This window comes from Prionailurus viverrinus, chromosome D1, assembly GCF_022837055.1.
Source record: "Prionailurus viverrinus isolate Anna chromosome D1, UM_Priviv_1.0, whole genome shotgun sequence".
NCBI classification, from domain to species: domain Eukaryota; kingdom Metazoa; phylum Chordata; class Mammalia; order Carnivora; family Felidae; genus Prionailurus; species Prionailurus viverrinus.
In genome coordinates, this window is record NC_062570.1 from 70,142,817 (window position 1) to 70,286,995 (window position 144,179).

General features: G+C 40.2%; 1 protein-coding gene across 3 annotated transcripts; it reads left to right on the top strand.

The window, feature by feature from the left end:
- The first annotated feature begins 9,679 nt into the window (after nt 1-9,679).
- FAR1 (fatty acyl-CoA reductase 1) lies at nt 9,680-88,408 on the top strand. Of its 3 annotated transcripts, XM_047876924.1 has the most exons (13): nt 9,680-9,943; nt 11,734-11,831; nt 50,691-50,886; nt 54,731-54,906; nt 62,123-62,302; nt 64,535-64,712; nt 65,745-65,789; nt 65,903-66,021; nt 66,896-66,963; nt 68,934-69,105; nt 76,142-76,271; nt 82,364-82,491; nt 85,234-88,408. In XM_047876924.1, the coding sequence occupies exons 3-13, from the start codon at nt 50,698-50,700 to the stop codon at nt 85,394-85,396; spliced, it is 1,548 nt and encodes a 515-aa protein (XP_047732880.1). In that variant the 5' UTR covers nt 9,680-9,943; nt 11,734-11,831; nt 50,691-50,697; the 3' UTR covers nt 85,397-88,408. The 3 variants fall into 3 exon arrangements, with proteins under 3 accessions (XP_047732880.1, XP_047732879.1, XP_047732878.1); XM_047876923.1 differs by lacking the exons at nt 11,734-11,831; nt 68,934-69,105 and adding an exon at nt 68,453-68,624; XM_047876922.1 differs by lacking the exon at nt 11,734-11,831 and having other exon boundaries at nt 9,681-9,943.
- Nucleotides 88,409-144,179: the final 55,771 nt, after the last annotated feature.

Consider the following 144,179-nt stretch of genomic DNA (forward strand, 5'->3'; position numbering starts at 1 on the left):
GTCTAAGTATACAGGATTCTCTTGGCTTTGATTCCCCCCATTGAAGAATGTTCCTTTTTTCCTGGTATAGGGAGCACACTTTCACACAGGAGTGTTTATCTCCCGCTTTCAGGAAGAACAGGGGAGATTAGACTACCCTTCTTTGCATCTGCTGTTTTTTAAGTGCCTTCAGTTCAAAATAGTCCTTATGCCAAAGTGGCATATTCTGCCTTCTTTCCTTCTCCCCCTTTGACAATTCCCCCAAAAGATTCATGGCCCAGAATCTGAGTTTCTATTCTATTTCTCAGTGATTTAGTCTCTTAGTCTGGAGGATAGGTCCGTTCATTTAAAGAGCTGTATCCTAGTTCAGGACGCAATGGTGCAGATGAGGGTAGCTGTTCATCTAAGTTAAATCTCCATACGATATGAGCAATCAGGCATTTACTGAGGGGTATTTTTCACAGAAACTCAAGAAAAACAAATATTAATGGTTAAAAACTTAGTTTCTGAGTCCAGAGGACAGCCAGTTGAGAAGATTTATAGATTTAAGCAAGAAGTTTCTTTATATGGTAGAATGAAGATGTCAGTTGTAATCTGACAAATTTCCTGGTTTGTAGTTTGAATGTCCATTGTTACATTTACTGGGTGTTCCAGTGAATTTTCTGAGTGGCCCACATGAGTAGACATGAAGGTTGTTTATCTGTGATCTGTTGTGGTGATTTTCTGAAGTTTATATCAGGTCATCCGGCTTTAGCTTGTAGGACTAAGGGAAAAGGGAAAATCATTCTTTGTGATTTCAAGTCAGAAGGGTGGGAAAAATGGTAAATGTTAGTTTGCAGAGTTGTGGCCACATACTGGAGGAAAACTAGAATTTCAGGATCCAGACCAATTTGTAGTCAGATAACTAAACCTCGAAGACAATAAACAGGGCTAGAGTCTTTTTATTTATTTATTTTTTTGAGAGAGAGAGGGAATGAATGAATGAGGGGGAGAGAGAGAAAGACTCCCAAGAGGGGCAGAGAGAGAGAGAGGGAGAGACAGAAGCAGTGCTCACCCGAAGCACAGCATGAGCTCACTTGATGCAGGGCTCAAACTCACCAACCGTGAGGTCGTGATGGCCTGAGCCGAAGTCAGATGCCTAACGACTGAGATACCCAGGCACTCAGGGCTAGAATCTTCATTGTAAGAGTGGATAGCTTTTCACGGAAATGTAGTTTTCTCTCTAGAGTCAATCCCATTTTTATTAAATATAATTACAGTGAAACTATTTTGTTTGTAAAATAAGTTTAGTCTCATTAAACTTGGCCTGATTATTTACATAAGTGTGGCAAGAATAGTGATTTATCACATAGGTTCTTTTCAAGTCTGTTCTGTTGGAACTTTTAATAAGGAATCTTAGATTGAGCCTTTAAAAGCCATTTAAGGCTAAGATATGAAGCCAAGAATTTGCTACCACACTTTGCCTATAGCATACATAGATTTGGGTGAATTCCTCTCTTCTCAAGTACCCAATACATGTTAAGGTTTTTGGGCCTGCCAAGAAGTAACCTTCCTTATTCACCTGTAGGGCTGGGAATCCTGTAAACAAGGTATGGGGCTGGTATTTAAAGAGGCTTTATAAGCATTAGCTCCCTAAAGTCAACCTTAGTTCCTTAAATCCATCTGGTCACATTTGAGTCTATGTACATCATTGTCAAATATGACATTACGGTCCAAGCCTTGATAGTGTCATCAATGCTTCCAATCATGTTCTATTATAAAGAGAACAGATTCTCATTGAACCTATGAAAACAACTATATCATCATGAATAAGAATATTTATGAAAAGCCTCTAAATTTTGGAGGGATCAGAGAGAAAAAGATAAATATTTTAAGTTTTGTTCACAAAGGCATAGACTATCAAATTGAGATAAGTTACAGATAGCTTCAGAAAAAGAGAGAAAAAGGTTTTATTAAATCTGGAAGACAAAATATTAAAGGTCCAACAATGCTTTAAATAAGAAGTCATAAAACTGTAATCATCATCATCAGTTCATTCATGTACTTTCTTTTTTTTTTTTTCAAATAAGCTCTATGCCCAAAGTGGGGCTTGAACTCCTCTCCCTGAGATCAAGACCTGCATGGTTTACCAACTGAGCCTGCCAGGAGCCCCCATCTATTTACTTTCTGTTTGCTTGATCTTGGGTTAGCAGCTTTATGAACCAATCAGTTTCTCCATTAGAATTCTAGAAATTCTGGAGCCCAGATGGCTCATTGGTTTAAGTGTCTGTCTCCTGATTTCAGCTCAGGTCATGATCCCAGGGCTGTGGGATCAAGCCCTGCATTAGGCTCTGTGCCAAACATTGAGCCTGCTGAAGATTCTCCCTTTCTCTCTTCCTCTCTCCCCTTCTCTGCCCCTCTCACTTGCCCTCTCTCTCTCTCTCTCTAAAATAAAAAAAAAATTTAAAAAATTTTTAAAAAGAATTCTAGAAATTCATATCCCCTTTAGTGATGTAATCTTAGAGTTATCAGAAACCAGTATTTTAGAGTACTTGTCAGCGTCCTTTCCATGATCTCTTTAGAGATGAAGCAGTTTTGCTTGTAGTTGACTATAAGTGTTCTCAGAGAACAATCAAGAGTAAAGCAATAATGATTTATGAATGACAAAAGACTTAAAAATAGCCATGGTTAAAGATCTGCTGAGAGTTCACTATTAAAAAATGATACAATTAACAAAGAACATCTGGTTATTTCTGTGACATGCAATGTTTTCAAGTAATAATTAGAATTATGACTGATTATACAGACAGTAAGGACACTCACAGATTCCTAGGAATTTTGTACAATTTTTGAAATATTGGTAACATACACAAATAAGATCTAAAGAAAGTTAATTATCACTTGTATTAGACAATGTTTCTCATACAATTAACATCTCAAAAAAGCTGATTAGTTTAATCTCATTTCGTAAGGGTAGACAACAAATCTTTGAGATCACCTAGGGACCCTTATAGAAATTCCAAAGTTGGTTCCAGGTCAAAAGACTTCATTTTGAATTTGATTTGGGGAAATTTGTCAAAAACACTTAAACGTTTAAAATACTCCATTAAGGGGGCACTTAGGTGGCTCGGTCGGTTAAGCATTGGACTTCAGCTCAGGTCATGATCTCACGGTCCGTGAGTTCGAGCCCCGCGTCAGGCTCTGTGCTGACAGCTCAGAGCCTGGATCCTGTTTCAGATTCTGTGTCTCCCTCTCTCTCTGCCCCTCCCCTGTTCATGCTCTGTCTCTCTCTGTTTCAAAAATACATAAACGTTAAAAAAAAGTAGTTTAAAAAAAATACTCCATTAAGTAGTATCCCAGGGACAAAATGCTTAGCTATTGATCTAATTAAAGTGGTAATTAAAAGATTTTAAAGGTAAATATAGAAAGTCATATAATTGTTAAAAAAACAAACAAACCCTCAGCTCCTTTCGTATCGTATCGAAGACTCAGTTTTCCTAAGTAATCAGATCTGACAAAGACAACGTGAAGTACAGGAAATTATTCTGATAAGTCATAAAATCTTTATTTCCTTGGCAGATAACACAAAAGAAAAACCTTTTATAATCTCTTATTAAAAGCAGACCAATAATCTAAGAAACTGTCATTTTAATGGGGAGAAAATTAAATTCATTTTCTATATTATTGAGGTCATTTTACAAAACTCTTATATTTGATCCATTTAATTTTGGCTAGCTTTGACCTTGTAACATAAAATTTGTTTTCCACAAAACTGCAATTTTCTACATCCATTTAGATTTTGTCTTATTCCTTTTCTCTTTCTTATTCTGGAACACTTAGTCATTTTACTTTAGACAAACTACTCCTTTTTTTTCCCAAAAACACATCCTACATTCATCATACACTCTTTATTTAAAAACACATCCCATTCTCCTCCTATACTTTATACACACAAAGGTTTTTTCCCCTTTGTTATTATTTTTAGTAGTTTTATTTTCATATATAGATTATACATTTTAACCATTAGTAACCTTTATTTTCCAGCGAAAATCAGGAAGCAAGTAATTGTGAACTATTATATACTAACATCCTGCAATAGGTTAGTAAACTTGTGACTACATAATTATAATTTTAAATTATAATTATAAAAATTTATAATTTTTAGAGACATGCTTTTTCATAGTACAATTTTTTAAGGTGGTAAAAGATATGTTTACTATCTTAAGTATCTTTTTTCTCTCTATAAAAATTAAGAAGCCAAAAGTATAAAAACTTTTGTTCAGCAATTAATGTTTTAATATATTTCCTTATTTGAAAATGATCTAGATATTCAATGAATATCCACAATTTAACTTAATATAACTTCAAGGTTTCAAGTTTCCAAAAAGATTTTGGAAACTACTTTTAAGTAGACACAATACTTTGCTTACTGAAACAAAGGTAGCATAATCTTAAGTTATTCTTCTGTAGATAAATCAGCCAAATAAAAAAAAAAATCACAGAAGAACTTAAAAGTGAAAACATATGGCTTTCTCCAAGTTTTATTTTGTACTGCTGTGTTTGACATACATAAAGAATTTATTTTTATTGTACATCTTATTTTTAAACTGAATTTATAATTTTACAATCTTAAACATCTAGTAGAGATAAACTCATTGGATTAGTAAACCCAAGTAGAAAAAGTTGTATGTCTTCATTATGTTTAATGTTTACAACTCTGAAGACATGATTGTTTTTATTAAACCAACTAGCTTTTATTTACCAAAAATTGTCCTAGATCTTGTGAACTTGAAAAACACTTGGGTTAGTTTCTGTATTTCTGAGTTTTGGGTATACTTAATTTATACAAGTGCTTATTTTTTTTTTACCTGACTAAATATAGCTCTTTTACAAAGTAATTTTGGCAGTATCATATGAAGGTAGAAAAATATCATATTACATAACATATACACCTAGACACAGACATACAAAAAGAGATCTTAGAGTTTTCATTTTATTTTATTTTATTTTATTTAAAAAAAAATTTTTTTTTTCAACGTTTATTTATTTTTGGGACAGAGAGAGACAGAGCATGAACGGGGGTGGGGCAGAGAGAGAGGGAGACACAGAATCGGAAACAGTCTCCAGGCTCTGAGCCATCAGCCCAGAGCCTGACGCGGGGCTCGAACGCGGGGCTCGAACGCGGGGCTCGAACGCGGGGCTCGAACTCCCAGACCGCGAGATCGTGACCTGGCTGAAGTCGGACGCTTAACTGACTGCGCCACCCAGGCGCCCCTAGAGTTTTCATTTTAAATCTCAGCCATAAGTTAGGTATAAACTCAGAAACATAAAACTTACTAACTTATATGAGAGTTAACTTTGCCTTGTTAATTTTTTAATTTGCTCTTCCTATCAGTATCAAGAGGGCATTTGTTTAGGGATGAGAGCTCTGTGAAAAATCTTTTTAAAAAAGATAAAAGTCTAAATATTCAAGAGTATACTTTTTATTTAAAAAAATTTTTTTAACGTTTTATTTATTTTTGAGACAGGGAGAGACAGAGCGTTAACAGGGGAGGGTCAGAGAGAGGGAGACACAGAATCTGAAACAGGCTCCAGGCTCTGAGCTGTCAGCACAGAGCCGGACGCGGGGCTCAAACTCACAGATCCAGAGATCATGACCTGAGCCGAAGTCGGCCGCTCAACCGACTGAGCCACCCAGGCGCCCCTATACTGTCTTTTTAAAATGAAGTATAATTGACATACAATGTTGTGTTATATTAGTTTCAGAGGTATTTTGATTTAACAATTCTATACATTACTCAGTGCTCACCATCAGTGTAGATACCATCTATCACTATACACTATTACAATATTCCCTATGCTGTATTTTTCATCTCCATGCCTTATTATATAACTGGAGGTTTCTACCTCTTAATCCCTTTTGCCACTCCTACCCCTATCTCCCCTCTGGTAACCACCAGTTTGTTCTCTTCATTGAAGGGTCTGTTCATTTGTTTTGTTTTCTAGATTCCACATATAAGTGAAATCACATGGTACTGTCTTTCTCTGTTTGACTTAAGTCAGAAAATATACCTATTTGAATCAAAAAACAGTATTCCTCTTTATGGTTTAAAATCAGTAAGCCTGGGGTGCCTGAGTGGCTCAATAGCTTAAGCATCTGACTTCAGCTCAGGTCATGATCTCATGGTGCAGAGTTCAGGCCCAGTATCAGGCTCTGTGCTGACAGCTCAGAGCCTGGAGCCTGCTTTGGATTCTACGTCGCCCTCTCTCTCTGCCCCTCCCCCACTTGCGCTATGTCTCTCTCAAAAATAAACATTAGAAAAAATTTTTTTAAATCAATAAGCCTTTTATCCCTTAACCATAGACATAAGAGGAGTCCCCAAAGAGTGCAAAAGATGCAGCCCTCCCCAAATCCAGTAAGTTCATTCCCAGAGTCAGCTTAAGAACGCAGACTTTCATTGTCACAGGCTTAAGGTAAGAACAGTGTTTATGAAACTGGTGTCTCTTGTTATCTGTGGGAAGATGAGATGCTTCCAACTATAGACCAGCTAATTTGTGTATTGGGTGGTTGACATTAGGATGAGAGTTTCCTAACTAACACTAACGAAGGTGAAGCAACAAGCCCCCTCATGGACAGGGACCTCTTATTAAGACAACCTTCCTTAGGAGCTGGTAATGTTGGACAAAGAGAATGCTGCTTGTCATTTTGCGTCTTGGGTTGCCAGCCTGTTTGTCTGGTTACCTGACTCAAGCCAACACTTGTACCTTCCAGCTGGTGGAGAACTAAAGCCAAGCTCTGAAGACAGAACAAGATGAAAGGAATATCCCATCTTACGATTTTTCCCCCTTATGATAAACACCCCAAAAGACAGACAAGGAAAACAAAGACTAGCAACCTATGGATAATATCAATGGGTAACCAGGACCAAACTTACAAGAGTCACAATTCAAAGAACTAATTTTTATAAATGTTTTTATCCTGTCAATCTTTCTTCCTTTCTTTTTCTTTCTTTCTTTCTTTCTTTCTTTCTTTCTTTCTTTCTTTCTTTCTTTTCTTTCTTTCTTTCTTTCTTTCTTTCTTTTTAAGTAATCTCTATATCCAACATGGGGCTTGAACTCACAACCCCGGGATTAAGAGTTGCATGTGCTACTGACTGAGCCAGCCAGGCACCCCTGCCAATCTATATTTAGAAAGAAAAAAAGATGCTTTTATTATTCTTGTTTTGGCTGGGCCTATAGGCAGAGATCTGAGATACTGGTATGTGTAGCATATGTGTTTCTGGGTTTATTCCTACATGTTTTCTCAGTAATACATGGTATTTCTCTTTAGGTATTTCTCTTTTTTAATAGGTTTAAATTATTTTTGTTTGGTGTAATTTACCTTTGTTTACAGAACGGTGTTTCTATAGCAAGGATCAAAAGCACATACAGGTATTTTATATTTGAATAAAATTACAAGGCAGTTGATTGCAATATATATGGCAGCCCAATTCTCAGGGCTCTTGCTGAAAGATGGGGAAAGCATTTGAATGATTGATTACTTTCTTTGGTATTACTACATTTTATAGGTTAGACTCTGGGCAAAATCCTTCATCACCTTTTGTGGAGACTATTACTCACTCTTTGTAGATATATGAATTCTTTGGATCCATTTAACAATGATGGTGCACTGAGGGACACTGGCCAATCCAACAACATGCCCTCCCCGTGAGTTTGTACCATGTTGGAGAGTGAGCCATTGTTTTAATTTTAAGTCCTCCTTCAGAAAGCCCATCTCGGGGGGCCTGTGGTGGGGAGTGTCTCTGCTGGAGGTGCATGTTACATACACAATGACTTTAATCAAATGAGATGCCTTTATGCTCTCAAACCTAAAGTTATTTTTGAATTTCATAATGTACTCATTCAGCAATTAATTTCTTCACGTGTTTTCCTCAGAACTAAGTAATAGTTTGTATCTATCTATCTATCGAAAAAAATCAAGATGTTTGCACAGAAACTAAAAATTCTGCAATGAAAGTATTCTCCAGAAATAGTGTCTGAATTGCACATGCCGATAAATCTCAGCAGTGGTGAACTTAGTTCTTCTTCTGAGAATATGCCCCTCAATTCCCTAGGCGGGGCTCGATCCTCTTTATATATATTCCCTCACCCTGAATTATATAGGAATGATCCATTTGAGGTCTTCCTCTTATACCCTATGCTCTATGGAAAAATACTGTCTTACCTGACTTTACACGCCTAGTTCGGGGACAAGTACTTTAAACCAAGGCATTTATCTGAATTGAACCGCTTAATGACTCAAGTAGTAAATATGAATCATGTAATCTGTTTTGCTGCCGGTGCGTGCTCTTTCACAAGCTAGAATTTGGCCCACAGGTCTTATGTTTGTTCTGGAAAGGTGGTTATTGACCCATTTGTAACAAGTGTTTCACGTTGGCCCGGCGATTTCACAATTCTGCTTCTGGACTGGGTTCTAGGCACACACCATCTGGCGTCACCTATGGGAATGCTTCATCCCTGAGGGCAAGCGGCTTTGTTGGCTTTGTGGTCCTGGGCCCTCCTGCAGGAATGACTGTACCTGGCGCGCTGGGCTGGTCGGTGAGTTCCTCCAGGGCAGAAGCCATGGTATTTCAATGAAAATTTCCTGGGTTCGGAGCTCTGGTCGGCCACAAAGTAGGCAGCTCGGTAAATTATTGCAGTTTCCAACTAGGTGAGGCAGAATGGGTGCTTTGGGGCCACTAACGGGGCCAGGCACTGAAATAAGCCCTACACCCTCAAAGAAAAATCACTCGGAACCATCTTCGCGCATCCTGAAGTATCAACCCGTGCGCGCTAAGTCTCTGTGCCCAGAGCTTTCACTCATTTAAAATTCTCAACAATCCTTTTCTTTTTCCTCCTCTGATTTGCAGTTTTTGAACGATGGCTGGCTAAATCCTAGTGAGACTGTTGATACCGCGGGATCTCACCGTCTTGGGAATGTTATTACAGTTATTCTCACAATCCTTTTATTTTATTTTTTTTTTTTTATAAAAGAGGGATTATACAATATTCTATATTAAAGTGTCGTGAGTGCACTAACCTGAACTGTACGGCTGGGTACATTTTTACATACGGATACCACCCAGATCGAGAGACAGAACGTCTCCAGCTCCCCGTAGGTTCCCTTGTGCCCCCTCCCACCCCCCTGAGGTAACCGTTACTCAACTTCTCTCACCAGCGGGAAGTTTTGCACTGCGGCCTGATTTGGTCCACGGGGCTGGACGAGGCGCACGCTCTGCTCGCTCCCTACAAAGCATCGCGCCGAGGTTCCGGGAGTCCACCACCGAGCGACAGCTCCCAGCTCACAGACCCCGCGTAGGCGGTGCGGGAGCACGCCACAATGGCCGCCCGCGCTCCCCGCACGGGCCTCGCCGCACTCTCCCATCCTTCCAGCGGGTACCTCTCCCGCGCCACCGCCAGCCGGGTGTGGCCCTGGGCGCGACCCGACGGAACGCTAGCGGCCAGAGAGGCGCTCCTGAGCCCGGGATGTGGGGCGCGCGCCCATTGGCTGAACTTTCCTGCGTGGGCCGGCCGGCCGCAGAGCCCGCCTCCCGGCCCTCTTTCGGCGCTCCCATTGGCCGTTCGCGTCCCACCCGCGCCCGCTCCCGCCCCCAGCCCGCCCAGATGGAAACGGGGTTGAGGGGGTGGGAGGCCGAGGCGGGGAGGGGGGGATCGAGGTATCCTCCCGGTAAGGGGGCGCGAGAGACAAGACAGGCCAATCCGGACAAGACGTGGAAAAGAGGCTCCGCGCCAGCCAGTCACATCGCGAGGTCCGGGTCGGGGAGGCTGACGCGAGTGCTGGCCGCAGCCAATGGGCGTGCCACTACCCGTCCGCTCTTCAGCAGCCGGTCGGGGGTGGTGGAGGAGCGAGTGAGGAGAGCGCGACGGCGGCGGAGACATCGCTGGACGGCCAGGGGGAAAGCGAGGCCCGAGCCTCTGAGTCTAGGTGAGAGGCAGCGACGCCGGGCGGGAGAGGCGAGCTGCGGGCCCCTCCTCGCCTGGCCCGGGCCGCGGCTGCGGGAGCCGGGGCGGCAGGCCGCCGGAGGCGACACCCGCCGCCCCGCCCCGCCCCCGCCCCCACCCTGGGCCGTCCGCAGCCGGGGGCGCCCGCCTGTCTCTGCCCGGATGGTCTGAGCGCGGCTGGGACGGGGCCGCCGCCTTCCAGACTGCCGGGCTGGCGAGCGGGGACGCAGGGAGGGGCCTGGTTTGCAGCCGCCGAGCCTTGGGGGCTCAGTCTGGTGTGGGGAGGCCGCATAGAAGTGGCGAAGGTGGGGGGGCGGGTAGTTAACGGAGGAGCGGGCTCTTGTGCTCCAGGGGGGCAAAAGAGGCCTGTGATTGAAGGATTTTCTGGTCCGACGAGGAAGAAAGTGATGGGGAAAGGGTGATGCTCAGAAAAGGGTGCCCGGGGAGAAGGTGCGGAACCGGGGAAAGTGACTGGCCTTTTGGAAGTAGGCATTGATAGAGGATGGGGGGAAATCAGCTGGGAGTGAAGGGAGGTAGGGTTTGTTTGTTTCTGTTTTTGCTTTTTGGAAGGTTAAGATCTCTGGACAGACCGGGACACGTGGGTTTGGAGTAAGAGGCACCTACTCCAACCGGAAGGTCCCTGAGAAAAAGGCTTTAGGTGAGGTGTGGATGGAGGCTGTTTGACTAGAAGGCGTTAGGTGGCCAGTTAGGAGAAAGTATACAAGGAGCAGATGAGGTAGGCTTATGTATGATAGCTAAAAGGTGTGGATCTTTTATGACTAAGTGAGCAAGAATAACTGCTTTTTTGGAGAGACTGGAGAGTGTCTCAGGTAGGAGTTAGTCAAGCCAGGTTTATAGGTTCATTCACTACTCATCGTGGACCAAGCACTCAGACTTAACTCTCACTACTGACGCTGATTGTGCCCCCCACCCCCACCCGCCCCCACCATCCCGGGACAGTTCATCTGATTGTTTTGCCACAGCAGCACACAAACTCACCCTCTCAAAAGTAAAGGCACAAATATTGTTTGCTTTCGATTGGATGGCAGTGCGGAATCGTTTAATTTCATCTTTAAAATAATTAGACCATGTTGGGTAAAGCATGAAGATACTTTCAGAAAATCTGCCCTGTAGGGGAATTTAACTATCTTGTTGGGCGCATGTAATACAGCATAAAAATGATGCAAGATCTCTTACAGTAACACAGTGACAATTAACACATAAGTACAATTCTGTTACTGTAGGATCAACCAGTTCCACGCAGTAGAATTTGATTAGGTATCATGCTTATTGGGGAGGTTTTTAGCCTTGGGAAGAGTTTTGTACCTAAGTAGGTTCAACGTTTTTTTTCACTTAGAGGAGAGAAACACATGGTATGTGTGTGTCACTACTGCTGCCTTTCTGTTTGATGCCTTTGGGAATTTTTATTTGTGGGATGTGGGCAGAGGTTGGGGGCAGAGAAGAGGTAGAAGAAAAGAAAGCGGCCCACTGCTACATGTCCAGAAAATTTAAACGGCCTCGAGGAGGTGATAAGCACCGAGATGTAGTTTCTGCTTGAGGATAGGGCAGAGGTTTGTGAACAGTTTAGCACTTCTTGACACACAAGAAGTCCCGAGGACAGAAACCAAAGAGGGCATATGTTGTATACGATAGTTCCTTCTTAGCCAGCTCAACAAAGCATCATAGCTAATGGACCGTTCTTTAGGAAGTAGAAATAATTTTGTGGAAGAAATTTCTTGGTATTGCTACTCACTGATCACATTTTACCCTTAGGATGACAGAATACCTAAGTGCTGAGGTGCCGAGGTGACTCGGGGCAAAGAAGTAATCTGAGTGGTATGGAGTTAATCAGGGAAGGTTTCCAGGAAGGGGTGAGTTTTGAGACACCTTTTGAAGAGTTTGGATATGGGTTATTGGAAGACTTGAGGATGACACTCAAGAAGTTTGGACAAGCTGTAAGCAACTGTGGATGAGAATGACACATAAAAAATGGATTTTAAGGAGGATGGAACATTTGAATGAAGATTTAAGTGTGGAGATCAGTTAAGTCTGTGGTTGTAGCTTAGTTTTATAAGTAATGGTTCTGTATGGTGGTTAGGAGAGAAGAATTAGAATAGTTGACGATAGGGGTGCCTGGGTGGCTGAGTCCGTTAAGCTCCTGACTCTCGATTTCGGCTCAGGTCATGATCCCAGGGCAGTGGGATCTAGCCCCGCATGAGGCTCCATGCTGAGTGTGGAGCCTGCTTGGGAGAGAGTCTCTTGCTCTCTCTCTCTCACTCACTCCTTCCCTCCCCCACTCCCTCCCTCTGTCCCCCTCCCCTGCTCGCTCACTCTCTCCAAAAAAACTAAAAAAAAAAAAAAAAAAAAAGAAAGAAAAAAGAAAAAAGAAAACCAATAGTTGATGATGGATTGGAGACGGGTTAGGGAAAGAGCATGAAAATATTTTTTGATTTTTGTGGTAAGAGAATATGTTGAAAATAAGTTGGGTTATTGAGAGGTAGATTTGGTGTTCAACCAAAAAATAATCAGGAACATTTTTGAGTCCTATACTAGATTATGTTGATAATAATAGCAAAATTTAGTGGGTGCTACTTTGTGCCAGACGCTGTTTTGAGCTTTCCGAGTATCATCTTCCTTTGATTATCCCTGTTTTTTAGAGGAGGGAACTGAGATTCAGAGAGATTTAATTTGCCTGATGCCACACAGCTAATAAGTGGCAGGTCAGTATTGACAAAGTCAGTCAGTACATTTTAACTGAGCATATGTTTCATGCCAGGCACTGTGGTAACTGTTGGAGGTTCACAGTTGACAAGCAAATCTAAAGGTCAGGCCTGGGCCATTTTATTTTATTAAAAACAATTTTTTTTTTTTTTAACATTTATTCAGTTTTGAAAGACAGAGAGACAGAGTGTGAATGGGGAAGGGGCAGAGAGAGGGAGACACAGAATTTGAAGCAGGCTCTAGGCTCCAAGCTGTCAGCACAGAGCCTGATGTGGGGCTCGAACTCACTGACGGCAAGATCATGACCTGTGCTGAAGTCAGCTGCTTAACCGACTGAGCCACCCAGGCACCCCTGGCCTGAGCCATTTTAAAATAAATTGTCAGGAATTAATAGAAGAGAGACAGTGAAGGGAGAGAAGAAGAGGAGTTGGAGAGACTTTTGTAGATATTGAAGAATATACTGTTTTGGAAAACTTAGGATAGAAATAGAGAAAGTAGTCAACAACATGTGTAGCTGAGAGACTCTGACGAACCATTGAGTTAAGTCAGGAAAAAAGTTATGTGAATTTAGTCTCAAAAACCAGAATGAAGATACTAAGGTATAAGCTGGTAGTTACTCATATTTAGTGGCAGGTTACTCATATTTAGTGACTCTATACAAACCTAAAATATGGTGTACAGACTCATAGGAAAGATGTTGGTATGTTCCTTTCTAATATTTTAATCTTTGGCTGGTAAGATCATGGGTGGCTTAAAAATGCTCATATTCTTTGTATTTTCCCAGTTTAAGGAAATGGGCATTACTTAATATATGGGGGGAAAAGTCATTCTACTGAAATGAGCTAATAGAAAATATGTGGGTGAGCTAGTCTGAACTATGTTTCGGATAGAGGAAAAGATGGCCTTATTTCAGTGTATACTGCTGCATGTGAGATACTTTGGTAGATACTTTCCTGTCTTGGAAGTGACTAGACACATCCTGAAACTGTACGAACTGAAAGATGGCATTTGTTTAATCTGAGGGATCAGGTTACTAAAAAATCACCTTGAGGCTTGGAGATACGGTCTTGGCTCTTCTGAACTCTGAATGTTGTTCTTTTAGGGTTTAATACATGAATTTAAGGTTAAACAAAGCAAACCACTCACTTGAGTGAATCATTTCAACTGTGTCTTTTGGACTTTACACCCTTTCCTCTTCGCACACATTGGTTCTGTAGTTCCTCTCTTCTAGTGGGGTTGTTAATGGGCTTAGAGTTTCAGTTCAGTAAGACAATATGAAAGTGCTGAATTTACATGTAACCAATTTAACTTAAAATTTGTCATTGTTTTCTGTTCCCAATTTAAAGAAGAAAAGAGATGAATTTCAAGACAGTAAAATAAGCTTTTCTTACCAAATAATTATTCAAGAGCAAACTAGTAGGATTTGCCCCAGGATTACTACAGGTTTATTCTGATCTCTGCAGTGGAGATGGAAGAATCTTATAAGTCAAGAAGAACAGGGTCTAGTTTTTAGTTTAATTTGGCCCATAGGGATCATGGGAGGAAATATAATATTTCATCTGGGTATTGTACTGTTCCTTTACATAAATTATTACCTTTAGCTCTCATACAGTTCTCCAAAGTGGATAGCCTATTACAGATGAGAGAATGAGGCTCAGAGAAGTTAGTAAGTAACTTTCCAAAGGTTGGAGAGCTAGGAGGAGAGCTGAGATTCAAACCTTGCTTTGTGAAACTCCAAATCTCATGCATGTAAGATCAAGGGCAAGAAATACTTATTTATATTAATAACTACAATTGAAAAAAATGCCACATAGCCTTAGGTCTTCAGTAACTGTTACGTTAGAAGATGGGACTGTTGCTCTGTGTGTTTGTCCTGTGACACTGGCTCTTAAATGATGGTGATTATTGTGTGTCTTTTAAGGGTGCATTATATTACCTTTAGAGGTGTATGTTTTCATATTTTAGTAGTTTTTTGAAATGAAGGTGTAATTTACAGAGTTTATTTTAAAATGTTTATATGGGGCGCCTGGGTGGCTCAGTCGGTTCAGTGTCCAACTTTGGCTCAGGTCATGATCTCAACAGTTTGTGAGTTTGATATTTTTGATATCCATTGCAGGCTGTGTGCTCAGAGCCTGGATCCTGCTCCGGATTCTGTGGCTCCCTCTCTGCCTCTCTGCCACTTGTGCTCTGTCTCTGTCTCAAAAACAAATAAACGTTAAAAAAATTAAAATGTTTATGCAATGGATACTATCTTTTTTTTTTTTTTTTAATTTGACGATCTAATTGTCTCTGTTAAATGGCTCATGGGACGCCTGGGTGGCTCAGTTGGTTAAGCATCTGACACTTGATTTTGGCTCAGGTCATGATCTCATGGTTTGTTAGTTTGAGCCCCACATAGGGCTCTGCACTGACAGCATGGAGCCTGTTTGGGATTCTCTGTCTTCTCTCTCTGCCCCTCCTTCTCTCTCTCTCTCTCTCTCTCTCAAAGATTAATAAGCATTTAAAAACAAAACAAACCAAAAAAACAGAAAAATGATTCGTGAATTGGACAGCACTCCATCTAATAAGTAGAGAGGGACTCCCAATGGCTACTGTGTCTTAAAGTCAAATGCGTGTCTCAGAATTAAGGAAGAGTGGTATATGCATGTAGTCTGCATGTACATTGCCTTAGTTTGCTGTGTGCATTTTCTTCTCATTTCCTTCCTCTACTTAGCTTATAGCCTTTTTTCTTTTTAGTATGATATAATATATAGAACTGAAGTATATATTAATAATAAAATAGTCATTCTTTTTAGCTAATGAATATTATAGAAGAAAGTTCTTTGATGTGGAAAATTCAAATTGTACTATGAATCAGCAGATCTGAGTTTTAATTTTGGTTTTGCTAGCAACTTGATGTGTAATTTGAGACAAGTCATTTCCCCTCTCTGAGCTTTAGTTTCCTCATCTGTAAAATGGAGTGGGGAAGGGAACCTTTAGACTTGTCCAGCCTGAACAAACTGTATGCCCTCTGTTTAATTAAAAATGTGGGTGCCTTAGATCTCTTTTTAAAAACTATAGTAGCTTTTCACTATTTTTTCTTTCACTTCATCCCTTTGCATTCTCTCCTTGCCCTTTTTTCCCATCGATCCTTGAGAGTACTATTAGCTTCTCAATGTATTAGAGAGGATGTGTTATTTTTGATATCCTACATTTACTAAGACAGGATATTTGAGAAAGTAGTAGGTACTTAGTAAATAGTTAAAAGTGAATATATGTTTTGTCTGAGTTTAATCAAAGAATTATTTATTTATTTATTTATTTAAAAAAAATTTTTTTTTTTTAACGTTTATTTATTTTTGAGACAGAGAGAGACAGAGCATGAACAGGGGAGGGTCAGAGAGAGAGGGAGACACAGAATCCGAAACACGCTCCAGGCTCTGAGCTGTCAGCACAGAGCCCGACGTGGGGCTCGAACTCACGGACCCGTGAGATCGTGACCTGAGCTGAAGTCGGACACTTAACCGACTGAGCCACCCAGGCGCCCCTAAAATTTTTTTTTTTAATGTTTATTTATTTTTGAGACAGAGAGAGACAGAGCATGAATGGGGGAGGGGCAGAGAGAGAGGGAGACACAGAATCGGAAGCAGGCTCCAGGCTCTGAGCCATCAGCCCAGAGCCTGACGCGGGGCTCGAACTCATGAACCGTGAGATCGTTACCTGAGCTGAAGTCGGACGCTTAACCGACTGAGCCACCCAGGCGCCCCATTCAAAGAATTATTTAAATGAAGTATCGCACAAAAGCTGTTAAAGTTTCATTGAAACTTCTGTGTAAATAATGAAATGTGTTTTGAAGTAAATTTATCTACTCTCCACTGGGCAGATGTACAAAGACGAAAACTATTGGACCTGTCTTTGACAAGTGCTGTGTTCTAGTAGAAGAAGGAATCTCCTTTAACGTTTATTTATTTTTTGGGACAGAGAGAGACAGAGCATGAATGGGGGAGGGGCAGAGAGAGAGAGGGAGACACAGAATCGGAAACAGGCTCCAGCCTCTGAGCCATCAGCCCAGAGCCTGACGCAGGGCTCGAACTCACGGACCGCGAGATCGTGACCTGGCTGAAGTCGGACGCTTAACCAACTGCGCCACCCAGGCGCCCCAGGAATCTCCTTTAAACTTTGTATTACGGAAAGTTGCCAACATAAAATGCACATCACCAATTTTAAAAATTATAAACCGATTTTTATTTTGAAGCAAATCCCTACACATTTTTACCAGTTATTACTAAACAGCATGGTGAGTGTAAAAATAGACATGCTAATCTAAGTGAAGTGGAAATTGTTCGTATAAATTGTTCATATTTTGAGACTTGTATATTATACTGTGCTAAGCAGGGGAAATTATATAAAATAATCTGTAATTCAGGAGTAATGACTGAGTATATGTATATAAAACAGAATGTGGCAACATGATATCATATACCAAAATTGGTGATAGAGATTCTAAATGAGAGATGACATTATTTCTGAATGAAAGTAGGATTTAGATAAGGAGAAAGGATGTTAGGGGGTGAGATGAGGGTGATCACCTGGAGGAGAAAGCATGTAGTTAGAAAAATCTAACTTTAACTTCATAGAAAAAGTCCCATCTTTAAAAAAAATGTTTATTTATTTTGAGAGAGAACGAGAGTGCACACGTGTGCACGTGTGAGGGGGAGGGGCAGAGAGAGGGAGAGAGAGAGAATCCCAAGCAGGCCCTTCACTCTCAGTGCAGAGCCCAATGTGGGGCTCGATCTCACGACTGAGATCATGACCTAAGCTGAAACCAAGAGCTGTTTGCTTAATTGACTGAACCACCCAGGCGCCCCTAAATCTGTATCTCTTTATATCTTTTAGAACCCTACGGCATGTTATTGACATACTTAGATCTTAAATCAATATTTGAAAAAAGCCAATTTCTGTATTACAAACATGGACACACTTCTTTATGACTGTATCACTGTCTGTCTGGTGAATTATTTGACATGTTCCATTAAAAAGCCTTCTGAGTATCTTAGTACCGCAGGTGTTAATGGATCCATTTTATCTAGAATGTTTGTGTGTGTGTGGCATCAGCTTTCAAATATAAATCACTTTGAGATTGTAAATGGTGGCTTGTATGTGTGTGTTTAAATGTTAATCGTTTGACAGTTTTTAGATTACTTTGAAATATCTAGTTTATATCATTCTTGTCTTTTATGGAGTTTTTGCCAGAAATGTTGGCATGACAGTCATATGAGAAATCCTTGCATTTAAGGAATTTTTACCATTATATGTTATTATTTTGGAGTATTGACTTAAATACTTTGAAGTATTAACTGAGAATAAAATCTTAAAATATGTTCCATAATGCAGAGATTTTTAGCCAAAGGTCATGAACCTCTTTGAGCATCTCCTCAATCTTTGTGCTTTAGCCTCAGAAAAATAAACAGTAATCCCCCCTTGTCCATAGTTTCGCTTTACATGGTTTCAGTTACCCATGGCCAACCTCGGTCTGGAAGCAGATGATCCTCCTTCTGACATATCAGAAAGTCAGTAGCAGCCTAATACTAAGTCACGGTGCCTACACCATTTACCTCACTGCATCTCATCATGTAGGCATTTTATCATCTCACATCATTAGAAGTATGATAAAATATTTTGAGAGAGACCACGTTCACATAACTTTTGTTACAGTATATTGTTATAATCGTTCTATTTTATCATTATTGTCAGTCTCTTATGTGTCAAATTTATTAATGAAATTTATCATAGGAATATATGTATATATAGGAAAAAACAGTATGTGGAAGGTTTGGTGCCATCTGTAGTTTCAGGCATCCACTGGGGGTCTTGGATGTATCCCCTGCAGGTAAGGGGGGATTACTATACTATACATGCATACTTAGTTTTTCATATAATTCTAATAAGACTCTCAGAACTTATTCAAATACCCTTACAGGTTTATGGATTCAGTTTAATAAACCATTCTATAATGTATAGGCAAAAGCATACTGCTAAAATTCAACTCAAATTTGTTTCTGTGTGTACTGCTCACCTTTTACAAGCAAATATTTTTCAGATTTGAGTGATAAAAATTGTGAAACTCATTATACATATGCCTAATTAAAAAAAAAAAATAGACCAGTCCCTTTTTTTTTTTAAGATTTTATTTATTTATTTATTTATTTTTTCAACGTTTATTTATTTTTTGGGACAGAGAGAGACAGAGCATGAATGGGGGAGGGGCAGAGAGAGAGGGAGACACAGAATCGGAAAGAGGCTCCAGGCTCTGAGCCATCAGCCCAGAGCCCGACGCGGGGCTCGAACTCACGGACCGCGAGATCGTGACCTGGCTGAAGTCGGACGCTTAACCGACTGTGCCACCCAGGCGCCCCAAGATTTTATTTTTAAGTAATCTCTTCACGCAATGTGGGGCTCAAACTCACAGCTTCGAGATCAAGGGTTGGATGGTCTACCAACTGAGCCAGCCAGGTACCCCCAAAATATACCAATTCTTAGCTGGATTCTTGGGGAAAAATAAACTATCGCCAGCATAATACATATGTTGAATGATTTTACCAAAGATTTTGGAATACGTGTTTGGTACTTCCTATAATAGCTCCTGATGAGGGAAACAAAGGCAGAGAAATGTGGCTTAAATTAAATCCCCTTGCAGCTTGCAGTCCACTGATAAACACCTGAAACATGCGGAGCATGATCTTCCTCAAACAACTTATGGCTGCCTTACTTCCTTTATGTTTTTCTTTTATTAAACACTAAAAGTAACCTTGTCTTAATAGTAATTAGCCTCTCAAGATCCTGAAAGCCTTGCTTTCAAATTCCTTAGAGACTTATGCTATCCCTAAACCCCACTAACTTAAAAGTATATAATCAGTTACTCCTCACAACCCCAGTGCATATATTTCTGCCCACGGGTGCTGTCCCTGTGCTTTCATAAAATCACCTTTTTACACCAAACACATCTCAAGAATTCTTTCTTAGCCATTTGCTTGTGAACTTCAAATTTCATCATCCAGCGCCCAGGGTGGGGCATTGAGTCTTCCCTTCTGGACTCTGAGCCTTGTTGCAAAGTTGGTGAATACTTTCTCTTTTCTTCCTTTACTCCTATTTCAGGGGCTTTTCAAGGAGTATGGTCTTATTGGAACACTTTCATGTCGATTGCTCAGGCTGTAATCCTCTAGCCTGTGGAGGAGAAATTCTGCCTTTTGGCTGGAAGTTGGTACTCTGGCCGGGATGGTAATAAGACCCAGATACTTGATGCCCTCTCTTTATTTCTGTCCTTACAAAGTTATCTGTGCTGGGCACGAGACAGCCACCTAAGTGACTAGCACGACTGCTGATCTTAAAGACTCCTGTGTGAGGTTTCCTCCTTATTGGTCTAATGTGATCCCCTCCACATCCCTGGTCTAGCTGCTTCTGGCTGAGAAACTTCTACTGGGAGCCAGCTGAAACCCAACCGGGAACTGTTTCCTAGGGAAGTTGTCTGTAAAGACTATATGTGTTGGAATGTCACTTACATCATGATGGATTTCTGTCTTTACTATTTTCTGTCAATGTCCTCTACTAACTACCGAATGGTGAAACTTTTCTAGTGTTTTCCGTTGGTTAAAAATGGCACAGCCTTCAAGGAAACTAAGGCATGACCTTCATGGCATGCTCCTCAAGACAAGGTAAACTAAGGCACAGCCTTTTACAGCACGGCTTTCAAGGCATGGCATGGGCACAGTATTTTGGTCCATACACCAGGCACCCATTTGTAGTATAGGATGCAATGGGGAAGCTAAGGGACGCTAGCATCCCTTTCCTAGGGCCCCTTAGTGGCTGGTTGGTGATCATAACAGTTTTGTTTGAGGGACACCTCTGGTCGCTTTGAAGCCAAGAACCTCTGATGTATCCTTCGTGGTATACCCCCTGGAAGTTGAGGGCGGGGATTTTTGGTAATGGACCCTCTCTACTTTTCTAGAAACATGGGATCTTCAGTCCCCAGGGACTGTCCTTTGGGATGCCTTTTAACCCACTAGAGTCAATTCAAATTGGAAAATTTAGGAAAGGACTGATTTTCTGTAACACTGACTAGCCTTAATGCAATCTATTGGTTAGATCTCTTCTGCAAGAAACAGGGCAAAATGGACTGAGGTATCCTATGTCCAGACTTTCATGGCCCTAAATCAGGATCCGGACCTGAGGGCCACTTGCAGAATGTGTTTGCCCAAATGTGTTTGGCCACTAACCAGGCCGATAAACTTCCTCCTGATAATTCGATGATTGTCTAAACAGGTCTCCTCTGAATGAACCCAGGTTGCTGGAGGAAACACAGGCCATCCCTAATGAAGGGGACACTGAGACTCTCTCTTTCACTGTTCCTCCTTCGTCATAGACTCAGGTTACTCTAGCTGTATGTGGGGGCTTTTACTATTCATTTCTTGAGTTAATGACTGTGATAATTGGAACCAATTGTCTCTTGTTAGTCTACCTCAGGAAGGAGACTTTTAAGGTATATTCCCAAGCAGCTGCCGTTGTTTTGGGGAAGTTCCCTGTCTCTGGCCTGACATGGACTGCCCATTTCCACTTGTTGGTGGGGGGGAAAAAAAAATCTGCATATGCTCATTTGTCCAAGCTGATGGCTTTAGGATTGGGAGACCTCTTTCTCTCTCCACTGGCTTTTATCCACCTCCAGCATTCCTGGAGGCATCTCACCTCTTCTGCATTTCACTCCCCCTTTTCCTGTTTCTGCACAACTTTGGGTACAACCTGCATCTTCCATGCTTCTGGCAGCATTAACCCTTCCTCCTTTCCTCGCTATCAAGGAGTGAAGAGCACTCCCTTGGACTTAACACTGCCCACTTCAGATTTCTTCACTGGGACCCCAGGTAAAAATTGACAATGGTGAACAAAGTGATGGACTTCATGAGGGGACCCAAGTGGAACATATTTGGTATTTGAACTAATTTAAGCTTGTTGGTTTAATTAAGATGCACATGTCTTTAGAATTATCAGCACTAAATACAAGACTTTTTCTACCTAGGTTTACTGAAGGTCAGATAAGCTCTTGAATATCTCTGTTGCAATTTGTCAGCAAAAAGATGGCTAAAAATGATGGTTAATTTTATCTGTCTCAGGGTTTTCATGGAAAATTGTTAAGTTAGCTTTCAAGGTCTTTGGTAACCCGAAACTTTTGTTTGGATGATAAACTGGATTGAATTCATTGAACATCCAGGTCTTTAACAAATATGATAAAATGCTTAAGCATTATTAAACATAGGTTTATGTTTTTGACTTATTGCAGAGAAACTAAGGATATTTGGGTCTGTTGGAAAAGCTGCTTTGTGCTTAGTAGATTCATAAATTTGCCATCTAAAAAATTCTGGTGTCACAGTTCCCAATTAGTTACCACTTAGTTTTCACTGGAGACTAAAGTTTCTAAGACTTAAAATTCTGCTAGATGTAACTAAGACTGATGGAAACAGGAAAAGGCAACTCTGTATGTAGAAAAGTAGGAGATATGTAAGAAAAATATAAGGAATGAAAATACATTTTTGTTGAAGGTAAAATAAAGTAATTTTGTCCTAAATGAGACTGGTTGTTTGCAGAGAAAGGGCTTGGGACAAAATCTGAATGCAAAGGAAAGTTGTAGAAGGTTCGTGAAGGGAAATCTTTGGAAAGGAATTTTATGTGTTGTTAGGACAGACTAAGGTTGAAATGAATGGATTTTAAAAATACACTGGTATAAGATTAAAATTCTGCTTTTCTCTCTGTTTAAAAGACAAAGTTTTCTTGGATTGTTGATCTGCTCTTGATAAAAATAAATTTGTAAACAAAGGTCTTTTCTCTTTTGTCTGCTGGGAGAACCAAAGCTTCTGTTTTGTCTTTATCAGGTCTTTGATTACTTAAAACTTCAGTGTTAAAGGAGCTAGGTTTTGCTAACAACTGTATAACCCTACGTATTTGCCTTTAGAATCTCTTATTGCCACCGTGGTTAAATAAATAAGATTTGTGATGATCTGTAATCCTATTTAGGATGTGCTTTATAACCTTCTAAGGTTTTAACAAACTTTCCAGGATTTTAAATTGTAAATGAAATCTTTTTGACCAATCGGATGCTTTTATTTGGTACGTTACTTGGAAAGCCCTGTCAAACATGATGGTAAGCCTTTGGTTGTATTGCTTGGTAAATGCTATAACTGCTCAAATATATCCATAAAATTCCCAAAGTTTTAATATGTTTTGGCATAGGGTCATCACTTGATATTCCATTTGTGGAAGTGTTATGTGTCACAGAAATAACGGAGTTTCCTTGTCAGTTGCATCATACTGAACTCTCCTATCAGATTGTTAACCATGTCCATTTTTGAGTCTTTTGTCATTTATAGTTATTGTTCTGATGGTCTTACAAAACGTGTTTCATCTTCAAGGATGTTTATAAAAAGGAATTTTAGGACAAATACATGTGTTTGACATCTTTAAGATCATAAAACAAGTGGGTAAAAATTTACAGAACTAAAAAGTTGCATTCAAATTGAGCAATAATTGGTAACATGGGACTAAATAAACGGAGGGAGATTATAGTTTTGTGACTCTTGTTGGAAATATTGTTGGTTCTCTAATGTTTGGCCTTCCAGATTAAGTAAACTTTCTCTTAAGATATCTATGACACACAGAAAACTGATAAAGTATTCAGTTGTAAACAAACTAAAGCATTTAAGTTTTCTCCCTACCTCAACCCTCTGAAATTCAAAAACTCTCAGTAAGTATTCTTTCTTTCATGGCAGTTACAGTTGTTTGCATAAGTTCAATAAGAATCTGTTCTCCTTGTAACAGGTCACCATTGGAAATACTGGTTATTTTACCAAGTCTTTGACTGGAATGTCATATTTGAGAGCAACATACATACACTCAGATATGACCAAACAGTTTTAAGGAACTAAGGTTGACTTTATGAAGCACGAAGCCAGTAAAGCCCCTTGGAAATGTTGGCCTGATACCTTGTTACAGAGTTCCCAGCAGCCTTGTTAGGTGAGTAAAGATGTCACTTCCTGGCAGGTGCAGCCACCTCAGGATACTTTGGGACCTCTTAGAAGGAATTTGCCCAAATGCAGGCATGTCTGATGGCAAGTACTTGGCATGGCTTCTGGCCTAGAGAGGCTACTGAAAGTTCAATCTAGAGAGAGATTCCTTATAAAAAGTTCCAGCAAAGCAAAATTTGAAAGATCTATATGACCAATCTCTGTTCTTGCTGAGCTTATGTAAATAATTAGGCCTAGTTTGTTAAAACTGGACTTGTTCTACAAATGAATTAGTCATGATTTGGCTATCACTAGGAATGAAGGTTGTTAGAAAAAATTATGTTTCATGGCAATGCTCCTTAAGACAAGGTAAACTTTATGGATGTTAAATTCGAGTTCTGATTGTCTTTAAATGTTTGTTGTTTTCCTGGACTAGACAACTTGAGGTAAACTTCAAAGGAATTGTCACAAAACTCAAGTATAGACAATCTTTTTGCCTGTTGCTCTCTGGGCCATTCAGAGGGATCACCACAAACATTTGAGTTACAAACCAGCAAAACCCATCTGATTCCCACCGCCTTGTCTCACTCCATCTGAGGATGCTTCAGGCCTGACATCTAAGAATTTTTTCCCTGGCAGTCCTCGAGACTCAGACACTCGGTTTTGTAATTTTGCTCTAACCATTAACCTGTATTTTTTTTCTTGTTTCTCTTAGAGTGCCTCCAATTGTTTACTAAACAAAACAGAGTTTGTATGTTGGTTCATACCACCTATTACACAATCAAAGCCTTAAATGGCTCAAAATAACATTATTAAACACTAAAATAACTCAAATGCATTAAACAGTTCTACAAAATAAAAAATGGCATTAGCTGTTTTAACTGCTGCACAAAGTGGAACTTGCACTCTCATAAAAACAGAATGCTGTGTATGCTTTCCAGATACCACAAAAATATTTCTGAATATCCAACTGACAGATACTCAAATTGGCGCTTTAAATGATCCCTCTCTTTCCTTTAATAATTGTTTAAACTCCTGGGCTGAAGAAAGATTTTTGTCAACTATCAAAGGACTCTTATTTGGGCCTCTTTTCCTTCTTGTTATTTTAATCATGTTTTGTTGTTTTCTCCCATGTCTCTCCACCTGGTGCCAAGACGCCTTCACTGCCACAACTTCAAGCCAGCAGATGATCCTTTCTGTTCAAGGACACTCCCATATGTTATCAACTCTAGATATAGCCACCTTAGCCTTTCCTAACTCGTATTAAATTTTCAACTGACCAACCTTGACCCATAGATAGGTACATCTCTACGCCTCTATTCAGCAGGAAGAAGCTATGGAAGATGAGACCTTCTACCTTCAGCAACCTTAAAGATCTAAAAGGGTCACAGTTGTTCAGGGAGGAAAATGATGAGGGAAACAAAGGCAAGAGAAACGTAGCTTAAATTAAATCTCCTTACAGCTTGCAGCCCACTGATACACCCCCGAAAACATGCAGAGAGTGACCTTCCTCAAGCAACTCATGGCTGCCTTACTTCCTTAATGTTTCTCTTTTATTAAACACTAAAAGTAACCTTATCTTATAGCCCCTCGAGGTCCTGAAAGCCTTGCTTTCCAATTCCTTAGAGACTTATGCTATTCCTAACCCCCACTAACTTAAAAGTATATAATCAGGGGTGCCTGGCTGGCTCAGTTGGTTAAGTGTCTGACTTCAGTTCAGGTCGTGATCTCACGGTTTGTGAGTTCGAACCCTGCATCTGGCTCTGTGCTGACAGCTTAGAGCCTGGAGCCTGCTTCGGATTCTGTGTCTCCTTCTCTCTCTGCCCCCTCCCCCACTTGTGCTGCCTCTCTTGGTCTTTCAAAAATAAATGTGTAAAAAAAAAAAAAAAAAAAAAAAAGGTATATAATCAGTCGCTCCTCACAATCCCAGTGCAGCTTTTTCTGCCCACGGGTCCTATCCCCGTGCTTTAATAAAATCACCTTTTGCACCAAAGACGTCTCAAGAATTCTTTCTTAACTGTTTGCTCAAGAACTCCACCAAGTACTGTCCATCCTGAATTAATAGGAGGTAGAATATATGACCTTTAAGTCATATATTAAGTCATATTTATTTAGAAATATATAAATACCATTTTTTCAAAGGTAAAAAGAGAAACGACTTTGGCCTAACTTGCCCTTATATAGTTGAGATCTGTGGAGGAAAGGGTTTGTTAAAGTATTTTGAGTTGTACATTTTTTAAAAAGTTTATATATTTTTGAGAGAGGGGGAGAGAATCCCAAGCAGGCTCCGTGCTGTCAGCGTGCATCCATCATGGGGTTTGATCCCATGAATTGTGAGATCATGACCTGAGCCAAAATCAAGAGTTGGACAGTTAATCACCTGAGCCATCCAGGTGCCCCTTTATATATATGTTTGTGTTAAAATTACTCCTACATGTGATAATGGGGTTTAGGTCTGAAGGGATAATGGTGTTTTGGTCTGAAGGGATTGATTCTCTATTAAGTCCTGAGATTGTGTTTATCATCCATCTAGTTTGAATGATGATCCTAAATAAAGTTCTTAGAAATACATGGTTTTAAAAACTTGTAGGTTGCACCTAAAATAAAATCGTAATCATGGTTTTTACATTAGGCAGAAGCCTCAGGAGATAGGAACAGTTGAATTAGCCGCTAATGAGACACTGGACTGTTTGAGGATCTAGTGAATTTTAGGCGTATTGCTTTAAAGTGATAACCTTTGTGACCTGTTAGAGTTAATAATTCTCTGAGGATCTAATGTACTACTGGGAAACAAGTTAACTCTAATACATAGACTTTGAGAGCTAGAAGAGGAAGCATTTAACCATTAGTGATTTGGCCTCCTTTTCAATGAATTTTATGAAGGATGAAAGCAGTTAATTGACTGGCACAAGGTCAGGTGGTTAGTGGCATTCCCAACAGTGTAGTTACTCATTACTGAGTTTTGGTAGGTCTGTTGTGCTTATTTATTTTGGCTGTTTTCATTCTGGATCTCAGTTTCTAGAAAAGAAAGTATCTTTACAGTAGGGTTTTTAGCATTGTGGCTTTAAGTCTCAGTTGATAAATTGACTAAGAATTACCTCAATTTTTATACTCTTGGTGTTTTTACTTTGCTGTACGTGTTCTCACCCCATCTTTAGCACAATAACCCACAGTTGTTACAGGCTTATTGGGTAGGGTTTTTAGGAGCTTAAATCAGTTTCACAGCTGGGAACAGATACTAAGAATCTACAAAGTCATCAAACACTTCCCTCATGTTTTCTTTTTTCTTTTTCTTTTTTTCATTTGAGAGAGAGTGTGCACATGGGCGAAGAGACAGAGAGAAAGAATCTTAAGCAATCTCCACATTCAGCACAGAGCTGACGTGGGGCTTGATTCTACAGCCCTGGGATCATGACCTGAGCCGAAATGGTCAGACACTCAACCAACTGAGTCACCCAGGCACCCCTCTCTCATATTTTCTGTACCTTTCTGGGCTGATTCCTGCCTGACATTTAGTGGCAAGCTATATCTATGAACCTGGCAACATTTTAAAGGTAAACCAGGAAGGGATTTTTGAGAAGAGGGTTTGTTATGGGATTTAGTCCTTTTGAAGATATTTTTTGATGATTCCCAGAACTAGAGACTGGAGGGATCACTCACATCCAAGTTCAGAGAAGTTATTCCGTAAAGGGCCTGATTCCAAGTCCTTATATTACATTTGGTTGGTGTAGATTTGATAGGCAGGGAGAACACCTGCCCCTACATTAGTGGCCCTGTAGTCAGGGTAGGACCCTTAAAACAGTGCTTCTCAAGTTGTTTTAATCCCAGCCATTTAGCTGGGTCATTTTTTAGCTCAATAATTCCCACTTTTGGTGGAAAAAAAAAATAATTGTCAATGTCCAGGCATTTTGGAGGGAGAGAGGTTTTCTTCAGCATTTAGGGATGTGGACAGTTCCTAGTTGAATTATGAAAAATATATTTGTCTTAAAGTCTAGACTAGTTAGAACACTGTAGGTCTCAAATCCTCATGATGCAATTGTTTAATACATTCTGCAGGTATAATAAAACAAATAAAATGTATGAAGCTTAACTAATGCAAATTTTTAATTAAAAAGTAAAAATAATAACTCAGACAATACAACTTCACCAACAGTGAGTGCCTCTCTTGAAATTACAGAATTTCACCTTTTGAGTGTGCGTATGTGGTAGGAGCTTTGTAGCATTGGGAGTTGCACCAGCCACAGTTATTAACTGTATACAGATTGAAGTCTTTGGTACTTTTGAACAACCTGGTCATCTTTGCACCTCTCAATAACTGACTTGATAGTTTATTCATAAGTAGTCTTTTAAAAAACATTAAAAAAAATTTTTTTTTAATGTTTATTTATTTTTGAGACAGAGAGAGACAGAGCATGAACGGGGGAGGGCCAGAGAGAGAGGGAGACACAGAATCGGAAGCAGGCTCCAGGCTCTGAGCTGTCAGCACAGAGCCCGACGCGGGGCTCAAACTCACGGACCGTGAGATCATGACCTGAGCCAGAGTCGGACACTTAACCGACTGAGCCACCCAGTCGCCCCTTAAAAAACTTTTTAAGTTTATTTATTTTGGGGGGGGGTTGGGGTAGACAGAGAGGGAGAGAGAATTCCAAGCAGGCTCTTTGCTGATGTCCGCACAGAGCCTGACATGGAGCTCAGTGTCACGAAGTGCTTGACCTGAGCCTAATCAAGAGTCAATGCTTAACGGACCGATCGTTAACTGACTGAGCCACCCAGCCACCCCAATTCATAAATAATCTTATGCATCAAAGGAATATCATGCTAAAAATTTTTTTTTTTTCATGTTTATTTATGAGAGAGTGAGAGAACTTGTGGGGAAAGGGCAGGGGAGGGAGACACAGAATCCGAAACAGCCCCAGGCTCTGAGCTGTCAGCACAAAGCCCAAAAACTGAGATCAAGACCTGAGCTGAAGGGATGCTCAACTGACTGAGCCACTCAGGCGCCCTAGAAGATCATGCTTTTTAAATCATTGGGATTTAAATCCATGGGAGATTTGGCCTATTTTTGGATAATCATTACCTTAGAAGGTAATTTGTGAGCTTTTCAGGAGCGTTGTTTCCCTAGCTGTATTGGGAAATTTATGAAGGCTTAGGGGTCTGTGGCCTGCTTTACTTGGGGACATTTGGTAGTCTTCGATATGCTAATACACTTTATTGATTTCTAGTTGGGATAAAGTATAGTTTCCCAGCCCCATTTACCATGGTTTGGAAAATGCCTTGGAGGATGTATGTACCTGTTTTAGGTTCAGCCTTGAGAACAGATTCAAAAGGTGCATAAGAAGGTGACACAAGAGAAACAGGAAATACAGCATACAGCATAAAGCAGAAGTTTCAAAGCACTTTTCTGCTGTTCAGGGTTGCAAGGCGTTTGCTGTAATAATCAGACGGAGTCTGAACTGCTTCTAAACTGAATCTAAACTACTTTTATAACCAGTGAAATACCTGATTCTGCCAGCTTGTTCTCAAAGATCTTAATCTTCATGAACAGATTTTGGTAGTTTTAAATTACACCACACAAGATCTGCCTGAGTCCATTTTTGGGAAAATCTATAGGTGGTCAAATGTAATGTTTGTGGTAAATATGATATATTTTCCTCTTAACATTAGGAATTTGAAATATTTTTGTGTTAGTCTTTCGATATATTATGGAGTCAAATGCACAACTTCCATGAATTGCTAAGCACAATTTTAGTTGTGTTGGAAAAGTTCAAGAAGCCTGGTGTTTGGTGGTACACTTAAAGTATTAGTACGGCTATGTATATTTGAATCCTATATTTTCACTTTTCTTTTTTAAAAAAATTTTAGTATTTATTAATTTTGAGAGGGAGAGAGAGCACGTGCAAGTCGGGTAGGAACAGAGAGAAGGAGAGAGAGAGAATCCCAAGCAGGCTCTGTGCAGTCAGTACAGAGCCTGATGCAGGGCTTGAACTCAGGAACCGTGAGTTCATGACCTGAGCCAGAATCAAGAGTCAGACACTTAACCATCTGACCCACTTAGGTGCCCCTGTATTTCACTTTTCTGAGTAAGTATCAGGATAAAAATTTCATGTCTTTAAATGAAAACATTTTCATTAAGGTAAGGAGAAAGCATTGCACAATAGTTTAAGAAAGAATCACGTGGCTTGTGACAACTACTTTGTAAAAATTATTGTCTCCCAGAATAGAATTGAAGATAAGGATTTACTACAAGCAATTACCAAACTGTTAATCGGAGCTCAACCCTTCTTCGTGGGCTTTACCGTAGAGAAGTTACCCCACTGGTACAGGCCTTGAGGACAGAAACAGAAACAAAGGGAAATGGATATTGCTGAAAACTTTAAATTTTCTTGTCAGCAGATAATCTTCATTCTGTAGAATTGACATTTACTTTCTAACGGAGGAGAACTTGACTTTTTAAGATGTCTTTTGTTTTTTTACATCACTCCAAGGAATTTGGAGTCTGAATTTTGTTAATGGCTAAGACTTTCCAGGATAATGAAGCCTTAGAGTGCATGCTTAGTGGAGTATGTGTACAAAATAGTTATGTAGTGCCCCTAAAAGAACTAATGAACCTATTGAGATTCCTTACCACCAAGAAGTATCTCAGACACTGAGGAAGATAGGATTCAGAGAGTTAAGTATTCGTATGCCAATGTCTGTGTAGGCAAACAGAGTGCCCATTATATCTCCTTCAATGGGTGCTCACAACAGGGTTGGACACTAGCATCTTTTATTGAAAAAAGAAATGTTAACCAAGATGCTACAGCCATTCTTTTGTTTGTGGAAAAATGCCTCATAAGCCTTAATTTTTGAAAAAGGAGAAAGGAACCCACTATTCTTACCAGCTTGAGTACAGTAAATAGTGTACATTTTGAGTTTGCATTTTGGCCCCTTGTTTGTTGCTTACAGCTTACTTGCAGAGGCAGTTTGTTTTTTTTTTTATGTTGAGTTTTGAAACAGCAAATAATGATTACAGAGTTATTAAAATATAGCAGGAAGACACAAGACCAGTGGTTCCCAGTATGCCTCCAGATGGAAGACAATCAGAAATCTTAAAGTATATATACTCTTCATAGTCAAACTGAAATGAGTTGGCTTGCTTTTGGCCAGAAGTGTGTCAACTCCCAAGTGGTAACTTACTGATTAGAAGTTGACAAGTAAACAAGCAAAAATGAAATTTTTATTCAGTAAATGAGGTTGTTTGGTAAAAGGCAAAATATTTCAAAGTATGAGGCCCATGCAGCCATTTTTTTTTAGTTTTGGGTGGCTGAAAATATGTAATAAGAAACAACTCTTTGTTGTTCCCTAGGGCCATGAAATAGGTCCAACATGGATTAAATAGTTGGCAGTCTCAAAAGTAATAAATTTGTCATTATTTCACCATGTTCTTCGTGGCAGGTGGTGTTGTCTGAAGATAGTCTTAACAGTATCTCCCATGGCACATGCTCTTTCATTGTGACCTTGACTCTTCTCTCATCCTGAGGTGGGGTTTATGGCCCCTCCCCTTGAATTTGAGTGGTCTTGTGACTCACTTGTAACCAGTAGAATGCAGGAGTAGTTATACTTGTGTGACTTTCAAGGCAAAGTCAGAAGAGGTTAGAGAGCTTCTGGCCTAGCTCACCAGAATACTGGTTGTGAAGCCTGTAGCAGCTTTGTAAGCAAGCTAGCCTGAGACTGCCATGCTGCAAAGAAGCCCAAACTACTTCATGTGGAGAGATGCAGAGGATCTAAGATCCTGAGCTAGAACTTTTCAGCTGGAACTGTTTAGTTGAATCCTTCCCAAATTCTTAACTCAAAAATATCGTGAGAGAGATTAAAATGGTTATTGTTGTTTTAAGGTACTGAGTTTTTTAGTGATTTTGTTACATAGCAGTAGATAATCAGAGTCCTGCTTTTCCTGAATCTGCTACTATATCTTGAGATTTGACAATGTGCCAATGCACAGTAAGGAATACACCCCAATGATTGGTTCTGGGATCTCAACATTAACCTTATTTTGATCTTTCACTTTTGGAATATAAAGCTTTTTTTTTTTTTTTTTTTTTTTCCTGTTTTATCCTGCACCCATTTGGAAAAGCCATTCCATTTTTAAGTATTTAGTAGAGTGTATTTTGGTAACTGAAGCTGTATCATGTGTGTTGGAAAGTGTCCATGATATTGTGGCATGAGAGCACATGCATCATCTTTAGAAGGTCTTTCCACTGTACCTAATTTTAGTTGCTATGGTATTTGGCTTTCTATTAGTTTCCTAGGGCTGCTGTAACAAAGTACCACAAACTGGGTGGCTTTAACCAACAGAAATTTATTGTTTCATAGTTCTGGAGGCTAGAAGTCTGAAATCCATGCTCCCTCTGAAACCTGCAAAGGAATCCTTCCTTTCCTCTTCCTAGGTTTTTGGTAGCAATTTTGATGTTCTCTGGCTTGTAGCTGTATAACTTTAATCTCTAGTTTTGTTGTCACATGGAGTTCTCTGGAGTTCTCCCTCTGTATCTCTGTGTCTTCACATGGCCCTCTTCTTATAAGAACACCGGTGATAATTGGATTAGTGACCCACTCTGCTTTAGTGTGACATCATTTACCTTAACAAAATTACATCTTCAAAGATCCTATTTCCAAATAAGGTCACATGCTGAGGTACTGGGAGTTAGGAATTCAAAAGATCTCTTTTGGGGGAACACAGCTCAATCCATAACAGGCCTCAAGGGAGATTGGTGTAATTCTGTTTTAACCATTTACGCATTTTTACTCAAGATTAGATGTGAAGGGGGTTTTTCACCAGTACCTATGAAGTCTGTTCTCTGCGCATTAAGTCCATCTTTTCGGCATGCACACATAATACACATAAAATTTGATTGTAGTTTTTAATGGTTTAGGCTCATTGACCCTTTGAGAATCTGATAAAAGCACTGGATTCTTTCCCTAGAAAGATGTATTAGATGTATGCTTGGGAGTGCGTACTTGTGCACATACACAACAACATTTTGTTTTAACGTGTTCTTGGACCTCTACCCCTATCCCTGCTCCCCAAAGCCTGTTCATGAACTTCTGGATTAGAGAGTTAACTAATTTAGGTTACTTAGAGATACCTAATCCCCATCTCTTTTAGTGGAAAAACAAAAGGAAAAACAAGAAGCTGAGGTGATCCCTCATGGTTATTGTAGCTACACGCAGTGTTCTGGAGGATTTTCATTTTTGTGTGATATTTATCATGTGCTTAGTCTCTTTTCCTTCTCTTCCTGCTCCCCACTCCCATATAAAATGTTTAGCTAAGGAAAATTGTAAATAATGTTATACTTTTCTGTAGAGAAGAATAGTCTAGGTTCTTTTAGATGTGGATCAATATATAAACAGACTTTTATATCTTGCTACAGTGTTGGCTTAGCTCATGACCTCTTTAAATTCTGTTATTTTTTGATTATTACATGAAAATTAGTTTATAAAGGATAGTAATCTAGGGTTTCTGAGTCTGCAACAAGAGTGTATCCTGTGCTCTTCTTCACTTGTAGCCTTTTCTCCAACATAATATTGCCCAAACCTCAGCCCTGAACATTTTAATAGGCTTTCCTTTGAAAAGTAACAGATTTTTTTACACACTTTGAAACAGACTATAGGTTATGTCTTCATTTTGCATTTAGCCTCTGGCGTATTTCTGTTTCTGAAGCCTGGCATTCATGTATTGGCTTGTTTTTGATGATATTACGTCAAACAAATATTTACTGTCTGTTTTACATGATACATATGGTAAGTATAGTAGTTGTGGAATCACAGGAGATGGATTTTCAGACCATACTGGTTTCCCTTTGTTGCCTTTCTCCTTTGTATTCATTTTTCTGAATATGAAATATTGGAAATCATTGTTTAGAATAGGGGTTGGCAAACTGACTTTCACACTACCTTCCTCTTTGTGAATGAAGTTTTACTGGAACATGTCCATACTCATTCATTTACTTAATTATTCATGGTTGATTTTGTGCCCCAAATGGCAGAATTGAGTAGTTGATATTAAGATTGTATGAATGGCCCACAGAATTGAAAATATTTATTATCTAACCCTTTACAGAAATCTTTGCTAACGGTTTGTTTAGAATATTTTGTAATTCTACCTTCTAAGGACACTTAAAAAATTTTTTTTCCCTACTTTTTAGTTATGGAATCTAAAGGATATTAAAAGACCATTTAGCTCAACTTTTTATCTAGTGTTTGAATTTCCTTTGGTGTTGCTACCACGTTGTCGTCCAGATTAAAGGTCTAGGACAGTGAGACAAAACGGGATTGGATGTGCTATGTTAAACACAGAATAATAACCCCTGGTTGGAAGTCAGTGACTCCCATTGAAAAGATAAATGGACTATCTTATTCTTTGTCCGTTGGGTCTCCCTGCTGTCTCCGTTGGTAGGTTTTTACTTTGGGTTTGTTTATGTGGTGAAGGCACAGAGGAGCCAGATTTTAATAGGAGGACCGCTAAATGGACCCTTATTTCAAGATAATAGCTATTAAGTGGTAGAAATTTATAGGAAGATTGATTGAATGGTGAGACATTAACTTGAGACTTTCATATTCAGTGCTTAGTTTTCCTAAATAAATTGATAACTGCTAAAACATAGAACTAAGTCCTTACAAATATACTTTGTCAGATTTTACTGTTTGTGTTAAAAAATGCTGGTGCAGAAAGAAACATATACAGGTAGAACAAGTCCAGACTTCACTGCAGAACTGTATTTGGTAGTTCTGTGTACTTGACAACTTAGTGAACATGGTGAACATAGATGAGCTCTCGGGAGATGGAAGAGAGGTGCATCTGATCCCAAGGTCAGGATTATCCTAAAGAGGAATGAATTTCTCACATTGCATTCAGGAAATCCAGTCTGTTAGAGTCTAGTTCTTCAACAGTTTCTTAGTTAACATCTGGTTTTTAATCTAATCTAATAATTTTCCATCTAATAAAGAGAAGGAATGAAAATGTAAGTTATAAAGATTAGCAGAAGATAATATCCCCCCCCGCCTTTTTTTTTTTTTTTTAACACTACCCTTTTTACTTTTACGACTTGTCAAGTGCAGCTCAGTCCTTCTGTCTCTGTCCCTGTTTCTTGGTCTGTCTCTCTCTTGCCCACTGTCATATCTCGAGAGTGTTCTTTTTGCTGTAATAAACTTTCCTGCTTTTGTCGCACAAGAAAAAAAGATTTGTCAAACTTTTTTCCTAACAGTGAAAATGAGTTTGTAAATAGAAGACAGAATATAGTGGAGACTGGCTAACTGAGAAGAAAATTTGTGCTTTCATCTATTTTTTGGTACCCTCTGATTTTTCTATTTTATAAAAAGTGCTTTTAAAAATATATAACACAATGCACCTAGTACATAATTTAACAATGTACAAAAGGATATGTAGTGCAAAGTAAATGCTTTTCATCTCTGTTCCCCACTTACCAAGTTATCCCTCCCAGAGATAACCATCACTACCAATTTTTTGGCTTTTTTTTTTTTTTTGCCAGAAATAATCTATGTATTTATAAGCATGTGCATACTTTTTTTCATTCCTTTTCTGTGTCATAAAGGGTGGTGTATCATATAGGATATTACTTCTTGGCTTTTAAAATTTATCTTGAGTGCTATTTCTTTTTTTTTTTTTAATTTTTTTTAACATTTATTTTTATTTTTGAGACAGAGAGAGACAGAGAATGAACGGGGGAGGGCCAGAGAGAGAGGGAGACACAGAATCGGAAGCAGGCTCCAGGCTCTGAGCTGTCAGCACAGAGCCCGACGCGGGGCTCGAACTCACGGACCGTGAGATCATGACCTGAGCTGAAGTCGGACGCTTAACCAACCAAGCCACCCAGGCGCCCCTGGAGTGCTATTTCTTATCAGTATACATATGTTGAACCGCCTCATTACTTTTTGAGATGCAGAATATGCCATTATAGGGATATGCCACTTTGCTCATTCACCTGTTGGTGGACATTTAGGTTTTCAGTCTTTTGCCATCTGTGTTGCATTAAATACATCATTGCACACACTTGTAAGAATAGCTGCAGGATGAACTTTTAGAAATAGAACTGCAAAGGTAATGAACATGTAAAATTTGATAGATATTGTCAGATTCCCTCCCATGGTTTGCACTAGTTTATATTCCTACCAGCACATAAGAGAGGCTGTTCCTTGTGGGGGCACCTGGCTGGCTCAGTCGGTAGAGCACGTGACTCTTGATCCTGGGGTCATGAGTTCAAGCCCCACGTTGGACGTGGAGCATACTTAAAAAAAAAAAAGAAGAAAAGAGTGTTTCACTTGTGTAAAAACTCTATCAATTTTTTGGTCTTTGTGAGTCTCATAAGTGAAAAAATAAATCTTGTAGTATTCATTTGCATTTTTCAGAATGAGTAAGATTGAGCATTGGTTATAGATGGAACGTCACATTTTATGTTAAAGACCATGGATATGTAATGTAAAGGTGTGTGTGCATGTGAAAGTGGGGAAATAGTCTTGATATTTTCTTTGTTCCTTTTTGTCTTGTTAAGTAAAACAGATTATTACAGATTGTTAAATAGTCTTGGCACTCAGGATCACTGGGTCTAGTACAGTCTTATCACTCAGTGTGGTTCCTGGCATCACTTAGGAACTATTAGCAATGAGGAATCTCCGGCTCATCCTAGACCCGTTGAATCAGAATCTGTGTGTTAACAAGGTCTCCAGGTCATTTGTGTGCCCATTAAAGTTAGGGAAGCACTAATAGAGAGATTCACCTGGCCTAAAAATAAGGCTGTAGCCTCCCAAAGAGGGTATACAAATTAACCTTTTGGCTGGGCAGGGGGTGGTGGGGGGCGGGGGGGGTGCCTGTGGCTCATGAACTTGGTTCTAAATTGGACTGGTAAAAATATTTAAGGTGTGAAATTTTGTGCCTTGAGAAACGGGAGCAGGGGTCTTTGGATACAACTTTGTCACTAGAATGTTTCATTTCCACAGGGTCCAGAGGGTCCAGAATTTATTAGGATTGAAATAAAATTTTGAAATAGGGGATCTAGGTTTAGGGCCAGGTTCTGGGGAGAGGTAACCGATAAGAAAGAGCTAGGTCGGCTAAGGAGTTCTAAGCGTCTGACTAGATTTCAGCTCCGGTCGTGTTCTTATTTATGGTTTGTGAGTTCGAGCCCCAGGTCGGGCTTTGTACTGATGGTGTGGAGAGCCTGCTTGGATTCTCTCTCTCTCTGCCCCTTCCCCATTTGCACTCTTTCCCTCTCTCAAAAATAAATAAACTTAAAAAACAACAACAACAACAACTGGGAATCGGGGAGATTTGGCCTGGGGCAGAAGTTGCCACCCTCTGGTCTAGACTCATTCTATGAGTACAGGGAATTAACTACAGCTTTTTGAGCAGGTGGATGTGTCGTCTCAGAGGCTCTTGTGGAATTATTTAAACTGATAGTGAGATCTGGGAAAAAGGCATGAAAAGACAAAGCACCTTTTAACGATGTAGGAAAAAAGCATCTGGAAAATAAACTTTTTTTGAAGTCTAATACAGAGAAATTCACAAGTACAGTTTAATCAGTGGCTAATCATAAAATGAATTCACTTATGTAATCATACTCAAGGCAAGAAATAGAATATTAGAGCCCCAGAAGACCACTGTACCTCCTCCCTTCTCCCTAGCAGTGACCACAATAGCTTGACTTCTGACCCCTATATTAATTTGCTTTTATTTGAATTTTTGTATGAACGGAATCACACTAGCTGTATTATTTTGGCATCTGGGTTCTTTGACTAGTATTGAGAACTCTTTCGGTTTCATTGCTATATAGAATTTTTCTGTTAGAGTATGCCAGTATTTATCTATTTTGTTAATGAGTATTTGAGTTTTTCCCACTTTTAGGATGTTTCAAGTAATACTTCTTTAATCTTCTTGTTCTTCACATCTTTTGGTGTTCGTTAGTAAATGTCACCAGTTTTCCAAAGTAATTGTATCCAGTCTTGCTGTACTACTAGTGTTGGGAGTGCTCTAGTTGTTCTGTACCACCGTCTGCAAGTTTGAGACCCTCCAAGGTAGAGGGATTACCTGGGTTGCTCCTTATAAAGCTGCCTTGGGACTATAGCCTGATTTCCTACCTTAGGAAGCATTTGATGGCTTGCTAACCCTGTTAGCCAGTAAGTAGGCAGGTCTTGTCAGTTGTTGTCAGGCCCTCAGAGGTTTGGTTTAAGCCTGCTTCTGCTAAAATCATTCATTTCCTTCCCCAATTAAAAAAAAAAAAAATGGGTATATGTGCATGTGAATATACCAGTGTCCTGTCCAGAGATAAAATAGCTGTTAGTCTTACTCTGGTAATAAAATTTTTTTCTACTCTAAAAATTAAACTCATAATTAAGTGATTTTTTTTTTTTTTCCGGAAAAGACCTCTAACACATTTCTAGACTAAAATATTGTAGTTTGGACTGACTGCCAAGGGATCATACTGAGAATCACTGCCAAAGAATATGGGGAAGATGAATAAGAAAATGTAATTACGTTTCTCATCATTTGTGTATTACATTTAATCCTTACACAGATTCTGTGAAGTAAAGGGAGGGTTGGGTATGCTATCTGTATCTTAGAAATGAGAAAACCAAAGAACCAAATAGGTTAAGTAAGTTCACCCCCAAGATAAATGGGTGAAACTGGATTCCAACCCAGCTCTGTTAGACTCAAAGCCCAGGGGTTCCCACCATATCAGGGTCATCTGAAAGGCGTTTCCACAAAGGGCCTACATTATTTAGCAGGAAGCAGTTTATAGCAGAGCCTGATTTCATACAGTACTGAAAATGGGTTCACTAGAGATTAGTTTCCTACTCATTGTAGGGGAGGAAAAACTTTCCTTCTCCCCTCTTGAGTTCTATGGCTGGTGCCTGTTAATTAAACTGACAAGAGCCAGATTAACAGGAGGAGAGGGGTGTGTGTGTGTGTGTGTGTGTGTGTGTGTGTGTGTGTGTATTTATATATTATATAAATAAACACTTTTTTTTTTATGTGGGCTAGGGCTTCGCAGAAAAGATACGAAAAACCAAAAAGAGGTGGTTAGACTTGAGAGCTTATATACCATATTAACAAAGGGTGATAAATTATGAAGTGATGGGTGGGAGAATGGGTGAAATAGGTAATGGGAATTAAAGAGTACACTTACTGTGATGAGCACTGAGCAATGTATATAATTGTTGAATCACTGTGTTGTACACTTGAAACTAATATGACACTGTATGTTAACTGCGCTGGAATTAAAATAAAAAAGCAAATGAAGTTAATTAAAAGTGCAAAAACATTATGAAGAAGTGACTAGACAAAGGAAAAGGAGTTTGGGCTTCTAAAAGCAGTAAATTGTAGGAAGGTAAATATATGAGAAAAGTAATAGAAGATAAGGGTTATTTTAGTAACGTTTGTTGGTGCTGACTCATCTCAGTGCTAACTTTGCATCTTCTTCATGACCATAAAACTCCCTCAGAGTCTTCATGGCAGTCCTCATTTCTCAGAAGTTTCTGCTTTTAATCAGATAGGGGAAGTTCAGGGAAGACTTGTTTCTGTATCTGTTAAATCTCGATTGCTCACAGTAATCCATATGGCAAAGTGACATATTTAAGTGTATATTCTGATCCACCATGCTCCCTCACACAACACTACTATTATTCACAGGCAGTTAAGTACAATACATGTTTTCAAAGTTCACTGATCCATAGGATTACTTTGGTATAGATACCTGCAGAAACATGCTTGAATTTGTTGCTTATCTTAAGACAGACCCCAGAGCATCTTGTCTTCTACCCTGTCTTACCACCTCTACTGACCCGGGTTTTTTGTTTCTAACATTCCGATGAACGATTTTATCTAGGTAAGGTCTTGGCAGTGGGCTGGGTGCAGTGGAGTTGGAAATAAATCCACTAACCTTTGATAAGGGCATATTTCTATTTTTTAAAAATACTTATTTATTTTTGAGGGGCAAAAGAGAGGGGGGACAGAGGATTCGAAGTGGGCTCAGCACTGACAGCAGTGAGCCCGATGCGGGGCTCGAATTTATGAACTGCAGGATCCAAAGTCAGGTGCTCAACATACTGAGCCACCCAGGTGTCTGATAAACGAGTATTTCTGAGGATAATGTCTTTTTATTCAGACTGATAGTGAAAATAATTAAGCCCATCTAGATGGTCTTTGAGTCAAGTTCTGTTTGATGGACCAACTTCTTATGTTCTCTTTGTTGGCTGCCCTCAGGGAAATCCTGGTAAATCTAACTGCCTTTAAATTTTAATTAAGAGTCTACCTGACCAGTTAATAGTTACATTTCTATTTGTGTTGCTAGTTTGGCCCATCAACTTTTCAATGTATGTGTGAATTTATGAATGAATTAATGAGAGTACGAGCAGTGGAGAGGGGCAGAGGGAGAGGGAGACAGAATCCTAAGCAGGCTCCCATGACTCTGGGATCATGACCTGAGTGGAAATCAAGAGTGGACTGATCCACCCAGGTGGATGGGTGCTTTTATTGTCTCTTCTGCTTTTATTGTCAAATGATTTGGAATTTTAAGAATTCTTGTACCAGAACTTGCCTTTTTTCATGTTAACATTTTCTGTGGAGCAGATTTGTGTCTATCATATGTCTGAAGGCCCTGTAGGGAAAAATGCAGTTCTGTTTACTCCTGTAGTGAATTGTGCAAAATGAAACAGACCTTCAAGACCATCTTTTCCAACTTTATACTTTTTCTGAACCTCTTTTCCAGTGCTGTGCACTCAGTCCTTATCAGTGAGCTGATGCCTTTACCTCACCACTAAGGGCAAGTAGAAACTTTATTCCCCCCTGCAAAATGTGGGATTTAGTGTGAAGATACTGCTTCAAATTTGGCTCTGCCCATGGGTGTGCTGAGTGACCTAAGGCAAGAAAATTATTAAGGAGGCTTGTGGAAAATTCTATCTGAAAGCATGAGAGATACAACTTTTTGTGCTTAATAGATTTTCCTTTTCCTTTATTATGTATTTTTGTCATCACTGGTGAGTCTTCTGTCAAACTTTGGCTTCAAGCCCTTGGAATTGCCTCTCATTCCTTCTTCCTACCTTGCCCTGCTCTCCACATAATTGTTCACATTTGTCTTTCTTCTTAGCAAGTGTCTGAAACAACTACTTGACAGAATATTAAGACTTTTAATTACAGTTTTCAGCTCTAATTCAAGGAAAGGAATTCCTATTTCTTGGTACTGAAGAGCTGCTTTTTTTTTTTCTTTGCTAGATTTTTGTGGCTTTCTGAATATTCTAATACCCTAATCTCTCACTTTAATAGCTTTATCTATTGAAAGAACTCCTTTAAAAAAAAAAAGTTGAAATGGGAGGTGTAGGATCTGCTCTTTACTTATTTATCTTAACCAAGTTTCTAAAACTAATGAGACAGCATGATTAGCTTTCCACTAATATTAAGACATTTATTATGAGAGTACCGTTATGTTGCAAGGGTGCAGTTTATATTGACTGAGTGCTATCTTGAAAGTTCTCTATGGTTTCTCCATTTGTGGCCATTTCAGGCTCTTTTTGCCCATAAGACCTATTTCACGTTCCCTTTTTACAGATAAGGAAACAGGTTCAGAGTAGTAATTTTATCTTAGGATCTCATGGCTTCAAAGTGGTACCATCTGGACTTCAAGTGAGTGAACGTAGGAAGTGAGTGAATGTATCCTCATTTAAGTACATTTGTAATATGTTTTCTTAATGTAAATATAAATACATAATATAAAAGCACTAGGAAAACCCACTTTGGCAAGAATACCTTGAAAGATTAGAAACATTTGGTACCCAGCATTTTTACTGGTCTTTTGAAAGATTTCTGCCTCTTTAACTTTTGAACCGTAAGAGAAGGTTTGTTTGTTTTTTAATTTTAGTTGACACACAATGTTAAATTAGTTTCAGGTGTACAGCATAGTGATTCGGTGACTTTATACATTATCTTCTGCTTACCCCAAGTGTAGCTACCAACTGTCACCATACAACTCTATTGCAGTACCATTGATTAAATCCCTTATTCTGTACTTTTCATCCCTGTGACTTACTCATTTCATGACTGGAACCCTGTACCTCTCACTCTTGCTTCACCTGTTTTTGCCTATCACCCCACCCCTCTTCTCTGGCAACCACTAGTTTGTTTTCTGTGTGTATGGGCCTGTTTCTACTTTTTGTTTGTTTGTTTTGTTTTTTAGATTCTACATATGAGTGAAATCATATGGTGTTTGTCTTTTTCTGTCTGACTTATTTCACTTAGCATAATACTCTCTAGCCAAGATATGCTGAGTAATGTTCCATTGTATACGTATATCACATCTTCTTTACCCATTCATCTATGGAGACTTAGGTTGTTTCCATATCTTGGTTTTTGTAAATAAATGCTGCAAAGAACATAGGAGTGCATTATCTTTTTGAATTAGTGTTTTTGTTTTCTTTGGGTAAATATCCAGTAGTGGAATTACTGAATCATAGGATAATTTTGTTTTAATTTTTTGAGGAGCCTCCGTACTGTTTTCCATAGTGGTTGCACCAATTTACATTCCCATCAGCTGTGCAGGAGGGTTCCTTTTCTTCCATATCCTCACCAACATTGTTGTGTTTTGTCTTTTTGCTGCTAACCATTCTGACAGGTATGGGGTGATATTTCACTGTGGCTTTGATTTGCATTTCTCTGACAATTAGTGATGTTGAGCATCTTCTCACATGCCTGTTGGCCATTTCTGTATCTTTGGAGAAATATCTATTCAGGTGCTCTGCCCATTTTGGAACGGATTGTTTTGTTTGTTTGTTTGTTTGTTTGTTTGTTTCGTTGTAGAAGTTCTTTATGTATTTTGGATATTAGCCCCTTACTGGATATATCATTTGCAAGTACCTTCTCCCATTCAGTAGGTTGCCTTTTCATTTTGTTGATGGTTTCCTTTGCTGTGCAAAAGCTTTTTATTTTGGTGTAATCCCAGTAGTTTATTTTTGCTTTTGTTTCCCTTGCCTGAGGAGACATGTAGAAAAATATGGCTAAGGTTGAAGTCAACGAGATTACTGCTCATGTTTTCTTCTTCTAGGAGTTTTATGGTTTCAGGTCTCATATTTAGATCTTTAATCCATTTTGAGTTGAGTTTTGTGTATGATATAAGAAAGTGGCCCAGTTTCATTCTTTTGTCCAGTTTTTTCAACACCATTTGTTCAAGAGACTGTCTTTCGCCATTGTATGTTCTTGCTTCCTTTGTCATAGATTAATTGGCCATATGAGCATGGGTTTATTCCTGGGCTCTCTATCCTGTTCCACTGACCTGTGTGTCTGTTTTTGTGCCAGTACCATCCTGTTTGGATTACTGCAGCTTTGTGGTGTGTCCTAAAATCTGCTGATTGTGCTAGCTCCAACTTTTTTCTTCTTTCTCAAGATTGCTTTGGCTATTTGGGGTCTTAAGTGATTCCATACAGATTTTAGTACTATTTGTTGTAGTTCTGTGAGGATAAGGTATTTTTTAAAGAAAATACTCAGCTGCCACTGTTAAGTGATGTTTTCTTGAAGGCAGCTCAAGAACAGTAAAAATAAATATGAGTCACATTTTATAGCCCCTCCGCCCCAGCACGCAGGAATGATAATGTTGCGGTTTTTCCTCAGCATTGCAGTGCTGCAGCTGTTTTTCAGCAGATGATAGCTTTTGATGTCTTGCTATGTAGAACTCATACAATCGAAATTGAAACAGCATGCTGTAGGATTGGCAGCATTTTCTTTCCTGGCATTTTCTAGTAGCTTCTGGCTACATTGGCAGGGCTATGTGGAAGATGTTACAAGTCTGGACTTGCCTTAAAAGAATTCTCATTTGTGCTGGCTTTGTCAATAAGTAGCAGTAGGGTGAAATAAATGTATTGGTGGATGGGGGGAATCAAGGATACTTAGAGTTTGAAAATGCCTAGTGCTTGTGAAGTTTTTGGTGACATTGTGATAAAGTGGGAGATTTACGGGAATTCCGTTCTGTGAAGAAAACCGTGTAACTCACATGTAAACAGTACCTGAAACTGGTAAGAAGCAGTTTCATCCTGAAACTGTCTTAGCAAGCAGCCTTTGTACTGCTACGCTTGAGGAGAAAGAATTAAGTTTGGTAAACATTTTCTATTTACAGATTTGCTTTTGAGGCTTTAGAGGAAAGACGTCATTGTAGATGAGGGAAAAAATATGTAGTTGTGTTAGTTTAGGGTTGAGCCAATCGCATATTCAGGCTATAAACCCTCAATTATTAAAGGAAAAACTGCCTGATATTTTTTCTGTTTTAAATGCATATGTACACCTGTGGAAAACTTTCTTGTGCCTGGTATCTAATAGGTACTTAAGAAATGTTTATTGAATACATTTTTACATATGAAGAAAATGAAGCTCAGAGAGGGAATTAGATGACTTGTTCTAGGTCATATTCTCAGCACACTGTGGTTAACATTTGTAATCAGCATATAGTTGTTATCAATACCTACTGGATTTATTAGGTATATTGATGCAGTTTTTTTCATATCTCCCTTCAGTGGGCTATAGTTTTATTTAGGCTTTCGGTCACTGAAATCTTGAAATAGTCTTGCTTAGACCTGAAGCAGGTTATAACTAGAGTAACCATATAATGTACCGTGCAAACTAAAACACTTCAGAGGGCTATACTCAGAATTCAGGTGGGATAGCATGTACAAACCAGCTTTGTTCCAGGCAAACTAAGACCTATGGTCACACGAGGTTTTTATTTTTTAAAGTAAACTTTTTATTGGCATGTAGCATACATTCAGAAAGTCCATAAATCCTGAGTGTACAGCTTAATGAATTTTTAAAAACTGAGCCAACCTGCATCAAGAAATAGAACATTACTAGTCTCCCAGAAGCCCCCTCCCACCCTCTTCTGGTCACTGCCTCTTCTTTGCAAGATAACCATTCTTTTAACTGATGAGTTTTTGTCTGTTTTTGAACTTTATGTAAGTGGCATTATAGAGTATACACTGTTTGTGTCTGGCCTCTTTGGCTCAGCGTTCTTGTGGGCCTCATCCATGTTGTATGTAGTGATTGTTCCTTCATTTCATTGTTTTTTAATATTCCATTGTGTGAATATGCTATAATTTATACAACATACTATTGACAAACATTGGGGTTGTTTTAATTTGGGGCTAACAGGAATAGTGCTCCCATGAACACATTTGTTGATGAGTCTTTTGGTGAATGTATATACTCATTTCTCTTGGGTGTATAATTAGAAGTGGAATTGTGAAGTATGATATATGAATGTTCAGCCTTAGTAGGAATGCCACTTTTGCTAAGTGTTAAACCTGTCTGTACTTCCTCTAGCAGTAGGTGAGCGGTCCAGTTTCTCTGCATCCTTACCGATACTGTGTATTGTCTTGTCTTTTTCATTTTAGCCATATTGGGGACAGTGTAGTGGGATCACATTGTGATTTTAACTCGGTAACTACAGATGGTGAGTTCCTTTTCATGTGCTGATTGACCATTTGGATCTTCTTTGGTAATGCCATTTGGATTCTCCTTTATGTTTGCCTCAAGCCTTTCCCATTTTTCTATCAGTTTCTCTCTTCTCCTTGTTGAGTTGTAGTTGTTTATATATTCTGGGTGGTAATCAGTTGTTATTATACATACCACAAATATCTTTTCCTCTAATTTGTCTTTTCTGCTTATTACAGTGTTATGGGATGAACTTAATTTTAGTGTCCTCCAGTTTATCGATATTTTTCTTTTGTGGTTAGCACTTCTTGTGTCCTATTTAAGAAATGTTTGCCTACCCCAAGATCATGGAGATGTTCTTTGTCATTTTCTAGGCCTGTAATTATCTTACCTTTCACATTTAAGTGTATAGTCAATCTAGAGTTCATTTTTTGTGTGTAGTGTGAGGTAGAAGTCAAGATTCATTTTCTTTTTTTTTTCTTTTAAGTTTCTATTTGTTTATTTTTTTAGTGATCTCTACACCCAACATGGGGCTCGAACTCACGACCCTGAGATCAAGCGTCACACGCTCTTCCAACTGAGCCAGTAAGGGACCCCCAAAATTCATTTTCTATATGGATAGCAAATTGACTGCATTATTCTTTGTCCTAGTACCACATTCCTGCAGCTTTATAATACATCTTGATATACGGTAATGAAGTTCCCCAGCTTTGTTGTTCTTAGTACTTGTCTTGGCTATTATTGGCCCATCGTATTTCTGTAACATTTTAGGGTCTTAGTTTCCATCCACAAAAACAGCTTAGGTTTTGATTGGGATTGTATGGACCTTAAGGATGGTGAGTTGACATTTCATTTATTTAGAAGTTGTCTTCTAATCCGGGCATGTAGTAAATCTCTTCATTTATTTAGGTGTTGTTTAATTTCTCTCAGTGTTTGGTAGTTTTCAGAATAGAGGTCTCAAATATCTTTCAGATTTACTTCTACCTTCTGGTAGTTTAAAAACATATAATTCACCGAGGTAAAATTTACACAATATAATGAACCATTTTAAAGTGAACAATTTAGGGGCGCCTGGGTGTCTCAGTAGGTCAAGCGTCCGACTTTGGCTCAGGTCATGATCTCGCAGTTCGAGCCCTGCATCGGGCTCTGTGCTGACAGTTCAGAGCCTGGAGCCTGTTTCAGATTCTGTGTCTCCCTCTCTCTCTGACCCTCCCCTGTTCATGCTCTGTCTCTCTCTGTCTCAAAAATAAATAAACGTTAAAAAAAAAATTTAAAGTGAACAGTGTAGTACAGTTCAGTGTTGTGCAGTCACCACCTCCGTCTAGTTCCAAAACATTTCCATCACTGCAGAGTAAAGCTCCTTAAGCATTTTGTCTCCACTGCCCACTCTCCCACCCCTCAGCCCCTGCCAACCACCTGTATGCATTCTGTCTCTATGGATTTATTTATTCTGGATATTTCATATAAATGAAATCCTGTAGTATTGATGTCTTGTATCTGACTTATTTCACTTAGTATGTTTAAAAAAATTTTTTGGGGGGCGCCTGGGTGGCTCAGTCGGTTAAGCGTCCGACTTCGGCTCAGGTCACGATCTCACCCCCGCGTCGGGCTCTGGGCTGATGGCTCAGAGCCTGGAGCCTGCTTCTGATTCTGTGTCTCCCTCTCTCTCTGCCCCTCCCCCGTTCATGCTCTGTCTCTCTCTGTCTCAAAAATAAATAAAACGTTAAAAAAAAAAATTAAAAAAAATTTTTTGTTTTTACATTTTTATTTATTTTTGAGAGAGAGAGAGAGAGAGAGAGAGAGAGGGAGACAGAGCATACTTGGGGGAGGGGCAGAGAGAAAATGAGACACAGAATCCGAAGCAGGATCCAGGCTCTGAGCTGTCAGCACCAGAGCCTGATGCGGGGCTCAAACTCACAAACTGTGAGATCATGACTTGAGTCAAAGTTGAATGCTTAACCAACTGAGCCACCCAGGCGCCCCTCACCTAGTATGTTTTTGAGGCTCATTCCTCGATTGTAGTGTGTGTCAGGTCTTCATTCCTTTTTATGGCTGAATAGTATATACCATAATTTGTTTATCCATTCATCTGTTAATGGACATTTTGAGCTGTTTGTACTATTTGGCTGTTGTGAACAGTGTGCTGTAAACACGCATGTACATGTACTTGTTCGAGTACCTGTTGGCAGTTTTTGGGGCGTATGCCTCAGAATGGAACTGCAAGGTTGTATAATTCTGTTTAACTTTTTAAGGTGCCACTACCTTTTCCATAGCAGCTGAACCATTTCACGTTCCCACAAGCGATGTGCACGGGTTTTAGTTTCTCTGTGTCTTCCTTAATACTTGCTGTTTTCCATAGTGTTTTGGTGTTTGGGATGGTATCTTAAGTGGTTCCAGTTTTTTGTTACTTCATTTTCCGTGTTGCTGATGTATAGAAATACATTTGCTTTTTTCCATATAAACTTCGTATTTAGCGACCTTCTTAACTTCATTTAATTCTAATAGTTTATTTATGTGTTTATTGGATTTTCTCTATACATCTGGATTTTGGATTTTCAAGTGCTTTCTTATTCTTCTGTTCCTTTTTCATGTACTTTGCTATTTTATGGATGCAGTATTTTTGTGAATGGCTTGGAGAATTTCTTTAGAATTTAAATTCTGTTTAAAATTTTATTGCCCTTGTTTCCTTAGTGGTTGATTCTGTTGCTTTTCATTTTGGTTCTTCTTAATTTTGTTAGGTATTTCTTAAATATCTGGTGATCTTTGGTTATCTAGTCATGTTTATGAAGGATCAGGGTGGTTGGTTTTGGGGGCTGATACTGGCTGGCTTCCTCTCAGTTTTTTGTGGTCTGTTTTTCCAAAAGAGCTTTTCTCTAAATGAGATTACTGATGCAGAATCCTGTGTGAGTTTATTTGTTTTTTAAATTTTTTAACGTTATTCATTTTTGAGAGACAGAGACAGAGCATGAGTGGGGGAAGGGCAGAGAGAAAGGGAGACACAGAATCCAAAGCAGGCTCCAGGCTTTGAGCTGTCAGCACAGAGCCCGACGTGGGGCTCGAACTCACAGACGGTGAGATCTTGACCTGAGCCAAAGTTGGATACCTAACGGACTGAGCTACCCAGTCACCTGAAGTTTTATAGTAATTTTATTTTATTTTTTATTTTTTTAAATGTTTATTTATTTTTGAGAGAGAAAGAGACGGAGCACCAGCAGGGGAGGGGCATAGAGAGAGGGAGACACAGACAGGCTCCAGGCTCTGAGCTGTCAGCACAGAGCTCGACGCGGGGCTCGAACCCACGGACCGCGAGATCATGACCTGAGCCGAAGTCGGATGCTTACCTGACTGAGTCATCTAGGCGCCCCTTTGTGAATTTGTTTTAAGGGCCAACAGCAGCCAGATAGATAGGCTTAGGACCTAAAATTTATTCTAGGGCTCAAGTGCTTTGAGACTTTTTTCTTTCGTTGCTTTAGTTTCCTCTCTCTTGATTCTCCACCTCCCCCACCATTTGTGGATGTCTGGAGCAATGTCAGGCTCAGCCCTACTTTTCTTTTGTCCCTAGCACCCATGCTGGATGTTCTTCTCAGCAGATCTGGATACTAAGCCTTGGGAACTCAAGTTTATACCGGAAGTAAGGCTGTCTTGAGTGGCTCTGCTGTTCTGTGAGCAATCCTTTAATTCCCTTGATTTCCCTATGACTTTTATTTTATTTTTTTATTTTAGAAACAGAGTGTACACAAGCGGGGGAGAGGGAGAGGGAGAGAGAGAGAATCTTAAGCAGGCTCTACACTCAGCACAGAACCCCAACGCGGTGCTCAATCCCAGGACCCTGGGACCATGAGCTGAGCCAAAACCAAGAGTTGGACACTCAACCGACTGAGCCACCCAGGTGCCCCTGATTTCCCTATGCTTTAATTCAGTTTATTTATTTTTTTATTATTTAAAACTTTTTTTATTATTATGTTTATTTATTTTGAGAGAGAGAGAGAGACAGAGTGTGAGTAGGGGAGGGGAAGAGAGAGAGGGAGACAGAATACAAAGCAGACTCCAGGCTCTTGAGCTATCAGTGCAGAGCCCCACATGGGGATCAAACCCACGAGTGTGAGATCATGACCTGAGCCGAAGTTGACGCTCAACTGACTGAGCCCCCCAGGCACCCTTTTAATTCAGTTTCTTGATTCTGGGCTTGGTGTTCTCTGTTCAGGGAATTGGGACATTTCTTGCCTCCTTATAAGTCCTTTCCTATGCTTGCTTTGCTTGGGTTACTATTTCTTCTGCTATGGCTTTTCTGTCAACTTAGTCTTATCTTTTTCTTCTAGAAATTCTTTCCTTCTCTCCATTCTGCTTGTTTTTATTTTATTTTATTATTTTTTTTATTAAAAAAAAGTTTTTTTACATTTATTTTTGAGAGACAAAGAGAGACAGAGCACAAGTTGGGGAGGGGCAGAGAGAGAATGAGACACAATTCGAAGCAGGCTCCAGGCTCTGAGCTGTCAGCACAGAGCTCGACGCAGGGCTCGAACTCTCAAACCATGAGATCATGACCTGAGCCAAAGTCGGATGCCCAACTGGCTGAGCCACCTAGGCACCTCCCTTCCGCTCTTTAATGGGTCTATTTCTTATCTTTAGATGTTATGAATTTATTATTTTTTAACTGTGAAAGTTAGAACATAAAACACGTGTATCTACTCCCTAACTTAAAGAAAACATAAATTGAAGTTCCTATTCTCTGATTGTATTGCACTCCCTCTCATGCATCTGTTAATATCATCTTGTGTGTGCATTTCTGAACAACAAAGAGCATTGTTTTGAAAGGGTTTGAGCTTTGAATAGTGACATACTGCATGAATCCTTCTGCATCTTGTTTTTTTCCATTCATCATGGTTCTTTTGTTTGTTCAGTCTCTTAGTATACTATCTTTTCTGCTGTTTTAGTGGAATTTGGACAAAGGGGATAATTCAGCTCACGTATTTCTTACTATGACTTTTTTAAAAGGGAGATTTAAGCACCTTTTGGATATATTGTCACTACAGACATGGAAGAGAAAGGACTTGATGTTACCTCTTCTTGTTCCAACTGGTGATGATAGGCGAATATGATACCCTGCCATGTTATACAAGCTAGACAATTGAGTCTTGCTGCTGACCTCTATTTGGTGTTATAAATCCTTTTGGAGACAGTGAAATAGAATTCATTTGTGTGTAGGATTTAACTGAGGTTTAAGTGAAGATTTGAGTTCTTATTGCTGGAAGGAATTTTTAGAAGTCATTTAGTACAAACTGGACTAAAGAAACCCAGGCCCAGAGAAGGTGAGTGACTTGTCTGAGGTGATCCAGGTGGAAAACACAGGGGCCAGAAATCACTTTTGCAGTCCGTTATTCTTTCCACTTTACTACAGTTAACCAGAGGTTAAAGTCCACTTTTGCTAATATTCAACTTTGACTTTTGCCTGTTTATTTGAATAGCAAGAGATTTTTAGTGCATAAGAAGTAACAAATCTTTGAACTGATCTTTATTTGCTGTGTTTTCCTTAGGATCAGAATGGTTTCAATCCCAGAGTACTATGAAGGCAAGAATGTCCTCCTCACTGGAGCTACCGGTTTCCTAGGGAAGGTACTTCTGGAAAAGTTGCTGAGGTCTTGTCCTAAGGTGAATTCAGTGTATGTTTTGGTGAGGCAGAAAGCGGGACAGACACCCCAAGAGCGAGTAGAAGAAGTTATTAGTGGCAAGGTAAGTGTAGAAAATGATCACTTGGAGGAAAGAAAAGAATGTGTGTATGTGTAATTACTGTAATCATCAACAGTTCAGTTTATTTTTTCAGTGTCCTGAAAAAATTAGTACCAAAAAAAAAGTCGTGCAGGATGGTAATAAATGGGATATGACTTGTGATCAGTAGGAGAAAGAAAGGTTTCCTCTGTGATGGGCAAAATTGTATAACAAGTTCTAAAATAGCTATATAGTACATACTTAATGTGTTTTCAGAATATTTGGAACATATTATTTGTAATTACTAGATATTTTAAATAGTATTCAGAATAATAATAATGAAGATGTAGTTTCTAACTACCTAATGTGCTGTGAAACACTGTGCTGTGATAACACTTAAAAATTTGTAAGCACTGATTGCTTCCCATAACAGCATTAGGAAGTAGAAAAGTCACATATTATTATTGGGCAAATAACATGATGACAGAGGGTTAATATAGGAGATGAGAATATGTCATGTATTTTGAACCTTTAGAAAAATATTGCTAAGAAAAAATGGAAATGAGCTGGAGTAAAATTATTTCATAATCCTAAGCTTTGAATTCTCTCAGAATGAATGAATTAGATTATCTGACATTCATTGCTAGTAAGTTTAGTGCAGTAACTATGTAAGTTTTTAGTTATTAGGTATTATCTAGTACCTTTTAGTCACTTGTAATTAGTATGCTTTAATTCCCTTCCTGATTACTCCCTCCCCTAGTAGGATGTGATTCATTGTTACTCATTTTTTATATTTCAGAAAACATTTACTGTGCATATTCAGTGCTGGGAACTTGATTGATGTAGGGGGTTGAATGGAGGGATAAATAAGTTAGAATCCTTGCCATAATGAAGACTGCATACAAGTTAGAGAGTTTTTAAGAGAGAAGAGAGGGTATAGAAGTGTCAAGAGAGACCAAATAGGAACAGTTATTGAAGTTAATGTCTTGGTTGGAATTGGGGCCGGGTAAAATGTCAAAGATTTGGGCATCTCCTCTGGGGCCTCCAGGGCAGTGGATCTAAAGACTTTTCTCCACAATAAGTCTAATTTGTAAAGAGAAAGCATACCTTACACTTATTAAAGCCTGAAATTTATTGAACTTATGTGATTTAACCAAAACATATGACCATTATTTTCAGTATAAAGATACTTTGTCCTCATATATTTGTCTAAATTTTGACTAAAGTAATCCATAAAACTGTGTCATTTTATCTATGCCTTTAATTCCTTCCTGGTCCGTCCTGCCGCTTAATCCTAGGCCACTCATTCCCTATTATGTATATAGCATTGCTAGTAAATCAATAAGATGAGTTCTTTTTATGTCAAGTATCAATGAATGCACACTTGAAGTTAGTAAGAAACTTAAAGGTAAAGCCTGCTATGATTTTGAAACAGGAGTAAAGAGCATAGGCTAGGAGCATATGCTGTAGTGGGACATTGTCTTATAGTACAGTTTCTCAAACTATTGACATTTTGGACAGGATAATTTTTCGTTATCAGGAGTTGTCCTGTGCATTGTAGGGTGATCAGCAGCATTCTTGACTCCACCTGCTAGATGCCAGAAGCCCCTTCCCCCCACACTCCCAGTCGTGACAATCAAAAATGTCTCCAAATGTCACCAGATGTTCCCTGGGGGGTACAATTTCCCCAAGGAAAATTCCCCAGACCACTGATGAATGTCTCAGGGAAAGGAAACTCCATTAAGATGGTGATGATTAACTAAAATAATTAACCACAAAATAAATTCTAGAAAGGGAATAAAGTATATCAAAGAGGGCATTAGTGAACATAGTAAAGGAGGAACTAATTGGGGTACCGGTGAATTAAAAGCACCGGAAGACATAGTATTGAATAAATAGCTAGAAATGGAAGAGTATCAGGTTTGAGATGTAACTTGTGAAACAGCATGAGCCTGTCTTGGTGGTGGAGATAATCTGATACGATGGGGAGTTAAAAGGTCCTTGGCAATCTGGGAGAATGAAAAATGTAAATTCAAGGTGTTAAAAGTACGTTTCTGATCATTCTTCAGGTTGCTTTTTTTCTGCTTGCCCCTTAAATATTGATATTCTACAGAGTTCTGTCCTAGGCCTTGATCTCGTCTAGATCCAGTTAGGTGATTACTCAGCACCTTCTGTTTTATGTGAGACAAATGGTTATATTTTAAATTAGATTTGGAAAAAGCTTCATCTAGTCTGGACCTTGGGTGCTCATCACTGCTGCTACCTGGGTGGTCGTCTGTTCCCAGGGCTACCTGTGTGGGGGTAGTAAAGTCTATTTGGGTGGCCTGGCTCTTCTCTTCCCTAAACTCCAGACCCACGGAGCCAGTTGTTTCTACTAGACCTGTCTTCTGGATGCCACATGGGCACTTCACACCCAACCTTCAGAAAACTGAACTTGTATCTCCGTAACTGTAATTCTTGCTTTTCCAGTGCTTTCCACCTAATGAATTTATTCACTTAACAAGCGTGTTCATCATGTCTGCATCTTGCCAGGTGCTCGGCTATTTACAACCTGTGTGCTGAGCAAAGTAGATGTGGTCCCTGTCCTTGTGGAGTTCACATTTCCTTATCCCTCATGTTGAGTCATTGGCCAAGTCATACTGACTTCTTTTTAACTCCCCAAACATAAATGCTGTCTCACTTTCAGGTGGTTATACATGCTGCTTTCTGTGCCTGGAACACTGTTCTTCAACTTTATAATCTCTGGTCCTTCCCCAGCTCGGTTAGTTGTTTCTCCCATGCAGTCCCATAGCACTGTAATATTACCCTACTTTATTACCTTTAACACTGTATATTAATTGTTCGTTTGTCTGATTTTTCCAATCAGACTCTAAAGAGCCTGAGGCAAAGATTGTTGCTTTGTTTTCTCGGTGTCTAGAAGGTGCCTGGCTCATATGAAGTACTTGGTAGATATGTAATAATGAATATAAGAACACATTAATATTGAAGTCACTAGCTAACAGTAGTGGAAGGGAAGTGAAAGTGAAAATTATATGTGCTGTCTATAGACTTTCTTTCCAGATCGAGAATCTCTGCTTAAACTGCAAGTATGGACTTGAAATGAAATGGAGAGTCAAAGTGTAATAGAGGAGGGATCTGGAGATAGCCTCAGTGTTCTTCTGTAAAATCTGGGATGAAAAATTAAATTTGACTCACAACTGAATGTGCCTTTACATTGTAATCATTTTGGGATCTAACTGAATCTTTAGTTAATTTATTCCTTCTGGAATACTTAAATAATATTGAATTTTTGGGTTAGAATCCTGTATATATGCTATTTCTCAAGTTTGTCCAGAGTCTAATCTGCATATTTGCTTACCAGTATTTTTTTTTCCTTCAACGTACTTTCTTTTTTCCCTTAAAATTTGGTCTCAGATTTTATGTAGACTACGAATAATGGTATTGTACTGTAATCAACTGAAATGGAGTAAAACCAAAAATAAAATGAAGTGATATATTAAGATCTGGATTTTAGAAATTTGAATGATCATTTTAAACATTATCCTAATGTCTGTACTGTTTAAGTCTGAGGGGCAATATAATCTGGTCAGCAAAGGCGTGAACAGTTCAGATTTGACTCTGCAAACTACCAGCTCTGTGTCCTTGGCAAGTTACTTAACCTCTGTATATCTCAGATTCCTCATCTGTAAAATGGGGATAATAATGTGGGCTTCATAGGGTGTTTTATATACAGAATGATGGCAATTAAAAATAGAAATTTTAGGATGAACTTAGCTGGCATTTTAAGAATAGCGATCCTTGGTGGGGTGCTAATGGGTTTTAGAAAGTTGAAAAATACTGCCCTAAAATACTTTTTCCCCTTGGATAGCTCTTTGACAGATTGAGAGATGAAAATCCAGATTTTAGAGAGAAAGTTATAGCGATCAACAGTGAACTCACCCAACCTAAACTGGCTCTTAGTGAAGAAGATAAAGAGATCATCATAGATTCTATCAATATTATATTCCACTGTGCAGCTACAGTAAGGTTTAATGAAAATTTAAGGTAAGTAAAGATACTATATGATATGTGAACTTCAACATAGTTAAAAGATCTATTTGAATTATTTTTAGTCAAATTGTTTTGAAAGTGATTTGAAACTGTTTGCCCTGTGTCAATTGTAGCTTTTGGTGACCTAAAGAGTGTTAAAGGAGTTTTTCTCCTTGTTATCAATTTAAAGACATTGGATAGCTAGTGTCTGTGTATTAGAAGAAGTTGCCATGAATTTAAGTGTAGGGCAGGGAAGCACAGAGTAGAAGAAAGAGAAATTTACCTTCAGTAGGAGTGTTAGTTTTAACAACTAATAGTGTTTGTTTCCTCTTCCTCCACTTTTTCAGAAGCCTATACCCCAGCAGATTTATTTTTCCACTCCACACATACCCATCTGAAAATTAGAAAAAAATGAGGCTCAGGTTTTGTAGCATAAGATAAAATGGTTTATAAACTTAAGTCATACCTTGTGTTTTTTTTAAAAAACTTGGCAGCAGTGTTAGGGATAGGCTACATTGGACATGAGTTTAATTAGAAAAATAACCTGGACTTCTGTCCAGATGCCTTTTCTTTTTAAAAAAAAAAAAAAAAATTGTTTTTAACATTTATTCATTTTTGAGAGACAGAGAGAGACAGAGCATGAGCAGGGAAGGGGCAGAGAGAGGGAGACACAGAATCGGAAACAGGCTCCAGGCTTTGAGCTGTCAGCACAGAGCCCGATGCGGGGCTCAAACTCACGGACTGCGAGATCATGACCTGAGCCGAATTCGGATGCTCAACCGACTGAGCCACCCAGGCGCCCCTGTCCAGATACCTTTTCGAGAAAAAAGCTTTTTAAATGTTTACTTTTTTAAAAAAAAATCTAACAAATATGTACTTCGAAAAATGGTGCTTATTCAAAGGATTCTTTTTGATGGTATGTTCAAAAATACCATTTTATAATGTTAATCTAATTGTATGGTCGATTGTATGCCAGTTAAAATGGTGCAGATTATTTTAGGTTTCACAGTTACTTGAGGCCTTCCTAGAATGTTTTTAAGTTAAATTTTGATTATGAAGGGTTTTGAGATTATTTCTCATCAAGTCTTCTATATGGAAGTATAAACCTTAATTGATACTATATATATATAATGTGACCGTTCAGTGCCAAAGCGTTAAAATATGTTTTGCCTATGTTCCAGGTGAGGGCACTGTAGTAGTCACTTACATTTCTTTAATTGTACTTTATAGTTTTCAGGGTATTTTCTCATGCATTATTTTATTCTGTGCTAATGTTACCACTGTGATATCGTGGGCAAGTCCATTTTATATTTGAGTGTACCAGAAAGGACATGAGCTTTGGAATTACATACCTTAGTTTTAACTTTGACTTTATCTTTTATTATCTGGTGATAATAATTTATTTATTTTTAGTTGTTTCTGTGCAGCCGTTATGTGTTCATGATTCAAAAGTGACAAAAGAATCTTAGTAGCGGTATGGTAGAATCTCACTTTCATAAAAGATGTGTGTACATATATGTGTATTTATTTTTTTTTTATTTTATTTATTTTTTTTTTTTTTAATTTTTTTTTTTTTTTCAACGTTTATTTATTTTGGGGACAGAGAGAGACAGAGCATGAATGGGGGAGGGGCAGAGAGAGGGAGACACAGAATCAGAAACAGGCTCCAGGCTCTGAGCCATCAGCCCAGAGCCTGACGCGGGGCTCGAACTCACGGACGGCGAGATCGTGACCTGGCTGAAGTCGGACGCTTAACCGACTACGCCACCCAGGCGCCCCCATATATGTGTATTTAGATAACATCTTTCGATACTTGCCACTTATCTTTGGATAGTGTGATTACAGGTAGGTTTTTAGTATTAAATAGTCAACCTAACAGATATTTCCCCCCATAGTTCTAGCTTTCATTATTTTTCATAACCAACAGAAAATTCACACAGCCTTATGAAACTGTTTTCAAGAAAAACAGGTATATGTTTATTGGATAATTGTGCTGTAGGTGCTTTTAAATGGGAAATTGATTTGCAGACTGGCAACATTAATTAGGATGAAACTCCTCAAAGTGACTTACGAACCAAATTTTCAAGGAACCTTCTCCTTCTGTCTGTCCTCCTCAGGGTAAACGGGGCTACCATTAACGAAAGGGAAATCTTTTCATTATTCTCTCTTTTACTAGCGATCTCATAGTGGAATGGGAATTATAGATGAATTATAAACTCTATTGCCTTGTCAAGGCATCTATATTTACTGACCTAACCTTAGTCATTACATTGAAATTATTTTCTGTTAAGCAGTTTTAATGGATATTAACATGTAAGTGGGAATATTGCAACATTAGATTTGGGCCATACATTCTAAAATACCATAGTTTAGGGGGCGCTTAGGTGGCTCAGTCGGTTGAACATCCGACTTTGGCTCAGGTCATGATCTCACAGTTCGTGAGTTCCAGCCCCGTGTCAGGCTCTGTGCTGATGGCTCGGAGCCTGGAGCCTGCTTCGCATCCTGTGTCTCCCTCTCTCTCTGCTCCTTCCCTGCCTCACACGTTGTCTCTCTCTCAAAAATAAATAATGATTAAAAAAAAATTTTTTTAAATACCATAGTTTGGTATATAATAACTGCTTAAAAAAGTTACTCTTTATAATCATTTTTTAAGTTAACCCACAAATAAAAAATGGCACAAAGCCTTTATTGCCAGGGCAAAAAATAACCCCGATTATACTTCCAATATTATACCCAGTATTTTGGGAGAAACCAAGATAAATTGCACAGAGATCCTATTTGCAAAGTCCATATAGTCTAATAAGGGAGATGGATTGCTTAAATAATCATAATAAAGCATGGAAAATAAGGAGTTACTGAAGAACATACATTAAGTGCTGTGAGAATTGAGAGGCAGTAGAGCTCATTTAGTTTTAGATATGGTGGTTTATAAACCTTGAGGTGGGAAAAAGTGGGTATCAAGATTATGCATTATAAAGAAATACTGACCTGAAAAAGATGAGGAGAGAGTGATTTTGAGGATAATGAAGGGAGTTTCTGAAATAGTTGATCCTGGGTTTTGGTGCCCCTAAGGAATAAGGAAAGTGAAGGTCGGACAGGGCCTGTGTAGTTGAGAGTAGGAGAGTATCAAGAAACTAGTGTGAGATGTCAGAGATGTAGCAATTGGAACATGAGAATATGTGACTATGAACTTTATGAATAGGAGAGTAGGTGTCAAGAAAGGAGTAGAAGTGAAGATGGATGATGAGATCAAGAAGCTAAGTTGAGTCTAAGGGCATCAACTCTCCACTTAAGAATGCATTATGAGGGGCGCCTGGGTGGCGCAGTCGGTTAAGCATCCGACTTCAGCCAGGTCACGATCTCGCGGTCCGTGAGTTCGAGCCCCGCGTCAGGCTCTAGGCTGATGGCTCAGAGCCTGGAGCCTGTTTCCCATTCTGTGTCTCCCTCTCTCACTGCCCCTCCCCTGTTCATGCTCTGTCTCTCTCTGTCCCAAAAATAAATAAACGTTGAAAAAAAAAATTAAAAAAAAAAAAAAGAATGCATTATGAATCTTAGGAATTCCTGGAAAATGTGTTAAAAATGCAGAATCTTAGACTATACTTGCAAAATTCAGACCCTCTGGTTTGGGATAGTACCCGGGAATCTTAATTTGTAGCAAGACCTCTGGGTATGATTTTAAATTATAGACGTCTGGGTCTCTTACCTTAAGATTGATTAATTGGTCCCTAGACATCTGTGTCTGCATTTTCATTAAATTAAAAAAAAAAAATCAGCAGTAGTAGTGGTGAGATCTCACTTAGGAAGCATTTTCTCAGAAGTGGGGAAGGAGGAAAGAGATATCAGAATGGCCTGCGGAGCTTATTTAAAATATAGTTTTCTAGGCTTCAATTCAGATATTACAAGGTGTCTGAGGGTGAGGTCCAACAATCTACATTTTTTCTTTTCTTTTTTTTTTTTTTTTTAATGTTTATTTATTTTGAGAGAGAGTGTGAGTGAGCATGAGCAGGGAAGGGGCAGAGAGAGAGAGAGAATCCCAAGCAGGCTCCGTGCTATTGGCACAGAACCCAATGTGGGGCATGATCTCATGGAACTGTGAGGTCATGACCTGAGCCAATCAAGACTCTTCACTGACTGAACTACCCAGGTGCCCCAGTCTACATTTTTAATAAGCTCTCAGGTGTCTGTCATGGCAAGCATGAGATCTCTGGTATAAAGTCTTAGTATTATCAACACATATTTTGTATAATTTTTTTTAATGTTTAGTTTTGAGAGAGAGACAGACAGGCAGAATGCCGCGGGGAAGGGGCAGAGAGAGACACACTCACAGATCCAAAGCAGGCTTCAGGTTCTGAGCTGTCGGCACAGAGCCTGACTTGGGACTCGAACTCATGAACCATGATATCATGACCTGAGCTGAAGTCGGACGCTTAACAGACGAGCCACTCAGTCGCCCCTATCAATGCAAATTTTGAACAGTCCAGAATGTCTGTACAAGATAGATGAACAAGAAAATTTATTGGCAGTTAAAGTTGAATTCTTCCTTTTTTTTTGGAACAGCTTCTATGTCCGTGTTAATGACAGGGATCATAATTATAAAGATTTGTTCATTTTGCCCCATCTTCCAAAAGCTAATGTTATTTAAGATGCATTTATGACTCCATATAATCAAACCGTGAGAATATTTTATACACACAGACACACAGACACAGACACACACACACACACACACACACACACATATTTTTAGTATTAAATGCTTTCTGATCTAACATGTCAGGGTCTCAGCCTGAAGTTCAGTGGAGTAGAAATTGAATGGTGGTAAAATAGAGCGAGATTATTAGCGTTGCAGAGATACTAAAAGTTATTTATGGGGGCATAATATGCCTTCAGGTTTGGGCTCTCAGGTACAGGAGTAGTAGACAGGTACACAAGTGTTCTCTCTGAAGTTATTCCTTATTTTCAGTGACCCAGAAATTCTGTCACCGTCCTCAGGAACCTGTAACAGAATATCCTTTGTGTACTGCTCCCAAAACACTATTCTCCCTAGCTTCATTGTTTTGCAAATGCAAAAGAAAATAGCTTATTGCCTTACAGTCCAGTGGACTGTATCTTTTCTGTGAAATGTCTTTTTTGCTGGAATTCCATTTGAACAGATTCCCTCCCACCTCACTTGAGATAAGGAAGAAAAAAGCTATACTCCTGGTTGTAAATCTCAAACCAATTATTTCATAAAAAAAAAAAAATCCTTCTAGTGTGTTTTCATGAACCCTCGGATTCTATTAAATTTAAAGAAAAAATCATGCACAGGAGTTTTTCTCTCATGAATTATTTCTTGTTCTTGGTGACCCAGAACTTGTTGTCCCGTCCTCAGGAACCCGTAACAGAATATTCTCTGTACACCTCTTCCAAGTCAGTACCCTCCCCATCCCCACTGTTGTGCAAAGGCGATAGACATCAAAGCCCTGCTTTAGAGTCAAGTGGACCAGATTCTATCAGTGACCTATCCTGGCCTTTTAAAATAATTGGATTTTTTTTTTCTTCTTAAGTACTGAAAATGTAAGAATTCTGGAAAGTACTTAAAACCACTGATTGTTATTTTAAAACAAATTCTTTTGTTGTCTCTCTTTGAACATAAAACGTAAACGTAGGATTTCTGATTTAGGGAAGCAATTTCCACATTTCTAATTTCTTTCATTGTTAAAATTTTTGTGATGTGGTGGTATTCCACCATGTTGATATGCCATAATTTATGTATTGTTCCCTAGATATAGCAAATTTAGGGAATTTTTATTTCTTTCTTTGAAAAATTAGTGTTAGGTCAAGATTTTCCTCCAAGATAATTTCAGTAGGTTAACTAGATGAATAATTATATCCTTTTTATACTTCCTGCTACTACTTTGTCTTAATCTCTTTTGGATCAGTTTTATCAGTGTAGTTATCAACAATGTATTACTTTGCTGGTTTTAGCACAGTATTACTGGTATTATATCAACTTTCCCCCCTTTCAAGTAACAAGCTATAAATTTTAATAGAAAAGGTTAATAGAAAGCAAAACTATCCACCATCTCATTACCTTTAGTAATATTTACTGAATGCCTGTTTCAGTGCCTATTGAGGAATAATGCTAAATACTTGCAAGCTTTTCATTTCATTTAATTTTATACAAATCTTAGTAGGTAGACTCTGTTATAGTTCCCATTTACTGGTGAGGAAACTGAGGCCTGAGTGCTTGACTGATGATGCAAGGTCACCCAGTGCTAGCTGATAGGTAGGCCAAGTCAGAATTTGAAGCCAGGTCTTACTCTAGAGTCTTGTTCTTAATCCTGCTTTACTTTTTATAATGTGTATATTTAAAAAACATTCATGCAGATATCCCATGTTTTTATAGTTGTCATATAATTATTTTAAATGACTCTTTTCTTTGATTGTGATAAAATACTACTTTGTTGAAGTTTATTCATTTCATTCATAGTGAATATCCGGGCTTTCACTATTACTAGATGATGCTTCATTGATTAGTTTTCTACATATTTACTTTTGCATTTGTGAAATTACTTACTTTGAATAAATTTCAAGAATAGAATAATACATGGGTCATTTTTGAATCTTGTGACAAAATGTACCCATTTTATTATAATACCCCTTTGAATTTTATAAGCTAGTCTTTAAAGTGTTTGGATTAATTACTACACAGGGAAACAAACGTATTCTGGATTATATGTTATAATATAACTTCATGTGTCTGAGTTTTCTTTGACTGTTTTAGCCTTACTGGTGACTCTGCCTTACAATTTTAAAATTACTTAACCATTCTGCTTTCTTCTCTTTTGTAATTCCACATCCTGAAACAGTATACTTCTAAAAATCAAAGTACAAGAGAAGTCTAACATGGCTTCAAAATGTATGTATAAAAGCCAAAGACTGAAGTTTTCTGTTTTTATTTCTGGGTTATTTAAAAATTTTAATTTGTACTTTTATTTTTTAAATACTACTATAAGATTTATTTTATAATCAGAAAATCTTTCTTTTTAAACACAACGGATAGAATGGATGCTCTTTATATTGAAATAAAATACACAAAATCAGACCTAAGGGATCAGTTGTAAAGAAACCAAAATCTCTGTCTTCCTAATGGAAATTAATTTTTTTTTTTAGCAGGTGAAATCAGTTCCTTTCGAATTTTTCACTGGGAAAGCTTCCCAATTTTTCATTGTCACTTTTTCTTTTACAGAGATGCTGTTCAGTTAAATGTGATTGCTACACGTCAGCTTATTCTCCTTGCACAACAAATGAAGAATTTGGAAGTATTCATGCATGTATCAACAGCATATGCCTACTGCAATCGAAAGCATATTGATGAAGTAGTCTATCCACCTCCTGTGGATCCCAAGAAACTGATTGATTCTTTAGAGTATGTTTGTTTTAAATTTATACACACTTGGCTTTGATCCCCAAACTTTGGAGCCAAAGTTTTATCTATTTATATGTGTCTCTTGGTCTATTTCAGTTTCTCTCTCTTTCTTTCCACTTCTCTTCTCTCTCTCCACCTACACGTATGTGTACATTTATCTCTTTCTTATTCAACAAATTATTACACACCTACTCTGTGCTGCTTATTGTATAGATTTATATCTGCATGACTGATGGTGAAGTCAGTGTTGAGCTTGAACTTTTGACCAGGTGTGATGGTTGGAGGAAGGTCTCTGAACAGCTCATCCACGATAAAGTCTGCATGGCCAGGATTTCATTTGTTTCGGGCTGCGCTTTCTCATAAAGTGAAACAAACAAACAGAATCAGAGCAAAAACAAAAAGTAGGGTCTGTTCTTCTTTAATGGACTAGAATTATAGAAAATTCCCGTGTACATCATATCTAAACATAATTGTTAATCCTCATATAACATAACATAATTGTTAATCCTCATATAATAGCCCTGTGGGCTTCTTTTTTTTTTTTCTTGTCTGTTTCCCTTAGGCCTTCTTTCGTCCCCCAAATCCTATCCACTTTCAGTTATTGTCCCCTGCTTTCTCTTATTATCTTCTTCCAAAGGGCACTATAGAGTATTCATTGCTTCTCCAAGTTTTCTCCTAAAATAAGCACATAATAAGTCTTTTTCTTTAAGGCTTTCCTGCTAATCAGTGTGAGGAAACAGACAGATTGTAAGAAAATAAGTAAAATAAGAATGGGAGCTTACCAAGACATTCTTGTAATTCCCTGGTTTCTGTTTTCTAACTCCCATTTCTTAGATGGTCCCAGATGTTTACCTCATGGTCTCAACAGGTCAGTAGTCAGAAGTGTTTAATATCTCTGGGAGAAGTTGAATGCAGAAGTTAATGAAGCTTTTTACTTTTTCTCTTTTAGCAATTGGTATATCCAAACATCTAAGTTTCTGAGAAAGAGCTTGTAACCTTCTAATTCTGCACCTCCTTTCTTTGTTTACAAAGAAATGTAGCTAACAGACAATTTTAGAGTAACTCACGGATTGGCTTTATGAATTCAACTCCCAGTGATAAGTCTTCCTGCCTAATGTCTCCTTGGTTTAGCCAGTTTGTTGTTGTTATTGTTGTTGTTGTAATGTAGCAACTGTTCCATTTTTCAAGGCTCCTGTCCACTGTGGAATTGTTCCTAAGTTGCGTAGCAACCTCCCTTCAATTTTGTTAGGTTCTTTTTCTCCCACACACAAAAAGTACTTCCACATACAGAAGAAAGCTTACCTTAATAATTTGTTTTGTGCTTCCTCATCAGTTAGTATAGGGTATCTTTTGAGTGTGATAATACACTAAGTGTACAAGTCTGTATAACATTATAAACAGTAAGGAAGAGTATTTGCAGACAGGTACATACATAATGGAATTGGAAATGGAGAATTGGAAAGACCATGGATCTCACCTAGTGTATCACCCTCCTTTTATATAGGATCAGAGTGGACCTTTTCTTCAGAGATATTGAGAGAATTGGAGGAATTTTGTGACTTCATAGTAGGTTGCTAGTTGAATTTTTATAGCATGGTTCAGTTTATTTTGATCATTTACTTTAGTATTTGTTAGTCTCGCTGGTGAGAACATAACAGTTTTTAGTGCTTTATACATGAACTACTTAGACCACTAGATCTTTTATATTAATTGTAAATGTATGTTCATTGCAGCTGTTTATTGCAACATATTATGCTGTTTTGGTCATTATATACAGGTCTATAATTCTTAATATGAAATCTAAATTTTGGAATTTATTTGGACTTCAGAAGGGAAATATAATCTCTGTGTATTATGCAATATGAAATAATGAGATCTGGGATAGTACCCCTGATCAAACATATTTGAAGTGTATGAATATTTACCCTAAGTGGTATTTTTTACAAGGCCACAGATCAGTTGAGATCAGTTATTGCTACCTACCATATTATTTATGAAAGAACTCGTGGCTTTCAGACCTTTTTGGATGTAGAAATTGTATATAGGAGATGTGGACTTGTAGTTGATGTTTAATGAAAGTAAGATTAACTTCCATTTATTTTTTTTTAGTAAAAGTTGTCAAATCAATTGAGTCAGAGCAACAGATACGTTTGAATATGCAAAGTTAAGTGGTTTTGATTTTATAGTAAAACATCTGAAAATATTTTTGCATGCAATTTCCTTGTTAACCAGGTGGATGGATGATGGCCTGGTAAATGATATCACACCAAAATTGATAGGAGACAGACCTAATACATACATATACACGAAAGCATTGGCAGAATATGTTGTACAACAAGAAGGAGCAAAGCTAAATGTGGCGATTGTAAGGCCATCGATTGTTGGTGCCAGTTGGAAAGAACCTTTTCCAGTAAGTTGTTAGAAATCTTTGTAAATAATGGAATTGAGAATTATAAGTTTTGTCTCTGTTTAAAAAGAGTTGGCAGTTGTTTGATATAAGAGCAGGTGTTATTTACTGTGCGTGGCTTACTGTGGCAAAATTGTTCTCATAGAGACACTTCTCTTGGTACTTTTATTTGTAATGTAATGCCACGGATATAGAAATGCAGGTAAACATTTTAAAAATCTTAACTAAAAATTAATTCAAAGGCTGTGATATTGTCTGGAGTCAAAGCATACCTCGCCTTACGCGTTTTTTTTGTGACTGACAAGATACTGGCCTCTGACACATCAACATTTGTTGGCTTTTAAAATTATTTACTGATTAGTTTCCCTTGTGGAGGTGAAGGGAATAGAGCTGAAAATATTCAGGACCTTGTTTTATTTCATTTGCTTTTTAGTACCAAAAAGAGGAAAGCCTTCCAACGTGTAGGCTTCTCCCTGTATAGATCACAAGCTAAGAAAGGTATAAGACATTTCTATGATAATTTGCTGTGGAAAAGCAGGACATTATGGTATTTATGAATCCCTGGAGTAAGATGATATAAACTAACAGATGAATTGATTTAGGAAAAATCTGGGTCTCTATAATTATAGGAAGTATAGTCTTTTTTGTTGCTTTGACAAGTGTTCTCTTTTCCTCTGTTTTATTCTGAGGAGGATTTCCCTTTTCCCCCTAATCTCGCGATGCTGCCTCAGTAAATAGCACAGAATCAAACTTGTGCAAGTTTAATTTAGCTAAAATGTTTGACAGGTATAAACTCCTTTTTATAAAATTCTCTTTGTAGAGAGTTAATTAATGGAAGAGGAGGTAACTCTCTGAAAATGACTTCAGGGCAGACTGCTTTTGTTTAGGAAGGAGAGAGAGATTCTGGCCTGAATCTAGTCTTTTAGTTTTTAGAAGAAAACTGCTAAGTATACATATGGGGTTGTAGATTTCAAATAATAAATCTCTAGTTTTATAATATTTCTAAGCTCACTCTGTTTTTAACTTTTGTATTAGGGATGGATTGATAACTTTAATGGACCAAGTGGTCTCTTTATTGCGGTAAGTAAATCTTTTGATTGATTTAATATTCTACATACTTTTCTGTTTTCTGTATGTCTTATATATGCATTCTGGCTTATATATCTTAAGGTGTTTTTTTAATTTCAACAAAGGCAGGGAAAGGAATTCTTCGAACAATGCGTGCCTCCAACAATGCCCTTGCAGATCTTGTTCCTGTAGATGTAGTTGTCAACACGAGTCTTGCGGCAGCCTGGTATTCCGGAGTTAATAGGTATATGAGGTGACAATGTCACTTGTTAAATATGTAGTAACTGCACAGGGAAAACGGAGCTAATGACTAATGTTAATTAATCCTTACTGATATGTATAGGTATTACCACTTCCAATTGCAAGAACTGGTTTAATCACGGGTAATATAGCAAGTAGTTCCATTAGCTATAATTAAGAATTAATGTTAATTTTCATATACTACCTACAGGATGGGACAAGTTCATTCGGGATTAAAAATGAGAAAACCCCCAAACCCTACCACCCCCTGTTGCTTTTTAAATCCAAACTAAAACTTGGTGTAAACTCAATGTATAAAAAATCTGAAATTCTCGGAGATGGCACACTAGAGCAGCTTGAATCAACTCAGGCCTCTTTTTAAAAGGGAGTAGTAGCATTTACAGGTAACTCTTAATATATTTTTTTCCTAATCAATAAACTGCCTTATTTTTTTTAAGTCTGTATTTTATATCCCAGAAAAGGAGAGATACAATTATATGTGTATATTGTTTCTGGTAAAAGAGAACTCAGCCCGTAAGTTTTTTAAACTAGAGCCTCTGAGATAGGACGAGCTGTAGTTGTTTGTCGTTTTTGTTACACTTAAAAACAGATAGTCCTGCTAGTATAAGCAAGAAAAACATGAAAAGAAAAACAATTTTTTTTAATAATTTTTTTTTGGTAGGGGAGGGGAAAAAAGGGTAGTTTTATATAGTCCTTCAGACACAAAAATTAATCCTTTAAGGTTAATTTTTAAAATAATCAATGTAGAAAAGGTACCCAGCATCCTTATTTCTTCCTACTTGAATATTGTATAAGATTTAGATTGGATAAGTCCAGCCTCTTTCTATGTTTCATTGCTTTGATCTTTGTCTTTGCAGACCAAGAAACATCATGGTGTATAACTGCACAACAGGCAGCACTAATCCTTTCCACTGGGGTGAAGTTGGTATGATTTTACCTGTGTTTTTGAATGTTAGAATAAATCTTAAAGAACTTCAGATGTTCACTGAGTTGTTATGTTAGAATACACCCGTGAGGCATTGAAGCCACTGAGTTACCAATTTATTCTTATTTTAGTTGCCACATTAGCCAGTACTGCTCTGTGATCCTTAGCAGTACTTCACAAATTGAAAAATATCCTGCAGTATATTCCCTCCTTGGCCCACCCTTGTCTGTTTTTCTGCTGCTGTCTGTGGCAACCCTCACAGATGCCCGTGGCAATGAAACAGGGCTTCTTTTCCTCCCTTGTGGGTGCTCTCAGTCCTGATGTTGTTGATCCAAAGGCAATATCCCTTCCAACTACAAGAGTTGTTATATCACAGGAGCTAGCTGGCTGCCCCAAGAGTAATGAATTAAGGAGTTAGCAAGAAGGATACGTTTTGTCAGAATATTTTCTATGACATTTATTAATCTGTTTAAATTCACAAATCCACGGAGTATGTATGCTGTGTTGCTTGTTCTAAATTAGGAATAATATAACTTAAAGCCTATTGAAATTGAATAATGTTTTAGTTGTTTATGTTTTCAAATTTAAAGTAAAATATATTTTTGGCATTGATTTAGTAATAGGTCTTATTTTACCTCTCATTGAACGATTTTTGTTACCCTTGCTGAACAATTTTGATTTTAAAGTAAGTCTTTATGTCATTTGTCCTAGGGTTTTTCCGTGACATTTTTATTTCAATGTAAAGATTGACCATTAGGGCATATGAGGAAAAAAAAAAAAAAATCTAGGGCGATTTTAATTTTTGGATAATTATTTAAATAGTATTCTTTTAAGAATTTTAAAACACTGAAATGAGTTAGGTTTTTGGTAATCTCTCATTGTGTTGTAAAAGTTTAGTAAAAATCAAGTTGAACGTTATTTTTAAGTGGATATCTCAATATACACTTCTATTAAAGTATTAACATAGATCATAGATTTGATTGTGTTGATAATGTATTAACTAAATAAATTACAGCAGAAGTTAATTTTGGGTTGTTTTAAGCTTGTTGATGTATGTTAATTTGAGCAACTTAATTATTCATAAGCAAAGGATGATGATTTTCCTTTTCTTTTTTAAGTAAGTACAGTAATAAGAATCTGGAAAGAGGAACAGAAAGAAAGAAGCTATCGTGAGAGGTGAAATATAGAAAGTGACATTGTAAACTGACATAGGTAAAACATTAAAAGGATTTTTAAGAGTGAATTTTAGCAAAAATTCATTCATCTAATTAAAATTCATAAATAGAGGCAGTCCTAAAACCACCCGAGCTCAGCAGTCTGATACCCATATTCTCTTAGTTATTATCGAGAGTAGAAAAGTTTGTTTTTTAATTGAGCGAACTCTGACATCTTTGGTAAAATATTTTGCTTTGTAAAAACATGATTTTTGTTTTTCAAAACTTCATTACATGGTTATTATCAAAGCTGTTACACAACTTTTCTTCCTCAGAATACCATGTAATTTCCACTTTCAAGAGGAATCCTCTCGAACAGGCCTTCAGACGGCCCAATGTAAATCTAACCTCCAATCACCTTTTATATCATTACTGGATTGCTGTAAGCCATAAGGCCCCAGCATTCCTGTATGATATCTACCTCAGGATGACTGGAAGAAGCCCAAGGTAATGGTGACTGGCTCTGTCTTATCTGTTCCTCTGACTGTTAAACAACCCATGCTTACACTAAAATGCATATGAATTAACTCTGTATTTGTTTATGCTTATGATAAGGCTTAATGGCCTTTTGTGAATGAGAAGACTCTTGAATTTAAGACTTTGTCAGAAAAGCGAAGGTAGTGTTGTCACTCTAATTTATTCTAAAGTTTGGATAATAAATTATTGTCGTGTGCTGAATTTTAGGTCTAACTTTAGGTCTTTTTTTCTGAATAGCAAATAACATTCAAAATGCTCTGACGCTTATTTTTCCTACAGGATATTATCTAAATCATTTCTTCAAGATGAATCCTTTAAACCAAGTATTCAGGCGCCCCAATGTTAAGTTGTATTCCAACAACTTATTGCTTCATTATTGGAAGGGTGTCAGACATACAGTACCTGCATTATTGCTCGATCTTGCACTCAGGTTGACAGGTCAGAAACCGTGGTAAGAGGAATAGCAGTAAATACACCTATGTATTGGTAAGGTGGTGGAAGCTTGCTGGAGAGACGAAAAGTCTGCTAGCATGAGCTTTACCTTTAGAATTACTAACCTGAATAATCACAATCACAATCAGGACGCTAGGACATTTCTTAGAAATTGAGGATATTTGGGGAGACTGTGGATCTCATTTTATTGGGCCATTGATCCTCCAAAATCCCATAATAGAGGAAATGTCCAGCATCAAGGTTGTCATTGTTATTATAAGCTGAAATTGAGCCCGTCTCTCCCCCTTAAAAACTTAGAGGTGAGTCTATAGGGGATTAAGGGTGAAATATTTTGCTCTGAGTGGATTGTGGAGTTTTATATGAAAAAAACGTAGAATGCTTCTAAAAATTTAATTGCTCAAAATATCTCAGCTGCCCATTCAGCTTATAATATGGTAATTACAGTTTTTGACTAATTTTCCAGGTTGAGAATGTCATAGTTTAAAACAAAATTTAACAAATGAAAAACTTTCTGTGTTCTTATGGTTGTTATATAGCCTTTCTTTCTTCTTTTCTTTCTTATTGAAACCCCACAGACTTAAAGTCCTCCCCTCCCACTGTCTTTACCAGAATTATAGTGAAATGTACCACAAATATATTTATTTTTTTTAACTACATTGGCATTACAGTGGAGACTTTGATTGGAGAGTTCAGGATTTGAGTATTTATCTATAAAGAAGATGCTGATTCCAGATCTTCCATCAACTGTCAAAAAATGAAAGTGAGGTATCTGCCAGTTATAGTGTATCAGGATCTGAGTTACTTGTAGGGCTTTTCTGTGGATTCAGTTGTCCGTTACGTTCCTAACCCAGTATGTTAAGTATTGAAATATGTGAGAGGTGTTGAACAACTTTAGACTAGATAAAGAAATACTTCATGGAAAAAAGATCCAAAGTGTATCAAAATTATTTTCACGTTTTTCTAGAATGATCTGCGAAATGCAGTATTTGTGATTGGCATCATTCTTTCCTGGCTAAAAAGCAAATGTAAAATTTATGAGAGATGGCAGTGCATGCTTGCTTGATATTAATAAGGTTATTGCACGTTAGAGCAGAAAAGTCAAAACTACATCTGCAAAAGTAAAACAGGGTAAAAACAAAGCCTGCCTGATACAGTAAAAGGGGCTTAGTAAACTTGAAAAATGAATGAATAGCCAAAATTTATTAAATCATTTGTAGTAGGTGTTGCTACATAACAAATCATCTCAAACTTAGTGGCTCAGAACCGAAGTTATTTTTTATTTTTAAATTTTTTTTTGACGTTTATTTATTTTTGAGACAGAGAGACAGAGTATGAACAGGGGAGGGTCCGAGAGAGAGGGAGACACAGAATCTGAAACAGGCTCCAGGCTCTGAGCTGTCAGCACAGAGCCCCACACGGGGCTCGAACTCACGGTCTGCAAGATCATGACCTGAGCCGAAGTCGGAGCTGAAAGGGGGCGGGCAGCGGAGCACCTTGTCTCTTCGTAAAGTGGCGGCAGGATCTCTTCCTATAGTGTCTTTTCAAGGACTGGTGGTAGCCTTAGGGGAAATGAACTGCTTATCTGGTGACCGAAGGCTTCAAGGAGAAGCATTTCAGCAGGCTGGCGGAGCCGTGTGCTTCTGACCTACCTACGGAAATGATACAGCACTACTACCTACCAACCTATTCTTTCAGTCACAAGCCAGTCACATGTCCTCTGAGAGTCTAGGAAAGGGAATGTAGAGAATGTTCAAGATCATGTAAAATTGAGCAAGTGAGTTGAAAGGTATTGTTGAAGCCATTTTGGAAAGTGCAATTGGCTGTGGTCAGCCTCCTGGCCACGACAGTTCATATTCCTCTCTTGTGGAGGATACGCTTATTTCTTCCCCCCTACCAAGACCTTCCTCGCATCAGCTTGAAGCCACTGTTGGGTCCGCTGAATCTGGCACAGTGGCAGATGAGGCTGTTTAGGAGTGGTTTTGCAGGTATAGTTCCTCAAGTGTTGGTCTGAAAACCTATGAATGAAAGTGATAAAGTTACCTGCTGCCTGCACACCCAACGTGGATAAGCATAGGAAAATGACTGCACGATTTTGCGCATCACTGGTCTGTAACAGTTTTGAATTCCAGCTAGGCATGTTTGATGGTTTCTTAATTACGGTTCAGTCCTACTCTCTGGTTGTTCTCTGAGGCTCTTGGCTCTGCCCTCTGAGTCATCCTTCTTTTTTCATTAAAAAAAAAAAAAAAAAAGGCCTGTGTTTGCAACTGAATCATCTTCTTACCCGACTTCCTTGCCCATAAAAGGTTGTGAGTCCCTAGGGCTGGGATCAGCAAACTTTTTCTGTAAAGGGCCATGTAGTTTCTGTTGCTGTTACTCGCTTCTGCTGTTAAATGTAGCTTCCAGCTTGCAACTACTCAACTCTGCAGCCATAAACAATATGTAAATGAATAAGCATGACTATATTCCAATAAAACTTTATTTATAAAAACAGATGGCTTTGGCCCCTAAGCTCTGGTTTGCTGAGTCTTGATCAGAGGCCTCTATTCACTTAGTACGGTCTCTGTCCCTTTAAGTGTAAACTGATAGGATTCTTTTTCAAACTGTACACATTTCCTGTATATCTAATTTTAAAGCAATCTACTCCATTACATCAAAGCCATACCCACAGAACTCTTTAGGGCATGCCTTTTTCTATCTTGAGTTCCTTATGAGGTTGCTATGGAACAATACTCTTAGATTCTGCCTCCTCAACAGTAGAGTTTCTATGAGACATGTCTTTAAGATTTGGAGTGAGTTTTTGTTTATCTGAAAGGTTCTGTGAGGTACTATTTTAGATCTTTCTGAGATCTTAAAGAGTCTTACATCTACTTTCTGGATTTGATCTATGCTCAGAAGCCTTTTTATTTTTCTTTTTTTTGAGAGTGAGTGCAAGCAGGGGAGGGGCAGAGAGAGAATCCCAAGCACGCTCTGCACTGACAGTGCAGGGCCTGATGCAGGGCTCAAACTCATAAACAGTGAAATCGTGACCTGAGCCGAAATCAAGAGTCGGAGGCTTAACTGACTGACCTACCCAGGTGCCCCTCGGAAGCTCTTTCTTAACTGATTCCTGGCTGACATTTTACATTCCTTCCCAGATTCTACTCAGTTCATTTTTTTAAATGATCATCTTTGTTCTTTTTGAGGAAACCTTCTCGGCTAGATCAAGTTTATTAGGTACGGTTTTTATTTTTCATGTTACCACAAGTGACACTTTCGTTCTTCTAACTTCCAAGAATATTTTCCTCACTTTCCTTTAAGCCCTCACCAGCATCTTCCTTTAAGCTCTTTGAAGTTCCCACCAACATTCTTTTCTTGGTCCTTCCAGGTTTCATTAGTGGTCTCCTCAAGGGCCTTCGGATTCTGTTACGACTTGATCCTAAAGCCAGTACTACATGTTTTAGATGTTTATTATAGTAGCCCCTCATTCCCAGTACTGATTGTATTGATACTTTCCTGGTACTCATATTTATTCTGTTACCTGTGCTGCATGACAAATCTCCTCAAACTTCGAATCTTTTTTTTTTTTTTTTCATTTGAAGTATAATTGACATCAGACTTCGTGTCTTAAAACAACAATCATTTTATTTATCTCATGATTTCTGTGGGTCAGAAATTCTAGAAGGCTTTAGTAGGTGGTTCTAGCTCAGGGTCTTTCAAGAGATAGAGGCTGGCTCAGGTACACTGTGGGAGTAGTAAAGAAAAGGGATTGTTCAGAGCAGCTAGAGTGGCTGGGCATCTTTCTCACATCGTGTGGTTTCAGAGCCTTTCTGTGCGGTCTTTCCATATGCACTAATTTGGACTTCCTACAACACAGCACCCTTAGAGGGAGTTGAATGGTATATATGGCAACTGAGGTCCTCAAGCATGAGTATTCCAGCAAACAAGGCAGAAAGCTCTCTAACTTTTTCTTACCTACTCTTGGAGGTTACATAGTGTCATTCCTACCTCACTCTGTTGGTTATACGTTACCTTTACCTCTTGATGGAGCGATAGTCAAGGTGATACTGTAGGTGAGCGTGTAGGATAGGAGGTAATATAATCACCTTTGGAAGTTAAAGTCTGCTCCAAATAGAAAACATCAAGTGAAGAATCTTCTTAACTGAGGTTTGTCCCGTGCAAGACTAATTATCAAAGCAGGAATGATCCTTGACCTCTAGGAGCTTATAGTCTAAAAGTAACAAGAGCCAGAAAGGTTTTTTATTTAGGCAATTTTATAAATGTTAAGTACAAAGTCTTATAATTCATATTATGTAATTTGTTCAGATATTTACTGAGCAAGGTAGTGGGCTTTATATCTTATATTGGGGCCTTAATATAGTGCCTCCTTCTTTATTACAGTAATGTTATTCATGTCATTCGTGGTGTCTACTTGTTTACATTGTTCTGCATGTCAGCTAGATAAAAATCTAACTTACATATATATCTTAACATAATTATAAAAAGTACAAATCAACCATGCATCTTAAGGCTTCCTGGTTAATAGTCATTGGGGAGTAGGATGCATGACATTATTGCAAATAGAAGCAGTATAAATTATTCACTGTAGCTCTTGAAATGCAGTAGATATTTCATCACTCTTAGAAATGATATTAAAAAAATGGTTCCAAAGCCTTATTTTTTTGGTTATTTATCTTAACTCTGTCTAGCTTAACTTCATTGAGTCTGATATTTTTCATCTTTGTGATTCTTTTTTTAATTTTTTTAATGTTTATTTATTTTTGAGAGAGAGAGAGAGAGAGAGAGAGAGAGAGAGAGAGAGAGAGCATGAGTGGGGAGGGGCAGAGAGAGAGGCAGACACAGAATCTGAAGCAGGCTCCAGGCTCAGAGCTGTCAGCACAGAGCCTGATGCGGGGCTCAAAAACTCGTGAACCATGAGATCATGACCTGAGCTGAAGTCGGATGCTCAACCGACTGAGGTACCCAGGCGCTCCACATCTTTGTGATTCTTAATAGAGGGCAGTATCTCCGTCAAGGAACATTTGAAAATATTTGGAGACGTTTTTTGTTACTATACCTAGGGGAGGGATGCTACTGGTATCTAATGGGTAGAGGCCATTAGATGCTGAACAGGACAGCCCCCCACGAAGAATTATTTGGCCCAAGATGTGTGTAATGGTGAAGTTGAGAAATCCTGGACTAGATGACCATGAAGAGCTAGCCCTACCCTAAAGGATTGTGACTATTTTTTGCAGGTTGCCATAATAAAGAATACATACTCAGAACATACATGGCAATGTAGTCCCAGGCATCTATCTGCTCATAGGGCATTTTAACCAAAGAGTGACTGTGCAAGGTTTCAAGTTTCTTTTTATCCCCATAGTATTCAATCCAGTACTTTTATTGCCTGATAAATATTCTGTGAACTTTACACATATATGGCCTTTCAGATTTCCTTCTCCCTCTCCCAATTTTTTATCATAATTATGTTTTGAATGGCTGAATGGTTGCAGGGTAATTTGTCAGTTGAGTGAAACTGAAGATAAGACTAGGTGAGAATTGTCAGTGACAAGAAATTAGGAAGAAAAACTTGTTAATAAGATGTATGTTGGAAAATGATGTTAAGTAAATATGTGTATGTGTGTTATTCAAGTATACTACACTGGTTGTAATGGTAGATATTGATTTAATTACAGATCTGTTACATCTTTTTGTTTTGTTTTGTTTTTTAGGGAAAAAAGAAAAGGTCTAATCTTTTCTAAAAGCAGCATGTCTTGTTTTTTCCCCCACCATGTGCTTTCTATCTGTCTGAGCTATCCCTGTCCAAATACAACCTTCAATGCCCAATAATTCTTTTTGTGTTTGATGGAGGTTTTATTTTGGAATTCTTTTCTTGCATGAACCAGTTTTTCTCTGCATAGTCCATGTTGTCTCAATTTCTCTTAGTATTCTGGATTCAGGGTTTCTTTCTAAATGTATTGAATATGTCATCAGAATTGCTTAGCTAATGTTGCTGTTTTGACTTTCCCCCCATTTCTGGTGGTCTAATTTTCTCCCACTTTCTCCATTTCTAAAACCCCTAATTTTGGGACTTTCTAAACTATGTAAATGCTAATCCTTATTGTGGGAATATAAACAATTCTTTTATTTTTCCACAAATTATTTTTCTGTCTATCAGAGGTCAGGAATTTTTGGTGTGTGTTTTGTTTCAAAAAGTTCTTTCTTCCCTTTTCCTACTTACCATAGGTAATTATTACTGTATAGATGTTACTGCTCTGGTTAGTGTTGTGATATCAATGACTTACAGTGAGCCATGATCTATAAAATGACAGATTTAAAGATTAAGGTCCCTCATCCTTTTTAAAAAGGAACAAGCAAGAAATATCAAACAAAAATATTTCTGTAAGGATGAATAATGGGGGATTTGGGGAGGTAAGTGAATATCTTGAATATCTATTTCAGAAAGTTTTCAGCATCAGTCATTGATTTCACAGCACATTCAGACAATCAAGAGTGATACCTGTCTGTGTTAAAGAGAAAATTACTCTAAAAATGTATGTAGAGAGAGATGATTAAATGGCAAACGAATATTTCTGTATACTTTGCCTCCATGATGCTGAAGAGTGGAGATCACAGTATAACTCCTTATGTTATAAATTCACAGGAAATCTTAGTAATTTTAGCCAAACTAAAATGTGATTTAAGGAACAAAGAACAAGGGAATACTAATTGAATCCATTTATTTGCTTAGGATTATAGAAGAAAATTTGACCTTAAAGCATTGTATTTCCTATGAAAATTTTATATATCAATAGAACTCTGTTTAGGCAGTATTAAATTCATTTGCTGCTGCTTAAAATTTTTTTTTCATTTTGGATTTATAAAATGTTCTTCCAAGATGCAGAAATATTCTCTGGTGGTTTGGTCACTTACTGAATGAATTACAGAATTATAATTTTATTGCTACTATCTCAATATAGAAACTGCACCTTGGGTGGTGATGAGATTTTTCCTAATCTATGCGAATTATGAATCTGTCAATTTTTCTCATAATACAGGATGATGAAAACAATAACTCGTCTTCACAAAGCTATGGTGTTTCTTGAATATTTCACAAGTAATTCTTGGGTTTGGAATACTGACAATGTCAATATGTTGATGAATCAACTAAACCCTGAAGATAAAAAGGCAAGTATTTTCTGTTTTATTTTAGAAAACATAGCATATTAATTGGACAGCCATTAGCAACCTGAGAAATAATTGGATATTTTCCAGTCATTAATGCAAAAAGAAAGACATTTGACCTATTTATGTGTGTTTCATTAAAGCTTCAATCATAATTGTTGGTGGTAAAATAAAATTGCTTTATCTTAGAATTTATAACGTAAGTACTTGAGAGTGGCAGAGATGTTTTCAAAGTATGATTGAAATGTTGGTTCTTTTTTTTTCCCCTTTAGTGAGATTCAAAGAGAAACTAGAATTCTTTATGCATTTTTCCTTCAGTTTGTTTTCTTTCAATTTTGAGAAAAAAACCTTCCCTCTGAAATTGTTTTACCTCATATATTCTTTAATTTCTTATCATTCTACATTTCGCCCTCTGTTCGTTTGAAACTTAAACTCTTTGTGTGTGTTCTTTTTGAGGTTACCTAAGGTATTTTAACATACATATCTAACAAAGTCTAAATTAAGCAATTTCTATAGCCTCTTTTTAATGATATTTAGGACCTTAAAATGTTTAAAGTGTGATTACCACCCCACTAATTTACATAGTTATACATTACTTTAGTTCTCTATTGAAACCCTGTAATTAGATATGACTTTGTTTAGTTGTATTTAGATTTAACTAAATATTTACCAGTAGCTTTGCTATTCGATCTTCTCTTTAGGACCCTTTTCTTTCAGTTTGAAATGTATCCAGAATCCCAGAATATGATTTAGTAGGCGGTCTGTTAGTAGTGAGCTCTCAGTTTGTGATTGCCTGGCATGTCTTTATTTCACTGTTTCTGTACCATGATTTCAGTACATGAAGGATAACTTTCTTTTTATGTTCCTTTAATATTTCACTTATGTTGTTGCTGTTGAAAAATCAGTCTAATTTGCTGCTGCATTACAGGTGCTTTCTTATTCCTGTCTGTTTTTCAGGGTTTTTCTTTGGTGTCCTGCAGTTTCACTGTGAATGTGTCTAGGTATAATTTTTCAAAATGTATCCTGTTTCATAAGTGGGCTTCCCGGATCTGAAGTTTGAAGTGTGTTAGCAGTTCAGGACAATACTTAGCTATTGTTTCTTCAAATATGGCCTCTTTGGGGTGCCTGGGTAGCTCAGCCAGTTAAACATCCAACTCTTGATTTCAGCTCAGGTGATCAACTCACGGTTCCTGAGTTCGAGCCCCGCATCGAGTTCTGCGCTGTCAGAGAAGAGTCCGCTTGGGTTCTCTCCTTCTCTCTCTGTTCCTCGCCTGCTCACGCATGCATGATCTCTTTCTCTCTCTCTCTCAAAAATAAATAAACTTAAAATATATATATATATATATATATATATATATATATATACCTCTTCACCATTCTCTTCTTGTGAAATTTTAATATATTTTACATCATTCTTTCCTCTTTTAAGTTTTAGCTCATATTTTATCTCTTTGTTTCTGGCTGAAAAGCTAATGGTTAATAAAAGGTCTGTGGCAGTCTTTCAGCCCTGTCTGCGCCACCCAGTTGAATAAGGGGGTTCAGTTATTTTCATGTTTAGAAATTCAATTTGTTTTTCAGATCTTACAGATGTTCCTTTCTTTCTCTTTTTTATTTTTTGATTTTTATTTTAGAGCAAGCGGGGGAGAGGGGCAGAATCTTTTTTTTTTTTTTTTTAATTAAAAAAAAATGTTCATTTTAGAGGGAGAGCTCATGTAAGCCGGGGAGGGGTAGAAAGAGGGGGACAGACAGCAGATCTGAAGTGGGCTCTGTGCTGACAGCAGAAAGCCTGATGTAGGGCTCAAATTCGTGAACCATGAGATCATGACCAGAGCTGAAGTTGGATGCTTTACCAACTGAGCAACCTAGGTGCCAGAGAGAGAGAGAGAGAGAGAGAGAGAGAGAGAAAATCCCAAGCAGGCTCCACACTCAGTACAGAGCCTGATGCAGGGCTTGATCCCACAACCCTGGAATCATGACCTGAGCCAAAATCAAGAGTCGGACACTCAACTGACTGAGCCACCCAGACATCCCTCTTACAGACATTTCTTGAAACATGGTAAACATAATTGTTTTAAATTCTGTGTCTGATAATTCAAACTTCTAAAGGCTGTGGTAACACCTGATCAGTGGTAACACCTGATCAGTGGTAACACCTGATCGTCTGTTGTTTATGCTGGGTCTCACTCATGGCACCTTGTTTTTTTTCTTAACTGTATATTCATATTCCTTGAGGATTTCTGGAAATTTTTTGAAGCATATGTTGAAATTGCACTTTTCCAATAAGGATTCGCCTTTGCTTCTGCCAGTAGCCCAGTGAGTGATTATTAGCATTAACTAGCCAGGTAGCATTAATAGGTCAGGACCACTTTAAGATATCTGATTAAGTTTTTAGCCTAACTCAAGTGAATGTGGGCCTTAAATAGGCTGGTTCATGCTTCTAGTTTCTCAAAGGAGATTTCTTTTTCATCTTCCCAGGGGCAGTTTCCTTTCTCTTTCCACGTCTTTCTTTAAAAATTTTAGTACTTTGGGGCACCTGGCTGGCTTAGTCGGTTAAGTGTCTGACTTCAGCTCAGGTCATGATCTCTCATCTCATGAGTTCAGGCCCCACGTCGGGCTCTGGGCTGACAGCTCAGAGCTTGGAGCCTGCTTTGGATTCTGTGTTTCCGTCTCTCTCTGCTCTGTCTGTCTCTCTCAAAAATAAACATTAAAAAATTTTAATGTTTTATTTAATATATCCAAAATAATATATAATTTAAACAGAAATTTAAAAATCACTGAAAATTTAAACAACTGTTTGTATGATATTATACTTTCAATTTTTTTATACTGAGCTTTTGAAACCCTGTGTGCATTTTATACTCCACAGCAAATTTCAGTTCAGACCAATCACTTTCAAAGTTCCCAGACATGCATGTGGCTTGTGGCTACCATATTAGATAGTGCAGATTGAGTACATGTTACTGGTCGTGCGTGATAAAGGCATTGAGTGTGCACTTTTTTTTTGCCCACTTCTGTGTGTGGTGGGCTTACTTCTTTTTTTCACCCTTGCTCTCAGGATACAGCTTTGGGAATTTTTATCTTTTTGCAGCAATATTCTGTAAGACACCTTCACTGATGGGGCCATAGGCTTTATAGCCAATCTTCATCCTTGCCTGCAGCATCAAAACAGAAGGTCCCAGTTACCAGGGTTCTGCAGAGAATCCCAGGTTAAAAGATTTGTGGCTTCTACTGATTCCTTATGTTCTCCCTTCCCATCTTCCTTGTCCCCATCCCAGTGCACAACACATACTGCCCAGTGGATTATTAGAAAGTGACCATCCAGGTGAAGAAATAGAATATTTTTGTCCCCAGAAGATCCCCTGATGCCCCCTCCCAATAACTACCTTCCAAAAGTAACAACTATCTTGAATTCTGACATTAAATAGTATACCCATTTTTGACTTTATACAAATGGTATCATACAGTATTTTTTCATTTCTTTTGTTGATACCATATTTGGGTTGTTTCCAGTTTTTGGCTGTTGGGAATAATTCTTCTTTGAGCCATGTGCACACATTTATATAGGATATATATCTAGAAATAGAATAGCTCAGTCAAAGGGTATTTGTATGTTCAATGTAGTTGATAATGCTAAACAGTTTTCCAAAGTAGGTTGTACTGATTGACATTTTGTGTTGCAGTGTACAAGAGTTCCTGTTAATATGCATCCTCCCAACAGTTGGGCCTTTTCATTTTAATTTTTAATTTTAGACACTTTGGTGGGTATATGGTGGTATCTCAATGTGATGTTAACGTGCATTTCATATTACATAAAAAGTTTGTGTAGAAATGGCAAAAAACGTCAGTCCTACTGAAAATGGGCTAGAGATGAACATTTACAGAGAAGTAAATGCAAATGATTAACCATTGGAAAAGATACTCAACCTCACTCATAAAAATGGAGATGCCAACTGAAATTAGACTGAGATATTTACTCCTTAACAGTTTGCAAAAATGCAAAACTTGACAGCCTACCTTTCTGGTAAGGCGTTGGCCAGTGGGAGTTCCTATATACATTGTTGGTAGAAATGTATCTTTCTCTGTCCTTGTATTTCTAACTTTCTGTATCCTTAACTATCAGATATTCCTCTTATAAGCAGCATATAGTTTTACTGTATTTTACTTTTTTCAGTTTGACAATTTTGGACCCTTATTTGGAGGATTTAATCCATAATTTAATTTTTGATAACAGATTTAAATCTAACGCTTAGTGCATTCTATTTGTCTTACTTAAGTTTTTGTTTGTTTTCTTTGAGGTTATTTTTTACAGTTTTGTATTTTCCCCATCTGTATCAGTTACATAAAATATACTCTTTTTCAGTTGTACTACTGGGTTTCTCTAAAGATTACAGCATCCTTCCTCACTTCCTCAAAGACTAATACAATATTGGTACTTCTTTTTTTTTTGGAGAATGCAAGGCCTAATACTTTTCTGCTGTTGTTACATATTTTAATTCTGTATGTGTGTTCTCTGCCTCACCACCATTATTCTTAATTGCACTCTACTAAGTATTCACATAGATTTACCAGCATAATTGGCCTTTTGTGGCTCTTCATTTCTTCTTCCGTCTCCAGACTTCAATCCAGAATCCTATTCATTTGGCTTAAAGAATACCCTCTGGCGTGCTTCTTCCTCTAGTGTGAGTCATCTGCTGATATCACATTGTCTCAGTTTTTATTCTTCTGCAAACATCGTTATTTTTCAAAGATGTTTATACTGTATAGAACTGTGTGTTAGCAGTTTTCTCTGAGCGCTGGAAGACATCTTCTCATAGTCTCTTGGCTTCTATTGTTTCTTTTGAGAAGTCAAGTGTCAGTTTAATAGTTGTCCCTTCGGAGGTAACCCATAACATCTTTTTCTGATGTCTTCAAAATTTTCATCTTTGACTTTTCAACAGTTTTATTCTTGATATGCTCAGGTACTTGCATGTGTATGGTGTATGTGTGTTTTGAATCTGTGGCTTAATGTATCATCATTTTGGAAATAAAAATTCCCAGCTGTTGTCTTCTCAGATGGTGCCTCTGTTCCATTCTTTTTCACTCTTCCTGTGGGAGTCCAGTTAACATAGTCTCATAATCTCTCCCATCTTAAATCGAGCCTCCATTTATTTTTTTTTAATTTTTTTTTAACGTTTATTTATTTTTGAGACAGAGAGAGACAGAGCATGAACAGGGGAGGGGCAGAGAGAGAGGGAGACACAGAATCAGAAACAGGCTCCAGGCTCTGAGCTGTCAGCACAGAGCCCGACGCGGGGCTCAAACTCTCGGACCGTGAGATCATGACCTGAGCCGAAGTCGGATGCTTAACCGACTAAGCCACCCAGGCGCCCCGAATCGAGCCTCCATTTAGTGCAGTGTTACTTTAGTGATTTATTTATGGTAGTTGTTTTTGGTCTGCAACTTGATATTTTCAGATAAGTGATGATAAATAGTGAATAATCTGTTTCTCACTCTAAAAAATAATCAGATCGTGTATGGAGAAGAACTGAGCAGTGCATAGCCTTCTTGTTTTGTCACAAAATAACATTTTTGTAAAGCTTTATTTTCTAGATTCATCTATCCTTTTCACCAGATGGGCTCCTTACTGTTACCTAAACTCCTAAGCTAGCTTTCATAAATCTTTTTTTCTCTTGATGTCATTACTGTTCTATATGAAAGGTAATACATGTGGTTTGCAGGATGTTCAGGAAGAAATACTGGAAATATATTAATATGTGTGTAAAGTGGTGAGGAACACATAGATTATTTGGACAATGGGATTTGATTTTTTTTAGTGTAAAAAGAAGGTTGCTTTTTCCTTACACTTCATATATACTTCTCTTTGAATGTTGACATGAGCTTTCAGATTATCTCCTGAAATGTTTCTGTGTTTCATGGGAGGTATAAAATAGGGATTAAGAACTTCTTTGTGAACAGCAGTAAGATTTTAAAAGTTAATACTATAAACATTTTGTAATCTTGTCATGTGGAATTAGCCTTTTAAAAAAGTATGAATTTTTGACCAGTTGTGAAAAAGTTATTCAAGAGAAAAACTGATAGTTGTTTTGTTTCTATAGACCTTTAATATTGATGTACGGCAGTTACATTGGGCAGAATATATAGAGAACTACTGCATGGGAACTAAGAAATATGTATTGAATGAAGAAATGTCTGGCCTCCCTGCAGCTAGAAAACATCTGAACAAGTAAGTTTTTTACATGGGCTTGATTGCATCGTGTCTTCCTTATGAATTATCACACAGTTTTTAATTTAATTTTATTTATTTTTTGGTGAGCTGGTATATTGCTAGTGTAATATTTTATTTAGGAAAAGTGCTTACATTAGCACTGGAACTATGGTAGTATTTAGCCTAAGGTTGTTCAAACTTACTGTCTTTATCCTGTTCCTTAGCACTAAGTTCAGGTGGAATTTAGTTTTGAAAATCACTATTTTCCTTTGTATTTCCTTCCTTTGTATTGCTACTGAAGAAGTAAAGATATTAGGAGAAAATAAAAATGTATTTTAAACTAGAGGTAGTTATTTGAAGTGTTGTGTTTTTTCTTTTGTTTTTTTCCCTTTGTCAAATACATCTTTGGAAGAGGAAAAGCGATATAATAATACATCATTCAGCATAGAATTTTTCCTTTGTTTTTAAAACAAGAGTTATAATTATTCCCTTAGTCTCATTATAAAAGTAATATATACTGATTGTTTAAAAAAACTCAAAACACAGGAAAAAATCACTGTTACCCATAATTCAGAGATGTAGTTAATTTCAATAGTAACCTCTTTTATTTGTAGTGTTTTTATAATACAGTCTTTATAACAGCTTTCAAGACTTTTACATTATTCCTCTTGGTCTTCTGACTTTATGAGGCTTTGCAGGGCAGCTAGTTAAATAGTTGAGGAAATGGAGGTTTAGGGAAGTTGTGTTTGCAGGTCATATGCGTTAGGCAGCAGAGCAAACTAGAATACTGATTTTTGACTCCTAATTCAAAGCTCTTTTATTTTTGAGAGAAAGAGACATGCAGAGTGTGATTGGGGGAGGGGCAGAGAGAGAGAGGGAGACATAGAATCCAAAGCAGGCTCCAGGTTCCGAGCTGTCATCAGAGAACCCAATGCAGCAACTTGAACTCACAGACTGGCGAGATCATGACCTGAGCCCAGGTCAGACGCTTAACTGACTGAGTCACCCAGGTGCCCCATGAGCTCTTTTGTCTATACCATCATTTGTATATTATAGTCCTATCTTGGATTGCCTATTGAAGGTAATGGAATTTATGTAGCATTGTTATGTACCTGAACATTTGTATTCCTTTCTAACGCCATTGAAAATATAAAAAATGTTTTGAAATATGAGTACAGTAACATTAATGTTACTCTTTGAGACTGGGAGGGCCCTTTTATATGGACTCATGCCATGCTTCTTTCATAGATGAGAATTTGTCCAGTTGGCCTTTGATAATGTGACTGTCAGCTGTAAGTGAAGGAGTGAATTTGCATGTCTGACAGCTTAGAAGTACCTAAAGATGTTTAAAAATATCTGTAGGATGATGTATATAATGCCCAAACCTTTTTAGATTAGATGGGAAGCTCCAGAAGGGGCATGTCTGTTTTACCTACAGTATACCTAGTCCTGGTCATACAGAAAGATGCTCAGTAATACTTGTTGAATGAATAAATTTGTGTCCCAAATTTTTTTGTTATAAAAAATCTTTGTTTCATTCATGGTTAATAGAGGTAAGGTGTTGTTTGATGGACTGCATGGTCAGGTTTGTTTGACTTTTGCAGACTTTCTAATTTAAGGGCTTCTAGTTAATTTTAAATAAGTTTCACATTAGTAATGGATTTGAACTCTTTTTTTCTTTGGTCTAAATATCAAAGTTTATTGAAATAAAATATAACCTATCATAAAAAATACTAATATCACTGGTTACAGTTTTAAGTATATTAACAAAAAATCCGACATTTTAATCCTAGAATGACACTATCTATACTTGTGGTACAATAACAAACATGAAGTTAAATATGGAATAATGAAGAATTCTATCAGAATATTTTACACTTTCCCATCTATGTTCAGTATGCCTTTTTTAAGGAATATCCTCTGAAAGTGAAACTTTTGGAATATGTTTAAAGACATAGTTTTTAGGGGTGCTTGGGTGGCTCAGTCGGTTAAGCATCTGACTTCAGCTCAGGCCACGATCTTGCGGTCTGTGAGTTCGAGCCCCGCGTCGGGCTCTGGGCTGATGGCTCGGAGCCTGGAGCCTGTTTCCGATTCTGTGTCTCCCTCGCTCTCTGCCCCTCCCCTATTCATGCTCTGTCTCTCTCTGTCTCAAAAATAAATAAACGTTAAAAAAAAATTTTTTTTTAAAAAGACATAGTTTTTAGAATTAAATAGTTTTAACATAATTATCATTTAAAATAATAACTTTCTTTCATAGAAATTCAGTTCAGTTCTAAGCTGGATGGATGATTTTAGGTGTCATCATTTGAAAAAAGTATTTCAATGCTGTTTTGTATCAATCTCTAGGGTTGCTATTATTTTCAGACTGGAATTAAAGCTGGTCATAAAGCAAAATGGATGAATTGTTCCACAAGTAGAAAGGGCATTAAGGTAGTAAAGAAAAAGAGAAAAGAATAGGTGCTCATACACAATCTGTATATTTAAACTCTTTGAGAACTCTTTTTCAATTGGCCAATCTTGGCCTAGCACAAAGAGATCTATATGTCATAGCAGCTTCCCGAACCAAATAGTTGGACAGTAGAGTGGAGGAAGAAAACTTGTTTCTTCTTGCTGCATTTCAAAATGACTTGCTCTGCAGTCATTATACCGTAATGGATTTGAGCTTTGATGAGATCAGCAACTGGGCATTGATTATCTGCCATCCAACAATATTTTATTCTAGAAAACATTGTCTGATATGTCTCTTGATTTGCTTTCCAGGTTGAGGAACATACGGTATGGTTTCAATACTATCCTTGTGATCCTGATTTGGCGCATTTTTATTGCAAGATCACAAATGGCAAGAAACATCTGGTACTTTGTGGTTAGTCTGTGTTACAAGTTTCTGTCATACTTCCGGGCATCCAGCACTATGAGATACTGAAGACGAGAATTTAGCATTAGAACATCTATGCATATGGTGGTCTAAATGCACAAAATGTAAAATGTACTTAAGTCATCTCACCTTTTGTCAAGACATTAAACCATCTTAGATCAGAGTGTGGAGTACAGTATGGTACATTTTATGTAACATTTTAATGTTTATGCTTACAAAATCTAGTGAACACACTGTGGTTATGCCAGCTCAAATCTACAATAGCCACCAAAACCATGACTTAACATTTTGATCCCTGGGGACAAGGGGTGGGGTGAGGGTAGGAATGGGGAAATAGGAACACTGACCAGTATAACTGTGCAATTCTGGAACATATTGATTAAAATATGCCTTAACATATAGTGAGTTTCTAATTCTAATATATAGTGCAGTGGAAAGCATTTATTTGGACAGGAATACATAGCTAAGTTGGTAGATATTTAATTCTTCGGTGTTTGGTTTTTTTCATCAGTTGAAGTGGGTTTTAGTTTTGTTAAAATTATAGCCATACTATTTTTACATCATTTCGTAAGTTATTAAGTGGTCTCCAACGTGAAAGACATGTTCTCATTTTCCTTTCTCTGATTAGTGGTCTGATGCACATCATTTTTTTGTAAGCAATCAGTTGCTTCCATTATCAGAAGGCTATATGTTATTCTAAAGACCCTACTGGATCTAATGAGTTTGAGAATCCATATCACCATATGCTATGTATTTTTTGAAGGAAAATGAGAACGAATTCAATAAGACTATTAGTGTCAAAAAGAAGACGAAGACAGTTTTCTTCTCCACATTATGACCAAATAAAAATCAGTCCTGTGAAATTGTGTTCATGTTTTGAAGCTGGAGGATTTCTTGAGACTGGCAAAGAAGGGTGCAGGTGGGGAGGGATTCACCATATTGTGCTCTCTTCCCTGTGTACATTATATTAATAGGACTTTTAAGGCTTATACAGTCTTTCCAGTGAAAACTGATAATGCTTTATTATGGAAGAATATATTTGCAGATAGTCCTAACATTAAGAAAATGTTCTCACATGTGTGTAAACACATACTAACTTTTGACCTTGAGAGCTGAATTCCTTCAAGAAAAATAAAATAGTGCATAAAATAACGTGTATAAAATTAAATAAAGGACTTTATTTACATACCACCTAAAGTAGCAAACTGTTGAATGAGATATCATTTATTTTTTCTGCATGTAGTTTTAAAGAGATGCATTATAGAAACAAGTAATAGCAAGAAAATTAATGTGTATTTTAATGATACATTATTATTCCCTTTAAACCTTTAAACCTTAATAGTAGTAAACTGTCCTTACTGTTTTAACATACGTTTGGTTTAACAGATTGATCAGCATGACGTGTTCGAATTTAGCTGATCAAGTTGTACTATATTTAAATCAACAGTATATCTTGAATGTGTTTAATGAGGTCAGTTCACAATACAAAAAGTTACATAGAACTTTACATCTTACTTTCTCTGTCAATTTAAATGCAAGAAGTTTATTTTGTTATTGTGAAAACCTAAATGTAAAGGAAACCACCTTCTTCCATGCAGGTGTGTAATCTTGAGAAGGAAAAATGCTTCCATGGTGAAGCCAGATTTTCTGTAGTAAAACTTTTAAACATTATTTTAAAAGAAATATGTATGTATGTATGTGTGTGTGTGTGTGTGTGTGTGTGTATATATATATATATATATATATATATATATATATATATATATATTCATATTCTTTGAAACGATACTAAGTCTCTGGTCTAGGACCATACCTTGTGTAAGGCGTGAGAGACCAGGACAGTGTCTAAAAATGGAATAAATGATGATGCCTTTAATTTAAAGTGGCCCATAATTAACTCTAGATGCTCTATACATTGAGTACTCCATCTCTCCAAATACATTTCCGTAATGGGTTGAAAACATGCTAACATTTGTATGATGTTTGTGCTCTGCCAGATATACTTAGAATCAGATGAAGTGTCTTTGTATCTTGCAAAAGAATCAGGTACAACTTTGACAAGCATGTGAAGTACAGAGAGGGGTATGTCTTCTGAACCATGGCATTGTTCTTGTAATCCAGTGTAGGGAAATGCTAGCTAGGCGGGTGCTGAGGCCACTGCATTAATTTTGTGTGTTTAGAATTCTGCTGTCAGAAGAAACTCATGAATGAATTAATATATCATTGTAGAACTTAGTTCTGAAGTTAGTGTGAAGAATACATAGGTTGTTAATCCCCACCAACTAGACTTAAGCTTAACTCAAAGATTTTGGAAATCATTTTTGTTGATGTCATTTGTCAGAGTTTTAGTTTTGTTTGATTATATTTTCACACGAGCTCCATTTTTAACATGATAGCCTAATAAATTTGACATTTCATTTAATTCATTTGATAAAAAGCTGTATTGTAAAACATTTGGGCTTTTTCCCTCTCTTCACTCTTGATTCTTATAATTCTGTGCGTTTGTCAATTGTGACATCATTTGTGGCTATATTTAAATTTGACTTGGCAACATTAATATGTTTTAAAGGTCAACAAAGAAGCATGGCAATGTGTTCTTTGACTTAAGAATGGTATAAACATGGTATAAAAATGGTAATAAAGATTGGAAGTAGGGAGGAAAATAATCTTATTTCTCCCCTTTTTTTGTGTGTGTCTATAGGAACTGGTTCAGGGTTTTTTTTGCTTTTTGTTTTAAATGTAAATTGATAATCTTTTATAAGAAGTAAATAGAAGCATTATTGGGTGCCTTTGTTTGTAAACCAAAAAGTAATAAATGAATCCCTATATTTCCATTATAGTATTTATTGTATTTTTACGATAATTATCCTGAAAATTACCTGTGAGATGACGTGGTTAGAATTCCAGGAAGCAGGCCTCACGTATGCTACTTACCTTTTTTTAGGTGCACTTATTACCTCTTGTATCGTAATGTTATTTAATTCTGAGTTTTTTACAAGCATTTTAGGGGAAGCATATGGACAGGATGAATGCCTTTCATTAAAGTATTATTTTCATGTATTTGTCTGGAATGAGGTAGTTTTTACCAGGAGACTGTCAATGTCTCATTGCGCTCCAGCCACTCTCCTCCACGTTGAATGATACCGTTTTAATTTATGGGTACATTTGTAGTAATTTATCTGTTGAGGGAGGATGAGGGATCACTCACTGGTAATAGAGACTAACCGTAAAAAAGAAGGTGTTGGGCTGGGTTCGGGTGAGTGTAAATGGCCTTTTTCCAGGCCACCTCCAAGCCCTGACTCGAAACCATTAGCACTGATTTGCTCTACTCTGAGAAAAACTCTCTAACCATTTGCATGAGAAACTAGAGACAGGAAGGTATGCTGCATAACTTGATAGAGAAATGAGTTCATTAAACTTATAGTCTCTGTGATAAAAGAAATATGAAATATTTTCTTATTGAATAATTAATGTTTTTATCTTAAAGCATTTTCTAGTCATAGAATGAATTTATCTTTTTTTTTTTTTTATGGTGGTATGTTCTTCTATTTCTGTTACTCTTAAGATTCCTAAGCAAATCATCTTTGTCAATTGAGCATAGTTGTGTCTAATTGTTAAATAATTCCTTGATTTTTCTTTATTAAAGACAAGTTTGAGTAACATTAAGTTTGACGTGCTCCTTTTGCAAGTTGATGGCTATAAAATACATTTATGTAGAAAAACACAAAGTGAGAAGTACGTATTTAATATCTTTACTGTAGGCCTGAAATGAAAGGAATAAGGCTATAATTGTTTTTCTTTCTTTCTTTCTTTCTTTCTTTCTTTCTTTCTTTCTTTCTTTCTTTCTTTCTTTCCTTCTTGTCACAGATCACAGACACTGCCTTTAATTTTATACAAGAAGAAAAGAGGCACTGGAGATTTTTCTGAATTCATTAAAATATACAAATAGTCATAGTTACTGTCTTCGAAATATTTACCTTAAGATTCTCTACTAGATGTTTAACTTCATTTTCATATTACAGCTTCATGGGGTGGAAGTAGGTGTCCTCCAAAGATGCTTTGGAGACAAAATTGCTTTATTTTCCGCTGGTTGTACAGAAAACCTAATACATTCTCGCTGTCTGTGTCTCTCTTATGCATAAATCTGTTTGATCTTGAGATTTGGTGACCAAGTATAACTAGAACGTTTTAGTCTGAACCGTGTAAAAATGCTAATATTTGATCATCTTAGACCTATAAAGGTCTAAGGCTTTCATATGACTCAACCTAGTATTAGAGCCGCTTTTTTGGTTTTATTTTTTTAAAACATCTGAACCTAAACATACAGAAGAATGTGGTTTCATTTAAAATAGTCATCCTGGGAGATTGTAGATCAGTGCTTAATTTTTTTGACATTTAATACCTAATTTTCTGCTTTATGTTGTATCTTGCATAGATTCTTGTCATTTCTCCCCACCTGGTTGTTGGCTTCTTGAAAGGCAAACCAGCCTTGTACCCTTCATGTAGTAGAAGTAACACTAGCGAACATTTGTTGAGCATTTATGCTGTGTATCAGCCAGTACTGTAAACATTTTACATATATCAACCCACTTAGGCCTTTTAGCAACCCTTTGAGGAGGGTCCCTCTATCACCTGTGATTTATAGGTGGGTAACTGAGGCAAATGGTATAACTGTTTACCCATGTTACCAGTTCTAGTGGCAGAGCCTAGGTGTGAACTTAGGTAAAGCCCTGCTCCACAATGCCCAAGACAGTACTGTAGGAACATAAATGTTTCTGGACTATTCAGAGAAGTTGCCTGACATGCTGTTGTTCTAAATGTCTTTATTGGCTTCTTCCTTTTATTTTATTTTTAAAGTTTATTATTTTGAGAGAGAGCATGTATGTGAGTGGGGGTGGGGGAAGAGGTGGGCAGAGAGGGGAAGAGAGAGAACCCCAAGCAGGCCCCGCATTGTTTGGAGCAGAGGCGGATGCAGGGCTTGAACTCATGAACCGTGAGATGATGACCCGAGTCGAAATCAAGAGTCAGACCCTCAGTCGACTGAGCCACCCACACGCCCCTTTATTGGCTTCTTCATTTTAAAACCCAGCACTCATCAAAATATTGAGAACTTACTATGGGTCTGGTGCTGTTTTATACTGCAGTTATCTGTTTATCCATTTGTATCACTCACCACACTATAAGCTTCTCAGTGGTCCAGACATGAATATAACACACTGCCTCCCCTTTAGGATTTGGTGATTTAACATACATAAGTACACAATTTTAAACAGGCTTTTTGTTTATTTATTTTTGAGAGAGAGAGAGAGCAGGGGAGGGACAGAGAGAGAGGAAGACACAGAATCTGAAGCAGGCTCCAGGCTCTGAGCTGTCAGTGCAGAGCCTGACGTGGGGGCTCAAACTCACAAACTGCGAGATCATGACCTGAGCAGAAGTTGGACGCTTAACCAACTGAGCCATCTAGGTGCCCCAAGTAAACATAATTTTAATACAACATATAAGGAAAGAAAAAGACGAGATACTAAAAGCACTAAAAACACTGCTTAGTGTTTCAGGGAAGAGCTCATATAAACACCTGACATTTAAGTTGTGGTTGTAAGTCTGATTGGGACAAGGCTGGGATCGAGATGCATTTCATGTATAGAGCAGAGCACATGTTAAGGCTGGGCAGTGTGGTGCAGTGAGGAAATATTTTGGTGCTACAGGGGAAGACGATGAAGGGAAGATGAAGTTAGGGGCCAACGAGGGCCTGTGCATGGTCAGTGCACTCTAGGCTGTGGAATACCTCTTGTCTAAAACACTCCGTTTCCCCAGCCAAAGCCCACCTATTAAATATCAATAGATTTGTGACTTTAAGTGTACTGACCCATTACATTTATAAATGAAATTAGTTTGAGAGAAAAAAGTCTACTCCTACCGTGTCCCTAAGTACTTTTCGAGAATACAAACCACAAGAGTATTTAAACAACTAGTTTCTGGTCTTCAGTTTTTTGATTCTCCAGGTAGGATCCCTAGACCAGCAGCATCTGCGCCTCCTGGGAACTCCATAGAAATGCAGCTTTCCAAACCATCCCAGACTTAGTCAGAAATGGGTGGGCCCGGCAGTCTGTTTCACAAACTCCCAAGTGACTGTAAAGTGCACTGAAGGTGGAGAAGCTCTGGGCTCTATAGTCAGTCTTTGTGAGGTACCAGCAAGGTCCAGGCAGAGTGCTGTTCTAGGATCTGGGACAAGGTCTGGAAAGTTCTACTTGAAACTAAAAATCACTATAGAAAACACCATACAAAACACATAGTAATACATAGAAAAGGGTCTGGCCTGGCAGGGATAATGCCAAAACGTTCAAGTTAGCCTTGTGTGGTGGAGTTATGATTGATCTGGCTTTTTGTCCTTTATTCTCATATTTTCTAAGTTTTCTGCCGTGAGCCTGAGTTTTCTTTTTCTTTTTTCTTTTTTTTTTTTTTTAACCAAAGCAGAGTTTTTATTTTAAAATAACTTTACAGATGTGGGTGCATGGAATTTGGAAAAGTAACAAAAATGTAAAAATGTGTCTTTTCTCCAATAAAGAGTCAAGGTCCATTCATTCTGGATTTTTAACTCCAAATCTTAAGGTGGAATTCAGTCTCACAATTAAGGAATGACAACTTACTAGGCAGCAATGACCCTTGAAACCAGGTCTTTGTTCATATTCTACATCGGTTAATTGTGATTTGACAGAGAATCTGCTCCCATTCAGCTCTTGGTAGACTGAGAAGGTGTTCTTCGTTCTTAAAGCGGAGTTCTGGAACCAGGGCCGTGGGGATCTCTCCTAACTACCATAACATGGTGCAGGCAGTTGAAAGTGTTGCTAATTTGAGAATGTTATCTTTGAGGAAATCTGAAATGATCAGAGTTCTGTGGCCTTAAGCTTTATGAAAACAGGACTTGCCCCACCTCCCCCATTAGATTGAAAATACCTCTTCACTTTGATTTCTGCATTTGATTGTGAGCTCTCCCTTAGAGCAGGGCCTGTTAAAGTACCTGGCACATAGAAGTTACTCAGTAAGCCTTCCAACTTACTGATAATGTGAAGTTTGTTTTGTTCTTCCTTCTGTGAGTCACAAGATTTTAAGCTCCCTCCTCATGTACAAGATTTTGCAATTGAGGAGACTTTGCTGAAAAGGATGTGAAAGTGGTTTACACTGTTAACCATTTATTTATTTTTTTAATAAAGCTAGAGATGCTAACAAAACAGACCGTGCACTTGCCCCAAGTTAGAAACTCCACAATTGACAAATTTTACCAAGTCTTTTATTCAACAAGACTTTTTATCCACTAATGTAAAGTCGTGCTTAAATTCTGTCTTCTAAACTCTTAGCAGGTTATAATCAAAATAATAACTCTGATGACTGTATTACCTCCAGAGTCTTTCTTGATAAAGATATCTATTCAAAGAAGCCTAGTTGAAGGGCGAGTTGATTTCTGGAACATGGTGATTCCTAATGGTGTGTGCTTTAGATTAGAAAAAACTCGGGGTGAGCTTTATGAATGCTTAGCAGTGCTAAAGCCATTGGGAGGGTGGGCTGTGTGTAACATCTAACAGCATCGTAGAATGACCTAATGGAACACTTTTACCTGACTACATCATCTGCCTTCCCCACTATGCCAGAATCCATCTTACAGGCCTGGGCCAATTTTTGAATTGTTTTCCAGTTCATAGTGCGCAATGCACTGTAAGAATTGCCCACCCTGCTCTGATGTCTTCAACCCTCAATTCCTTCATTCGTATAATATCAGTATTGTCCTAACTCCTGTCATGTTAGGACCATCCTCCTACCTCTCCTGTATTGTCAGAGGCACTTTACCTGCAAGTACACTTTGTATATCCATACTTGGTTGGCTTCACAGACCATCAAATTCTACCTATCTGTGACCATCCCAGAGCAAATGGACTGTTTCTTGAAGAATTGTCAATACTGGGGTCCCGGATGGGATTTAGCATGATCATATCCAGAGACCCTCCTCCTTGGCACAAGGGCAGACATATTAGCGTCTTCTCAAAAAGACACGTACACAAAACCATCCCCATCATTTTACCATTTTTCCCTTGGCAAGAACTTTCTAGTTATTCCATTTGAGTTGAGTTTCTAATTCTGATGCACAGTCCCCCGTTTGCCCCTAAGACGAAGGTTCCTATGTGCAGTGTTCTTCCTTCACCCCTGCAGACCTGCTCTTTGCAACTGATTTCCATGCCTTGTCTGGTTCCTCTTTAAAGCATGCTCTTCCAGCAGCTGAATGATCTTCCTAAATCACAAATCTGTTCATGTTTACCCCTATATACTTAAAACCCTAAGGGACTCCCCTTTTGCACACTGTCCCCAGGACCAAGCCCATACTTCATGACACGGTTTCAATAGCTCATCATGATCTGGACAACTTCTTGGCTCTCACATTCTTCCTATTCCTCATGTCCAAACCACTTGGTGTTCTACCAAATCTCTCTAGGCTCTCTTGCCTTGATCACGATATCCCTCTACCTGCAAAATTGTGTCTACTCTCTCCAACTTTCTCATTTCAGTTTAGACATCAAGTCCACATCAGGGATGCCTTCAACTGCAAATAGCCAAGAAAGCCAGATGGCAGCTAATTTTTTGTGAGCATTGATTGACTGTCACCATCAGCATTATTGGTATTATTTATAATCATAAGTTCAGTCTTCCAACCTATTCTTAAGTGATCCAGTGGCTGTGATAAAACTCCATTCCACATTCCCATTCCCCTGGTTCCAAACCGGGGATCACAAACAGGTTTTATCTTAGCTATTGTTGCCAATTGGTTAATAACTGATACCTGTGTTGAAAAAATTTTGAGACTCAGGAGACACTCAGCAGAAGAGAATGCCTTGTGTGATCTGTCGTGGGTGCAGAAAACAAGCGTGGCATGTGTGCAATGTGTCTGCCGTCTTTTGCCAAACTTGTGCATCTCTAAACGGCTTGGAATAAAAACGGTTTCACAGTTAGCTTGTCGGGATGAAAAAGCACAATTCTAGATGAGGAAAAGCATTATGATTACTTTTTCTCTAATTGGCATACCTGGTGCATTGTTCCACTTTAAATGATAAAACAGCCTCACTTTTCTAGGATTAAACCCAATTTAGTTGTAGTATAGTTATTATTTTTTGTGTACATTACTCAGCTCAGCTTGCTAGTATTTCTACTCAGCAGTCAACTTTGAATTGTTACAACACTTAACACATAAGAACCTTACAGCAGTAGTTACATTTATCTCTTTCCCATTTTTCATGCCTTTGTTGTCAAATATTCTTTTTTTTCAACTTTTCCAAGTATTACAAACTGCAGAAACATTTTTGCTTCAAATAGTCAACTGTTTTTCGTGCCAATGAACTTAAGAAAACAAAACGTAGTTAGCATTTATGGAGTTCTTTCTTCCTTCATGTAGATCCATATTTCCAACTGGTACCATTTCCCCTTGGCCTGAAAACATGAACATTTCTGGTAGTGTAGGTCTGCTGGTGGTGAATTCTTTAGCTTTTGTTTATCTGGAAATGTCTTTATTTTATCTTCATTTTGTAGGATATTTTCCCTGGAAAAAGAAGTCTATGTTGGCAGCTTTTCTTCTTTAGCATTTCAAATATATCATTTTAAGTACATCATTGTCTTTTGCTCTCCATTGCTTCTCATGGGAAGTCGGTGATTATTCTTATATTGCCCCCTTTTAGGTAAACATGCACGTTTTCTTCTGGCTACTTTTATTTTGTTTTCAGCAGTTAGACTATCATAGATATGTTGAGTTGTGTGGTTTTTTTTTTTTTTTAATGTTTATTCTGCTTATGTTTTACTGAGTTTTGTCTGGGGTCTGTGGGTTAATAATAGTTTTCATCAAATTTAGAAAATGTTGGCCATTATTACTTCAAAATTTTTTCTGTGTCACTCACACGTTCTTTTCCTCTAAGACTCCACATATATATGTATTAGACTGCTTAATATTGTCTTATAGACACTGAAGCTGTATTTAATTTTTCAGTCCCTTTTTCACTCTGTATTTCAGTTTGGATCATTTATATTGACTTGTTTTCAAGTATACTGATTTTTTTTTTCTTTTTGTAATGTCTAATTTACTGTTAAACCCATCTAGTAAAATTTCATGTCAGAAATGACAATTTTTAGTTCTACAATTTCCATTTAGCTGTCTTTTTATAGTTTTCGTTTCTCTACTGAAATTTCTTACATCAATCTTTTCCTTTAAATCTTCCATATACTTATAATAGCTCTTTTCAAGTCCTTAGCTATTAATTCCAATGTCTGTGTCCTCTCAGTGTGGTTTTTTAGGGAGCCATTATGTTGTTGTTGCTGCTGCTGTTCCTGGTTGTAGGTCACATTTTCCTGTTCCTCCTTCTCCTATCTTATAATTTTTATTGCTTGCTGAACCATGTGGATATGACAGTATTGAGAGTCTGGACTTTGTTTTCTTCCTTTAAAGAACATTGAGTTTTGGTTTTGTAGGAGTTAATTTGTTGGTAGATCAGCTTAAAGGAGTAGGGCTTTCATGTAGCCCTTATTCTAAGGCTAGAACAGATCTACTCCTACGTACAGCCCTTCTGAGCTCTTCCACTCAGTGCCTGGGGGCCACTTTATTGTGTCCAATCAGAATATAAACACTTCGGATTGTGTAACATTCAGAATCTCCATTTGGCTTACACAGACCCCGAAGGATAACTCTTTTCCTGATTAGTATTCGGTCAAAGACCCAAGGGGGGTCCATACGCAATTTCAGGAGCTACTGCCCTGAAGAACCTCCCCCACTCTGGTATCCTGAATTTCAATTTCCAAGCGCCTCAGCAGCTCCAGACTCTGATCTTTATTTCTTTCATATAGCAAGGCTACACTCAATCCTAGATTCCCCAAGGTTCTGGAAACCCCTCCTGAGAGAGCCAGGTGACCTTGGTATTTCTGGCTGTCTGATTAGGGATGTGCCTGATATTCAGGAAGAAGCCTGCAGCTCCCTTTGTCCCACTAGATCCAGCAGAGGCAACCAGCTCCCTGTCCACCCCCCCACCCCCACCCCTTGCTAAATCCATCTGCACTCTCATGCCTTCCAAACCACCGAACACCAGAGGTCAGTGTCAGCGGAAAGGGTGGGACTGGAGGGGATTTAGTTCCTCCATCATCCCCACCAATACCCCCTAGCCATTGCATGGTAATCTTTGATAGGGATAATTTGTCTCAAAGCTATGGAAAGCTTGAATATAAGAATCTTTCAATTCTGAGCCTGGGTGGCTCAGTCGGTTAAGCGTCCAGCTCTTGATTTCGGCTCAGGTAATGACCTCACAGTTTGTTAGATTGGGCCCCATGTCGGGCTCTGTGCTGACAGTGCTGTGCAGAGCCTGCTTGGGATTCTCTCCCTCCCTCTTTCTCCCTCTCTGCCCCTCCCCTGCTCACTTGCGTGCACTCACTCTCACAAAATAAAGAAACATTAAATAAATAAATAAAATATTGCTGTCTTTATCTGTAGATTTAAAAAATTAATGAGGCCACTTGGGTTCTTGGGAACAGACTCTGAGTTGGGGTTTCAGAATCAAGCTGTTTACTAGGGATTGACACCTGTGAGAAGAAGGAACTGAAAACAGGTTGGCAGAGGAGGAAATTAAACCTCCTGCTAAGGAGGCCTGCTAAGGCTTCAGCCCTCTAGCAGGGAGCTTGGGAGCTTGGGAGTCACTATTGCCTGTTAGGTGCTTTGCATCAAGCCGAATGACTGAACCTAGATACCCCACCCCTCTCCCTCAGTCACCAGATCTGTGTTGCTCCAGTTAGGGCAGAACTTTGGGTATGGCAACTCTCAGAGCAAGACAGACCCTGCAGGAGCTGTCTCAGAGGCTGTCTGCTGACCACGCTCTGCATTTGAGCAGCACGTCCTCCCTCGAAGGAGAATGTGGTGGTACATCTCTCAGGGCTACCACAAAAAAAAAGGTGCTTGCTGTGGAAATGCAGCTTTAGGACAAATACTCTTGCTGATCTTCCCAACCCAATTGTCACTACTAAGCTCCATCTGGTCAGAAAATCTGGAGCCAACTAGTCTCATCTTTTGAAATACCAGGAAGTAGTGAGGACTGGACTGTCATGGAGCCTCACTGGGGTAAAGTTGGGGCAGGGGCCACCTGGCAGCCTCGAACATGCATTGATCCGCACATCCATCCATCCATCTGTCCATCTCTCCATGTGTCCGCCCACAAATGTTCCCTGTGTTAGGCTCTTGGTCAGGTGTTGGGAAGGGACCTGTGGCTACAACCCCTTCCCTGCCCTCAAGGAACTCAAAGGCAGTGGGGGTGACATCACAGGGGCACAGCAGTCATTACTGTGACCCAGGCAGATGATTGGACCTACAGTAAGAGGGCCTCAGCAGTGGGTCGGTCATTCCCACTGCTTCTGGGCCCAGAAGCCAATGTCAGGCGAGTGGGAGGCACTGAGAAGTCAGCCCATGGGGATAAGTACCAGCATGAGGCCATGGACAGGACTGAGCTGGCAATAGCTGCCAAAGGAAGAGTCAGGCCTGGGCCTGGGCTGCATGAGGTGGGCACAGGCAATGGGCTTTAGGGGAGACTCAAAGGCATGTGGGCACAGGATACAGCTGAGCTTTGAGGGACCAGTGAAAGTGCAGCGGATCCAGAAATGGAGGAGTGAAGAAACAGGCTGGGCAGATGTAGGAGTGTAGTAGGGGCGAGGCACCAGCGGTGTCTGTGACCAGCAGGAGGGGAACAGATTCAAGTGCAGAGAGAAGGTCAACTTCCGCTGGGGTGGGAGGGTACTGTTGCTCAATGTTCTTTCTTGGATGTGCTTACTTGGTGCTTCCCTACTCTCTCCCTGTTGCTCTGTTGCCTTCTCCCTGACCCAGGGCTGACCTAGGAGGCTGGGTTAAGGGTTGACCAGGGAGCCTGTGCATCAGCATCTTCAAAGAGAGAAAGTCACAGTGCGAGAAAGAAAGGGAGATCAGCTCTGAAGGGGGCACCTGCCTGGAGCCTCTCACTTGGCCAACTCTTACTCTCCCCGGATAGACCTCATTTCTCAGGCCTCTGCTATTTGGGGAGCTTGAGACAAGCCCAGGACTCTTCAACCTGAAATATTGTCTCTGTCTGCTACAGAGACACAGCTCCCACACTGGAAACATACACGATTATTCTCATCCAGGCAGGTCCAGCCAAGCTATGAGGAGAGAGACCCCTCCAGGAGGTCTAGCCAGTATCCCAATAGGTATGGCTGACAGGGGCCTGAGGAGGCAGACCCGCAGAAGGCCTGGGGAGTCCTTTGGGAAACTTGAACAGTAACATTATTTCAGGGCAATTTCCAACCTTCCACCAAAGCCCTGGCACTAGCTGAATCGATGACATGAAAAGGGAGCTTAATATTGCACAAGATAACTTGCTTTTTGGAGAAAAGAAAACGGAAAGAAAGGAATAGCATGGATGCTCAGGCTGTTGTTTTTCTACCAGGGCAAATAATCTCGCTCCTAGGCTGCAGGGAAAATCAACACACGCGTGTTCTGGGCATTGCTGGTGGGATGCTCTGTCCACTGCTCATGTGATCATGGAGTGCCTTCTTCACTCTTCCCAAGTTCCCACATCAGTCCAGATTCCTCCCCGCCAAGGTCAGAGCCTCAGGCAGGGGCCCCTCTGCTCCCAGGCTTACCTCTCAGTGTGGCCACCCTCCCCTGGGTCTCAGGAGCTGCACCCCTTGTTCAAGTGAGGAGCCCCCCACTTCAGGTGCCCTTCTCCCCACGACTGTTCCAGAATACCTAGTTATCAATCACTATTGCTCCCCCTGCTTCCTTCTCCTGCTCAAATGGACCCCACTGACCGGCAGGCACTCACTCCACTGGCTCCTTCTCACACTGGTGCCTTCTTACTTCTCCCTGTCCCCTCCAATCTTGACAGAGTGGCCTGTTTTCTTCGCTTGGCTCTCTCCCTTACCACCAGCACTTCAGCACCTTGCACTCTAGCTGGTCACACCCAGCGGGCGCTTATCAGCAGGTGGTTATCTCATGTGCCCTCCTGTCTGCACCAGCTGGCACCACTGGCCACCCTATCATCCTTGACTCTCTCCCCTCCCCGGCTTTCCCTAACAGTTACATCCCGCGTTTCCCCAGTCTCCTTTATGGATGTTGCTGGGGACTGAGCTGCAGACACCTCTCCTGAGCTTCAGATCCCTGTTTCCAGAGTCTTCCGGTCACCCCTCAAGGATGTACACAGACACCTTCACGGTCATCTTCCCAACTTCCAATTCTTCCCTCTCCTGTGTCGTCCGTCAGCCTGAAACTTGGGAGTCCTCCCTGTTCCACGACTCATGAACTTGCCTCGATCCTCCTCCTCTTCCTCCTTACCCTCCTTCCTTCCCCCTCTTCCCTCTCCTGCTCTTCCCTATCCTCCTCCTCCTCCTGTTCCTCTGCTCAACTCTGGTCCTCATCACCTCTTAGCCCAAGGACTTCAACACCCCCACTCTCTGGTAGATCCACCCCCTCCCCTCTGGTACTCCTCAAATTCATTCCAGGTAACGAGAGCCATCTTTTTAAAGCACACGACTGATCATTTCGCTCTCTGCTAGATACTTTGATACCCTTCCCTTGCCTTAAAGCAAAGTATGGTCCAGTCCCCTCAACAGAGTCTATAAAACCATCCTTGATCTGGCTCCTGTTGGCTCCTCCAGTTGGCTTCCCCTCTCCCTCCCAGCCTGGCACTTTATCCTCCAACAACACCAAGCTGAAGCCTCTGCTGCTTTGCCCAGGCTGTTCCTTCTGTCTGCAATGCCATCCCTAACTTTAACTTTCCCTACTCATTGTTTAAGGCTTGATTCAAGTGTTCCTTCTTTGAGACACCCTTGTCTGGTCCACAGACAGATCTATGATAGCTTTTGGCATAAATGCCTTGTAGTTATGCACAAAGAGTGTTCTAGCTGGGCCTAGAATGGGGGTGAGAATTGGTGGACAGGATGCCTTCTTGGATTCTGTTTGCATGAGCGGATAAGCATGAGGGTTGTTTGGGGAGAAGCACTGAGTGTGGGATCGGAATGCAGAAAGATGGCAGGTAGAAACACATTGGGGCTGTTCACAGGAGGCGTTTATTCTCTGCCAAGCCCCTGGAAATGTCGGTGAATCTAGGGCAGGGGTGGGGGGCGGTGAGTCACATAGTCTGGGCTCAGACAACACAAATTCAGGGTCCCCTGGTGACAAGGACCAATGCAAATGTGAGGAGAGGCCATCCTCTCCTTCTTGGCAAGGAGCCCAGTATCACTTTGGCAACTTCACGCCTAGAGGTTTGGTGGGGGGGCAGCCTTGGCTCCCAGCCCTACCATGTATGGCTGGCACAGGTTGTGCCTTGCACATGCACACCCAGACAAAGGGTTGGGAGTGGGACTCAAGTCCACCCAAAGCAAGGAAGAGCTTCCTTTACTTTGCACAGAGGCTTTGTGTTCTTGTAGCAACCATATTGGAGTAGCTATGGCTTTTTCAGAAAGGGCACTGTCATTTCTTGGTGTGCAGAAGCTCCCCTTTGTAGCTGTGAGGCTAGAGGACATTGACAAGGAAGAAACTTGGGCGGGCTGTAGAGTGAGGGTTAAGTGTTGGTTAAACTGATGGATTGGTTCATGATTACGTGTCAAACATTCTTTGGGAACTTTGAGAAATATTTGAGGGACCCTTCACAGGGAATTAACTCTGAGTGAGTTTATTTGAATGAATGGGCCCCCATTTGTACTCGCAAGTTATTGTGGACTGGGAAAATTGAGTTTATATTTTCAGTTTCCCCACAGTGGCCCCCAAAAGCTGATGATTGGATTATTCTTATTCCTTTTTTGCTCCCTGGGCCTAAACACAGTGACTGGTGCTCAGTGGATGGACAGATGGATGAAAAGACTGTTCTGTCGATTCCTTGTTCCAAGTCGAAGGAATTTGGTGAGGGGCACAGCAACCCTGCACAGGTCAGTCCTAAAAGCAATTAATATCTCTTGTTTCTTCATGCAGGATAATAGCGCTCTGACAATGAGGCTTGACCCTCACCCAAGAAGATGCAAAGAAAAGGAAACAGTGGTGGATGTGGCTTGTGCTCTGGTTCTAGTGGCTGTGAGCAGTGGGCCTTTATGGTGCTCTGGGGAGCGAGGGGTGGCTCTGTGAGGTGCTGTGTCCACAGGCACAGGCTTCTCTTCCTCCACGAGCGGCCACCATCTTGTGCAGCCACGATGCAAGCCCAAAGCGAGAAATTGGTAGAGTCCACCTTGGGCAGCCCTGGAAGGTGACGCCCCACGCAAGCTCTGTTCCCCTTCCTGCTTCAGTTCCATAGCTCTCCTGGGCCCCATTCTGAATTGAGCGAGGGCCAAGAGAGCCCTTCTGTGGACCATGTTCTGCCGCGTGGCTGAAAGAAGATGCCTGTCTTCACTGCCTGCAGGTTATCTGGATTTAGGTCCCTTTTCCTCCCTTCCAACAAACCACCATTTTCTCATGACAGAGGAACAGGCTGATGTTAGGGAAGGAACCAAGACCTTTAGAGTCAAGCAGACCTAGGCTCAAGGACTGGCTCTCACACCTGAGCACCCTAGGCAACTCATTTAGTGTCTGAGTCTCAGTTTTCTTGCCTGTGAAATGGGCCACTGTGGATGAAATGTGATCAGGTATGTAATGTACCCTGGGCAATGCCCGGCCCATAGTTAACGTGCTTCGTAAATGCTAGCCACAATCATCAACAGGCAAGCCAGCTCTTTGACCTGCTCCTAGAATGAAGACCTTCCTACAGGCTCAGAGCAGAGATTCTGACAACCCACTGGTGCCACCTTTACTCAACCTAAATATGCACAAACGACAAGGAACAGCAAGGAACGTGGGTTTTCTTTCACTGAGCTGGTACACCAGGTCTGGGCAGTGAATTCAATTTGACAAATAAGGTTTTAAGGGCCTGTTTGTGTCCATACTTAGTCTGGAGTTTCAAAGGGAGGCCGCCGGGGACAGGACCACTGGGAAATCTGAGCAGGAGGCCCAGGGTGAGGGATGGGGCAGGGGTGGGGTGGGGAAGCAGCCTGGGGGGGGCGGCACAGCTGGGTTGGCGGTCTGAGTACCCCCACTTAGGCTTCTCCTTCCAGAGCCCTGCAGGGACGTCTGCTGGGGTTTAGAAACGGGAGAGTATCCCTGCAGATGGGAAGGCATTCAGTAGCTCTGCCTCACCTGCCAGAGGCCCCCACACCAGAGTCTAGCCATGAGGCCCTTCTGAGCTTGGCCCCACTTTATCGTTCCACCCACCGTGCGCTCTGACTCAACGCTTCCCCTTTCCAGCCCCGCCGATCAGTTTCTCAACACAGCTGCTACTGTCCCCTGGGGCAGTACAATTCTTCCTGACGCAGGACTATCTTGAACATTCCTGGACGTTTGACTTCGCCGGCCTCCACTCACTGAGTGCCTGTAGCCCTCCCCGCCCCGCCCCCCCAAGATTCATTTCCAGATGCCTTCCCCCTTTTCCAAGTGCACCAGGCCCTGGGCACGCGCTCGGAACGTCCCTCCGCACCCCGCCCACCCCGCCGCCTCTCCACCTAGCCCTCCGGGAACACCCGAGTCAGATCCCACGTGTGAGGAAGCGCCCCCTTATTCCCCGAGGCCCAGTCACAGCTGCGGTCCCTCCCCACTCCGCAGCAGATCTCCACTCTTGGAGGGCTGTCCGGAGGTCGATTTCCTTCGTTCCCCCGCAGCAGCTCCCCAAGGGCAGGAGCACATCTTAGAAGCAGCTGTGGGCTTCTCACATCCCTCGTCCTCATCTGAGCCGGAGAAGCAAAAGGTGCCTCACGCAGGGGTCCTGGGGGAAAGCGGCGTGGTCCTGGGCGGGGCGGGGCGGCACCAAGGGGGACCCGGCAAGGACGCAGCTCGGCTTCCCCTGCCACCTGGCGGCGATCCCGCGCCCCGCGATGAGCCGGGCCCGGGGTGGGGGGCAGCCCGCCAGTGCCCTGGGCCCCTGGGGCCGCTTAGGGCAGCGCTCCTGGAGGGGGCCCAGGTATTCCAGCAACTATCGTGATTATCATCACTGCAACAGCCTGTGTTTGTGCAGCTATTTACAGCTTAAGGAGCTTTCATTTCACCCACACTCTGCCACTCAAACCACACGGCAACCCTGTGAGGTCGGCAGAGCCGCATTTGTTATTTTACAGGTGGGTAAAGGGAGGTGAGTAATATCGATAACACCATCAGCTAACAGCATCACTTCTCCCACCTCCAGTCTTTTCCCTGCCCTAATTATTGAGTGGTTCACACGTGCCAGGCAGCGGCCTAAGGAAGTCCACGAACCTCGCATAACAGACTCCTGAGAGTGGCTTTTCCTGTCTCAGAGTTTGGGCAAGGCCCTAAAGCCATGTCCCCACACATTTCAAAGCAGCGCTGTTCCCAGAAATAGAGTCACATATGTAATTTAAATTTTCTGGAAGCCACATTTTAAAAAAAGAAGGAAAAGAGGGGAAATCAATTTTAATGAGATATTAATTAACTCACCCAATATATCAAAAATAGTATTCCAACATGTAATCGATATAAAGAATATTAGTGAGGTATTTTCATATTGCTTTATTCACACCGAGTCTTTGAAAGCTGGTGTGTCCATTATACTTCCAGGACATCTCAGATTGGACCAGCCATATTTCAAGTGCTCAGTAGCTGTATGTGGCCAGTGGCTGCCATATTGGATAGTGTGGTTCTAAACAAAGGAATTTGGCTAAGAAAGGCTCAGCTGACTGGAAGTCTCTTACCAGCTTTTGACCCTTATCCTACCATCAATGTCTGGATCATTTATAAGAGGAGGTAGGGGGTTGGAGGGTAGGTAGAAGTGAGGATTGAGCATTTCTTTGAAAAGAATTGTTGGCATGCTGTGTGATTCCCGTCCCCTGTCTGTGGAGGAGAGGAGGTTAGACCCCCTCTTCCAATTTAAGCCATGTAAGGGAAGCTTCTGTACAGTACACAGCCTGATGGCTGAGTAGTGCCTGGAGAAGCCAAGGAATGCACCTGGCTGGAGTTGACCCTGATGTCGGAGCAAGGAGAGAGGGCTGTGGAGTGAATAGGTGGGTTGTGCATATGGTAGGGCAAGGGGCATGTTCTCCCTGGGACATTTGTCACCTTGAGAGAGCCACTGCATTGTAGTCCTGCCAGTACAGAGAGGCTGCAGGGACTGAGGGGCCACTTGTGAGCAGTCAGCCAGAGCTTTCATCACTCACAGCAGAGCATGTGCAATGGGAAGGGCTTGGGAAACCCATAAAAGTATTCCATGAGAGAAAGAGCCTGTACCTTGGGACCTGCCACCCAGAGGGTCCTGAGGCTACATCACAACATTACCTATGGAGGGCCTTGCCCTTTTCCTCAAATCTTCTGCGCATCTCTGCGTATGATCTGGAAGATGCCCCAAAATGGCAGCTTGGTGAGTGGAAGGCAATGGAGTAAGGAAGAGGGAAGAAACTGCCCATGAGCTTCTTTTCCTTCTGTGGCTTCTCCAGTAGTGGCAGGCATTATGGTGGGCTAGGGCGGGCAGGAACTGAAGTTCCTAGAGAAGGACACAGGACTATGTAGGCTGGGCCCCCCATGCCTTGCTTTTTGGCAAGGCTTTTGCTTACTTCTGTGACAATCATTCATCCCGCGAATATCTACTGAGCACTCACTAGTAGTTGTTATTATCACTATACTAGCCTTTCATATTTGGATTAAAAATTTTTCTAATAATTCATGATGACACTATCAGCTATGACTAATTATGAGGTTAATGTTGAAGGCTTTACAATACAGGTAATCAGAGATCTCTGTTATATGCAAAATAAATCCAGCTCAGAGTAGCAAAAATGAAAAAAATAGTGGAGTGGATCATGTAAGTTAGAAATTTAGAAGGTGATTGACCTCAGGAATGTTGAACTATAAAACTCAAGAGAGGGGTGCCTGGGTAGTTCAGTTGGTTAAGCGTCCGACTTTGGCTCAGGTCATGATCTCGTAGTTCACAGGTTCAAGCCCCGTGTCAGGCTCTGTGCTGACAGCTCGGAGCCTGGAGCCTGCTTCGGATTCTGTGTCTCCCCCTCTCTCTGCCCCTCCCCTGCTCGTACTCTGTCTCTTTCTCTCTCTCTCCCTCTCAAAAAAGAAAAACAAGTGTGAAGAAACTCAGAGAATATTTGTTCATCTTTTAGAATTTCTTCCCTGCTTTTCTTTGTGTGAGAATCACAAACTCTCATACTATAAACAGCTTCTTCTGCCAAGCTAGGGAAGATGGCTCTCCAGTGATCCAAACCTGCGTCTTTCCAGCACGGTAGCCCAAAGGCAAGATAGCATCATTCTCACTAGTTCCAGCCGTAATGTCCCTAGGACTCTGGTCTGACGGACGCAGATGCCTACCATTTGGAGCTGGGGATTAGGGAATGATAAAGCGTGGCAGTTGATTACATCTCAAACACAAGGACTGGGGGCAAGTTTCTTTGAGAATATTGGCAGAAATGAGATGGGGAAGCATGCCAAGAAGATGAAACCATAGTTACCACTGCCAACTCTGGGGCATATGTGCAAAGAGCTATGGAGCAGAGAAGAGGGTGTGACCAGTATTGCTTCCTTAAGGAATTCCTAACAACCTTTGTCAAATACCTCGCTCAAGTCCAGATATGTTACATATTAATTTTCCTAATAATCTTGGCCGGATATCTCCTATCTGCCCCTCCAGATCTGCTCTCCACCCTTCTCCTCTACCCTGCTCTCCACCTGCTCTTTGCCCCAGGAGGTTGACTTATCTGGACTATATCAACAGTTCCTTTGCCCTCTGGTTGGATTTTCAGTTGAGGCTGGCCAATAGAGACAGGGAATTGGACAGAAAGAGAAAGACAAATTGAGATATTTATTTTCCAAGCTCCCTTAATGTCAGATTACTTCAGGCCGCCCAGGTTCCTCCACCAAAGGGGGTGTGGCTCTGCTATAGTGGCTCTGCTATAGTAACTCTGTCTTCAGGTTTGCACTCACCTTCAGGCTCAGGGAGGTGACATCCCCTCTGTTGTAGCTCGGGGTACTGTACTACCCCTTGGGTTTTCCTACATCCTGTTCATCTTTGTATGTAATTCCTTTATAAAATTCTAAGGCCATCCTAATTTGAGTACACTATCAGTTACCTGACAAAACCCCTCTCTGCAAAGTAAATGAAAATTGCTTGCTTGTGATTGTCTTTAAGCCATATCGACTCCTTACGGTCTCTGCTTTCTTTTCGAAGTGTTCACACACCATTCTTTGTGCCTATTCCTTCTAGACTCTTGTAGAGAGTCAGTGTCAAGTTTGGCGGCCTGTTGGTTTTTGGAACGCTCTCTTGAAAAAGTATCGCTGCCTTTGCTGGTTATGAGCTCTTTAATACCCTCCCCTATGCTCTAGCATGCTCTGGACGTTTGGCCACTTCACTCTTTTAGTGTTTCAGTCAGAATAACCCGGGCCATGCCCTGGTAACAAACAACCTCCAACACTCACTGGCTTAAGTAAAAACAGGTTGATTTCTTGTTCCTGCTAAGTGTCCATCATGGGTTGGCATAGGGCTCTGCTCATAGTGAACACTTAGGGACCCAAAATGACACCAACAAATGGTGTCAATCATTGTGCCGGGGGAAAGAGAGTTCTAGAGTGTCTTGCGTGGACAATTAAATGTTTGCCCTGAACGTGAGACCAAACTTGTCACAAGGCCTCATACCTCCACATGCCTCCAAAAGGGCCAGGAAGGCAGTCCTACTGTTTGCCTGGAAGGTGCCTGTCCCTTTTGGAGGGCATTTAATGGTTTCAGATGTATCTCTTATCTGTCCAGTTGGGGCATAATACCTCTCGGGACAGAGTTGTTTTGCACTGCTTCCTTCTAGCATATGTCTGGACCACGATCACACTCAGTGATTACCCACTTGGCTTGTCCGACCATGATTTTAAGGGTGAATGACATTTGAGGGGCACCTGGGTGCCTCAGTCGGTTAAGTGTCTGACTCTCGACTTCAGCTCAGCTCATGATCTCACGGTTCATGAGTTCGAGCCCAGCTTCAGGCTCTGCACTGACAGCACAGGGCTTGCTTGGGATTCTGTCTCTCTCTCTCCCTGCCTCTCCCCCACTTTCTCTCTCTCAAATTAAAAAAAAAAAAAACTTAAAAAAAATAAGAGTGAACGATATTTGAAAACAGGTGTGCTGGGTGTTATGCGATTTAGCCAGCAGTTGCTAAGACGTGTGTGTGCAGGTGTGTGTGTATTTCAACGTCAATGGTAAATGCTAGTTCTTACAATAGCAAAATCTCATGTAAAAAGTAAAATCCATACCGAAGGACAAATGACGCTTCTAGATGTGCCAGTTCTACCATCAGGGTTTATTCTGAAGTAAGCATACGGTTCAGTATGGAACCAACACAATACCTGGCACGTATTGGGCTACTTTTTTTTTTGAGTGGATGAATGAGTGTCGTCATCTTATGCACCTAGCCTCGTATCCCAGCTTTTGTCGTGTTGCCGGGCAACAGAGAACATATGTTCACTTGAAGCATGATGTAGCATGGAAGGGCTGAGCTACAAGATCATACCCATGAGGTGAAATACTGAGGGTTCTGACTCTAGCACAAAAACAGTAGAATCTGGGGGGACTTTTAGTGGAAAGAGGACAAGGCACGGGTGGGGATCCGCGTAGGCCATATCCACTCTTTGCTGGTTACTGCCAGCCTCACCTGTGTAAATCTACCTGGCTTTGCCAGCCTGAGAGTATAAGACATGGTTGAATGGACTTTGAATTTCCCCCTTAATCGCGACCCCCTTAAGGGACCCCCTTAATCGCGGTGGGTCCCATCTGCTTACAAAAGGCTCCAGGTGGTCTCAAAGTCACCCCCAGGTATTTCTGCTTACGTGGACTCAGGCTGAGTCTATTCATGCTTTTCCACTCCTTGATGCAGGTCAGTGTCTGCAAACCATTCTGTCCCTGCTAATGGTGCCCCTGGGTTATTACACAGCCCTGTCCGGCATGCTGGCCTCTGTTGGTGGTGCCCCAAGCCCTCAGTGGGGAGTCAGGTGTGGTGTGACCATCTCCTCCCCAACTCTGAGTCACCTTAAAACAGCTCGCAAGTCCTTCAAGAACAGAGTGTCCTCCGTTTCTGACTTTGTCCTCTTTCCTCTTCACCTTCACCCTACTCCCCACCCTAAGCCGACTCTATTCTCACCCTCCCCACCCCTACCACTTCCTGCCCTCCCTCCTCCACCCCTGGTGGGGATGGCTCAAAACTGGTTCCTCAGGCTGGGCCAGGGATCTGTCAACATTTCCGTGTGGTCACCTTGGTCCTCATCATGGCCAAATAAGGAGTGGGGGGTAGAGCCAGGATTGAAACCCTCGTCCACCCTTGCACTCACTCTCCCCTAAAAGCACACACTGAGACCCTAAGATAAAAATGAAATGCAGAGATTATCTGTTGCAAGTCAAAACTCTTTAGTTCTCCTCTCCCCGGATTTGTCCCTCTCCAGGCATTCCTTCGCTCAATAAATGGCATCACACCGCATCCAGCATGCTCAGAAAGTGCGAGTAGTGCTACTTGCAAAACGGAGCTCACAGTCACCACACTGCCCCTGTCCTCACCCTGATCCAAACCATTATGTTATCCTCCACCTGGTCAACCGTCAGTGACCTCCTACCTGGTCTCATCGCTTCCAGGCTCAGCCCACTTATTTCTCCATTAACGATTCCACTCAATTCTCCATAAATAGATCCCTCATTGCTGGGTCTCCTCCACCACGCTAGTCTTCCTTGTGTTTGTTGATCATATTTCAAAATAATTCACGTGCGTGTTTCTCCCCCCATCCCCCGCCCCCCCCCCCCGCCCCCGAGCTCACTGACCTCCTTGACTTCCCCCGCAACAGGCAGATAGAAGTCCCCTACTGTGGAATGAGTTGCAAAACCCTGCAGATATTTAACTGTAAGCAAAGAAGAGAGTGTTGCTTTTCTAAGCACAAGACTGAATATTCCAGCGCAAACTTGCAGGGTGACTGTTCTTTTCCTTCTGGGAGAGACGATAAGGGGCGAGAACGGATTTAAAACACCTGTCATCCACTACGGACATGCCCCCGTTCTATGCCTCAGCACCCTCATGAATACCTAGGATGTAAGGTGGGGGTCTTGATGACGAGGGATGCAAGAATCAAGGAGGGAACCTTTTCCCTGTCCAAGGGAGAGCTGGATAGAACCAGTTTGTAATTGCCACTGAGCTGGGGCAGCAGTGAAACACAGCTCCATCATCACACTTGTGAGACTGTTTGGTTAATATTTATCTCCCTGGCTAGACTATAAGCTCTGTGAGGACAGGCAGGGGCTAGTTTTTGCTGTCAATTCAGCAGTGTCAGACACATGGTAAGTGCTCAATACATACCTGCCATTCAAAAAATGAACCACGTATATGTTTATGTGCAGGTGGATATTTACAAACACACATGGGGCATGTAACTGTATATGTATGTGTGCACATATCGATACACACAAGGTTGAGGCTTCAGGTGCTCACTGTTCACACTTGTTTTTCTTTTTTTTTTTCAACGTTTATTTATTTTTGGGACAGAGAGAGACAGAGCATGAACGGGGGAGGGGCAGAGAGAGAGGGAGACACAGAATCAGAAACAGGCTCCAGGCTCCGAGCCATCAGCCCAGAGCCCGACTCGGGGCTCGAACTCACGGACCGCGAGGTCGTGACCTGGCTGAAGTCGGACGCTTAACCAACTGCGCCACCCAGGCGCCCCTTCACACTTGTTTTTCAAATGCAACATTAGCCAGTAGAATTTTATTGAAGCGTGGTAAGGACGTAAAAACGTGTTAAAACTCATAAAACCTCTGTGTGCTGCAATATGAAGTCCTTTTTTTTAATTTAAATTTTTTTTAAGTTTATTTATTTTGAGAGAGAGAGGGAATAAGTAGGGGATGGGCAGAGACAGAGGATCTGAAGTAGGCTCTGTGCTGACAGCAGAGAGCCCAACACAGGACTCGAACTCCCGAATCGTGAGATCATGACCTGAACTGAAGTCATATGTTTAACCAACCAAGCCACCCAGTCGCCCTTTAAATTTTTTTGACTGGAGATAGATAGTGTTGGTTAGGGAGCCAATTCTCTCTAACATAAATGAAGGTGCTTTTTGAAGGGATGTAACCATCTCCTTTGGGCAGATTAGAATGAGATTATAACTAGCCAGGGCTGTGTGGTACACAGCTTTAATGCCAGCTGTGGCCAGTGAGATGTGGTGCCTGGTGACCAAGGGACCCTAGAGAGAGTTGACTTAGAGCAGACAGAAGAAGCAAGAGGAGAATGGAGTGGAATACAGTTGTGCTCACTCAGAAACTGCAGGAACGAGACAGTAGATCAGAGACAAAAAGTTTACATGATGAATGTAAATGAATTTATTATGGTTATTTGGGTGTTAGAAACATCACACTCCAAAACGGATTTGGCTTAGTCCTTTATCTGTCGGAATTAGTGGCAAAGCAAAGTCTATCACTATGTGCGCCTCTGTGTGTGTGTGTGTGTGTGTGTGTGTGTGTGTGTGTGCATGTGTGTGTACATGTGCATGCCTACATGGCACACCTTTCCTGCTTACTGATTGTGCAAGAGCCCTGGGGGCTTATGGGCAACCCCCAAAGAAGGCTCCTTGCAGGTGGATACACCTCTTGGTTCTGCTTGCCCATGTTCTTTTGGATCCATTCAGAAGCAGTGACCCCCTTGCATGTTATAACACGCTTTAACACAGAGATCTTGGCTAAGATTCCTAAGCCCTTGTGCCCGGTGGCCAGGGTCCTTAGCCGTTTCTGTTCGGAGTCTCTCATAGTTTTTTGCTACTAAGCATCCAACCCCCATTTCCTTTAGTTATAATACCCAATTTTCTAAGTTTCACAGAAGAAGCGTGTGACTGGCTAATTCGAGTACTGTGTCTCATGGATTTAGTGATTGGCCGAGTAACTGACATATATTCTATTGAAAAGCCAATATGATTTTTTGGAGACAGCTTCTGGGGAACATTACATGGGTCCTGCCAATGAAATCAACAGAGAGAGGGAAATGCAATATTGAGAGATGGATAAAAACAGTTCTCATGATATATTTTAGATCCCTGGATCAAGCCATACCTGACATTAGTTACCCACGCACTATTTAGTAACCAACCAATAAATCGCCCAACTTCCATTGTCTTTTTCCCCCTTAAGCCTGGTTTACCTGTGTTTTCCATCATTTGCAATAGAAGGTATCCCAACAGATACTGAGTCCTGCTCCTGGGAACTTTAAGTGAGGCAAAGGTCATGGCTATTTATGAATCCAGCATCTCCCCTCTATCCTTCAAGTCTCCAAGAATATAGTTCTTTTCTGGTTTCGGTGTTTTCCCTATTTTCAGCCCCTGGAAGACTTTCCATTCTGGAGCAATCCAGCTCAAGGTTCTATATGACTAGGCCCTTGAAAATTAACAAACAAAACCTGTTAATTCTCCCACAAGGCAAAGGTTACTTAGATCTCTTGGACACAAATGCTTGGCTGATCTTCCAGAAGGGGGGGAGGGAAAATCTACCTTTTCATTTGCTTATAGATGGGGGAATAAGCTAGAAGAGATATCTCAATAACTTACCTGCCAGGTAACTTTAAAGGTCTAATGCTAAGACAGCAAAGTCCTAATAATAGAGCACCTGACCACTCACTTTCAGGCTTGTTTGAAACACCGTAAGGATAAGACAGCAGAGCAAGACAGGAGGCACCTGACCCGGTGCTCCCTGACTAGAGAATTTTGGCCAACTGGCTAGGTGACCAGAGCTGCACTTACATGGCAAATTATAAATTTAGATGCCTCCAGGGCCAGGTGGGTAACAAAACTAGTGATCTGGGGGAGGGTGGAGGAGCACAGGCAGCAGTGGGGACCATCCAGAACAGGGGAGGACTGTTCAATAAAGAGGCAGCCGATACTCAGCTCAGCCTGTTGTCAGCATGTGGGAAAATGGGCAGTGTGGCTCCAGTTTAAGAGAAGCCCTAAATTTTGCAATTTCTAAATGTTGGCAGCTAATTAAAGAAATAAATTAAAAAAGAAAAAAAAGGCAAACATCACTATCCAGCCAAACAAAATACATAAGCTGGCAAGATCCACACTTTTCTGTTTCTTTGTTTAAGTCCAAGATAAATAGCCTCTCAGATATCATCAGAAACCAGATTCTCCACATGTCACAAGCTACTAGATGGGTTCCTGGCTTGGACCACCATGCGTGGTGTCTGAGTTGACCTGTTCCCCCTTTTCCAGGTACTGGATCTGGCTCTCCTTTGGTGGGTGCTTCTCTCCCTCCATGTCCATGTGGTTTAGGTGAGGCTGACTCAACCTCTGAGTGTTAGGGTCAGCCCACAACCCTGTCCTGGCCAGAAATCTCATCCTCCTGCCACAGTGGACTAGGGCAATAAGGCAATTCTTGGATTTCTTTTAAAAAAATTATTGGGAAAGAGAAGTTCTGTTTCCTGAGATTGCTAGCTAGCTACAAGGATTATGCATCTGGAGGGTTCATGTACCATCCATGGGCGAGGCTTGGAAAAGAACTGCCCTATCACCAAGGAAAGCAGCAAATAGGGAGGGTGAAGGTGGGAAAGAGAAGTATACAGGGACCAAATGTGAGCTCCTGGATCCAGCTACACCTGAAGCCATATCTACATCTGGACTTTGAGTAGCTTAGCACAGTTTCCTCCTTAAGACGGTTTTAGCTTACATGCTCCCACTAGTAATCAAAATAAGCTCGTCAAATAATAGTGTGTTACTCACTTCCTGATAGCACTTCAGACATAACTGAAGCCCAGAGCCTTGGCTGGGCCCCCGTGGCTGGGAGATGGGGATATCTGTGAATCCAACATTGAAATTGTAGGGAGAAGGCCAGAAGAAGAAGTGGGGCCGACAGATCCACCCTTTCTGCCAGGGTTAGAGTCAAATGTGTGCTAGGGAAGCATCCCACGTTCAGTCTGTTTTGCTGTAACACTTTGTGTGTTGTGAGTGATTTTAACACAAATTAGCTCAGATGTGTTGGGTGAGCGGTGGGAACGACGTCCGTGAAATGTGGAAGGTGGCACTGGTTCATGTGTGACGCTGCCAGCCGGCCAGGAGCTGAGGGCGCAGCGCAGGAATACAGCTTGCTGCAGCAAGCAGTGTGGGGAGGCGGGAGGAAGTGACACACAGTTGTCCCTTGCTTCGTGTCACCTTAGTTGAGCCACAGTCTCTGTCTCAGGAGTGCTTCCTGCTCGGTGGTCCCTGATCCTGGGCATCAGTTCCTTATCTCCATGACTTCATTACAGCTTCTCTTACGTTGCCTTCTATCAGTCCTTTCCTTCTTTCCTCCTTTTCAAGTCAAAGTCCTTCATTTTCTGTAGAATTTTTTTTTTTAATGTATTAGGAGCTGAGCATTCTTTTTTTTTTTTTTTTATAGAAGGAGAGGGAGAGAGAGAATCCTTTTTTTTTTTTAATTTTTTTTTCAACGTTTATTTATTTTTGGGGGGACAGAGAGAGACAGAGCATGAACGGGGGAGGGGCAGAGAGAGAGGGAGACACAGAATCGGAAACAGGCTCCAGGCTCCGAGCCATCAGCCCAGAGCCCGACGCGGGGCTCGAACTCACGGACCGCGAGATCGTGACCTGGCTGAAGTCGGACGCTTAACCGACTGCGCCACCCAGGCGCCCCTGAGCATTCTTTTTAAAACTCTGCTGGCATTTAAAAAAAATTCAGATTGTTATTGCTTTGGTTACTGCTCTGGTTGCAAACTTGTGTATGTTTTGAATTGTCTGCCTCAATCCTATTTTCCCATAAGCCTTATTATTTTTAGTGTGCAATTTTACAGAAAGTGTTTTCTCCCTCCCCCAGGAACGCACGTATCTTGTTATTGCAGAAACACCTGCATTTTTTACAAAAGAGCAGAATGATAGATGGGCATCGGTATGCTGACCTTGGACCGTGTTGCTTCAGTTCTCATTCATTTCCTTGCTTTTATATGGTATTATCAAGGTTCAACCTGTCTTTTAATCTTTTGTTTGTTTATTTCTTTAGTATTGAAATATAAAGAGACTTACACCTGAATCTCAGGTCCTAATAGGGTGAACCTGGAAGATTTTTGTGGCTCTCTGAATTTAATTGTCAAACCAGGAAGGCCTCGCTGTGCCCCCTCAGCATCCAGGAAGGGCCTTTAAGCAAAACCATATGCACCAACAACACAGCATAAGCAGATGCTATATGCTGTAAAGGACGTGAGATTCAGGCAGCTGGAAAATTGTGCTACAAAAATAAACACCCACTTTCTGCAAATTGGGCAACTCTCATTAGCCCTGGGAAGCTCATTTTCATGGTTAAGTAGTTAAGCTGCTGATTAAAGGCACAAGACCATTTAGGCACCTGCTTATTCTTTCATTTGCTAGTTTCAACTTTGACCAGGAGATGGCGCTCTTGAATGTAATTTGGCAGAGGGCTCCTCCGCGTTGGCTCTACCAGGCCAATTCAGCACCTGCAAATACTTCCTTCTTAAACTAAGCAAATGACTTGGATTTTCCGATGGGGAGAGGAATGCAATTGTAAAACCAGCTAGAAGCCTGAGTGGCTAAGAACATAATAACACCACCTGTCATGTTTTCATTTGAATTTAAAAATTCAATTAATGCTGATTAGTGTTGGGGGCGGCGGGGGGAGCAGGAATAGCCCCCAGTGCTGTGATGTTAAACCAGGAAGTAATAATACTTTGAAGGAAAAAAATAAGGCATTTGGGGAAGAACTCGTTTTTGATTTGACCACATTAGAATAAAGATAGCTTGGTGCACTGGAGTCTGGTAGACCTGGCTTTCTATCTTCTATACAAATGTCGCCTATACTGGCCTGTATCTTCCAGACTTGCCTTTGCATGCTACCAGATGACTTCAAAGCATTATTCCCAGTACTGAGTAAACCAGGAGGTTTTGGAGCCAATTTACGTCTCTTCTAACATTGCTTTTTAGGCAGCGCCCACCAATATTTGAAGAGCAAGTTCTAGAATGTGGTGGCTTGAGGTCTGAATCTTAGTTTGCACTGAGATGTGGGTCCAAGAGAGTGATGCCCTAAAATAGGATCATAACGTGGCTTGCCGGGTGCCCTGTATGAGGCACTCTGAATGCAGTATCTCTTTTAATCCTTACAACATCAAGAGGTGTTTCCTCTTGATGATCTTTGTTCACAGATGAGCCTCACAGAGGCTTAGAGAAGCTAAATAACTTGCCCAAGATTAAGCAGGTAACAACTATTACAACTAGGAAATTGTTCAGCTGGTTCCAGAATCCACACTCATTACTGTGCTGTTGATACCCCCCAGAATGGCTACAGTTTCTTTCCTACTTCAGACTTTCTTGACTTTCTTTCTTTTTAATTTTTTTTTTTTTTTTTTGAGAGAGAGAGACAGGGTATGAGTGGGGGAAGGGCAGAGAGAGGGAGACACAGAATTCGAAGCAGGCTCCAGGCTCCGAGCTGTCAGCACAGAGCCCGAGGTGGGGCTCGAACTCACGAATCGTGAGATCATGCCCTGAGCCGAGGTCGGACGCTTAACTGACTGAGCCGCCCCGGTGCGCCTATTTCTAATTTTAAAGAAATTCTAAATAATGCCTCATATTTCCTTCCTGTACTCTGATGGAAGGTCTTGTTCATCCCTTGCAGCCCATACCCCCTGCACACTTTGGAAACCGCCAGCTTAAGGTGAGACCGGCCAGGTCTGGCTCTCTGCTCTGAGACAGAGATTCTCTTCTGTCAGCGTTCAGGAGAGCTCAGGTCTTCAGCGGTATCAGGGCTGGTACACGTGTGCTGAAGAGCCAGCCTATCCTTTCCCTGGGCTGGGGAGGGAAGGAGTATCAAAATGATCTCTAACTTGACAAAGGGAATCTCTAACTGAGACAAAGGGAAATTATAGGGACTGAACGATGCCCATGCCTGGGGGTCCAGGGTGTGCAAAGTCCATTTGCCAAGGCATCGTCAAATGGTGTGTCTGTTTGTCGGGTTGCCACGACAGAGCCCCACAGACTGGCTGCCTGAGACCTGAGAAATTTATTCTCTCACAGTTCTGGAGGCTAGAAGTCTGACCAAGGTGTGGACGGGGTTGTTTCTTTCTGAAGGCGTAAAAGAGGTCTTGTTGCAGGTCTCTTTTCTAGCTTCTGGTGGTTTGCTGCCAATCCTTGGTGTATCTTGGCTTGTAGAGGCTTCCCCCTTATATCTGCCTTCATTTTCACATGGCAGTGTTTTTTTTGGTGCATGCCTCCGTCACTGGTGTTCTTTTTACGAGGATGTCAGCCATGTTGGGTCGGGGCCCATCCTACTCTCGTATGACTTCGTCTTAACTAATTACATCTGCGACCATTCTATTTCCAAATGAGATCATATTGTGGGAGATTGGGGGTTAGGATTTCAACATCTCTTTGGGGGGTATAAAACTCAACCGTAACAGATGTCCTCTGCTAAAAGCTGGCTTCTATAATTCCCCCTTGTCTAAGCCTTTCTATGACTGACCGCTCCCCTGATGATCAATGTTTACTTGCTTTACGTCAGGGTTTCTGAACTTCTTGGTGCTACTGACATTTCGGACCAGATAATTCTTTGTTGTTGGTAGGCTGCCTCGTGCACTGTCACGAGATGCCAGTAGCACTCCACCCCTCCCTGAGTTGTTACAGTCAAAAATGTCTCCAGACATTCCCCAAAGTCCCTTGGGGTGCAAATTCACCCCCTTCTAGAACCACTGCTTTGGATAGAGCAACATGGTGCAGTGAACTCCAGCTGCGCCCTGGGGTCAGGGACTCACTCTGCTCCTGGAGACTTTGTGTCTCTGTGCTCTCCTCCATGCTAGGTCTACTTCCCGTTTCAGTCCTGGAAGGTGACCTCTCAGGCAGGGTATGCCCCTCCCAGGAGCTCCCAAGACCACTTTTTCTCTTGTTAGTTGTGTTTTTGATGTCACCTGTGTATCTGGACCAGCATACTACAATAGCTCTTATGAGGGAGTATTGAAATAGTATTGCTTGATTCTTCCCGATGGGACTCTGAGCTCCCTGGTAGGGGGCAGGGAATGGGGAACAATAATGCTTTATTAAATTTGTATTCTTAAAAGTGCCTAGTGGTTGTCTGCATTTTAGCAAAGTGGTTAAGGACATGGGCTCCGCATTTGGGTGCCTGGGTGAAAATCCCCTCTATCACTGTGACCTTGAGCTTCAGAGACCTCAGTTGTAAGGTGGGGACAATGGTAAGCAATTAGCATTGTCCTGAGGATCAACTGAGCAATGCATGTAAGGCAGTTGGCAGAGGCCCTTGAACTTGATAAACATGTTAGCTGGGCCATTATTATTATCTCACTACCTGGCATAGATTGGACCAGTAGGTGCTTGCTGAATCAGTGACTGATAAAGTTTCATTAAGCAGAGCAACCCAGTCTCTGTGTAGAGTCACAATCCTGGTGGGCCCACAGGGGGCGGGGAGGGGGGGGTCATCCCCTTTCACATAAACTCCAGGGACTATCCCCAACCAGGATTGTGACCTCTACACAGAGACTGGGTTGCTCTCCTTAATGAAACTTGATCAGTCACCGATTCAGCAAATAGGTGATGTTTGCTAAGAAACATGTGTTCTTTTTCATAGTTGGAAGCTTCTTCCCCCTCCCCCCAAGTGTGTTTTTCTCCTTGGTTTGTGTCGGTCTCTCTTGGGAGGATTCAGGCTGAGTTTATTGGACGTTAAACTCACGCCAATTTTTAAAAAAAATTTTTTTTCGATTTTTTTTCTTTTTTTTTGAGAGCAAGAGACTGAGCACAAGCAGGGGAGGGGCAGAGAGAGAGGGAGACACAGAAGTTGAAGCAGGCTCCAATCTCTGAGCTGTCAGCACAGAACCCGATGTGGGGCTTGAAGTCACAGACTGAGAGATCGTGATTTGAGTCAAAGCTGGACACTTAATCTACTGAGCTACCCAGATGCCCCAAGCTCACACCAATTTATTTTTTTATTTTTTTAATGTTTATTTATATTTGAGAGAGAGAGACAGAGAATGATCAGGGGAGGGGCAGAGGGAGAGGGAGAAACAGAATCCAAAGCAGGCTCCAGACCCTGTCAGTACAGAGCCAGACATGGGGCTCGAAGCCACAAACTGTGAGATCATGACCTGAGTCGAAGCCGGATGCTTAACTGACTGAACCACCCAGGTGCCCCTCACGCCAATTTTTAATAATCACTTCTCCCAAATGCAGGCATGTTCTGGTTGTAAGGATGCTGCCCATGGGACCAGACAAGGCATTTGAAAATCTAAAATGAGTTAAAGAATCACCACAACGAAGAACAAATGTACATAAACTTAGCTATTTTACCAGAAATGGAGACAAAGGTTATTTACTTTATTTTTATTTTTTTTAATTTTTTTTAACGTTTATTTATTTTTGAGACAGAGACAGAGCTTGAATGGGGGAGGGTCAGAGAGAGAGGGAGACACAGAATCCGAAACAGGCTCCAGGCTCTGAGCTGTCAGCACAGAGCTCGACGCGGGACTCGAACCCACGGACCGCGAGATCATGACCTGAGCCGAAGTCGGATGCTCAACCGACTGAGCCACCCAGGTGCCCCAAGGTTATTTACTTTAAATTCAGGGGTTTTTTTTAAAGTCTTTGGGAAGTTCCAAAGTTATTGTCCCTCCTTCCCCAAATGAGACAAACACAATGGCTGCTTTTTGGGAGCTGCCCTTATGGGGCCCTCGTTTTGTACAACGGATTTAAGCAACACCTTCTCCGATCTGTGTCTACCACAATCCGAAGGTTCTGGGGTGTTAGCTTCCACAGAAAGTCTGGGGGCAGGCTCTGGGCCTCACCTATATGAGGCGGGTGGAGTGTTCCAAGGGCAGGAAAGATACAGAGGTTTAGAGGCTGGAGCCCTTGAAATGGAAGAGTATGGGTCACGAGCAGCAAACATGAGCCTGTACGTACTGATAGATATGGCCCCCAAAGCCCAGTCAGGGAGGCACAGAGAACAGCAATATTAAGGGAACAATTTCTAAGTTAAGAAAAAAAAAATGAGCAACATCAGAAAACGGTACGGTGGTTCCTGAAAAAATTAAGCATAGAATTGTCGTTTGATCCAGCAACTCCACTTCTGGGCATATACCCCAAAGAATGGAAAGCAGGGGATTTGAAACAGATATTTGTGCACCAGCACTCACAGCAGCATTATTCACGGGAGCCCAGAGGAGGAAGTGCACCAAGTGTCCTTTGATGGACGACTGGATACATAAAACGTGGTATATACATGCAATAGAAAGCCATTCAGCCTTAAAAAGGAAGGAAACTCTGAAACATGCTATGCCATGGACAAGCCCTGTAGACACTGTGCTTAGTGGGATAAGCCAGTCACAAAGGAACATATATGGTATGATTCTACTTGGATGAAGTACTTAGTAAAGCAGTCAATTCGTAGACACCGGAAGCAGACGGTGGCTCCCAGGGGCTGGGAAGAGGGGGGATGGACAGTTAGTGTTTAATAGGCACGCTTTGAATTTTACAAGATGAAAAGGGTTCTGGAGGTGGGGATGGCTGCACAACAGTGTGAATGTACTTAATGCCCCTGGTCTGTACGCTTAGAAATGGCTACAATGGTAAATTTTATGTTAGGTCTGTTTCACCACAATTTAAAAAAAGGAAGTAATGTCCACCCATCCCAGAGTAGATGCCTGGCTAGAGTTGTGCATCATAAGCTGGGAGGCTGGCTCAGAAGCACTTCACAGGTTTAGAAAGACAAACAGCAAGGGGGCGCCTGGGTGACTCAGTCGGTTGGGTTGGGCATCCGACTTCAGCTCAGGTCATGATCTCGCGGTTCGTGAGTTCAAGCCCCCGCCCCGGCGGGGCTCTGTGCTGACAGCTCGGAGCCTGGAACCTGCTTCAGATTCTGTGTCTCCCTCCCTCTCTGCCCCTCCCCTGCTCACGCTCTGTCTCTCTCTTTCTCTCAAAAATAAAGATTAAAAAAAATTAAAATTAAAAAAAAAAGAAACAGCAGGGGTGCCTGGGTGGCTCAGTCGGCTAAGCATCAAAGGGGTAAGCTCACAAACTTGGCAGGGGTTACCATCTCACGGTTCATGGGATGGAGCCCCGAGTTGGGATTTCCTCTCTCTCTTCCTCTCTCTCTGCCCCTTCCCTGCTCTCTCTCTCTCTCAAAATAAGTAAATAAACTTTTTAAAAAGTATACTTTAAAAATTTTACCTGAATGTGTGTGTCTGTGTGCACGTGTGTGTGTGTGTGTGTGTGTGTGTGTGTGGCCCTGGAATTGGGAAGGATGAACACAGAGGTGAGCAGAGATCGGAGGCCACTCGTGGACAGGGTGGCAGCCCTCTAGGTGCATAGAAGGGAAGTCCCCACAGCAACCCTGTGAGCATAACGCGTCTGCATCCTCCCCTCAACGGCCTTCCTCCCAGAGTCAGCTGTCCCTCAAGCCTCAGGTCTGCTTCAGTGACAGAGACAGACAACATGATATAATAAAAGAGCAAGGGACTGGGAGTCAGAAAGCGTGGGTGTGAATCCCAGCTCTGCCGCCGAGTGACCTCTGAGAAGTGGCTCAATCGCTGAGCCTCTGTGCTCCCTGAAAGGGAGATGTCTGGCATACAGGAGGCACTTAATACGTGTTTGGGATATCAAATGCGGTGTTTACCACCTGTTTATCATAAGATGCTAACATTCACAGAGTATCCTTGCAGCAATCACCTGCATATCATCCTGGGCTGGAAGAAGAGAAGCCTGCTGGGTTGGGCAGAATAGGTAGCAGCAGTAGGCATTCCCGAGGTCGTAGAAAATCCAGTGACTCAGGCTTTATGAAGCTTCAGAGAGAAGCCCAAAGTGGGCTATGCAAGGTGGGGGCACCTGGAATTGGGCATTGCTCTAGAAATATAATTAATAGGCCCTGCGCCAGTGCCTCATTTCTTGGTCCAGACTCGGTGTTAGGCCCCTGGAGATGTGGAAGTGAGTTGAGGTCAGCCTTCTCTGTCAAAGGGCTCACGGTCCAGTGGGAGGGGGGAGGAAGGGAGTGCGAGCAGAGCTCTAACGGGGGATTAGCAAAGAGTTGCAGAGAACTTCACTAATTCTTCTGGAATCTCCTTCTCAGAGATGACATGTGAATCGAATTTTAAAGGGTGGCTATGTGTTATCCAGACAGATAAATGTCATTAAAAAAACACTCCAGACAGGAAACATTACAAAGGTCAGAAGCATATCTGAGAATTTTCCTCGATTTCATGTGGCTGGAATATTGAGTGGAATGATCATGGTCAAGGGCTGAAAACAGCTAGCAGTTTTTGAGCACTTGCCTTGTGTTGGGATGGTGCAAAGGGCACTTTGCATGCATTGTCTAATTGAATCTACTCGGTGCGATGATTAACCCATTTTACAGAGGTGAAAATGGGAAGCTTAGAAAGGGTAAGGGATGTGCCTGCAATCACACAGCTAGTTGATGGAAGAAACAGGTGCCAAACCTGAGTCCAATGGGCTTCAATGCCAGAGCTTAAAAAACAGGCCCAGTCTCCCTTGTAAAGCCCTTGAATGTGGTGCTAAGATGTTTGGATGCCATTGGGTGGACATATCAAGCTCCATTGTTCGTTTGGGTTTTTTTTTTTAATGCTTATTTTTGAGAGGTGGGGAAGGGCGAGAGAGAGGGAGGTAGGGGATATGAAGCAAGCTCTGTGCTGGCAACAGAGAGCCTGATGTGGGGCTCGAACCCACGAACCTGAGATCATGACCTGAGCCGAAACCAAGAGTCCAATGCTTCACCGGCTGAGCCACTCAGACGCCCCTCAACCTCCATAGTAATATGGGTATGACCTATGGCTCCCAGGCCACACAGCTTAGGGAGGTGAGACCGGCATGAGGACAGCAGTTACAGGTCACATTTGCCCACGTGCAGCAGCCACTGGAGCCCTCCTATCAGTGCACACACGCGGTCCTTGCGCTGGTGCCACCGCTGGCCCCTTGCTTCTGTTTGCCCTGGGAACAATGGCAGGGAGGCCTGTGGGATGTTTTAGCTTCCATTGATCTTGTATTGCACCGCCTTTGCATTAGGACCTAGGATGAGTCCACTGGGACGAGGGACGATCCATGGAACACACCTCATGCGGGGCTTAGATACCTGCTCATCTTTCCCACTGGTTTACTCTCTCTGACTCAAATTTGTGCTCTTTCCCTTTAGGGTAAATTCCTTCTCAGAAGATTCCTGGGCTCCTCGGTAGACATACCTAGCCATACCTAGCTCCTAGAGTGACCACAGCTTGGCTTCAAGCCAGGCCCTTCCAGCTATGTCTGTCTTTATGTCTGGATACACCCTCTGAGAAATGGGTTCATCTCTCACATTGAGTGCATTTTCTATCAGCTGCATCGTGAAGACCAATTAGATTTATTGTATGAATCAGCTTTATTTATTTATTGGATGAATCATCTTAAGGCCGTGGCATTCTCAATAGGGGCAATATCACCCCAAAGAGGTGAAAATTGGTTCTTGGTTGTATATAAAGCACAGACATACATATGAACAGGTAGACAGTATGTCAGTGGCAATAAAATTTCACGGGATGATATTAGGGAAAAAATGCCTGCAAGGCTACTTGGGGGCAGTAGAGAAAAAAGATAGAGAAGCACTCTTAAGACCCTAAGATAATAGGAATATTTATGTCAATTACAAATATACTTTATAGGTGATTATCTTTCTGTTCAAGCTTATTAACAGATTTCTATGTGACAAACATTAGTAAAACAAAACGAATGTTGAAGACTATTAAAAACTGTTTTAGAATGTGTCTACAGAAGGACGTCTCCTCTTCTATAGGCTGTATTTGGGGTATTTCATATATTTGGAAGCCTGTGTTCTTTTTTATGAAACATAGAAATTCCCCAAATAGTTTTATTGGCACGGGTTACCCTCATGGAATTTGGGCCGAAAGCCCTTTAGACATCTGTGATCAATTAGCTTTTGATTATTGGCTAATTAAGTACATTCAAAATATATCCAAGAGATGGATATTACAGTTAAGTATTATAATTCAGCTAATATTATGATTGAAAAAATTAAAAAAAAATTTTTAAATGTTTATTTTTGAGAGAGACAAAGAGCACAAGTTGGGGAGGGGCAGAGAGAGAGGGAGACACAGAATCAGAAGCAGGCTCCAGGCTCTGAGCTGTCAGCACAGAGCCCGACACGGGGCTCAGACTCACAGACTGTGAGATCATGACTTGAGCTGATATCAGATGCTTAATCAAGTGAGCCACCCAGGAGCCCCATGATTGAAAATATTTTCATCTTTCATCAGTCCAGGCACTCATGGAAGGAATATTTATTATTTAATTTCATATGTACAATTTACAAAGAGCTTTCATGTAAGCTCCATTTGCTGGTTGTGTACCTCATCTGACCACTCCCAAGAGCCCTGTGAAGTAGAGATTATTATTATTTTACCATTTGATTTTAGAGATAAGGAAAATGAGGCTCAGTCAGCTTAAATAATTTCTTCAAGAGATTTAGCTGCCAATGGTGTGTATGAGTCAAGTCAGGCTGCCATAATAAAATGTCATACACTGGGTAGTGTCGGGAGAAAGAACTCTTTTTCCTACTATCCTCATGAGTTCTCTGATTGGGGTCCTATACATTGGGCTGAGAAAAAGAATAGCCACAAGAGAGAACCAGAGCTTTATTAGCATGTGCCTCACCCTGACACATGGGAGCCCTCAGAGATGAGTAACTCAAAGCGTTCATTAGAAATGGGGCTTACAAAAAGAAAAGAAAAAAGAAAACAAAAACAGAAATTGGGCTTACATAGCTTCTTAGCAAAATAACAATACATTTTTAGAGTGTGTCAAGACAGAGGAAAAGAACCTTGAGTTTCTAGGGGCAGCAAACTAGTGGTAGATCAAAGCTGGTTAGGAAAATTTGTTATGTAGATTCCTCTCCAGCACCAGGCTGATAAAGGTCTAAAGTTGTCTCCAGTGATTAACTTTTGTTTTTCCTGCTAGAGAGGGTAGGAGATTTATGTCCTATCTTTAGGTAAAGAAAGCTTTTCTCGTTATCTGCTTCTTCTCAATTGCCTTCAGCTCAAAACAATCCTTATGCTTAGGTGGCATACAGTGGCTTAAGCAACGGGAACTTACTTTCTCAGTTCTGGAGGCTACAAGTCCGAGGACAAGGTACCAGGGTCCAGTGAGACCTCTCTTCCTGGCTTACACATGGCCACCTTCCTGCTGCATCCTTATAGGGACGTTCTTTTATGCACGTGAAGGGAGAGAAAAATACCTCTGGTGTCTCTTCCTCTCTTTATAGGCTCAGCAACCTCTCAGATTAGGATTCCACCCTTATGACCTCATTTAAGCTTAATTACCTTACTAAAGGTCCTTTCTCCAAATAGAGTCCCATTGGGTGTTAGGGGGTGAACGGAGAATTGGTGGGGGACGGGTACAATTTGGTCCATAACATGGTCGCATTGGGAACTGTATTCCTCTCCTCTGACTCCCAAACCTGTCTTTCTGGGCCCCATCACATGATCCCTCCACGTGCCGGCATCCATGCCCTGAGCCAGCGTCAGACCGTGGTGGCAAGCCTAGTGCAGGCAGGCAGCCGCTGGCCTGGGGTGAGTGCCAGAGGTAGGAGGAAGGGCTGCATCCTTGGCATCAGGGAGAGGAAGGGCAGGCGGAAATGCAAGCTTCCCGTCGCTGTGGTCATGACTGTCATTCAGGTGTTCGTTTTCTCCTGCCTTGAACATTGGAGGAGTTCCCTGCTTACCTCCTCTGCCTCCAGCCTTGGCCCACTCTATTCCATCCCCCCACAGACACGAATCCTTTTCCTAAAATGCACCTCTTTACTGTGTTTAAAACTGTTCAGTGTGGGGGCACCTGGCTGATTCAGATAGTAGAGTATGTGACTCTTGATCTCGGAGTTGTGAGTTTGAGCCCCACGTTGGATATAGAGATTACTTAAGAATAAGATCTTAAAAAACAAAAGAAAACAAAACTGTTCAGTGTTTCTCAACATCTACATAATGTCCAATTCCTTAACTCTGTATTTAAGAGCCATCACCACCTTGGCCAGAACCACATCTCTGACATCATCTCCTGCCACCACTCTCCTCATATTGAATATTCCAGCTACCCAGAACTCCCTTTTGTTCTCCCCAATACACTGTTTGAGAAAATGTCTATTCTTATTTCAAAACTCAGCTCAGAGAGCATCTCTTTTAGGAATCTCCTCCAGAAGTCCCTCCTAAAGAAACCTAGCCATGCTTTTCTTTCTGAAGTATGATCATTTGGTTATGCAAAGCAGTTACCTTCTATCAGAATTGTCTCCAATTTTTATCTGCCCTAATGGAATGTGGGCCTCACGTAGAACATGGTTCCGCGAGTACTTCCAAAGCAATCAAGTGTTTCTGGTGGCAGTTCCCTCACCCAAATGGGTCTCTTCCTCTTCTTCATTCCCCAGCAACCAAGAAAGCCCACCTATTCTTATGCAGACCTGTAGCCTTGGCTATTCTCTAAAAAGGCTAATGGACAATCTCAAGGAAGAAATCGACTCCTATGGGTTTTCTCTAGTAGTAGAAAATACCACCAGGAAAATAAGATTTCTCTCTACTCTCAGTAACCAGTATTTCGTCTCCTCTTCTATTTGGAATAATTTCTTCTATGCCCAATATGGAAGCCCAGTTCTGCATCAATTTTAGAACTCTGGATGTCTCTGAGGCTCTTAAGAAATCAGTTCTTCAAGCTTTTCTACAGTCAGCCAAGGCTCCTAGACGGTCAAATACAAAGCCCTGGCAAATCCCTTTAGTCAGAGTCCAGACTTGGCTCTTAACTCACCACCTGCAGCCAATTATCTCTTGAACTAATTGCTTGGCCAACTGTTGGGGCTTTTTTTCACTGACCAGCTGCTTAACTCAGTGGTCTATCACTTCCCTCCCTACTTGAGATATACAGAATCTTCCCCAAGAGATTCATCTGCCTGACTCAGATTCTACTCTTCATTCTCTCTCTGTCCCCTTCTCCTGGAGCACAACCACCTTCAATGCCAACCCAAGAAGAGAAAGAACTTAGTGTAACTTTAAAACTTGGCTGTTTATCTTAGAAGGGAAGGATTGTAGTTTGTAACAAAATTGTCTTATCTTTAGTCAAGCACACATGCAATTTTGGAGATTCTTAGGATGGCTCTTTATTTTAGGATCAAAAGTCTTTGCAGAGTCCACAGGGGGTGACGGTTCATGCCTGGCTTCTCAGTTCTGTCTCACTGGCCCCAATCATTTTTCACTGGCATGATGCCTTTGTAATACTCTCAGAATGCACCCTATGCTCATCCCCGTGGTAACAAAGAGTAACATTGCTGAACATTCTTTCTTATTCTCTTTCCTACACTCTCCTCCACATCTTATATCCTGATTTTATTCTACTTTACTGTCACACCATAAACATTTTTCATGTTTTTATAGGATTTAAAAAAAAATTTTTAACATTTATTTATTTTTGAGAGACAGAGAGAGACAGAGCATGAGCGGGGAGGGGCAGAGAGAGAGAAGGAGACACAGAATCTGAAGCAGGCTGCAGGCTCTGAGCAAGTTGTCAGCACAGAGCCTGATGCGGGGTGGGGCTTGAACCCACAAACTGTGAGATCATGACCTGAGCTGAAGTCGGATGCTCAACTGACTGAACCACCCAGGCGCCCCTTTATAGGATTTTTATAACTTAATATTTCACCAAGTGCATTTAAATACCCTTTTTTTTTAATTTTTCAATTTTTTATTTTATTTTTTTATTTTAGAGAAGAGAGTGTGTGAGCAGGGGAGATGGGCAGAGGGAGAGAGAGAGAAAGAGAGAGAATCTTTTTAAAAATAGGTTTTCTATGTATTATTCATCTAATTAAGATCCTAAGTACACACAGGACCACTGACCACCTTCCTCAGCCCATGCTATGTCCTTATCATTGACTCCTACATAAATCTATGTGTTCACTTCTATTTATTTTTTTATCATTATTTTTTTTAAATTTAAGTCCAAGTTAATTAACATATAACATAATAATGATTTCAGGAGTAGAATTTAGTGCTTCATCATTTACATATAACACCCAGTGGTCAACCCAACAAATGCCTTCCTTAATGCCCATCACCCATTTAGCCCATCCACCCACCCAGCACCCCACCAGCAACCCTCAGTTTGTTCTCTATATTTATTTAAGAGTCTTTTTATGGTTTGCTTCCTGAGAAAGAGAGAATCTTAAGCAGGTTCTACGCTGATCGTGGATCCTGACATGGGGCTCAATACCATGACCCCTGAATCATGACCTGAGCCAAAATCAAGAGCTGGATGTGCAAACGACAGATGCTCAGGTGGCCCAGGATTAATTTTTAGTAATGGAATGGCTGGGTTAAATGGGGTGAATATCATTTTAGCTCTTTTAAGCTATTACTCTCTTGCTTTATATACACTGTGACAACTCTGTGTAGGTGTGTACTTTAGACCAAGAGCACCCACAACGAGGGTTACGATTTTCAGTTTATCTTTACTAATTAAATAAGCATAAAATATTATTTTCAGTTCCATTTCAATTTCTATTTGAGTCATGGCCACCACCTTTGAAGTACCACTCCTCCGTGGTCAACGCAGACATTTTAAGCACCACTAACTAAACTGCTATTTCCAGGTTCTTTTAAATCAACTTTGGTTCGACTTTGGTTATAGACTTCATTAACATCTAGAAACGTGACAACCTGCACCTGCTTCATAGGTGCCCTTCCCTGGCTCCCCTCACCTTCTCCCTATTCTTGTCTATGCTGGTGTCTACACAGGTCAGCATCTCTCTAGATTGTGCATCTGTTCTGCCTTATGAGTTATGTCTAACTGCATTTCTTTCTCTAGAAACATGTTTTGACTCTTTGTTCCAAATGCTCAGGACTACTGTTCTATTCCAACAATGCTGGCAGAGCCCAAAATAGTTTGGATAATTTTCTTTGGAAATTGTTGTCAAAGCCATTGGCATATTCTTTTGAATATCCTTATTAGTGGCAAAACTTGGTATTTAGAAGGTAGATTTTTAAAATTTGTTTTGGAAGGAAACTAGTATCTTTTACATAACTTTCCAAATCAGACGGATCCTGTCAGAGGCAAAAAGCCATGCCATTATTTCAGCAGGGAGACATAACGAAACTATTTCCCAGACAGAAGAGAGCTGGGCAGGCAAAAAGGGGACACCGAGGTATCACAAAGGTAGTAGCTGCAGGAAGCAGCTGTCTCCCTTAGAGATGGGGATATGTCGAGATTACTAAAACTTGGAAGTTTCTAGGAGGAGCCCACAGAGCTGGGACTCAGCCTCTAGGGAGAAGGCATGCTCAAATGCAACTCTAATCGGAGCTTGGAGTCTGGAGAAGCAGCTCTTTGGAGCTGGGATTCTGACTCTGCAGAGGGAGGTGCCAGTGGCTGGGGCCTTATTTCAGAGAGAGCTCATGGGCTTGGTTCTGGGTGAGGAACAACCGCAAACTAGAGCCACCTGTGCGGCTGGAACCAGCAGCTGCTGCGGGGTGAAGACCTGATAGGAATGGGAAGCAAACCAAGGAGAACGTCTCCATCCTCCCTCCACCCCTCATGCTCCCTGTGGCCTCCTTGACAGACAGAGCCGAACGAGGAGCCAGCTGGAAAAGGAGAATGTCGTTTGCAGAAGTTGAGCCCCGGCCTCAGAAGTGGACTTATGGAGGAGGGGAAGATTGGGGCAGACAAGAGTGGCTTCATAACCAGCCACCCATCAGGTGCCAGGCTGCATGAGGATTGTCAATCATGAGGCCTCCCTTAGTTCTTGGGACGCTCTTGTGCCTGAGGAATTCCTGCTGACGTGTCGCTGAGGACCCGGAGGCCTGGAGAGAGGAGCTACTAGCCTGAGAACGCACCCTTCTCACTCTGTGTTCACGGCTGGTTCCACGACATCTGCTGAAGGTAGGCTGTCTTTGGGATGACAAGGGGGCTGTGATGGCAGATATAGGAGGAAAGGAAGGAAGGAGCTGGGGAGGTGGCATAAGACTGGGTCACATGTCCTGTGATTCTTCCTTGTGACCCACGCTCTACATCTTTAGAAATTTCTACCCACCTCATGAAATGCTTGCAGGAAGTGGATTTCTTGTGGCAACCGTAGAAAGGTCTGAACTTTGCCCTGTGAGAGACTCACAGAGGGACAAGGACAGCATGTGGAGATGCAACACAGACTAAGCAGGAATCTTGCCAGCAACCTAAATCTCGTGAAGGATGATGACTTCACTAGGCTGTGTAATTGGTCTATATCTTAAGACTTGGGAGGCTCTGGCATTTAAATTACACCCATTTTATAGATAGAGAATTTGAGGCTGAAAAATCTCAGGTAGCACGACCGAGATCACATAGCTGTTAAATTGTAAAACGTGAATTTGAACTCAGTTCTGATTCCCAAGATACTTCCTCTCTGCAGTGGAAGGGACAAAGAAGCCACAATAGCACTATTATATGCCATTTATTCAACATAGAGTATATACCTGAAAATACGCTAAGTGCTTATATTGCTTAATCCTCATAATTTCATGAGGTAGATACTATTTGCCTATTTCACAGAAAGAAAAACTGAGGCTGAGAGGCTAAATAATATGCCCTATTCACAGTCAGCAGTAAGTGGAGCTGGAATACCCAAGTCCATTGGACTCCAAATTTTGGGCTCCCAACCAGTGCTCCTTAGCCTCTAACGTGCCTGAAAATCACCTGGGGATCATATTTAATGCAGATTGCAATTCAGTAGCACGGGGATGGGGCCTGAAAAGTTGAATTTCTAATAAGCTTCCCAGTGATGTTGATGCTACTGGTTCATGAACTTCACCTTGATTAATAAGGTTCCTAATAATGACATCACACCGCTTCCCCATCCTGCCAAATCCAACGTGCTATTTTCACACTGGCTCCTCACCAAGACCCCAGGAGGACCTCTTGGTCAGTCTCTGTTGTAATATGACACACAGGGCTCATCCTTCTTTCTTTTTCCTTCCTCGGAAATTCTTCATAGTAAAGTAAGTAACCAAACAAATCCATCATCTGGCAAGTCATTAAGGAAAACATGATTTTCGTCCCCATGTGATTCCATTCAATTAATGAAGCTGTCATTAAAGTCCATGACTATGTCAAGAAAATTAGTTTCAGGTGTTAGATTGTTTAGTTCTAGGGTAATTTCTATATTTTTAATGAGGAATATTTGAAATATCATCACCCTTTTCTCCACCAGGGGCTTACAGCTCAGGATACCTAAGAAGTCTGCCATATTGGGGGTCAGCGGGACGTTTAGAGGAAGCAATTCACAACAGCTCATTGTTGTCTCCTTCTATTACCAGGAGATCTGCTCTTTGAGAATGTTTTCAGAGCCTTAGCATTTCTTTGGGGATAGAGAAGCAAATGTAGCTTATGAAAAGTGCTGACAACTTTGTAAAGGGACCCAAAGAAGGCTAGCCAGGAATCTCCCGCTGATGTTATCTGCCCAGAAAGTGGAAAGCCTTAAGGAAGATTCATTTCCCTTCTCTAACATAGAATATTTATATTGTAAACTCTGGTTTAAAAAAAACAAACAATATTTTATTCCAAGAGTTAAATGTTTTCCCCCTGCAGTCCTAACCCCCATTATTTCCAACCACATTTGAAATTAAACCTCAGCATCTTCACCTCTTAGTGTTGGGTTGTTGCAAAAAGAATGATAATGAAAAGTTTGTGGGTTTTTTTTGTTTGTTTGGGTTTTTTTTTTTTTTTTTGGCTTTGGAACTTTAAAAAACTGAGTCTGGACTTTAGCAATGAGTTTAGAAAAATACTTATGCAGTAAGTTTGCTTCCCCTCCACACCAGGGAGCTAAAACTATATGGGCTGGAGCATTGAGGAAGCAATCAAGAAACAAACAAAGTTAATTGCTGGTGGGGGTGTCTGAGAAGGATCTTGTTTTGTTCCCCAGTCCATGGGTTGACATCTTAGGACAGGGCAGGGAAACAATAGAAACTGAGTAAAGGTCCTGCTTGGCTTTCAGTGTATTCCTTCCTAAGGTAGGTTTCTGGGGACTTCTATGTCTTTTCAAACATCACTTTCTATTTTCCATGTTTTGTGTGTCAGTAGTTCAATCTTTCTTCTTCTTCTTCTTCTTCTTCTTCTTCTTCTTCTTTAGTTCAGTCATTTTTATTGTTGAACAACATGCTGTGGTAGAAACATGCCATAATATGTTTGTGCATTTGCTTGTTGATGGACATTTGGGTTATTTCTACTTTTGCTAATATGAATAAATCTGATAAGAATATTCACGTACAGCTTTTTAAAAATAAACTTTTAATTTTAGAGTAGTTTTAGATTTCTAGGAAAGGTGCACAGCTAATACAGAGAGTTCTTGTATATCACACATCCAGTGTCTCCTATTATTAACAACTTATATTAGAATCATGTACTTGTCACATTTAATGAACCAATATTGATACATTATTATCAACCAAAGTCCATACTTTATTTAGATTTGTTTCATTTTTGCCTAATGTCCTTTTACTCTTCAGCATCCCATCTACGATACTATGTACATTAAGTCATCATGTCACCTTAGGCTCCTCTTGGCTGTGATTTGCTAATGTTGAGTTGAAGATTTTATATCTGTGTTCATGAGTTATAGTGTGTTGTTTTCTTACAGTATCTTTCTTGGTTTTGTATCAGAGCAATGCTTTTTATGTGGATATTTTATGTGGATAAAATAAGTTGAAAAGTGTTCTCTTCTATTTCCTGGAAGAATTTGGGTAAGCTTGATATCTTATGTTCCTTAGCATTCGATAGGATTCACCAGTGAAGGCTCTGAGCTTAGAATTTTCCATGTTAGAAACCTTTTAATTACAGATTCGATTTCATTAATAGATATGCGGTCATTAAGTTCTTTTTCTTCTTGAGTCAGTTTTAGTATGTTGTGCTTTTTTATCCATTTCATCTATGCTATCAAACTTATTGGCATAAATATGTTCTTACTATTTCCTTAATATATTTTGATTGTCAGTAAGCTTTCCCCACCTCCAACATTTTATGTTAACAATTTGAATTCTCTCCTTCTTTTTCTTTCTTACCAGAGATTGATCAGTTTTGATATTTCACAGAATCCTCTCTTGGCTTTGTCAATTTTTCCTAATGTTTGTTCTCTATATCATTTATTTCTGCTTTTATTTTTATTATTTCTTCCCTTCTTCCTTTGTGTTTATTTATGTATTTATTTTTAATATTTCCTCTAGCTTCTCTAAGTAAAAATTCTGCTTTTTTTATTTTAAGCCTTTTTTTCTACTTTAGCTGTGAAAGCTATAAATTTCACTCTCAGCACTGTTTTTTTTTTTTAATTTTTTTTTTAAAGTTTATTTATTTTTGAGACAGAGACAGAGCATGAACGGGGGAGGGGCAGAGAGAGAGGGAGACACAGAATCAGAAGCAGGCTCCAGGCTCCATCAGCCCAGAGCCCGATGCAGGGCTCGAACTCACGGACTGCGAGATCGTGACCTGAGCTGAAGTCGGACGCTTAACCGACTGAGCCACCCAGGCGCCCCTCTCAGCACTGTTTTTGCTGCATACTATACATTTTAGTATGTTTTGTTTCCATTATTATTCATTTGAAACAATTTCCCAATTTCTCTTGTGACTTCTTCGACGAATGGATTATTTACAAATTTACAAATTTGTTGTTTAATTTCTAAATATTTAAGGGCTTTTCTAGGTATCTTATTATTAATACTTTCTACTTGGTTTTGTTGTCTGTTGTGGGCAGAGCCCATACTCTGTAAGATTCCAATCTCTTAAAGTTTATGGCAAATTATTTTATGTTCTGCCTTGTGACTTTGCCATTTCTCCTGCAAAAGCTGTATGATGTATTTTCTTATCGTTTGACTTTGAATTTGACTATGTGACTTGGGTGACACAATATAATGAGGTGGAAGTAATGGCACATTAGTTCCAAGCCTAGGCAAAAGAGGCCTTCTGTATTTCCCATTGCCTTTGGGGGGTTTAGCTATCTCCATAAAAAGAACATGCCTGGGCTAGCCTGCTGGCTCTGGAGGAGGATGAGAGACACAGGGAGCAGAGCCTGGCCTCAATCAGTCTAAGAGGTCAACCTCCAGATCTGTGATCAAAAATAAATAATTGTCGGGGCGCCTGGGTGGCGCAGTCGGTTAAGCGTCCGACTTCAGCTAGGTCACCATCTCGCGGTCCGTGAGTTCGAGCCCCGCGTCGGGCTCTGGGCTGATGGCTGGGAGCCTGGAGCCTGCTTCCGATTCTGTGTCTCCCTCTCTCTGCCCCTCCCCCGTTCATGCTCTGTCTCTCTCTGTCCCAAAAATAAATAAATGTTGAAAAAAAAAAAATTAAAAAAAAAAATAAATAATTGTCATTTTAAGCCACTGAGAGTTTTGAATGATTTGTTATGTAAAAAGAGCTAACTGATATAGCCATTCTTCATGACAAGTGATTGACTGGATGCTCAAGGCCTAGCCAGCTGGTCTGTACCCATTCCAATAGACTTCCCTGCTCTTTTGAGCTAAAGCACTACCAGGCCTATGTTCCTGTCCTTCCAGCTGCTGCCATTACTTTTCTTCCCTTGGAACAATGACAGTGAACATTGGTTAGGACATCAGCCTGATGAGTTTGCTCATGGAGTTGCCCTGACAAAGTCCCTATTGAAAAAGCTCAGGCATCCTGGGTGCATATCTGGCCAGAGGGACAGCCTAACAGGGGTGGTGGGACTGAGCCTGACCAGTCTCAGTCTCCTCCACCAGCAGAGGAATGTGGAGTTGAGGGCACAATTGAAAACCTCTGCTGGCCTGCAACTCCTTTATATTGGCTCCCAACATTCACCCATGCTTTTGGACTCCATTGACTTCAGGATATCATTCTCTTCCTACATTAAAACTTGGCTACTTTCAATCTGGTAAGGATGAGGCTTCTGGTTCTGGCTCTGCATTTGGTCAGTTTCCCTGTATCTATTCTGGCATCTCTAGTTTGGTAGGGAGAAAGGGGGCCAACAGCAGCTGTTAGTTTTTCATCTTGCCTAGAATTGGAAGCTCCGACTTTCCTGTGTTGCTGCTGGTGTATGTGTATTTGTGAGTGTGTGCAATGTAGAACTATTTGTGTGTCTATGTATGCACAGGTATACATATATATTCTTTTCTGTATATCGGTAGATAGATATATATACACACATACATAACTATGCATGTATGTGTACACATAGGTATACATCCCCATACATGCCATATATATATATATATATATTCCACTAATATTTATTCATGCTGTATGTATTAGTCTGCTATTGGTTTTCACCTGTGCTAAATCTGGAAGAGGTGGGCTGGCTCACTCTTTTTGGGGCCTGAGACAAGAGTACAAATAAAAGCTTATTTACCATATGTCAGGATATTTAAAAGCTATAAATCAAGCTAGTAAATTGTTAAACAGAACACGTCCTGTCCTCCTACCTTGACACTTATATCTTCATAATAACCTAGAATACCAGGTTCAAATTTAGAACTCTTGTATCCCTCAGGGTTCTGTATCAGAAGTAGTGGTATGGGTGGGTGGGGCGCCTGGATGGCTTAGTCGGTTAAACCTCCAACTCTTGATTTGGGCTCAAGTCATGATCTCACAGCCCTGAGTAGGACTCCTTGCTGATAGTGGAGCCTGCTTGGGATTCTCTCTCTCTCTCTCTCTCTCTCTCTCTCTCTCTCTGCTCCACATCCCCCACCCCCCCCCACCCCCCCCGCCAAAAAAAAGTAGCAGTATGGGAAAAGCTATTCCTTGACCCATGGCCTTCTCCCCCTATCTTTCTACCCTAGACTGGGATACACACTAATTCATGCATTCAAGCATCATTTACCCTCTGCAAAGAGCCACCCTTGGCCACACTTTGGGCATAGGCATGGATATTCTAATAGCAGAGACCACCCTTGGAAGAACAGACAGGGGAAGAGGCATGTGCAGGCCAGTTAACTGGCTTTAGGGACATCTTGGCAGGGAATCCCAAGGTCTGAGACACCCAGATTGTCATCTGTAAGGGTGGGGGCATAGCCAGCAGAGGACAGTAAATATACATTATACCAATACTATAATGCTAACAGTGTTTCATTGAGGTGTAAGTCATCCTTGAATATGGGTATTGTTGTTTTAATATACCAGCTGCAAATATTTTCTTTAGAACTTTTCCATATTTATTTTTAAGTGAGATTGACTTTTTTTTTTTTGCGATGTTATTTATTAGGTTTTGGTATTAAGCTTATGACAGACTTATAAAACGGTTTGGGAAATTTTCCACTTATATATTCTGAAAGAGTTTCAGTAATTTAGGTAGGATTATGTGTTCCTTGATAGCTAGGTTAGTTAGATCTTGCCTGTAAAACAAGCAAGGTCTAATGTTCTTATTTATTTTTACTCTTTAAAGTGGTAGATTTATGAGAAACCTTGCTAGTATATTGTGTGGTTGTTAATGTGTTTGGAGAGTCTAGTTTTTCGTGAATCAATTTTTGATAATTTATGTTGTGCTAGGAAAATCAGCCATTTCATCTAGATTTGAAAATTTATTGACAACATTTTATATGATATTTTATAATGATTTTTACTATTTTTTGCAACTATGGTTTTATCTTCTTTCTCATTCCTGATGTATTTGTTTGTCTTGCACTTTTTCTTAGTCAAACTTCCTAGAGTACTGGGTTTATCTATCATTTCTGCTGGCATTTGTTTTGTGATTCATTATTTTCAGCACTTTATTAATTCCCTCATATTTCTTTTACTTTGTTCCAATCTTTTAAATGGAATGCTTAGTTCATTATTGTTCAGATTTTCCAAATGTAAACACCAAGGAAAGACCAGGTGCAGGATTGTGAATAGGTAATGAAGCCAAGGGTCAGAAGGAGGACAGGACATGAGGTGGAGGGGGGAGAGCCACATGAGGAGGAGTTATGACAAGCAGCAGAGAATGTGTGAGGCTTAGTTGTCAGCGTGACATGTTATAAAACACTGCTCTCAGGACAGGGTGACATGTTTTAAAACACTGCCCTACCTCCACAGGCTTTGCCTCCAACTCCTGTCTCCATTTTGGCCATGAGCACATCCTGAAGAACTTGCCAAATACCCAACAGAAACCCAGACCCACAATGTCTACTGCAGTTTCGATCCAAGACTTTTATTGGGCTTTTTTTCAGAGCCCAATAAGAGAAAAAGAAAAACCAATAGGGACAAATGTAGGGTTAGCAAATTTTATTTTGTCAGGGAAGGATATTAAATAATATTAAATATACACATACAACCATTTATTAGTCCAGTGATTACAACTACACTTAAGATATTTTAACATACAACAGTTTATAGCTGAAAAATCACAGAATGATGGTTTAATTCAATTTGCAATGTGGTTCTTCACAGAATTCCAGCCCTAGCAGCACAAAGCAGAGAATAGAAGGGTGGCTTTGAAACTGGGTAACAATAGCTTAATAATAACCAGCTAACTTGCTGGGCATGGGGGAAACTTGGTGAACCCTACTTGCTTTCGGCTTAGGCGCTTAAATTTTGGACCCTAGGAGTAAGCATGAAAAGGAGTTCGAAGACCTACCGCAGGGACTGTAACTCAGCTTTGCTTTATCCCAATCCTTAACAATTAAGATGAACCCACAGTGCCAAACACCAGGCAATAGCAATTGTCCGTCGTCTCAGGAAGAAGATATGATCAGGTAGGTCACAAATTATTTCCACCATTTTATAAAGAGAGCATCCTGGACCAGAAAAAAAACTAGCCAACAACACAAGGAGGCAAACCAGTAAGAATGAAAACCATCAGAGGCAGAAGCAATAGGGCTTAATATATTGGAATGATCAGATCCAGACTTTGAAGTAGTGGGGATCAGAGTATTCAAGGGGATAAAATACAAGGTCTAGGATTTTAGGAGAGAACTGAAAACTGTTTTTATTTTATAATTATTTTTTAACTAATTTACTTATTTTGAGAGAGTCAGAGACAGTGTGAGTGGGGGAGGGGCAGAGAGGAAGGGAGGGAGGGAGGGAGAAAGACAGAGAGAGAGAGAGAGAGAGAGAGAGAGAGAGAGAGAACCCCAAGCAGGCTCTGTGCTGGCAGTGCAGAGCCTGAAGTGGGGCTTGAACTCACGAAACCATGAGATCATGACCTGAGAGGAAACCAAGAGTTGGACATGAAAGCTAGTTTTAAAAAAGAGGCAAGTGAGTATCCTAGATTTAAAAACCAAAATTAAGGATACAATTAAAGGGTTTACTAGCTAATGAGAGAATTAATGCATTAGAAAATAAATTGAAAAAAAGCACCCAGACTGAAACACAGAGAGGCAGAGGTAGGAAAAACACAAGGTAGAAGATAAGAGACAGAAGGATATAGGAATATGCTAGATAGGTTTAATATTTGTGTTATTAGCATTCCAGTAGGCTGAGGATGGAGAGAGCAATGGAGAGAGGGAGGGATAGAAGGTATGAGAGAGAGAGAGAGACAGAAGGAATGGGGAAGAAGCAATACTTGAAGAGATAGTGGCTAAGAATTTCCAAACCCAGAGACCAATATGAGTCCAGTCTTTTAAGATTCTCTCCAAATATCTTGCAGGGTAAATAAAAAAGAATTCCACATCTAAACACATCATAGTAAAAATAACAAAAATCAAAGACAAGATAAAAATCTTAATATGACTTTGTCCTGCTGCTGATTTTCTCTTCATAGTCACAATAAGATCAACAACTAACACATCAACAGAAAGAATGGAAGCCTTGGGACAGTGGGCTAAGAACTTCTAAGTGCTAAAAGAAAACCATCAACCTTAGAATTTTACATCCATCAAAAATGTCATTCAAGAAAGAATAGAAACTAAAGATACTTTCAAACTCCTCTAAATGGAGAAAATTCATAACCAGTAGACTGAACTACAGAGAGTACTAAAGGGCAGAAGGGAATAATACCAATTTGCCGTGTAGGAAGAAATAAAGGTCAATAAAAAATAAGTCAATATAAATAATATTTACTGCATAAAACCATTTAAAATATTTACCATTAAACACTGTTTAAATTTATAAATAAATTATAAGATGAAGAGCACATAAATTAGAGTTGAAATGTTGTAAGACTTTGACATGCCCAAGAAGAAGGTAAAAGTACCAGTTAATATTGGATTGGATAAATTCACAAGCCATAATGTAATCTCTAAGGCAGCCACTAAAAGAATTATAAAACAGCATTTGGCTTCCTAGCTAATAGAAAAGAAAAATGAAGCAATTAAAAATATTTCAAGAGAAAGGGAGAAAGAATATGTGGGACAAAGAGAAAATAAATAATAAAATGGTAAATTAAAACATCCCAATGTCAGTGATAGGAAAACAAATGGATAAACACTCTGATTAAAAATGAAAGATTACTAGTGTTGATTACAAACTCAATTCATGCTTTAGATGAAGTATTCATAAAACCTAAGAGTACAGAAAACAAGAAAGGATTGAGGTCACATTCACAGGTACCAGGGATTAGGGTTTCAACATGTCTTTATGGGGGACACAGTTCAACCCACAATGATACCCAATACAAAAACATGCACATGGGCACCTTGAGGTGTGTAAGAATATAGATAACAGGAGTATTTGTCATAATCCCAAACCAGAGACATCTTTTATGTTATCCATAAATCATAGTGGCATAGTAATGCTATAAAATACTATATGATAATTAAAATGGATAAGTTATAGCTATTTACACCAATGTGTGTCTCACAAACATAGTATTAAGTTAGAGAAGCTAGACATGCAGACTATTTATTGTATGGAATCCATTTATTGAAAGTTGCCGCACTACTATTTGAGGATATACGTGAGATGGTTGAACCCAAAAGAAATTCAAGAAGATGATTAGCGTAAAAGTCAGGATAGTGGTTATCTTTGGAGGTAGGGAAGAGGATGCAATGGGGAAGGGGCATGAGGAGGGTTTGTGGGTGTAGGCAGTGTTCTATCTCTTGACCGGGATGCTGGTTGCAATGTGTTTACTTTGTGATAGATCATTTGATCATACACCCTTATTTATTTTTCTGTATATGGGTTTTCTCATATGTACACACACATATTTACAGAGAAAAAGAGAGGAAAGAAGGGAGGGAAGCAGGGAAGTTAGGATGGGAGGGAGTAAGGAAGGAAAGGGGGGGAGGAAAGGGAGGAAGTTAGGGAGAATGGAAGGAAGAAAAAAAAAGTGAATCCAGAAATTTAGTGAATTTGAGGCCATCTGGGTTATATTTACAATCAAATGAGGCAAACTAAAGCAGTATAATTAAGTTTATTAGAAAGAACACATTGGCCTCAATTCTGTTCACTAACTTGGATGTGTGTGGCTTTGCCTGCAATATCTCCTGAATAGTTTTGAAAATGTTTAATTCATGCAATAATATGTCTTTGAGAACACTCAGTGTGCTGGACACTGGGGTACACTTTTCCTCTGAGTTGAATTTTATGGAACTCAGAGAAAACATGGACGATTTTGGTCTGAACAGCTACTAGTCTCAAATTTCCTCACGATGAGAAGCTCTTCCCTCACACCACCCCCACCTTTGCCCACGCTTTAGTTGCAATGACTAAAACTTGCGAAATACTATGTATTAAAGCAGACAGGATGCACATATTCAAAAAATACCATGGCCATCTGAGATCAGGGTGAGAAAGTCTGTTGAAAATCTGTGGCAGCCTGAGTTGGGGAGTTGATGTGCATGTTCTCTGAATATTTAAGTTAGATAATGATTCTAAATCTTATTGCTTGAAAGCTATCTAAAACCCAAAGTGCCAGCCTCACTGGCTCCTCCTTTAGGAATACAGATGTCATCAAATCTCAATAATGACAGCTATTAACACAGCACATGAGATGAAAAAGAAATTTAAGAAGACATTTATTGTTTCTTAAACTTTTATGATCTTCCATGCCTGGCTTAAAATTCATTGCACATGATGTTGCTGTCTTATTTAATCATGTGTTTAAGACTAATGGATCTGTAGAATATGCCGCAAGTGAATTTCCAGGAATCTGGTTTGCCCAGTCATAAGTAAACCATGTTCAGGTAGTGATGTGCCAAGACTACAGTCAACTTGTCTTCATAGCCTTTCTCTCTTTCGAGAAGCCATGAGCTTCAGGAAGGCAGGGACCATGTTTTCTTCCCTTACCAACGTGTGCTTAGTACCTAGGGCAGTATTAAGCATGCAGCAAACACCAAATACTTATTGATTTGCTGATTGAGACAAGAAATGAATAAATACTTGACAAAGCATATGTTGTCCTACAACGAACAATGATATTCCAGAATCATTCCTCTTGAGTTGTGTTTAACCCTTGCCATTATCAAAAAGGGCCCTGACTTGGACTTTCATTCACTCAATCAACTGATTTTATTGAATCCTTATGTAGACATTAGGGACATGAGGTACTTTTGATGATAAGAGGTAGGGGGAAATTTTTTTAAGTAGTAGGAAATATTAGGGGCTGATTTTAAATAGAGAGACCAAGTAAGGTCTCACTGAGTTGGTGTTTGAGTAAGATCTGAAGGAGGTGAGCAAGTGAGAGGTGAAGTGAATTTCAGGCAAAGAGAATAGCATGTACAATGGCCCTGAGGCAGAAACTCCTGGGAGAATTCAAGGGAAAGCAAGAAGCTGTGTAGCTGGAACAAAGTGAAAAGGGGAGAAGAATGGGAGGTGAGGTCAAAGCGGTACCTGGTCCAGACTGTGTAGGGTCTCATAAGCCCTTGGTTTTTACTAACAGTGAGATAGGAATCTATTGGATGATCTTGGACAAATGATTGACATGACCTGACTTGCTTTTAAACAGGATCACTTTGATGATTTCATTGGAAATACAGATAAAGATCAAGAGCAGAAACATATGGAGCCAGAGCTAGTTTAGTCTATGGAAAATTCTAATTCCATCACGTATACACAATTGTAAGCAGAGGATTTGTTTTTCACCAAGACCAAGTCAAAATAGTTCCCTCCTTTCAAGAATATATTTAATGATAGAGTAGATACTATCATTACACAATAGATGTTTCCTTCTTCTTTAAAAAAATTTTTTTTAATGTTTATTTACTTTTGAGAGAGACAGAGACAGAGACAGAGTTCAAGTGGGGGAGGTGCAGAGAGAGACAGAGGGAGACACAGAATCTGAAGCTGAGCGGTCAGCACAGAGCACAAGGCGGTGCTCAAACTCATGGACTGGACCGTGAGATCATGACCTGAGCTGAAGTTGGACTCCTAACCAACTGAGCCACCCAGGCGCCCCTGTTTTCTTCTTTTTGATGGAAGTATATATTTGGTAGTGCATGAGTATTCTACCATAACTGCAATGTGGAAAGGGGTTTTGGAATGTTTAAACAAAATGAGAAATTATAGACTGTTTTGAGTATTTTTGAAGAGTACCATTTGGCATCTGTAAATGCATTTTTTTAAAGAACTGACAGGATATTTAGATTAAAATTAATGGAATATGAAGCAAAAACAGTAGAGATGAATAGTGAAATCAATAGAAGTTATTTTGATACTGAGAGGTGAATTGTAATAAAATTTTCAGATTATTCTGAAAGCAGCAATTCACTAAGAGAAAGATAAATTTAAAATAGAAGTGATAAACTTGATCATCCCATAAAATAAATAATCCAATTAATACAGAGAAGTGATTAAGTAGGCACATTGCTAATTTGGCAAAAACAAAAAAACCCCAAAACCAGTGACATTAATGAAGATAACAGAAAAGTCAAAATATGCTAACACAAGAAGATACCAACAAAGACTGGTTAAAGAATATTGTCAATTCAAAAAAACATTTAGATTCAATCACTGGAAAGACAAGCTCAAAATGTTCTGAACTCTAAAGCTCATATATGAAAGGAACTTGATGGAGATTTTCCCAAATTTGAAAACAACCCAAAAATGTATATGACATTACCCATGACAAGTTGTAAAGCTGAAAGAAACTTTCTAAAATATCAGTATTAAAAATTGACTTCTCACCAACCATGCCAGAGAAAAACCTAATTGTCTTTCTCTTGTTGGTGTCGAGAACGAAGAGTTGATCAAAGAGTAAGTACCCCAAAATTGGTAGGAGAAAATAGTATAAAGGTCTGTCAGGTAGTTAGTTAATCAAAATATTGCTTCTGGATTTTGTGGTATTCATAGGTTTTGTTGGCTTTATAGAATTTGGATCTAGTTATAGTTTTGGGTTTTTTTTCTCACTCTTGTTAAATTAATCAAATGAGGAAGCCATTAGACTGAGGTAACTCTAATAAGGTGGCAGCCTAGGTAGCAAATCAAAGTCTAAGCCTATATGTAAAAAATGCCTCAAGGTGATGAAATTGAAACCTAAGGACAACTGATCAAAAATAGCCAGATTTTAAGCTATAGCCAATCAAATAATTTCCTTTCTTTGCTTCCACCTCTTGTCTATATGTCTTCAAGTTCCTGTCAGCTGGGTGCCTCTAACTATTTCTGGTTTGGCCCTGCCCAATCAAATTGATTTTTTTGCTCAAATAAACTCTTAAAATCTGCCTCAGTTATCTTCTAACATTTTAAGTGAATATTTACTTTATGCCTGAATTAAAAAAAATTTTAATGTTTATTTATTTTTGAGAGAGACAGAGACAGAATGTGAGTGGGTTAGGGGCAGAGAGAGAGGGAGACACAGAATCCGAAGGAGGCTCCAGGCTCTGAGCTGTCAGCACAGAGCCACATGCGGGGCTTGAACTCATGAGCTGTGAGATTATGACCTGAGCAGAAGTCGGACACTCAACCGACTGAGCCGCCAGGAGCCCCATATGCCTAAATTTTTTAATGCATTTTTTAAAAGAGGGACCCCCAAATTATATAAGCTTCAGGCTCCCGAAATCTGGATTCACTCTGATCAATAGGTCACTTAGCGTGTTTTAAGACTATAAGAGAAATTAGATGTTCCTAATGATAGGAAGATACACAAATTTGGAGTTCAGGATCGAGGTTCAAGTTGGAGAAGTACATTTGTGAATGTTATGTTGGCCATATTCTAATGCGTGGCTCTTTACCATACCACTAAAGCAATTAATTGGATCCTCTGCAGATGGGGTGTCCCACAGATTTAACTCGGCTGTGACACTACCTGGAAATAGTGTCAGATTCCATGGGTTAAGGGCTGAGTCCCATAACCAGTTTCCCCCTCCCTGCCCATGCAGATGCCAATCTCAAATCCAGGTGGTTACCTGTGCTTCTGACCAAATGGCTGTAAATCAGAGGTTACCATGAACCCCTCCTCCTCGGGTTCCATTGATTTGCTAGAATGACTCCCAGAACTCAGGAAACTAGTTTACTTACTGGATTACTGGTTTATCGCAAAGGAAATTAAAGGATACAAATGAACTACCAGATGAAGAGATACACAGGGAGAGGTCCCTAACACAGGAGTTTCTGTCCAGTGGAGTTTGGTGCCTGGAACATGGATGTGTTTCTGGTTCATCAACATAGAAGCTCTCTGAATATATTTTTTGTGGAGGCTTCATTACATAGGCATGATTGATCAAGTCATTGGCTAGTGGCCATGGATTCAACCTCTAGTTCCACTCCTTGCCCTAGAGGTACAGGGGTGGGACTGAAATCAACCAGGTTGATTCTCCTGGCAACCAGCTTCCATCCTTAGGTACGTTCCAAAACTCACCTCATTAAGGTAACAAAGACATATTTATAGCTCTCATTTCTTAGGAAATTCCAAGGGTCTTAAGAACTCTGTGCCAGAAAGAGAACAAAGACCAAATATAGGCAAACCTCGTTTTATTG

What these genes read in the sequence shown, in the direction of transcription:
- FAR1 (XM_047876924.1), top strand. Translation starts at nt 50,698, where the DNA reads ATGGTTTCAATCCCAGAGTACTATGAAGGCAAGAATGTCCTCCTCACT. An exon ending in AAACTGATTGATTCTTTAGA is followed by an intron (nt 62,303 to 64,534) that starts GTATGTTTGTTT and finishes CTTGTTAACCAG; the next exon opens with GTGGATGGATGATGGCCTGG. An exon ending in TAAACCCTGAAGATAAAAAG is followed by an intron (nt 76,272 to 82,363) that starts GCAAGTATTTTC and finishes TTGTTTCTATAG; the next exon opens with ACCTTTAATATTGATGTACG.